The sequence below is a fragment of the Neopsephotus bourkii genome, unplaced genomic scaffold (genome assembly GCF_033783945.1).
Source record: "Neopsephotus bourkii isolate Nb327-2 ecotype Australia unplaced genomic scaffold, CSIRO-AGI_Nbou_v1 NB_369, whole genome shotgun sequence".
In the NCBI taxonomy this organism is placed as follows: Eukaryota; Metazoa; Chordata; class Aves; order Psittaciformes; family Psittacidae; genus Neopsephotus; species Neopsephotus bourkii.
The window spans coordinates 2,272,105-2,392,012 of NW_026900875.1; the positions used below are offsets into that span (position 1 = coordinate 2,272,105).

At 44.9% G+C, this 119,908-nt stretch overlaps 1 protein-coding gene across 7 annotated transcripts; it reads left to right on the forward strand.

Annotated features, from left to right (window-relative positions):
* The first annotated feature begins 15,918 nt into the window (after positions 1-15,918).
* On the forward strand, positions 15,919-106,384 carry TP63 (tumor protein p63). 7 transcript variants are annotated; one of them, XM_061348855.1, is made up of 14 exons: positions 15,919-16,043; positions 20,778-20,898; positions 21,622-21,754; positions 54,536-54,790; positions 83,481-83,667; positions 85,375-85,490; positions 85,783-85,892; positions 86,136-86,272; positions 87,289-87,371; positions 88,328-88,464; positions 99,863-100,020; positions 100,937-101,081; positions 101,947-102,040; positions 103,289-106,384. In XM_061348855.1, the coding sequence occupies exons 2-14, from the start codon at positions 20,825-20,827 to the stop codon at positions 103,583-103,585; spliced, it is 1,926 nt and encodes a 641-aa protein (XP_061204839.1). In that variant the 5' UTR covers positions 15,919-16,043; positions 20,778-20,824; the 3' UTR covers positions 103,586-106,384. The 7 variants fall into 7 exon arrangements, with proteins under 7 accessions (XP_061204839.1, XP_061204837.1, XP_061204835.1 ...); XM_061348853.1 differs by lacking the exon at positions 15,919-16,043 and adding an exon at positions 16,742-16,962 and having other exon boundaries at positions 20,770-20,898; XM_061348851.1 differs by lacking the exon at positions 15,919-16,043 and adding an exon at positions 16,882-16,967 and having other exon boundaries at positions 20,770-20,898.
* Positions 106,385-119,908: the final 13,524 nt, after the last annotated feature.

A 119,908-nucleotide genomic window follows, 5' to 3' on the forward strand; every position in this document is an offset into this window, starting at 1 on the left:
CTGTGTTTATTTGTTCCTTTAAAAGAAAAAGCTCCTGGAAAGAATATGAGCTTAACTTTTAAACTCTGGGATTTTGGAATTTAAAGAATAAATAAATCATTTAAAACATTTGGAGAAGAAAACAACTGCCTTCTGAGAGTCTTTTCCAAGAGTATTTTTTCATTCTGTCTAACAGCCAACCTCAGAGCCTGACAGCCACTCTTATTTTAGCTTTGTTGTTATCCTGAGTTTTATAACTTTCCAGCAGATAAAAGAGCATGTCTGCAGGAGGTATCACAGTATCACATTGTCAGTTTGTTTGTTTCTCCCAATAGAAGATACTATATTTAAGCATGTAAATGACATGTAGATGGTATTTTTCCAGTCATAAAGTTCAGAGAGGTGAAATCCTCTGAACACAGTCACTTGTCAAGCTACTTTAAGGCTAGTTTCTGGCTGTATTTTGAAAAAGCCCTGCCTGGTGTCTCACTAAGGCATTTGATTCCCGGAAGGGTTAACTATTAACTCTGCATCATCTGCAGGGTACCGGGGCAGGCTGCTTGTGTTGTATAGCTGTCCGTTGAAGAAAGAGCCACAGCATTACAGGCAGCTTTGTGATCCTTTTTTTCCCCCCCATGATATCATGATGTGTTGCAATGTTTGTTGGGGTGTTAGTTCCCCCTCAGTTTGCTGGATGCTTGGTGACACCACTGTGTGAAGGTCCTGGAGAGGAGTGTGGAGACCTGACAGTGAGGTGGGGCCATACTTGGGGCCAGCAAAGGGGAACAAGAGGAGGGGAGCTGGGAAATAGGACACGGTCCTTGGCTGTGCTGCTGTGGCAGAGGAATATGGCATGAAGCCGGGGGTATTGGATTCCCCTGCAAGACCTTCCACAGCACAAGCCCCAGGGCTGGCCAGGCACATGCAGCCATTCTTTGATCTCCTGCAAATCCACCCAACCCCGCTGATCCTGTGAGGATGTGCATGTGTCTGGGAGAAGAGCGGTATGAGAGCCATGCCCACCTGGGAAGGCAGATTTGGGCTGGCAGCAGTGGGCTCTCTACCAGACAAATAAGTTTCAGTGGCTGGAAGCCACAGTCAGGAGAATTCCCAAATATAAAATTTAAATAAAAATAAAAGAATAAATACATCATAAAGATGCATTGGGAAGTGTAGCTGAGCTCTGGGAGAGCTTCCTAGCCTCTGTGAACTCCTGCCAATCACATCCCATCCCGTGCTAAAGAGCAGGTTCATGAAACTGGTGCTGCAGCTCAGGCAAATAAAACCCATCTGAAGCAGGAATTAAAGAAAAAAATAATCCCTTGGCTGCATTCTGTAGGACTTCTTAAATGGGCCTCTCTCCCTTCAAACCTGCATCCTCCAGCAAGTCAGGCCCTTCACTAGAAATGCAGCTCCTTTTCACATGCTTTGGCAGCGTGATGAGTTTTTAAGTGACTATTGCAGTGTGGGAAGCCTCAGGACAGCTTGGGACAGATAGAGTTTGTGACACCCTTCAGTCATAAAACCTGATCGAGATGTAGCTCAGAGTAATGTGTCTCAGCTGTTATGCATGTCTGTTTACATGAGCCGGGAGCGGCATTTGACCAGTGGCTGAGATACTTTACTCAGTCTGAAGATATAGATGGTCTTCAGCTTTAGGCTCTGTTGGTCAGATATTCGTGATGTGCTGGGTGACATTTGTCTGACTGATTCAACAAAACTGAATAGTTTTATAATTGCATTTATTTTACACAGTTTGAAACACTTTAGCTTTGATGCAGTCAAAGTGCTTTATTTAGCTAATACCAGTGTCCTTCTTTGCAACTCTAAAATTACATGTAGTAATAATCTAAACTGCAAATTGTAACATTGAGCTGAGGCATGCTGGCAAAATAACAATAGTGAAAAGTGTTTGAAACCCTGTTAAAATGGGTGGGTGGGTGTGTCACACAGATTTCCCTGTAGGTCAGTGTGGAGGGGGAATAAGTTATGAATCCCAGATAGGTCTAAGATTTGTGGCTTAAATTTGCCCTTTGTCATTGCTTCATCTGTTAATCGCCTCACTCTGGGGGCATCCAGCAGGCAGATGATGTGGGAGCCAGCTGAAACATGCCCCCTGTCAAGAGGTGAATACAGATCATGGTTAAGAGCATTAATTAATGTGCCATTATAATGCTTGTATACTTACTGCCTGTCATTTCACAGCAGTGGAACTGCGCTACTGTTACGATTTATCCAAACAATACAGTAATTCAGTGATACAAATGAGGAAAAACAGCTGGGTGTCCAGACTCCCAGTACTGTGTATTACTGTTTATGCCACTTAGCCTCTGTCTCATCAGCCCGCTCCCATTTAGTCTATTTATTTCCCTGTAAATGTTGGTATCAAAGCAAAGGACTCCCTGCATCACACAAAAGTACAAGCAATTCAGCTGGGGTACAGGACAGCAGCCTCCTTCACAACCCTGCTTGTCACTGTGGGCACTGGAGTTTAGTGCTGTAGCTGCAGCCCAGCTGGAAGAAGGGCACCGGGCATTGACAGGGATGTACATGCCTGTGCAGAAGCAAGGGATGCAAATGTAGTATGGGAATGTCAGAACTGAGGTTAGAAAGGTATATCCTGAGGGGGCTCATCTTTCTTCCTAAACAGAGAGAGATGAGATGCTAAAATTCAGCAATAACAAGAGTTGAGCAAAACCCTCAACATTTTTCTGCTTCTCCTATAAAGAGATTTGCATGAAATGGTTGAAATCAGTGCTTAAGTATGCTCAGTGCTCTGGCTCCTGAGCCTGGGAAGGTGCTGCTTTAAGGACAGAAGCACCTGTGCTGAAGTGTTAAGTCACTGACCCCCATGAGTTACTTGTTTGGATAGTACCATGGGAGCTCATCCTGTGCTACCTCCGAGTCATAAAATGAGCTAGCTATCTGAAACTGGCAAGATTTCCACCTTCCACAAGGTGCCCACCTATCTGCAGCTGAAAGCCACTAATGTAAGATGAAGAAGGCACTGTAATTATGATCAAAGTCCAGCTGTTGAGCGCTATGTAATTAGTCCCTCTCTCCAAAGACCCCCCCTTTTTTTTTCCCAGCTAACTCCTGGTTGGGGGAGTGATGTTTACAGATAAGTTACTTGTGTTCCTGGAAATAATGGTCATTAGGCTGTTTTACCCAGGAGCTCTCTTCTTTTGGGGCAGTTGGGAACGTACCTGCAGGTGCACCAGATTATGGTCCTGCCTGCTCTGCTCATCCCTTACCCCATGGCCAGGCTAATTGATGACCTCAGGATTTCACAACACTGTTGTGTTGAAGGCATTCACTGTGGCTCACTCCCTCCTTTTGGGTAAAAGGCTTCTCACACAAGCTGTTCTTTCCTCTTTCATTTCTGACTTTGTGTTCTCAGACAGTGTGGTATGGCCCAGCCTAGCAAATCTCACTGATAACAGAGGCTTCAGGAACAACCTTGAAATCCTCTAGTCTCTGCAGTATCTGCTGGAAACCTGGGTCCTCAGACATGGTCCTGGGTTTTGGGGTGATGCCAAAAAAAAAGAAATCAAACAAAAAACCCAAAACAATGCAACCATGTAGAAAAACATATATCTATTTTTAGAAGAGGATGAGGAAAACTGTCAGAAATGAGTTGGGGCATAGAAGGGAGGGGAGAGCATGGGACATGGCAGCATCATCTACTGGGTGCTGTATCTGGTTGGATTTTGGTGACCAGGGTCTAGTTCCAGTCACCCAGAGTGCCTAGCTTTAAAGAGATCTTTTGTTGGGAGCACTGCACGTGTCACTTCATCTTTCTTCATTGGCTTCCACACGTATCAAACAGGGCTGGTAAATGGACTGCAATTATCAGATAGGAGTCTCTCCAATGTTAATGCTTACAATGCAGCACAAAGGTGGAAAGTCACTGTGCCCAGTGCTTGTCATTACTGATAGACAATAAATGAAACAGCAGGTTTCCTCCCTTTGGGTTGGGAGTGGGCATGTACAAGCAAAACCTGCTGGCTACACTTCCTGATCACAGGCAGCAGCATGCTATGCCCCTTCATTGGTCATGAATCAATGCTGGCATAAGCAGCTCTCCTTTCACTTGGATATTAGCTGGGTGACATTGTGACAGAGCTTTGCTTAAGCATCATAGGGTAATACCTGACAAGAGTGTTTCATCCTGAGTGCAGGCTCTGTGGAATCCTTGCATTTGGGAAACTGCACACTTTTTCCATGCTTTGCTGAAGATAACTGAACTCCTGCTATGACAGGGTGGACAGTATCATCTGCCTTCACCTTTGAGATGGGAGCCCAAATTTGCTGTGTAGGCAGAAAACCTGAAGCCAAATAAGCAAAGCCACATGACTTGGTATAGATCTATTTGCAGAAACAGCCAGTGATAAAGCAGGTACTTTCCAAAGACTCAGAGAGGAGCCAGAAATTGTTCTGAGCAGCTTCTGGTGTGCTCAGAACAGCCGGTGACTTTTGGAGGAGAAGAATTGGCTCCGTGCAGGAAGGAAAGGTGGAGGAGAGATGGGGAGGTGCTTTTATAATTGGCTTTGGTAAACCGTCCTGTGAGGTGGTGGTCACCTTCGTGGCTGTAGTGTCCCCAGCTGGACCCAGATGCACACAAGAGGACAGCATGAGGTGTGCCAAAATATAGTTATTTTAGGGTAGCCTAACGGGTGGGAGCAGCTCTGCAGTGAGGACTTCCTGCCAGCATGGGACCTCTCAGCTGCTCCCCCCAGCACCTTGCTAAGATGTGCACTGCTGCTGGTAAGGAGGGAAGGAGGGTATCTCGTCTTTGAGGTCTGTTCTTTGATTGCTTTCCTGTTCTATAATGCAGTCTTACCAGAAGATGGGATTAGAAGATAGGATCTTTGCAGAACACTGCTCAAGTGCAGCATTCTAAGCCCTCTTCAGTTCTTCCTGGCAGTCCCCGCAGTCTGCTTGTCCCCACTGCTCTCCTCCATTTTGTTCCCGCTGGACCTCTTTGCTCTATGTCAGACTTCATTGTGCTGGGTGGGGATGTCACAACCCCTTCACAGTCATTGCCAAAGACAGGACTTTTTTCCTCTTCACAAATGGTATACGCCCCTCAAGAGTGTTATTATGAGAAAACATTTGTCTGCTTGCAGGTGGTTTTAGTACTGCTTATGGGATTAAAGTGGAACCAAATCAGATTTTTTAACAGATCTCAAAGGACTGTAAGGAAAATATGTGAAGTCTTTTATGCTGTCCTTTCTGCTATAAGGAGAGGATATCTAATTCATAGTATCTTTCTCAACTTCCAAAAATAGTGAAGAAATTAAACAAGCAAGTTCTCAGTAGCTCATCTGTTCAGAGATCTTGAGGGTGTTCATAGTACATGTTATAAATTATAATCCCTTGCTGCTTTGCATGTACGTTCTGCTACAAGCTAGCTTGCAAAGGCTCCTCTCAACAAACACAAGTATTTCTGGCTTGATACAGAGCAGAAATGCTCAGCTTTGATTTTTGGGGAAAGTAAAACCCTCTGACATCCCATGAGTAGCCAAGGGAGTATTGAGCACATGTAAAAAATACCCATAGATTTCACAAGTCACAGGGGAGGAAGGAGGGTCTTGGATGAGGAAAAAAAAATAAGGAAAAAAAAAATAAGGAAACTTAGCTTTTAATTTAGTGCTTAGCTCTAACCTAGTTTTGCACTTGTGTGGAAATCTTGTTGCGAATACGAGCATTGTAGAGGGAGCCAAAGGTTACACTGCCATGCAAATGTTGATTTCTGTTTAGTTCAAAATTTTGTAGCCCATGATCAAAACTGAAATAATCAAAAGGAAAATGTCTCATTATAATAGATTTCTGAGGTCTGTTGAACTAGGTATGCTGATAATAGATAGACAATATCCTTTCACCCACTCAGCTTTATGAAAACAGATGTATCTCTTCCTGGGACTTCCCTGGGAGTTTAAATGCCACAAGTGGCCTGATGTGATAAATACTGATGCACGTAAGCAAGGAGAATTCGGTTAATGCATTGAAATATAAAGAGAACAGCCACCTCCAAGAGTGAGGAGGGGGAAACTGCAGCAAATGATTGGAGGTTCAATAGGTTTTTTGTGGCATGAAAAGAAGTCTGCTTACAAAACCTTGATCAGGGAGGTTCAATGTCTGCCTAGTTTAGTGATGTTGATATGTACCTAAGTACGTACCATGCTGAAAAATGCATGCTGACAAAATGCATGGAAAGAAGCTTGTAGTGTGCTGGTGAGCTGGATGCTACAAGCAGCAGCTGCTCAGCTGTGTATTGCCACCTGTGTCTGCCTCTACACTCAGAAGAGTTGGAGCTGGTGGGGCAAAACAGTGGGATTGCAGGGACTGCTCTCAGTGGGGTTTATGAGGTAGTTGGGACTGCTGTGAAATTATAGTTCAGTTGGTTCTGAGAGCTAGAATGGACATGAGGTGGTCAAATATTACAGGATTAAAACTCTTAACAGAATTCCTTTACACTGTCTTGCAATTTTGATTAATCATATTTGTGAATTTTCCTCTTAAAATATGCAGGCTGCAGCCTCCTGGTTTTGATAGAACAGGAGACTTTGATGTATTCGTAGCACTCCAGGAGCTACTGCTTTAAGATAATCACAAGAAGAAATTATAAATCACATTAGGTGTGGCAATGTATTGATGAAATTATAGGGAGCCAACCCTGTAATTTTCTTAGCACCAGGCACAGTTGCAAAAGTAAAGGTCCTGTGAACACCCCAGGTAGTGTTCCCTTACACATCAGCAGTGTTTCTGATAAACAGTTCACTTGTTCCTGTCTTCCAGAACTATAATCTGGTCTTAATGCTTTGTCCTTCATCTGCCCTGTCTTGAAGCTATTTTGTGACACAGAGAAAGGTTTTTGCAAATGCTCTTATTGTTAACAGGATTCTCTGCTCTAGGGCTTAACAATAGCTGGCCTGTTACAGAGTTGCTACCTACTGAAAAATGCAGCGAGCATGGTATATAGTAGAAGATTTCGTTTTCCCATAGGAGTATCCCTAGTGTCAGGGGTGAGGAAAGGAAGTTGTTGTCATCTAAAACACATGAGATTTAGCCGGTTGCCTGTGGAGTAACAAGTAGGATCTTCAACCGAATTCATATTACAGGAACCTGCAGCTAACATCTGCTTTGCTGGCGTTTCTGTTTTGCATTTTAATTTTTTACTGAAACACAGGATGTTGCTGTTTGTTGTTTCCTGCTTCTAAAGGGTCCTGGGGACTTTTTGTATCATCATGATGATTTATTTAAGATTTTTGTAAAATTCAGCTTTCTGGAGAGAGTTTGAGAGAGGGAATTTAGTTCCTGTGAGTAGTTCATAGACAAAAGAATTTGTGTAACTAAAGACTAAAGCAATTTTCATAAGAGTAGGTGCCTTAAGGATCAAAGAGTTTTACCAGACTCATAGAATCATAGAATGGTTAGGGTTGGAAAGGACCTTAAGAGCATCCAGTTCCAACCCCCCTGCCATGGCAGGGACACCTTGCACTAAACCATATCACCCAAGGCCTCGTCCAACCTGGCCTTGAACACTGCCAGGGATGGAGCATTCACAACCTCCCTGGGCAACCTATTCCACCACCCTAACAGGAATTTCTTCCTTATATCCAATCTAAACTTCCCCTGTTTAAGTTTTAACCCATTACCCCTTGTCCTATCACTACAGGCCATAAACTCAACTCAAAATGTCACAAGCCTCTTGTACTAGACAGTCTGAGTCCTTCCTGTCCTAAAAAAGAACCACATATTTCATATTCTCTGCCTGGGGAAGCTGTCCCTCTCCTCTCTGACTATATTTATATGACTAAATTCCCTGCTATGCATGGTATCCCAGGGCTCAAAATCAGCATGGGCTTCATGATTTCTCCTGTATTTCTTCCTGCTGGGGGCCCATGTTGAGATCTGTGTAGGATGTCCCGGCATCAGCCTCCTCATGTTGTCCAAATTTTGGGAATGCCTGCCCTGCATGAGCTGGGACAGCCTCAACTCAGCACCAGCTGCTCAGCCTGCAGGGGTACCCAGCATCTTCCCCAGGGTTATAGCTGCAGCACACCAAACACCTGGGCAAACAAACTCTAGAGTTGTTGGGGCAACCCTGGCAGGAAGAGGATTTGATTCCTTCACACATCAAACAGGTTGAAATCTCAGTACATTTAAAAGAAACTCTGCTCTTGGTAGAAAAGAAACTCTGCTCTTGGTAGAATGTGTTGGTGTCCTGGAGGACCATAAGCCATTAATGCTACTGATGGTGATATGGCACAAGCAGGGAAAAGACTGCTTGCAAGAAACAAGGCTTTAAACAGAGCTCAGAGCATGTTGCAGGACTGCAACCACAGCATGAGGAATTGGGGCTGCAAGCACAGCCAAGGGATGCTGTGTGCACCTCTGCCACGCTGCAGAGTCTGCTTGGTCCAGAAAAAGCACACTCAGTTCCATAATTGTAGGTGTAGCAGAGGTGGGAAGGAGATGAATCCTGCATCTCTCATTTTGTTTGCCTCTGGAGTGTTTTGGATGGCGGAAGTGCTTGAGAATGGTTTGGAGGGAGTTAAAACTTCCTTACCAGAGAGAAGAGGTAGAAGCCCCTTACTCGAAATCTTACTGGCTGGAAACACCACAGTGTTTAGTGCAGAAGACAGGTGGTCTGTTTAGCCCATTACCAAGACCAGATCTGAGAGCACAGCCTCCTGAACACCTCACTCCTGACCCACAGATTTACACCCAGTAATCTTCATCCCAGGAACAGGGAGGGCAGACATCTGGAAATCTGAGCTGGGTTTACCTAGTTTTCCAAAGTCCATGGTCACATGCTGCAAAAGTTTCCTCTTTTCCCACTAAGCCTCACAGCAGCATGCTGAATGAGATGCACACAGCTCGTGGTCAGGAGTGGCTGCATGCCGCAGTGTCACAGCTTCTGTGGAGCTGCCTGGGAAGGATTCCGTACAAATGCATCGTGTCTAATAGCAGAGTCACCCCGTCAGTTCCCATACACTACATTTTTATGTGTATCTGCCACTAAATAGAGAATACTCTGCTTGATATGACTGATCTGCTCAGCTGGGTGCTATCTGTATGCCATGGTCTTGAGCATGTAAATCAGCACTATGAGGGCTCCTCATATTATGCTTCATCCTTCCACTCCCTGGGAGCAGCACTGAGCCTGATTTCATCTCTGCAGGCATTAGCATCACATGTGAGATGTTGTTGGGTTATGACTCTGTGATTTAAAAGAGGCACAAACTGATCTTTGGTTTGTGGTTTTTTTTCCAGGTTAACCCAGTTACTGTCTGGGAGAAGTGCTGCTCTGGGTCTGGTCCCTAGCCTGTAACAGCTGCTCTTTGCACTATGTAATCTCATATTGTGTCAAGAAGCAATCCAGTCAGGAACCCAAAGAGATCTGCCTGGTACCTACCCACAACAGTGCATGTCCCTGTTGTGAGGGACTGGCCGTGCTCATGGCAAACCCTTGATTTGGGTGTTTCTCTCAGGTTTGCTTGGCAGCATGCTACCTGTGGCTGGTGCTTGCTCTGATGGCACACAGTCCTCAGGAAGAGATGAGGTCAGGATATTTGGTGGAGGACTGGACTGTAGAAAGCTCAGTCTGGATCATGCCTAACTTGTCCGTGTTACATAAAATGAGAGGTTGGAGTCAGCAGTGTTCACAGTCATTTCATCTCTGGACAATCCAGAGCTCAGGATTTCAGAGCTCACATCTGAAAAATGTGCTTACATTTAGATAAGGGGTAATACACAGACATGACCTTGAACCTGGGCCAGACTGGTAGTGTAAGTGTTGCTAAGGGCTTTCCTTGTCATCCTGGCTGCAAGTGGAACTTTCCTGCTGGGTTTCGTTCTCTTCTTTCCCATTAGCTCTGGCTTCTTTCAGAGCCCTGTAGTATCTAATGAGAGCCAGTTCCTGACATCCCAACTGCTTCTCTGATACACTTGGCTGAATTGTTTTATCATCTGTGACAAAGTAATTTCCCATTCTGTGTTGTTGTCTCTGTATTAGTGTGATGGAGGTAGACTAGTGAAACAAGAGATGCTAGTTGCACTCAACACTGCAAAATTTCAGCAGACAACAGTTAAGAGCCTCATTTCCTGTAGGAAATACTGAAAGCAAGTTCCTTGTAAAAAAAAATAGCAGTGAACTGCTGTAGATAATGTTATTAGGTAAATGCTGTGCTCACAGGAAAAATAACTGATGAGCAAAGCTCAAATGGGGGAATTTTATTCAGCAAGCCTCAGGAAGGTCATATTTCTGGCCACTGCCTCTTCAGAATTTTTCAGTTTTCCTTATTACATACCTAAAATTACTAGAGAAGAGTAGTGATGAAGGCCTGTAATAGCTGTCTTCTATCATGACCAGCAGGTCGAAGGAGGTGATCCTGCCCCTCTACTCTGCTCTCGTGAGACCTCACTTGGAGTATTGTGTGCAGTTCTGGTGTCCTCAACATAAAAAGGATATGGATCTGTTGGAACAAGTCCAGAGGAGTTGTCCCCAGTTGATCAGGGGACTGGAGCACCTCCCATATGAAGACAGGCTGAGAAAGTTGGGGCTGTTCAGTCTGGAGAAGAGAAGGCTGCGTGGAGACCTCATAGCAGCCTTCCAGTATCTGAAGGGGGCATATAGGGATGCTGGGGATGGACTCTTCATTAGGGACTGTAGTGATAGGACAAGGGGTAATGGGTTAAAACTTAAACAGGGGAAGTTTAGATTGGATATAAGGAGGAAATTCTTTCCTGTTAGGGTGGTGAGGCACTGGAATAGGTTGTCCAGGGAGGTTGTGAATGCTTCATCCCTGGCAGTGTTCAAGGCCAGGTTGGATGAGGCCTTGGGTGACATGGTTTAGAGCGAGGTGTCCCTGCCAGTGGCAGGGGGGTTAGAACTCGATGATCTTAAGGTCCTTTCCAACCCTAACTATTCTATGATTCTATGACTGTCATCTCTTGAAAATGATCTTACCTGTTTTCATTTCCAGGGCTGTTGCTTTCTTTTCTTCAAATATTCCCTGGTGTTGCAGAGATCTGGATAGCTGGAAATAATGCAGTTAGCTGTTTTAGGCTGCTTTGGGTATTTAACACCTGCCTTTCCCCCTCCTCCCTCAGGAAGGATGAGAGGTCTCCCCATACTGTGCAGCAGAATGCAAGAGATCTCTGAGTCTCCTCTTTCCCAGGCAGCTTGTGGAAGTGTACCAAGGCACCAAGAATGGGATGATTCTGGTGTAGGCAGTCCCCTTGGGAGGCACAAAAGGTGGTCTCTGTTGTCTCTAATTGTAGCTGCAGCTGGCAGCAGAGGCTGGCTGATGGCAGCAGGGCTGGTGGCAGCCCTGACCCAGCAGAAGACCTCTCAGCAGAGATTCTGTGCTCATCTTCCCCTGCGCAGAGGGTGCAAAGTATCACTCCATTTGTCCTGCCACAGAACTCTCGGGCCTGGCTGGCTGGCTACAGAAAGTCTTATATAAACTTTGAAAGGTAGATCCAAATGCATGTTCTCAGCTGGGTGTCTAAAACTGCATAAATTATGTCTATTATGTAGACTAAAGGACTTTTATCTTGAAAATGTTTTGTGGCCTCTGAATAGTTTGCCTGTAAATTTTATCCTACAGTCCTTATTTTTGGACTTGGCTTAAAAATAACTCAGAACTTCAAGGGCCAGGCCTGGATTTTCCACTGTGTTGTTTTTGAAAAGCCTTTCTCACTTACTTCTGTGAAAGCTCTCACCTGTGCCCAGCAGCACTGACTCCTCCTTCTTCAGATGGGCACAGCTTTTAACCATTGCTGCAAATAGCTTTGGGGAAGGGATTGACTGGTTTTGGTTTAATGTTTCATTAGAATGGATGGAAGTTTAAATTTTCTTTTATTATTTAAACTTGTAAAGTCTGGCAACCATGTTTCCCTGGAGATGGAACGGTGATGGTCTCTGTGTGCTTTACAAATGTGGTGGCAGGGCTATATGTCAGGAACAGAAAGGCAAGGATGAACAGGGGCACTGCCTCTTCAGGATGTCCTGATCTCCATCAGGCTTACGCTCTAACTCTGGGTTTCCCAACATGGGTTGCTCAGGCTCCTGGGTGGTCTTCTGGAGGTTAGGAGGGCTCTGTACCCCAGACTAGAAAGCACCAATTGCAGTGGGCAGGTGGGAGAATTGTTGTGTCAGTGCTTTCACCTTGGCCAAAGCTCCATCTCTCTCAGCCCCTGCTGAGAAAGGGAGTGGGTGTCAGGGCTGAGAAGAAGGGGAGGAGATGTTCCCGACTGGGTGAGGAGGTAGTTTCCAAGGATGGGTGAGAAGGGAAAGGTGGAGAAGAGGGTGTCTAAGGTTGTAGTGGGAGATAAAAGAGGTCTTGGAAAGTTCATAAGATGCTGAAGGAATCCTTGGAGGGAAAAAAAGGAGAATTAAGGGTGACTTGCTCCAATAATTAGGGGATGGTGCCTCTGAAGCCCTGAGGACAAAGAAATACCTCTGTCATGTAGAAGTGGTTACTGTTGTTTAGCTGATAATGATGACATGTAAATAGCAGATGTGATGAGGTATAGATAGGAGATGTGGTGGGTTCCTGAGCTCTAAGTGTTACTGATAGTACTCTGAACTCCTTCTGCTTCCAGAAGCCATTCCCAGCAGTTTGCAGGGAGCAGGCCATGCAGTAGCCAAGCTGGGAGCCTCTCAGCATGGTAGCAAAGGGGGTTCAGAGAGAGCCTTTTTCTCCCAAAGGAGCTCTGCTGTCAACACTAGAGCAGGGCATTGGTGTGGGGCCCAAGGCTGCACTGATATAATGTGCTTTGAGGGGCCACCACAAAGCTGCAAATGCTGCATCCATTTAGGCGGATGCATAGTCTTACACAAGATGACTCTAACTGAAAGAAGGTGATGAATGAAAGAAAATCCCCGTCATGTTTTTCAGTGCGGTGATTTGTGAGGATCATTCTATGCATCCAGTTTCACTTTATTTGATATAGGTCAGTCATGCCCATGCACTGAAGGCTTGAATAAAGAGGAACCAGAAAGCCAAGCCACCCCTTCTTACCCCTTTCCATTCAGCTCATACACATACATTTCCAAAAGGGAAATCTATGTCACAGAGAGATCAGGTTCCAATTTTACAGTAGACTTTAGCAGAATACAGAGATTTTGTAAGCAACACAATCAGCATTTCTCTGAGACAAAATTGCTTTAATTCCTCTAAATATCATACATCTCACAACTGAAACAGGCTGTGATCAATAAAAGTGTCATTTGGCTAGAGAATAGGAAGAAGACAACAGTCATCCTTAGACTGTCCTCAACAGATGCTGTAGGACACCATCAGTGTCACAACCCTTCGCCACTCTCACTCTGACTTCCTTCCTGTGTTCCCTATATTTCCTTAATTGGTGGCTACTTCTAAGATTAGGCTTTGGGCAGTTAGCTTCTTTCATTCTCTAGTGCACATCTATGTGCTACTGGACCACTTTTCTCTCAGCTGCCTCTCCCCATAACCCAGGCTGCTCTTCACATCCTTTTTAGTGAGATATCAGATCTGGGAAACATCTGAAAATATGGGATCTGGTAAAAAAAGAATGGACATTTGAAACATAGGTGAAAGTTATGTTCTGTCTCAAAAAAAACCTGTTGGTGTTTGTTATTCTTTATATTCACCCTTCCAAACTCATGCATTCACCAGTCTTCTTCCAGGGATATTTTCTAGGACCAACACATTAAACAGTGTTATATGGTAGGAAAATCTGAAGAATTTAAAGACGTTGCTGGAAGTCTAATTTTCAAAAGGTAAATCTGAAAGCTGGGCTAGAAATCTAAAGGATTAGAAAAAATACTTGTGAGTGCAGATCAGCAGGACCTGCTGTCTCTTCTGGGTTCACATGAGCCAAGACCTATGAATCAGGGAGAGAAACAGGAAAACATGCAGTACAGTGCAGGGCAGGGGACTGTTTATTTATGAAGTAGACACAGACAGAGGCATAGACTGGGGTTCAATACAGATCCCTGAAATTCAACATCAATCTCCTCTCTGAGAGGGTTGAGAGCCTGCTTGTTCCCCAGTTGACTTTCATTTTGGCTTCCTGCTTTGCAACCATAAACTTGTTTGATTACCAGAGGTCTCTAATGGGTGCTTCCAGGATGTGCCTTACCAGCTTAGGGTGGCTGATGCAGCTGTGGGGGACAAGCGTGCTCCACACTTTGGGGAATTCCAGATGACAGTGAATGTGAGGTGCACGCTTGTCCTGTGCTGCTAGACCCTGCTTCCTTCTCCTCTTGCACAGCTGTGAGCTCCATCAGGTAGCAATGTCTACAAATCACTGCAGTGTTAAAATGCAGTGCAGGGGGAATTCTAGCAGTATGTGGGTTGCCAAGTTCCTTGAGTTTTAAAGGTATGATCTGAAAAGTAGCCTGCTCCCTACTCAACTAAAAATACAACCCCAAGTTTCAGGCAATTAAGTGTAATAGTAATGAACTTTAAACCATTTGTTTACCTTTGCTTCTGATGCATGTCAAGGTCTAACTGGAGAAAGCAGAAAGCACATGGATTAGGACTGCTGGAGCTGAGGCTGACAACTTCTCTGCTCTGTGTCTTCTCTATCCAGCCCACAACGCTTGGAGTTTGAGGCTAATATATTAGTCTATGCATGTATTAAGGTCTGCTAAGGGGTTAACTGCTGTAAGCATCCAGGAAGAAAGATTAGTTTTTAGTCTGGGTTTATGGGTTTGAATTCTACTTCCACCCTGAATTCTGACTGTGGCTTGAAGCTGGTCACAGCATTTCTGCAGCCTTTATTTTCATTACTAGGCACCAGCATTTTGGTCCCTGCAGATAAATTAGGTTTGGGAGTTTCTTGCTCTAGGAAGTGCAGTGCATACTCTACCTGAAGAAATTAAGGTCTTTCTGAATTTCTCTATCTAGACAAGCACAAACTCCTTTTAGAGCAACACCAGACTGGGACTCAAGTGACCAAGGTTGCATTTCTGGCTGCACAACTGTCTTACTGAGTAGTGATGAGTAATCCTATGACCACCTGGTACCTTAGTTTTCCCACATGTAAATTACACTGTCTTCCTTTGTTAGAGCACTCTGAGAGCTATGAATAAAATGAGCCATATTAGATATTATTATTTAGACATTATAAATTATTCTTTGGGTACATTTGTATAATGTGGATGTGCTTTCTTCGTAAGAGTAGATGTTCTTTTTGCATCAAGGTTTCCTAAATACTTCATGAACAGATCCTTTAGAGGAATATGTCTTGTGGGAAAAAAAAAAAAGAGAAAAAAACCCAACCCTACAAATAAACAAACAAAAACCCCAAACCAAACTGCCCACAAAATCTGTAGTTTACAAAGAAGGGCTTCTTTGACCCCCATCTGCTTGTCCACTGACTAAGGACTACAGAGCAAGTGACAGAAAATTGTACACTATTGGTAGCCATTTGCTGGGGAGAAGCAGAAAGCACCATTCTATAACTTTGGCAACAAGCACAAAAAAACCTCCAAATTATTTTGCTCATCCCTACTGTGAAAGATTTCTTCTTGCAAGATTTTACACTGTAGCTTTACACCAAGCCATGAAGTTTGGCACCTATAAAAGACACTGTTAGTTTCCAAGAGTTTGCACATCATGTAGGAGAAACACAAATCATTGCAGGGGTCCAGCTTCTGAGGGAAGCTAAGGAGAGCTGGAGATGCTTGGGTCTCTTGAAACACAGCACAACAGCTTTACTGAGATACCTTATTTCTGCTTTAACCACAAACTCTACTATTCACCCAGGGACAGATCAAAGTGTTGAAGCTCCAAGCCTGTTTTGGATGAAAAAACTGAGAAAACTATACCATATTTTGGTTGAGACAGTCTTTTGTGTTCTTGGAAGAAGTTTTCTGGACTCACACATGCACCTCAGTAGTGCTTGAGCTACACCCTGTCTCAGATCCAACCCTGTATCAGTGAAAGCAGGTGGCATCTGCCTTTAAGGTTAAAGCTGCAGAGGAGGGGCTGTGCATGCTCAGTATCAAACCTAGGTCTTGCTTTCCTCAGGACCTTGTATCTTTCCCCCCCAAGTGGTAAGTCCAGCCTTGGTGTTTTGGGTTCATTCCTTTCTAAGAATGGTTGATTGCAGTGAAAGGTGGCTTTTGGGGTGAGAAGTGTTGCTGCATTTGATAGTTGAATGTAATAGTTTTCTATCACTTTTCTGGTGTGGAAAGTGGTTTGGATTTTTTTGCTTTTTCGTTTGCTTTTCTTTAATGTCTTTGATGTGAAGGTAGGAAGGGGGGAAATGTGGTGAAGAGTGGAAGCATGTGCTTGCAGTGAGATAGTGGGAGCAGAAATGTCTTGTTTTCTGTCTGGTTTGCCACCAGTTTGTGTCATGCTGGGCCAAGCAGTCAGGACTTTGTTTCCACATGCATTGGGACACTTGGCTCCAGGAAAGGGCAATAGCAGTACAGATGGGCTAAGGCTCATGAAAGGCAAATGCTGCTCTTGCTAGTGTTTTTTTGTTTGGTTGTCGGCTTTTGTTGGGGTGGCCTTTGGTTCAGGATTTTGGTTTGGGTTCTGGTCTGGGTTTTTTTTTTGGTGAAGGTTAACATTGCCAACTTTCTAGGAAACCCTGATGTTGAGTGCTGTGTGGGTACAGCTGTAGGGGCATGTTGCTCGCATTGCCATGTTTTGCAGTTTTTGAGATCTCACTCAGCAGTGTGATGACAAACTGAATCAGCTGGGGTGCAGCCCTACTCCAATGGGCTGTAATGCAGCTCTTCTGGGGAAATGATCAAGAGGCAGGGAAACAGAGTGCCCAAGGCTTCAGCTCACCAAGTGTATCTGAAAAGTGCTTTCACCTGCAGTCTGGGGTGCTCTCACTTGAGCAAAATAAATAGGATGGAGCTGAGCTAGACCTTAGTGGGAGTGCATGGCTGACTGAAACCTGTCCTGGGATTCAGTGTTTCAGGAGCAGTGCCCCAGCACTGCTCAGGGAAACAGTGTGGTTATGGTGAGGTGCTGGTTTTCAGAGAAAGTTTAACCTGCAATTTTTATTAAGTAATAATCCCCTACTGTTTTTTAAAGGAGGAGATTGTGGATGCAATGTTCTATTCAGCTTGGAGTTTCAAGGGTGCTGTAAATCCCTCTGCAGTTCCAAACTAGTGCAGTTAGTGCTCTCTGCTTGTGGCAAGCTGCTTGCTAACTATTTCAGCAGTTAATGCAGGAAATTAGCTTGTAGACTTAATGTGGAGGACAAGCTAGACTATATTCACTATATGCTTTGTTCTGTCACAGTAGTTAGTGTAACAGCCTGTGTTTGGTAGTGCCTCCCACAATGTGCTTTGTGATGAGTTGTGGGTAAAAGTGATGTTATTTAAATGTCTTTTAATAAAAAAAAAGCAGCTGGTAGGAGCAATTTGCAAATTGCTGCTATCTTGTGATTAACTTCAGTCAGTCAGTGATTATTTTACTGAAGCTGAGTATTTGCCGACATAGGAAAAGACAACTAAAGTAGTGAAATGCATACATAGATCTTGGTTAGGCTTTAGCTGTTTTTGTGGAAGAGCAAATCTGGGCACTTAGGTATTCTGTAGAGGAGTACACAGAGGCAGCTACTCTATGTTGAAAGCTGTTAAGAAAAATGTCAGTAGATTTAGATATTAAGATCACAGGGAAGGAGACAATTCAGCTGTGTGAAGCTTTGTGCTGAACTAAAGTTGATTTTCTTGCAACTTGGCAGCTTTTTCCCACCCGAGAGCAGGATGCACCAAACAGCAAAAAAGCAGTTCTCTCTACCTCTGTAATACTGTATCATAGAATCATAGAACAGATAGGGTTGGAAAGGACCTTAAGATCATTGAGTTCCAACCCCCCTCCTATGGGCAGGGACACCTCACTCTAAACCATATCACCCAAGGCCTCGTCCATCCTGGCCTTGAACACTGCCAGGGATGGAGCATTCACAACCTCCCTGGGCAACCTATTCCAGTGCCTCACCACCCTAACAGGAAAGAATTTCCTCCTTATATCCAATCTAAACTTCCCCTGTTTAAGTTTTAACCCATTACCCCTACACTCCCTAATGAAGAGTCCTTCCCCAGCATCCCTATAGGCCCCCTTCAGATACTTGAAGGCTGCTATGAGGTCTCCACGCAGCCTTCTCTTCTCCAGGCTGAACAGCCCCAACTTTCTCAGCCTGTCTTCCTTCTCATAGGTGCAACTGATCCTGCAGCCTCCTTTAAAAATAGAGCTGTACGGGTAGTAAAGGTGTTGAAGATAGTGTTGAAGAAGTCTCTCAGATTTTGCTTATGTAAAAATATTAATCAGGGAACTTATTTTGTATAGTATAGGAAAACACATCTGGTTTTGGCTATAGGGTAGGATCTGGTAATTCTTTTCTTGGTAAGCGAGGAGCTTGGTTGAGCATAGGGATAAAGAAGACACAGCTGGAAAATGCCTTTCTCTGAAGAAATTTGAGGCTGTGTTTAGTACAGGCATGAAATTGTTGTGTCCTTAACTGGTGTGACTCTTTACAATAGCTCTGTTAGCTTCAGAGGCATAGAATTACAAATCTGGCTACATCAGTCTATGCAGCTAATACCTCCTTCCTCTCCTGTGCTGCAGGCTGTGGGCACTGTGGGGAGTGCTTGCTTGGGGTAGGCTTATGATAACCAACTTCTGCTTTGCAGCTGAGTAGGACCACACTGGGTAGCTTTGCCTTCTTGAGACCTAGGACTTTGTGGAGCTGTGAACCAAATTTGGGCATGTTGTGACACTGAGACTTTCTGAAAGAAAGGTCTCTGAGGAAGGTCTGTTTTGTAACAAGTCATTTTGGTGGGGTTGGCTCCTGTGTACATAGTAATGAGCCTTGTGTGGATACCTTGGCAATGGATTCAGAAAAAGTCATTCTAGTGCTTAAGTCACGGGCAGTTGTTATAAGTGGTAAATAATGAGCACTTTGGTGGCGTCTCTGCTTATTCCTTGGAGGTCAGGACTGAGTGCAGGGTATTGAGTGGTGCCTGGGCTCTGTGGGTTGGAGCATATACTCCCTATTACTCTTCTCTAGAGCTTGTGGTAGTGTTGATTTGCAGGCTTAGGTGAGATCTGCTCTTCTGGGTTTCAACATGGCACTCTTGCAAGTGCCTTACCAGACTGAAAGTTTGAAAGTAGTAATTTCTAATACTTTGTGGGTTAACTGCTATTCTCAGAGGATTTGTGATTATTTATTCATATGTAGTGTGGGTATGCGCTCACATCTGTGAGGCAGAGCTATTAGCTATGACACTTCTGAATTGTATTTTTATCTCTGGCTGTTCATGAGCTTGAGTTCTTTTTCTTAATCACAAAAAGCAGCTGAACTGATGCTCTCACCTATTTTGAACGCATGCCCAGCTGTGGCTCTGGGGGCTGAAACAGCTTTGGGTTTTGTTAGTTTAGGAAAACTGTCCTTTTCAAAGGGCTTGCAGTTCTGTGGGCAGCATAGGTGAGGAAAGCCATGCTTTCTGCAAACCAGACACATCCTCAAAACAGAAGAGACCATACAAATTCAGTAAATAGAGCTAGATTCCTCTCTGACAGCACCCAGAAACAGATACTTCAGGAAAGAGTAGAGGAAAATAACAACTGCGCTATGATCTTCCTTCTAAAACACCTTTTCTTAATTTAGGAGCTTAATAATTTAGGGTCTTCCATGCAGCTGGTTAGACCATTGTGCTGAACAGCACCAAAGTGAGCCAAATCAAACGTTAATCCAGTTCTCTTTGTAAACAGTTTATAGCCCTGGCTCCTGCCACAGCATTCCCCAGCCATTCCCCCAGCAGGGAGCGTGGCCGTTCACCAAAACAACTCTTTTGTGTGTGAACGTTTTGCAGGGTGCCCGGGCCTTGTAGCAGGAAAGGCATTCACCTGCCTCCTACTCCAATTAAGTCGACCCCGGAGATTTTGCCAACTGTAAATACACCCAAGAAATTCCTGCCGCCCCCCACCCCTTACATCCCTGCAGCCATTGAGTATTTTGACACGGGCGTAAAAGCTGCTGAGTTTGAATTTAGAAATTGGCCAGTGGGATGAGAATGTGCAGCTGTGGAAAGCGCGAGTGCTCCAGCTTCGTCACTGCTCCTCTTGGGCCCACCTATTTCTGTGAGGCTTGTGGGAGCTTAAGGGGATAAAAATGGCTAAGGTAATTAGCAGATCTGGCAGAAATCAGCTGGCTGGACTAGGAAATAATTGGAGGCAAGAAGGCAGTAGAAAAGCCATAGATATAGTCTGATGTGATGGAACTTATTACCATAGAAAATGAAGTTACTATTCATTTGTTCAAAACCAACCCACTCTTATTTTAGTACAAGACCTCATCTGCAGTGGCTGGTTATAGGAAACATCAGCTAAATCATCCAAGGGCATGCAATCTAGAGAAGCAACCAGTTAGGGACAGTAAAATTGCATGGAGGTGCTCCACCTGCTGCAAAGGCTGCCCGCTTTTTGTGGGCAGTTGCTTATCTGGGGGTAAAACAGAAGGTAGGATTTTTATTTTTTGTTCTCCTCAGGGATTCTCATGACACAGCATCCCAGTGAACTCTAAGAGGTATTTAACTTATTGGGAAGTTTCTTCTGTCTAAATACAGCATCTGCAGCAGTGTGGAATGTGTGGTGTACAGCTGTGAATGTTCTAGGCATTCAGTGTGTTTCCTATTTCACACGATAGCTTCTGTTTATGGGATTTCATTGATTTGGGCTCACACATCACATTCAACATAGCTTTGTGTGTGCATTTTTTTCTTTTTCTTTTTTTTTTTTTTTTTTGCTTTTGTTTTTTAAGGTTTGTAGAAACTCCGAGCCACTTTTCCTGGAAGGAGAGTTACTACCGATCAGCCATGTCCCAGAGCTCGCAGCCCAGGGAATTCCTCAGCCCAGAGGTACTCCAGCATATCTGGGACTTCCTGGAACAGTAAGTAGCCCTTACACAGAACCTGTAGCAGAAAGTGCTTTGGGACAGGATGTCCCTATAATTAGGCTGCTCAGGAGACTGATGATGGGGTATTTGGAGTCTTCTGCACTTACTGATTAGAAGATGTGGGTGAGAGTCTGTGATGACTGACAACTCTTGAGCTCTCCAGAGTTTCTACATCCAGGCTATGGGAAACAGGTGCAGAGATCAGTAGTAACAGTCACTCTCTTGAAGACCTCTGGTGGTTGGCATTTTCCCCTAAGGAAATGGATTCATTGCTCTGTGTCCAAGCTGCATGTTTTCCTCTCTTGCTGATGCCATGGAGGGACAGGAGATGGAGATTGTACAGAGTTCATCCAATCAGGTCCTTTGATGGAAATAAAACCAACTTTTTTCCCATTCCTGACTTGCCATGACTGATGCTGAGACAGTTACTGCTATAAATCCTCCACAAGTTCTGTCTTTCAGTGATTTAACTCCTGTGCTCCTACCTAACTTTTCTGGTCAGACAAGTGAAATGTCCCTCCAGGCTCTGTCCTGTTCAGGAACTGCTGTTAGCATAGCAGGTGATGAGGTAGTTGTCCATTAGTAATTACTTACTTTGTCCTGAGACTGGTCTGTGGTCATGCCTGAGTCCTGGGTGACACCCTAGCATGGAGGACAAGGTGGGAAACGGAAAATGGAATTTGGCCAATTTTAACTGTGTTACTCTGTTCTTTTCAGGCCAATATGCTCGGTTCAACCAATTGATTTAAACTTCATCGACAGCCCATCTGAAAATGGACCTACTAACAAAATAGAGATCAGCATGGACTGTGTCCGGGTGCAGGACACAGAGCTGAATGACCCAATGTGGGTGAGTAGTGAGAACTTCTTTAACCTTTGGGGACAGATGAAGAGTGTTTGCAGGAGCTATTCTTGCTGCAGTGCCCTGGGGTCATCTTTTCCCTCTTGATGGAGGAGCTGTGGCCACTGCCTCTGACCCAGGAAGTTCCGTCTTGTTTTGCCTGTGGTGTCCCACTCACAGAAGCTGGTTGGGAGCATGGCTTTGCGAAGTGACTCTGGTGGTGGTGAGCAGAGGTTCTGTACATGTGGCTAAGCTGGACGGTGTGTGGCCCCTGGAAAGGCTTCCACCCTTCCATGCCTCCCAAGTGCTGCAAGGGGGAGCAGGCTGGCTCATTACCTACTCTTCTTCTCCTGCTTCTGCAATGGTGGGAGAGAGGGATAAAGCATCTAAACAGGCAGAAGAGCTGAGGAGTCTCATGCACTTGCCTGGTCGCTCAACTGTCATTGCTCTTTCCCTGTTTAGAGCTAGAGGGATAAAGTAGCTAAGATAATTGGTATTCTGGGCACAGCTGCAATTTTGCTGATCAAGGGCAGGGGTTATTGCCGGGTTTTTCTTTTCTTGAAGGTCAGATATGAATAAAAAATTGGTTTCAGGCCATAGCTGTTTTTTGTATTTATTTTTTTCCTGTGGGTTTTTTGTTTGTTCTCCTCCCCCCCCCCCCCTTATTCTGTATCTCCAGATAGGCAAAGCTAGAGAGTGTTTGCAGCCAGCCTTGGCTGTGGGTGTCTCGCCAGTATAGATGAACCAGAATGTAGATGAGGCACTGGTGGTTCATTGCAGGTTCATCGCCTTTAGCACAAACTGATCAGCTTTTTCTTAGCAATAGCTTTGAAGAAACCAGGAGCTGTTCTTGCAGGCTGGAGCAGGAGGTAGTTCAGGAGTTTGAGCTTTTCATGTCTTCTTTTTGTTCTTCACGGGTTTTGTATATGTTGGGGTAAAAATCATGGCTGGTTTGAAATTTGTGTTGGCACGTGTAAATTTTCCTGTTCCTCTGTGTTTCCATCCTGAGAAACTGTGTCAATTAATTCCCTGGCTAATCAACCACTATTTTTCATGTGGCCAACAATGGCTTGTTGGCAGCCTGCATCCTGGCAATTACTAATCTGGAGGATATCGCATCTGCAAAGAAATTGCTCCCAGGTCCTGCTGATTGCAGTCCCCATTGACAGGAGGCTTGACCTGGTACTGGTGCTCCTTGTATGCCAGGGAGACTGCAGTACTCTTATCTTTCCTTGTGATGTCACAAAGGGTTAAAAGGCCACTTTGAGGTTGGGTATGTGCTTGGCTGGGGTGGTGGAAGCTAATCCAAGTGCACAAGGAGGCGTGACTGACAAGTCAGGTTATCTTTTGATTCTGCATTCAAGTTGGGCACAGGCAGGTGGTGTACAAGCCTTCAATTAGCATCTGGATCTCACCTTTTCCCAACAGCATGGCACAGCCCCAGTAAAATGCTGTTTTTTCAGTAGCTAGTCCAAAATATTCTTCATGCTTAGAGGGACTCCTAATTTTCAAAGTGGCTGATAATGTTCTCTTTGAGCTATGTCTCCTTAAGAAACAATCCTTGACAATTTAAACATCGTCAGCAGAAATCTTTCTCCTTCCATGCTCTAGCACTAGCTATGTTGAGTACAAGCAAAACCTCCCCATCTCCAGCTCCTCTGAAATGCCTGCAGAGCACTGTGGTAGCTGATGGGCTCACTGGAAGCTCTTGTTCAGTCTTTTTCCTATCTGTGGTGCAGTGAAACATGAATGGAAAATCCCTTCCTCTTGTTCTCTCTGAGAATGGCTGAAGTGAGCCCCGGGGCTAGGAGAGGAGGGCAGGCAGCTTTTGCTATGCAATTACCTCTTGCTTATGATGGGTTTGATCCCAGCCTTGCAGGAGGTATTTCTGGAAAGGCTGAGCTGCACAGTAACTTCTTTAAAAAGGGTTTTTCACTGATATGACGAGCTGAAGGGGGAGCAGGGAAATTCCATCCCATCCTCACCCTTACTGTAAGGCAGCAGCTCAGAGTACATTAAGGTATGTACATTAATAAATGTTCCAGTTTGTCTTCGGTGGAAGACAGCACCTCAGTTGAATGCTGGACAAAAGCCTTTACAAAGCAAAATATGCACTGCAAACCTGTGCAAACAGCCCGTCTTTTAAAATGAGGAAAGCTCTTTTTACTCCCCTTACCACCACCACCACCACCTCCCTATAAATTTGCAAACATCCCTGACAGGTGACAACTCCCCCTTGCAGAGAAGCCCGTGTTTGCTTTGCTGTTTCTGGGGCTCGCAGCCGCTGCAGCCTGCATTGGCAGAGAATGTGTAGCCTGGGGCAAGGTGTTTGCTTTAATCTGAAATACCTTACAACCCTCTTCCCCTGCAGCTTCTCTTTTTCTTTGGATAGCTTCAGGGCAAGAGCTCCCTTTCCACCTGTCTCTCCTGTAACCCCAGTCATGTCACTTCTAAGCACGAGGTGCTGCATGCAGCTGATCGCAGCTAAAGAGTTGAAGAGGGCAGATAAACACAAAGGAATGCAGCAGAAACAGAGGGGCCCTGGAAGATGAACAGTGAGATCAAGGCAGAGAGCTTTTTATTATCACATTTGTCTTAGGAAAAGAGCAAGGACAGCTTTTCTCTAAAATGTACCACCATGTGAGACCGAAATAGGTGCAAAGCAATTAGGACTGGTTTATTTAAAGCAATTGTCCCTACAAGGACTTCAAGGCAATCCTAGTCAGCTTTTAAAATAAGCTTTGCACCTTCTTGCAACTTACGGCTGGAAAATTAAGCTTTTAGACTTGAAAGATGTCCACCCTTGATTCCAAGAGTTGTGTTTGTGAGAGAGCTACTATTTCTTTATTATTTCATTTTTAGTGGGGTACAGCTGTTTGTTCACAACAGAGCTGGCAATGGGGAAGGAGCTACAGTGCTCAGAGCTGAAGAATCTGTCCCACTGGTGGGCTGGAAACTGAGCATGAGTCCAGCTTTGCTGAACCCATCGGTTGTGTTTGTTGCCTTGAAAATGCAACTATCTGAGGAAAGAGCTGGAAAAGAAGACTGGGTAACAAGGAAACACCTCATCTGAGTTACAGCTCTGTCTTGTGCTGAGCCAAGACCTTACAGTTCTCACACTCTTGTTTATAAGGAAGAAATATTATTCCTGTGCCCCATATAAGAAAGATGTAAGGATGCTGATCACCATTTTCTACCTTGGGATGAAAAGACCTGAATGGGACAGGAAGAGGTTTTGTGGGTCTGGTGTGACATTAGACAGTTAGCAGGCTTTCCCAGCTGTGTGCCTTGTGACTGGCTCTTTCACAATGTCCTGGACATCTGTGATGCTGATGGCTGTGTCCCTTCCTCTCCCATGACGTTGATCACAGTCAGGCTGGGAAATCCCAGCATAGATCTGCCTTTTTGCATAACTGGAGTGAGGGGCTGGTGGTCTTGTGGGTGCAGAGAACATTTAGTCTCTGCTATGGCCCTGGTGTGGGGAAGGAGCTGCAGATGGCCAGGAAGGTAAGTTGAATGTCTGTTCCTGTAGGCCACCCTCTATTTGCTAGACCAACCAAAAAAGGTGGGTCCCCAGCCTATTACCTGATGAAGGATGTAGCCAGCAACCATGGGTGTTGTAGGAGTTTCTTTGGTTTGATTTGGCTTTTTTTCCTGACTAACTAAATCCCCCTGGAACTACAGGGAGGAGTGGTCTGGAGACATCTCTAGAAATGAGCTGTATGGTGGTGTAATAACCCCTGCATTGCCCTGGAGGCCCTCTCTGTGTGCTGTCAGCCTGTCATACCAGGTGCAAAATTGCTTCACTTCCTGAGTGTCCTTAAAATTGCTCACTAATGCTAAGAGATGCTAGTTTGGACCCAAACAAACCCTGTTTGGGCTAAGGACTTTAGCAGGCAGCATGCAGCATTATTTGAGGGGTTTGCAGAGTCTAGAAGCCTTCTGCCACTATCCCAGAAGCATGTCCAGGGCACTGGCGACCTTGCTGGTGGCAGCAGGAGTGCTGTCCCCAGTGATGGAGCAGCTCATCCCCCTCCTCCTGTACATACCTTCCTTTCATGCCCCTGAGCAAGCCGTCCTCCCACAGCCCCTTGCCTAACCAGTTCAGTGGAATGCCTTTTCCCCAGACAGTCAGTGTGGTCAGAGTTTTCTTAACCTGGATCCTTCCCTCCCCATAAAAGGGAGAGAGAATTCCTTGCCCTTTTTTCTTTTTTCTTTTTTTTTTAAACTTTTTTTTTTTTTTACTTTATTTGCCCTTTTTCATCTTCTGCAAATACGGTGGGGATTTGCTGTGTGTGGCTTGGTTAGGCATCACTGAGCATTCCATGGTGTGGGCTTCTGCCCTGGGGATGATGGTGTAGGTGTTTCAGACAGGGCTGTGTCTTTTTGGATTTGAGTCCTCAACTTTGCTGGCTGTGGATGTCCCAAGCTTGGTGGCTGAAGAAATTTTGGAGGTGTGGCATGTGTTTCATATTTTTCAAAAGTGAGAGCTTCATCTCTGTAACTTCACTATTCTGTTCTATACACAAAGATGGAGATAAAACCAGGCTGTAGGGAGATACTGGATGTGGCCCGTCCAGGACAGGAAGGTGTTGAGGCTCTCCAGCCCTCACACTAATGAGTTGGTATTTGATACTTCCTAATGTAAAGAAACCTTTCCCAGGTTTAACCTGCTGTAGGCTCATGGAAGAGCTACCCCAGCCAACCTGCACAGAATACATTCACCATGCTGCAGTGCAGTGAGCTAGAGAGGAGTGGGACTGAGGACCTTACAGAGCTACCTTGTCCCAAAGTGGCTGCAGCTCTCTGCGTACTCTTAGCCTCCACATCATGTAAATCAGCTCAACAGTTCATTTAGTGGTCATACACTGAATTCCTGGGTCCCTGGGAGCCCATCACCTGGGAATTGTGGTCAAGATCAGGTGTGCAACAATATGATGGACAGGCATAATAAAACCCAACGCATTGTCCAGAAGGATGTCTATTGAACCCAATCCAATGCTTTAACAGAGATCAGAGCCTGTACTTCAGTATTAATTTTAGTTGCTTACTTGAAAGTGTTTTTCTGGGTCAGGAGAACTCCATTTGCTTCAACGTAATGGTTGAGGAAACAGATGACGGCTGGTTAAGGGGTGGTGGGACTGCAGGGCAGGGAGGGCATCCCTGTGTACTGACAGCAGAGCAAGGAGTTGGTGTGGCATGTGTGCTGTGGTTGAGCAGTGCAGGAAGAGTGTCTTGTTGCAGAGACTGACTATGCCTGGTGTGTGCTTCCCAGGTCTGTGGCAGGTGCCACAGCCCTGTGTTATGTCAGGAAATGGTTTTGCACCTGGAGGATAAGGCCGATTTGATAAGTAGATATGGCAAAGTGGGTTGTGTGGCGTCTGTTTCCATGCCTAAGTATTTCTGGCTTGACTGTAGAAAGGAAGGAAGGGCTCTGTACAGCCCAGGGATGTGATCAAAGCTTTTATTACTGTCTGGTTTGTGCTTGAGAGAGTTTGTAGCTTGCCAAGTTTCTCTTCTTTGTGGGTATTTGTTCATTCCAGAGTGTGCAAAGAAAGTCGAGATTATGCAAAGGCATTTCCATAATGAGCAAATGCATTATTCTGTTGGAAGTTTCCCTCCAGCGCCTCTCTTGTTTGCAGTTGAACTCATAAGCTCTCCTAATTTAAACTTGTCTTTGTAATCCTGCTGAATGTTTAATTTTCTGCAGTGTAGGTCTCTCCAAATGATCTAATCATCTCATTTAGGCTTGCAGATCTACATCCAGAAATGGTCAGTTTTTCAAATAAAAGGTGCACTTAGAGAATGCATTTGTACGTTGTTTAGCAAAAGTCTGAAGACTTCTCTCATTCTGTGTGTAGTAGGGCTCTAGAGACATATTTATGTTTCTTTAAAGTAATTTTTCACTAGCTCCCTTTCCTGTGCTGTCTTGCCCTAGCTGTGGCTGCAGACCAGGGCTGGCTGCATTTCTTTCTCTAGCAATGCAGTCACTTGACGAGTATCGTTATACCAAGTGTTTAATTTCTAATGCCAATTCCCTAAATTCTCAATGGTATTAGAAGAAAACAAATGGGTGATCTGCCTGCTATGCTATATAGGCATGTATAAGATTCCTTTAACTATTTCTGCCCTTTCAAGTATCGTGCTTTGCATTCATCTTGTAAGGAATAAATTAATATTAAGCTGAAAATCGCAGACTCTTCTGGAAGAGAGCAATGTGTGAGATGGGGTGCTTTGTGTTCATTCTGTCCTGGCTCCTCTGGAGGGCTGGCTTTAACTCCCTGACTCGTATTGTTACTAGCACTTGAGGTGGAAGAGTGTTGCAATCACGAGACCTGTCATCTGCCTACACGCAAATACTTCCAAACAAAAGAAGCAGTCGCTTCAGAAGATGTCTTCCCCATGCAGCTAGGCCTGCCTCCAAAGGCTTCCATGGTGCTGCACGTGCTCCTTGCTTAAGTATGGAGCAATAATGCATTAGCACTTATTTTACATCTTTAAAAGGTCTGCACAAACACTTAATTAAAAGGCATCTTGATCTTGTAAGCACTTTTGCCTCTAGAGCAAATTTATGCTCTCTGATGGGAACTTCACTCTATGTTTCTATCTAGATGATAGGAGCCCCTTCTTCTCTTTTTTTTTTAATCTTTTTTTCCCTCCTCCTCAAACTATAAGCATAATTCCCATATTTGTTGGGAACACTTTGATTGGGTTAGAGCCTGTAAGTGATAAACCCCTCTGGCAACTGGTGTTTCAGCAAGCCACGAAGCACATCTTGAATATCAACAGAAGTGGAGTGGCCATCCCAAAAATTTGCTTTCTTCTGGACTTTGTGGACTTCATTATTTTGTTCATTTTGAGCAAAACCCCAGCAAATGGGGTTTGGGGATTTTTTCTTTTTTTATTTTTTTTTTTTCTTAAGCAAATTGCTGGAAAAAGGGAGATGAAGACTTTTTATCTTGTTAGCTAGCAGTAGGGTTACAAAATTGAGCTGCCCATATCCAGACAAACGAAAACTTTGCTGAGCTTTGTGGCACTCCACTTTGTGGGGTGAAATGGATGGAGAGCATCTTGCAGTGCTGTTGCAAGCTGCAGTGCTGTCTGTGCCAGGAGAGTGGCCAGGCACATGGGACATTCCTTTTGTGCTAAGACAAACCTGGAGCACAGCCCTGGGAGCATCTGCTCCCCTTCCTTGCACAACACAGCCAAAGCGAATGTGCTGCAGTGAGCTGTGTGGTGTAGCTTTTGTTTTTAAAGTCCTCTCTTGCATTAATTGGGATTCTCGCTTTGAAGGAAGTCTTATGCATCCAAAGTCTCACTATATATGTTGCTTTGTGGTTCTGCCCACAGTCCTGTTAATGACTATTATTTTTCCTCCAGTATTTCAAGAGGAGACTTTTAAGTAATATTTTCTTCTCAATGTGTCTACCATCTGCTTTCCATGTCACTGTTACTGATTTGATAGCATTGAAATTAATGAGGGGGTGAATTGTCAGGCAGTCACAGAAAATTAAATCAGTCTCTGTGAAGTGTAGATTAAGGAGTGGTTTGTGGTCTATGTTAGTTTGCTTACTGCTGAATGAACTCTTTGCTAATCAGTGTCTGAATTTTCAGAGATTAATGAAAGATCAAAGGAGTTTTCAGTAACAAATGTAACTGTCACTCTAAAAGCATGTCACTCTAAAAGCACTGTATCTCCAGGCTGCTTAAAAAGAAAGCAAAGAAAAAGATACCTTAAAGCACTCTTCTCTTTGAGGGCATGGATGGGTACAGTGGACCTCATGGTGATGTCCAGGCAAGACTAAAATTAATCAAGTCAGAAACTAGAGTGTTTATCTTCTGGGGAAGGTCTCTGGCCACATAACAGAACCCTATGGCTGTTCACCCTATGGTGGTTGTTGGATATGGTGGCGGGCTGAGGGTACCCAGATGAAGACCAACACTAAAATATAACACTTCTGCATAGGAAACAAGGAACAAAGGATCCTTGGTTGCACTGGGCTATACCTTGTGGTCCAGCACATCAGGGCAACATAGGATAATGGCTATGTGCTCATGTGAGAAGCTCACACTAGGAGTTGTCAGTTTCAAGGTCAGGGTTTAAGCAGATGTTTGACTGTTCTCAAATTATTGCAAATGGATAACTTTTTAAAAAAATATATTGGATTATTGTACAAGGTAGGAGAGATTTGGCAGCATAACAGAGGCTGGCTAGAAAGAGCTGCTGTGACTGTGCATTTATGAACAGTTGTGTATTTCCTGAGAGCAATCTGTAGTTTATACAAGATAAGGGAAGAACAACACTTTCCCCTCAACTGCTTATGCAAGAACAATCCTGGTCTGTCAACAGTTGCTCCTGTCTCATAATTAAAAACAAAGACTCTAATCTGTCGCTATCTCCTGTTTTTTCCTTTGCTGGAATGATCTGTCTCTGGGATGCAGGTTTGTGCCATGACCCTGTCCCACTTCTAGCTGGAGGGATGAGGCTGTTTGTGCTGCTCAGGAGCAATTTTTGTAATTATGTGATTTCTTCTCTCTTACTTTTACAAGTATTGGGGGTGGGGATAGGGAAGTGGATGGAGTGGGGACAGCAGTGGCACAGGTCAAGCTCCAAAGATCCTCATCGGAAACTCAGTTTGAATTTCGAGGATTGTTACTCCAACAAAAGAGCTGTTGTTAGCAGATGCTTGAACCCCTAAGGTCCCCTGGTCACTTCTCCATGCACCAGTATCTGCTGACCAATGGTTTTGCACTCATCAGTGCAGAAGTGTCTGCTTAAGTGTCTGCTGACCTCTGGTTTTGCAGGTTTATCAGTTGCCTTGCGAAGATCTCTGTGTACAGGCAGTTGCTTCCTTTTATCTCTAAGCTTTTTTAGTAAAAGGCAACTATTTTTTAAAGAGTCACTAGTGTACATAAAAGTAAAAAAATTAGGTAAAATGAGCAGCAAGAATAAAGGGACAACACTTTCTGATAAATCATCTGTATGCTCTGTGCCCATCCTGTCATATGGTAAATGTGGGAAGTGAGTCCCTGTTGCCAATTGGGTGGAAATGACCTCCCTTAATGAGGTTGGAGGGAGTTTGGTTGTGAAGATGGCAGAGGAGGCGTGGAGACCTTGCATAATCTTGGCTGGAGAGCTGGATCTCTTCAGAGTGTTTTGCTCTCTTAATAAATGGAACTCTGCAGCTGAAGGGCAGAGTCCCCAGGGGCTACGTGTGCCCTTCCTAAACCAATATTGCACTGTGGTTGTGAAGGGAACTGGTTTTCTTTCACAATTCCTTTCCACCTTCCCTCTCCCTGCTCCCCCCTTATAGCGTTATCTCCTGACATGATGCCATTAACTCTCTAATTAGCCCTAGGGGTGTTCTGGGGGAGATAACGAGACTGTAAGAGCTCAAATAAGCAGCGTGCGCAGATGTTTACCTAGGGTCGGAGGGCAGGGCTGTTGTGACAGACGATTGCCTTGGGGAGAGCATGCTCCCTGGGCAGAAGGAGAAGCCGACCTGTGCGGTGGGCAGAGCTGGACTCTCCTGCCCTTGGCGAATCCGTTTACCCTGCACTTTCAAAATGGGGGGGGCTCGAGTAATGTAATTTGAGTTCCTTGGAATAAGGGATTGATCCTCAGTATTAAGCAGTTGCAGCAAAGGCATGTTTCTGCCTTGATGTTTCAGACACTTGAGTGCTTTCCAAAGGAAGTTATGGGCATCACACCTCCCCCGAGCCAGTGGTGGAGAAGCCAGCTCACTGAATCTGCTCGTGGCTGCAGCAGAGCAGTTAGCTCTGTGAGAGCTGGGGGTGCCCGTTCCTCTGTTGCATAGGGATGATCTGCATTTCCCATGCAGTGCATGGAGCAGCCTGCCCAGGGTGCATAGAAGGCTGTATCCAGTCAGCAGCGGGCAGGATGCTGCCTTCCAGCAACATCTCTTTTTTGTTTTATCTTGCCGTGGATGATTTTTTTCTTAAGGGGGAAGTCCCTGTTTCAGTATGAGCTGGACTCTTTCACCTCTTCCTTACCGTTTGAGCAATGAAGACCATCTTTGATTGAGTTTTCAACAAGGGAGGGTGACTTTTACGTTTTTGAAAGCATTTTCTACTTGCTCTCGAACCTGGTTGCCTGCTATTGCAGTCTGTCACATCTGTCCCTGTGAAGTCTTCACTGGAAAGACTCCAAAAGCCAATTGGCAGAGGCTTGTTTTTTGAGTGTTCAGCAGTTATTTAGATGTAACAAACAAAAAAAACCCAAACCCAAACCAAGCCCCGCATTCTATTTTTTCCCTCCTCCTTCTGCTATCTCAGTCCTAATTTGTAAACATGTCTGAATGAATGTCACACTCCGTGGTGACGCGGTTGATCCAGATGCTATTTTTGTAAGAGTGGAGAGGTCTGAGCAGGCGACTTTATTTCTTTGATCTGCAGGAAATTCTGCATGAGCCTCCCAACAAGCAGGCGGGTGCATGCGCACACACGCCCCTTCTATGAGAAATTACACAATGCCCAGTTAACAGTACAATTGGGGCAATGACATTTTTAATCATCGTGAGTTAGTGCACTTGCCTTGCGTCCAGGAAGGGTTACTGAAAACTTGTGAGAGGTACCAGTGAGAGAGGCTGGGACGAGCTGTAGTCGCATGGGGAAAGTGCATTCAAACAAAGAACCTGAATCAGCAGTTTGACTTGTCTGGTGCCTCATTTTGGAAACCTAGGGGTCTTGTTTGCGTATTACTGCATTCTTCAGCATACCAGCAGGAGTCACAAAGTGTTGCCAGAAGCTTTCTAGAATATCTGAGTCAGACCTGGTGGGGTTGCTGCTGAAACTTTCAAATCTAACTGGCAATTATTATTTTTAATTCAGTATTGGAGGTAAATTGTTTTAAAGAGGTTTCCTTTTCTGAGGCTGAGCTTCCCTGCTTCAATTCAGTCTAACTGAACATCGGATATGTGAAATGCCAGGCTTTGCACAGCTACTGATGCTTTGGGTTGATTTCTTTATCTTCTAGTTTGTTCTTTTCCTGTTCAGAGTAGGGGAGAGCTAGTTGAACCAGAAAAGAGTTAAACTTGTTCATCTGGCCTCAACAAAAAGTAATTCATTTTAACATGTGAGAGGGCCTTTGCCTGAATCTGTTTACTTTCTCTGACTAGGCTAATTGGTATAACAAGGTATAATCTCTATTTGCAGTCTTACCACGACTTTCAGCCATTACAGTTGCAACAGGATTGATGCTGGTGTTTCCCTTGGAGACCTGTCCAGAGGGCTCAGATGAATAATAGCTGTCACTGTCTCATTGCTGAGAAGTGAGTGTGCATTTTGAGGAGGTGGGGGTCCCTTTGGTTTTGTGACTCAGACGTTTAAGCATGCATTATTTCAGGGAGTCAGGTTTTCAGAGAGAGCCTCTAATGATGCTGCCTCACTGCCATTAGGTTGTTGGACACTCATCTGTGGGAAATTTTTGGCATCTGCAAAAGAGGAGAATCAAATGAGACTCCAGGAACTTTTCTTTCTTATGGTAAAGCAGAAAGGCAAGTGATCAAGCCTCTTACTCTTTTCTTGAACTATCATCAGTGCCAATGTGAAAATTCAGGGCATGACACCAGCCCATGGAATGGGGGGAAGTGTCTTATGAAGGGGGTGCATTTAAGTCTGAAGCCAGTGAGAGGGTACACTTGTGCCTAGACTGTAGCAGCATTGGTGGGTGCAGTGTCTTGTGTGTGCTCTGTTATCTCCTGTCACCCCCATTAGGGTGGTGGTGGCCTCCTTTGTGTCACTTGTGAATGACTGATTTGCAAAAAGCCTCTCGTCCAACATCCACTTCAAGATGACCGCACAAGCTAATGCCTCTAAAACACTGAGCCAGGTCAGGTCTGTGTGTACAGAGGGCAGAGATTTGTGCTGACGTGTCAATTTGTTCATGCTATATACACTTCTCCTTATGTTTGACATGCAGATATCTTTGGATAAACCTCCACATATCTCTGTGTATCTGGGCGTTGCTTCTCCCACAACCACCTCCAGCCACCTGTGGGACAGGAGATGGCTGATACCTAGCACAACAGTGCTGTATAAATGACTTGGAAAAGGGGGATCCTCTGAGCTTCATAGCAGAGCTAATGAAAGAGGTTTTTGCAATGACTAGCTGAGGTTGGGGCACCTATGTATGTACCTTCTCCTCCTCATTCCTTCCCCTCCATAGCTTTTGATCTCATGGGCCAGTATCAAAAACCTGACAGAAGTCAGGAGTCAGAATGATCCTCTGAGCACAGCAGAACTTTTCCTCACTATTAGACAACAGAAAACTTACAGGTGATTTCCAGCTCCATGCAAACTTTTCAGTGGTACTTTTTGGCTGTTGGTACTGTGGCTGCTCCCAGTAAACCTTGCCTGTATCTCCAGATTAGTGCCTGTGTGGCTTTTTGGCTTGTACCCATCTTGGGTGAGATCAGGTAAGCGTGCAGCCTTACCTGATTTCACCCTAGGCTCACCCAAAGCATAGCCTCCGGTGTCAGGTGGTGCCAGAGAAGGTGGAGAGGAGGGGAAGGGTCTGCAGCAGTGGTCTACTGAGTTGCTGTGATGTAGGAAACCAAGCTTTTGCTGGTACTTCGGGAATGCTGAAGGTGTGTGTGGCCCCGACCCAAGCTGGGATATTGCTGGTGGTGGTAGGTAGGCTTCTATCTGGGCTGGGGAGGGCTCAGCATTCCTCTCTGAAGCCTGTTCTTTGAAGCACCTCCTTGCATAGTCCTCAGTGAGAAGGCATTGGGAAGGTGCACTGGGAAAGCTTGCAACCTTTCACTCTTCTGCCCAGCAGTGCTCTGTTGAGCTGTGCTTGCAGTGTTAGGGCTAAATGAGTTACCTACCCTGCTTCTCATGGTGAAGAGCTGTTGCAGGGTAGAGAGGGCACTGCAATTGTGCTGCTCTGTGTTTGTGCGTGTGTTGGTTCCTGCCTGGATGGTTTTGCCCCATTTTACAAGAGGCAGTCTTTTGCCTGTTTCCAGCCTGGCGTGAGCTTGCAGCGTTAATTCACAGATTGGTAGGAAGTCAGTGATGGCTTCTGCTGCTGCTGTGCTGGAGAAGGCAGCCTGGAGAGCCGTTAGCACCCTAAGCAGCACAGCCCACTTACCTTCATCTTGCTGTGAACCTGGAGTCCCCTCCCTTTTGTGCCCGGAAAGTTGGGGTTAAATGATGCCCAAAGGCAAGGGAGTCACCGTGGCAGGAGCAGTAGCAGCTCCAGGGCAGAGGCTCAGTTGCAGAAATGTTGAAGCCACGGGTGGATTTCAGCCCTGACTAGAACCCCTCTCCCCCCTGCAAAGCACCTGTGGGTCAGTTGCTCACTAACCGCGGCGGGAGGTTTGGTGTTGACTGTGAGCGCTTGCAGTTCATGGGGGTGCTCAGCAATTAGGCACCGGTCTGCCTGACGACAGGTCCTCAAATAAAAGTCTGAAGCGCTGTCATTAGGCTGGGAGGGCAAGCGGCTGTGCTCTGATCTGGATGTTTGGTTTCCTCTCTTCCCCCCTCCCCACCCCTTAAAAGGTGTTTTGTTTCCCCTTGCTCGATGGCGCTTACCCTGCCCTTTGGGAGCAGGCAAAACGAGCCGGCTTTTGTTCTCGCCGTGCATCTCGCTCGCTCAGTGGGATGGCGGTGGACCCTTTCCAGTGGGGCGGTTCAGAGCGGCTCATGGTGAGCCAGCTCTGCTCTGAGAGGGCGGCCGGTGCTGGCGCAGCCCAGACCCTGCACCGCCGGCACGCTCCGGGCATCTCTGCAGGGACAGTGTGGAGAATCTTGTCTGCTCGTTCAGAGTAAAATCACAGTGAGGCCATTCTGTTCTGCCTGTCTGCTCATTCTGTTCTCCCACAGGTCGAGCCTCGGCTAAGTCCTTCTCCTAGCTTTCAGTTTGCTGTGGGCACAGAGTCCAGGTAGTTTTTACTGAGCAATACTGAACAACTTTTCCCATATATTAATTAAAAATTGTGAGTCCTTTGGATCATTTGCTTTTTTTTTTTTTTTTTTTTGTTTTGTTTTGTTTTGTTTTTAATGCTGCAGCAGCCAGAGACTCGGCTGTGTCACAGCGCTTCTCTTCTCAAGCATTGCATCTTACTCCTGTCCTGAACACTTTGGGCTTTGGTAGCGACAAAGTCCATGCATGAAAACAAACCAAACCCTGGAGTCTTCTCAGAAAATAAGTAAGTTGGAAGTTTCTTGGAGTGACTGTTTTGAAGCAACTCCATGGCTGTCTTATGAGTTCCCAAATTTGTAGAAAAGTGACAAGGGAAAGTTATAGTTTCTTTTCTCTCTTTCTTTTACTTTTTTTTTTTTTTTTTTTTTTTGGTGTGTCATTCCCCCCCTTCCTTTCCCTTCGCTTTTTAGAGATTGGTGATAAGGAATTCTAACTACTTAATGAGCTGGGAGAGGCCTCTCTCCATTGGAGTGGAGGACTCCAGGTGGCACTTTGACAGATTGGACAGGTAAAGGAGGAGAGCCCCACCTCCTCCTCCTTGCCTATAGTTAGGTATATAAGAGAAACTTCAATTATGCGGAGAGGCACACTCTGAGTCCTGTTATCTTCCAAGTAGCATCACATATTTTTAGGGTCTTCTAGGGGGTGGGAGGTGTTTGTCAAAATCCTGGAGCCAGAAGAAAGAACAGCAGCATTGATCAATTTGACTGCTAACATGTTGTACCTGGAAAACAATGCCCAGTCCCAGTATAGCGAGGTAAGGATTCTAGGTTTGCGTTATGATATCTTCACTATATTTTTGTGGTTAGTGAATTCGTGCGATTTTTTTCACCCCTCTAGTCCTGAAGTTAGGTGTGGAATACACACTTGCTTTTCTGAAACTTTTGCACTTTACAATGTGAAGTGGAGTTTACTGGGCTAGATACCTGCATGGGAGTGATCTTTGAGTCTTCACATTTGGGACACTGAATTTGATTTGGGAAGCTTAATGAGCCAAATAATTCTATTCACTAGAGGAGCAAGACAAAACAGTCACTTATGAGCAGAGCATACAGATAGTGTTCCCCTAGCAGTCGGAACACTATCTGTGATGACAGCATAACTCATTTACTACTCTTTTATTGCTAAAATTGCTGCTCGTGGTTTAAAGTGGATGGTATATAGGAAATAACAAAAAAATGTATTATAAATCCCCTCTTAGATTATCTTTTTAAGTAAAATAATACGCAAACCAAGGTTCTCTGCTTCAAATGTTGCATTAGCTTCCACACTAGTAACTGTTTTACTTAGTGCTGTTAATACTTTGCCTCATGTCTTACAGCAGCAGCGAGATTTTATAAAGGGTTTTGTCTAAACATATATTGTATGAGGATGGATGTGTGTACAATGGATGCATTTTGCTTTCCACTGCTCTTTGCACTGCATGGGCACCCGTGGAACGCAAACTGCATTTGCAGCTTTGATTTTATTTTTTTCTTTGTGGGGGTTTTGTTTTTCTTGTTGTTGTTTAACTGTCTTTAACCTGCTGGGTTGATGCGTTGTAAAGTGACAGTGGAGAGAATTGCCACACACTGTGCAAATCTTTGAGGAAGTTACCTGGGGTTGAGAGAGATCTAACAACAATATTGGTTTACATTCCAATGGAGACAGCAGCTGTGTTGACACTCGTCAGAATGGCAACGCAGCAAAAGCTCCCCTGTGTGAATGTGATTGCACGCGCGTGTGTGTACTCCTGGTCAGAATGCTTCAAGTGGGGGCACAGAGTGTGAGACCCAAAGCAGACAGGAGCTCAGCCACATGGAAAACAAAATAGGAATTGTAGGGCCAAAAGCCTGGCTAGGAGATGTGGTAGCTGGTGAGGAAAAGCCTGTTAAAAGTACACTTGGGGCTTGCACGCCTGGGATCACAAGTTTGCAGTTCAGGGAGAGCAAGGCGTAAACTGAAACCATCGTGCTTTCCCTGTCGAGAGTACAAACTCCCAGTGTAGGCATGGTCCCTTGCTGTTTCTGCTGTATGGAAGACCCAAATTGGCTGCTCCTTTTCTCTTTTTTTAACTCATGGTTAATTATAAACTCTTAAATGTGGAGAGAGCACTTCTTGGAGTGTTTGCTTGGCGTTATTTGTCTGCTGCTATCTGATCAACTTTCACTGAATAGCAGCGGTGGGGCTGTGGAGTCCCTATGGTTGACTTGCTGGGCTCATCTGTCAGAAGCGATGCGTTCAGGAGCGTTCTCGCTCCACTTAAATGCCGCTCATCACTTTTTCTGTCAGAGGAGGGGTTTTAAAAGGCTTTAACTCTGATCTTAGCCCTCCCCAGTCCTCTTTTCACATCTTGGATTTGAACATGGTGCACCAACTTTGTTCACCCAGAGAAGTGTTTGCTGTATGCTGGGGAAGAAAAACTCAACATTGACTTGGCTTTATTTCTGAGGAAGAGCAACCATTCTAATGACTCGTCTCAAAAGAGGGAGACTTGTTATTGCTCAATTAAAATATATTGGTGATGATTAACCTCACCCATTCTAAGCCTGAAAACAAGATGTAGGCTTTGGCATGGTTTCCTTAAAAAATAAAAATAACTAAAAGCCTCAGTGTAGAAATAGAAGTAGCAATTCGTTGCATCTGGTGCTTGCTGGAATTTAGATTTTTGGAGCTGTTACTTGGACTGGGCACATGGGACCCATAGCAAAACATTAAAAACTAGGTGTAGACTGTAGTTTGGGTTTAAAAACAGACAAAATAACTTAAGTACTATTTAAGTTCCTGGAATCAAGTTTTAATATTGAGAGCAGGGAGTCCCTTCCTACCTGAAACCCATGTCTTGGGTGCTTTGCCCAGCAGTCCCAGGATGCTCACTGCCTGCTTGCAAATGCTGAGCTCTACCCTTTGCACCCAGTGGTGGTACAGTGTGTTCCACCCTGCAGCGTGGGAACCAGCCCTTGTGCAAGCCCCTGTGCGGACTGCAGGGTCAGGGTGGTGAGCTTGCACCATCACCTACAGTGCCTATGCCCGCAAGCACCGTGCCGGCTGCCACAGTAAGATGACGAGTTCTTCCCAAATGGGCAGAATCTGGTTGAGAAAATGCTGTGAAAGGGGAGAAGGGTGTTGAAGTGAATCACAGCCCTGAAAGGCTGGAGGTGGAACCTGCCCCAACCACTTTTCCAGATTAACCTAACCCTGCATTTGATCTGGGTTGACTATAAGAACGACTAAGCTCTTTGTTGGCAGATCACTGGACTTGATGACCCTGGAGATCCACTCCTGTGTGTTTGAGTAGGAGATGTGAAAAGGAGAGAGGCGCTGAGGTGGTTATAATGGAGTGATGAGGTACTGATGAACAGAGCCCTTTGGATCTCATTGTGTCTTCCTACCTCATCTCCATACCTGGAATTTTAGGTGTTCTGCACAAATGGTTGCGGGAGAGCATGCACAAAATTGGGTGTGAAGTGGGTGTCTGCAAGTTTGTCCAGTCTTGTCCAAGTTTCCCATGTGCTAGGAGGGGAGGATGCAAGCGATAGGTTCCATTTGCAGACTCTGGATTCTGCACTTTGGCTGAGATGATGATGCAGAGTTTGGAGTGTTTGCTAAAATCGAATTAAAGCATTGCCAAAAGAATAAACACGTCTTGTTCAAACACTGATAAGAAATGTGTGCCGTGACTTTGATTGTATCCTTCAACCTTCTTAAAGATCTTCCTGCTCTTTGCAGGAGAGAGACAAATTAAGGAATCCCTTTCTGTTAAGATGTTTATCACAGTTTGGGGAGGGGAGTGGTGGAAGCTACTTTTGGACTAAAATATCTTGTGCTCTGCTTTATGGCTTTTTGGCAGCATTCCTTCACACTGGAAATTAAGAAAAACTGTATATAGATTGCTGAAAATATCTTTGAGGTTTAGGATAGCCTGTTTAGAAAGGTATGGTTTTGGTTATTTTTCTTTTCCCTCTTAGCTTTTACAATAATTCAAGTGTGTATTTGAGCATAGTGCCCTGGATGCAAGTCCTTCCTCTTTGCAGGAGCAGACATTTGTGTCTCTGGTGGTGGCGTGGAAGGATGTCCTGAGGGAGCTCGACCTCCTCAGTAAGAGGAAAATTCCTTGCACCTATCTTGAACATTGGTTCAGCGAACATTAATTAAAGGTTAAGGAATCTGGGAATTGAGCTGTAGCTCATTTTTGAGCATCAGCTTCATTAATATACAGTGAATGTGTGACGGGCCTATTATTGCTGTCAGCCTGGATTTGGCTGTGAAATACCAAAGAGGACAAAACCATGGCCACTCTAGTGTTGTCTTCCTTGGCTGTTTTTGAACCATGGCGTTGGTCACCCCAACTGCATTTGGCAAAGGCTCTTCTCCTCATGCCATCCTTTTTCTGTGGCCTTCACCAAACCTGAGGCAAAGGAAATGGTCTCTGAGGATAGCAGCCCACTCTCTCCCTTCCTCTAGTCTGGAGATACTAGGGAGAAAGGCTCATCTGTGCATACCCTCTACAACCCACAGCTCATCCTATCCCAGGATGAAAGCACTTGGATAGATGCTATATGAAGCCTAATGAGTTTCTCAAGGTAGGTTTTGGCTAAACCTGACCCTTTTCCCTGGTTCTTCCTCCTCTTATCTGTGACAATGTCTCAGGATTCTGCTGGCTCTTAGTAGGCAAATAAGTCCTGATCCTCATGAGGAAAACTCTCTGAGCTATACCAGTTTGAGGTATGAGTGCTGTGCCTTTCAGTGGCCTCTGTTGATTGAAATGGTATCAACACCCTCCACATTTGGGCACAGTCTCATTAGGAGCAAGAAACAGGGAGATACATTCAGGGTTGTGCTCCTTGATAGTGTTCAGCTGCAATTCCAGCTGTACTTCTGTGTATCCATCCTTTGCTTTTGCTGTAATTGCACTTAAGGGGCTAAAGTTTTTGTCATGTGACATCTTCTGTGCAGGCTTGTGTGTATGCGTCTTACTCTTGGGCTGCAACAGCCTTCTGCAAGGATTTAGAGGCCCTACATGATCAAGTACCTTTTTCTGTGGTATGTTTTAAAACTGCAGTTCATTTGTGAAGGTTTAACCTGAGATAGAAGAGCCAAAGGTTAGATATACCTGTATCTGTTGTTTGAAAAGACTCAGGGTGCTACTGCCCTTTTTGTGTCTGCCAATGAAGAGATTGAAGAAGTCTAGAGAGATAAGCAATGGGAAGCTAAGACCTGCCTCTTGCCGTGTGCTCCCGTTTCCATCCCAACTTAAATAAGAGGGCCACTCTGGGGGAAAAACACAAGGAAGTGTAAGAGTTGAGTATGTTTCAGATGAGGGTCCAACCGCTTATTGGAGTGAGCTTGCTATGCATGGATGGTCATCTGTTGTTTCATAATTGGTTAACGAAAAATTCTGGTGATGTCAGTATTGACAGTAGCAGTAATCTGTACCCCATGTTGAGCAGTGAATTGAGGATGTTACCTGGAGAAGTCCTCCCCCTGGTTTAGATGGAGGAACTGGACCTTTGGCAGTCTAAGGCTGTGGGTGTAGCTCAGAAATAAGTGATTGTAACCTGCCTGCGAGTGGAAAGAATGAATGTGTCTTTTACAAAATGAAACCTGATGACGTTCTGCCCTTCTTCATAGCACTAACTTCTGAGTGTGTCGTGTGAAACACTTCTGCAGAAGTCAGGATAGTTTGGCCATGTGTAAAATGTCATAACTGCTCAGTAACACATTTTGTAGTTTGCACAGTAGTGTAATCACACTAAACAACATTGGAAATTGCATCTCTGTTTTACAATTTTCCATACTTAGAATGAGAGTTAATAAGCAGTATGAAATTAGGAAAGGGGGATTTCTCAGTTGTTGGCAAATTGTTAGCTTGCCTCATTTGGCAAGAAACTAATGCTAGATATTTTCTAGAATGAAAATGTTTTCACTGTGAAAGATGGAAAACGGCTTCCATTGCTGTAGAGTGAGGATGTTTTAAGTTTTGAACTGGTGGTTGTAAAGGATCCGTTTTTGTTTGCTGTAAAATGGTCTCAGTTGAGACAGGCTGAAATTATCCATATACTTTCTGTTCAGGATTATCCCTTGTGGAATACAAGAACTGCTGTTTTGACTGGTTATTTTTATCAGTCTGATGGCTTGAATCTTCCACAGTATCACGAACACCTGAATTCTCCGATTTCTTCTGACACAGGCCCAGTTATGTTACCATGTAACTCCCTCAGGAGCTGTTATTCTTTCTTTTTACTTTACTTTTTTTTTAATAACATAGTACTGGTTTTAAGTCAAGTGAAATTGCTTTTCTTTTCTCCCTGAGCGTAGAGAAACAACAGAAAATTTGTCTGCCTTGTGTGTTTCAACCCATCTGATGGCAACCTTTTGGGTTGTGTCTGCCAAGCTATGCCTGGTGGAAGGGTTTATTTCCATCTGCAGCTCTGTTTTCTGTGAGACAAACTTCACTAGCTCCATGAGGAAGACATGGCATCTGCAACAGGAAAGCTGTGGATATGGGATTTGGGAGGGTATAAATCGTGTGCTTTGCGCTTTCTATCCTCTGGAAGATGTTGGCTATAACTAGTGAAGAAACTACTTATTTCATTATCATGAAGGGCTGAATAAAAGCGGGTGTTGCCTACCTCAAGGCAAATTTTAAATTCTATTTACAAAATGTTCCCACTAAAAAAAAAATCTGGAAACGCTTCAAAAAGGAGCTCTTGCACCGATGGATTTGCGCTAGACACTGTTAAGCCCTGTTATTTTTCTGGCACTGCCTCCAACGCCTCTTGAGAATGTGCAGAGTAGGCAATAAAATGAATGCAACTCTTTTAAAGCAAGGTTGCATAAATCATCAGTAACGAAAGGAGCTTCTCATATACCATCATCAACACTCCATCTATCCTCTCCAGTGGAGAAATAAGCTCAGGCTCTTTGTTCGTGCCCCTTGGCCTGGATTAGTGTCAAGTCACTTTTGGTATCAAGTGGAATTAAGAGGAAAATTATTTCTCTCTAAGGGTGTTTAACCTCAAACTTGTTTTATTGTTTGTTTGGTTTTTTACTTGCACATGTTTTCTAGGCTCTCTGCTGTGTTGGTGCCATGATCACCTTGGATGGAGTCCCTTGATAACTAACCAAAGCCATGATCTTTAGAGTAGTATGTGATCTTAGCCATGGTTATGCATGTGGGTGAGTCTCTCCAAGTGAATAAACTTGCTGTTCTTCAAAAACTTCCTGGGTGATGTTTTTTGTTTTTTTGTTTTGTTTTGTTTTGTTTTCAGTTATAGTTTTAAATGATTTATGTGAAATATTCCAGTTTTTAGTCTCCCAAATGGAGCTTCCCATCCAAGCTTTGCTGTAGTGTGAGAAGATGCTGTAACTGCTGGAGGGATTTAAGAGCTGCTTTCCACTAGGGGCAAGCCATGGGATAAATTAAAGCCTTAGTAGAGCAGCCCAGGCCAAACAATAGTTTGTAGGTTGTGATTTGGCTGTGAGCTACTAAGAAGGAAGTGCTGTGAAACATAGGGTGAACATATTTCTTAGAAACTGGCTCCCAGGTGAGAGTCTCAACTCTTTTCTAAGGAAGAAACTATGAAAAGCTTTCAAGGTTTAGCATAGCTGCTTGCAGTTATCTTGAGCAAGGAGCAAATAGAGCAGGATGAGATTAAAGATAATTGGGGGTTTATATCTGTGAGGTTTCTAACACAAGGAGTAAAATCAGTAACAAATGACTGTTGGGGAAGTCTTGGATAAGGCACATGAAAGCTTTAGTATATTGGCTTTGGCGAAGTAAACTTGAATCCTTTTTGGGAATTTGAATCTAAACTTGGTGATTTTGTTTGAAATTACTGACCACTGTTACGAGCTCCTTTCACAAGCAAACAACAAAAACATGAGATATGTGGGTTTTGGCTTGATGTTGGGTTGTTGGTTTGGGGGTTTTTTGTTTGTTTGTTTGTTTGTTTGTTTTTTGTTTTGGTTTGTTTTTTTTTTTTTATTTTATTTGTACTGTCTTTGAGTCATTTGGGAATTGATCCAAGAACAGTCAATGATACCTTGTATTTTTTGCAAATCCCCTGCCACTGCTATTTAACCTGAAGTCTTTGTGGTACAACTAAAGGAGCAATATTTTAACCAGGACGTGTGTGTTGGTATCTAGAATAGGTAGCTCAAGGTGTGATGTATTTCTGGGCTTGTGCTCGGTTGTCTTCTCTGTTTGGAAGTGGACCCCAGTGGCAAGGCTGGGCATGCCTGAAAATTAATGCATTGATGGAAGCCCAGAAGCCTCTTGGGATTGATTCCAGAGTTTGGATCCGGATTAAAATTCCCCCCAAGGACTTTGGGAAGTGGTATACAAGGGGACCTGGTGAAATTTGAGAGGAGTCCAACTTCCTTAAGATGGCAAGAAGATGAATGTTTTTACCAAGGGCAAGAGAGTGGGAGGAAACGCCCAGTTTAGGGAGGGAAGGGGAAATATTTTATGGTGGGGTAGTGTCTGGGAATGAAAGGGATGAATTGTGTCTCGACAGATATGAATCTTTCTGTTTTAATCCACATCTAGGAAGTAAATACAAAGAATCTTGCCGAATCTTCTGGGAAGGGGGAGAGGGGAGGAGGTGCAGCGCTGAGCTTTTTGACTGTGCTACTGAAGCAGAAATCCCTGTGCTGCAGTCCAGCTGTGTAAGGGGCTGATGCATAGGGCTGGTGCATGATGCCTCAGGAGAGGAGCTGAACAGAACAATAGGGAATAGGTGGATGCACTCTCTCAGCCTGTAACCTTATAGGACTTAAGCATACTGCCAGCAAAATTGTCAAGTCAGCAAGTGGTCTCTGCTGCATTGGAAATGACTTAGAGTATTTAGTAATTTCACTTGGTTTTGGGGAGGGGGGGTGTTTTTTTAGGTAATATCACAACATTTTTTTTCATTACAAATACTTCTTGGGGGTCTGATTGCTAAAAGAAAAGACTAAAATTCTGACTGACGTACCTGTAAAATTTGGATTCTGCAGATTTAAGTTGAATCCATGAGATCCTCAATAGCCTCTGCAAGCTTTTCCTGTGTTTTCTTACTGCTGCAGTTCTACTCTGCGTTTTATCCATAGCATAAGACTTGACACTCTCAGGAGCACTGGTGACTGACCAGAACTAAAGAGATGAGTGGATTTCCCTCCACCCTCTTTCAGCAGCAGCTAAGTGTGCAAGAAGTACATAAAAATGAAACTAGAACATGCACTGGCTGGGTGTGATCTAATATTTTTGCAACAGGAAACTACTACTTGAATATTAAGGTGGGAAAGCAGTTGAGATGAGCCTTTGTCAGTCCAGCTGATCACCTCAAATGTAGATCTCTGAAGCTATGCCCTGTGGCACCATGTGTTTTAATGTTTGTTGAAGGTCAGCAGTATTGGATGGGGAGGTACTGAAAAGTGGATTTGGTCATGCTGTTAGACACCAGAGGGCCCATACCAGAGAACCTTGTGGAAATCCTAGGTGTGGTAATGTGATATAGATGGTTGGGGAAAATATTCTTGATGGTTGTAACTCTGATGGAGTGAAGTCACTGTGGACGTACTACTGTTTTTACATGCACATTGTGTCTAACACGTACCTTCCCCCTCTAAATACCAGCTTTTGGGTCTGCTGTGTGCAGAGCCTGGAATCTTTGGAAAATGCACATAACTCCTGCTCGTGACTTAGAAGTAGGTTGCAGCAGTAATGCAAAGCTGTGCTTCTGACATGCACTACAGAGGAAGGGTAGTTAGGGTGGTCTCTCCATTTCATGCATCCTTCTGAACCCCAACAGATCCTTGGGTGCAGGCTTGATGCAGGTCAGGAGCTATTTTAATACAAAAGAAAGTGTTGGAAGGCAAAGCCCTGCCTCCTTTTATTCTCTACAGTTGGGGCATAATCAGTTTGGCAGCCAGCCCTCTTGACTCCCCACTCAATCTTGAAAGATCCTCAGTCTGCTGTTTGGTGTCTCAGGCTTTTGTGAGCATCATCCTGAAGTTTTCTCACCTGGTTTGTACAGATGGAATGGCCAAATAGAATAGAAAATTCAGTAGGTCTTTCTTTTAATCTATGGGGACTCTCATGCTGCAGTGTAACCCTTTTCCTTTACTTGCTCTAACTTGTTTTAATTTGCCCTTTGCCCTCCTATAATTCTTCTTATGAATTCTTATATTCCGCAGTTGCACCATGCTTCAAAGAGTGGGTGTGGGGGGTTTATGTGTGGGGATTTTTTTTTTTCCTTTTTTTCTCTTTGTGTGTGCTTACCTGCTTGACTTATTTAATTTGCAGATGATCTGGATTCTGAATTTCTTGTTCTGACTAACATGCTACCTAAGTGGAGTATTTTACCTTGGTAAAACTAACTAGCTAGCTAACTTCAACTCCTGGTGCTATTCTGACCCTGATTATTGCCCTTGTGCCCTATGGCCATACTTTAGTGGTTACAGTGTCTGCAGCCTTTCATTGTTCATGACACACAGATACCTTGTTCAGCCTAATGCTGCCCTCTCAACACAATAAAATGCTGCATGTCTGAAATGACTGATAACCATCGATGGTTAGTGTCCAGTAAAGAGGCCAAGAAACAAGGCAGCTTTAATCAACTACTGTAGATTTCCTCTGCAGTCCCTGTTTCTCCATCCCACTTTTCCATTTATATTTTAATTAATTCTTATATTTAAAGATTATTTTTTTTCTCTCTAACTTTTCAGCATTTCTGTACAAACTCAGCACATAGGAGGACTTCTGTGCACCTGGACAAGCTATGGTTCCACAGTTTTTCTCAGACGCTGAAACTGGGCAAAAAAAAAGCACCTTGCTGAAATCTTGCAGTCTATCTCTACCTTTCCTGATGTGGGTCTTTGTCTTCCATTAAGTTTACATCTCTTGGGAGCATGAGGGGGTGCCTTTCCATATCATCTGTACTTGCAGCTCTTCAGATCTTTGTTGACATTGTGTAGTCAAGCTGGGAACAGGAGAATACAGGAAACTCTCAGTCTCTGATTTAGTTTTAGGAAGCTGAGTGTTTGGGTTATTTAATCAATTTGCTGTAAGATCATGAAGTTCTGCTGTCTCGTGATTTCTTGCATTTCATCGAGATGATGCTATATAATTTTTATTTTTTTCCACCTCTTTTTGCTTGTATGTTTTCCAATTACATGTCAAATAAATTGCTGTGCACCAGCTCAGAGTAACAAATGACTGTGGCAGAGGTCTGGATCTTGGACTTTTCCTGTTTAAAATTGTCTGAATTTTCAAAATAATTAAGCATAGCCTAGATACTAAAATGAAAGGCCTGGCTTTCAGAAATGAAACTGTTTTCTACAGAAGGAGGTATTTTCTTTCAAGAACCCAATTCAGGTTTTTGGGGGAGGTTGTTTTTTTGGAATGTCGGTTTTTGTTTTTTTTTTTGTTTGTTTGTTTAGGTTTTTTGTTTGTTTGTTTTAGTTGTTTAAAAAAAAGGAAAAAAAAAGAAAAAAGAAAGCCTAAACCACAGCTCTAGGGAATTCAGTGATATTGGTTTTGTATTAATTAGAAAATATGTAGGAATATTTACACAATGCAGGATGTCCAGATTTAATATTTGTGTGAAGTGGAAAGCCCTGTCATTCTGATAATCCTCGAATTAGACAACCTTTTTTACATGAATCTGTGGCAGGTGGTAGAAGTCAGGAATTACAGGCATTCCTGCTTTGGGCTGTGCTTGTTTTAAAAGGAGCCCTGCTTCTGGCTGAAAAACACTTCTTGCTGAGTTAAATGAATTAACCAAGGGGCAAAACTCAAAGCTTTAGCTGAAAAGGAAAACAATTACAGCTGGGGGGAAACAAGACAACTCCAACGCTTACAGACCTTATGGGTGGACAGAAACTTGTCTTTCTGTTGTTTTCCATTAATTTGTCATCTTCTCCAATCCTAAAAATACCTGCATATGTGGACTTTAACTTGAGCAGGAAGTTCTGCTGAGTTCAACAGAACAGTGTCTCAATGGGAACAAATGGATTAGAGCCTTACTGGACATGGCTCTTAAGATTGTGCTGGTTTTGTAAATTTAAGGGTGTAAATGAGGTATGGCGTGCAGACTGAAATAGCTAATCCCAGTAAAAATTGCTCAGACTTTCCTCCCTCACTCCAGTATACAAAACAGTGTTTCTCAGGTGTGATGGGGTGTGTTCACAAATTACTGATGTGCACTGATTTCTCCTGCTTAGTTTATGTAGTGTGTTGTCTACCAAGCTGGCCATGGCCAAAAGGCTGATTGGCAACTGCAGGAAGGGATGCTCCCCTTCCCCCCCCCACCCCCGCCCCCTGACTTGACCCCTTTGGAAGAATATTTTTTTCTTTATTCTTGAATTTAGTGTCTTAAAATTATTGTGGTTGTGCTTATTGCACAGCTTTATAGACCTCAAATAGATCCCCTCCTAAATAATGCAGGAGACATTACGCAGAAATACTTGTGCTCCCAGGTGGGATTAAGCTGATACATTAAACATTTGGTTGTGCTGCAACAGGTCTAATAGCCAGGACAAGAGCCTCTAGTACCATGCACTCCATCATGCTGGGAACCTGTAATGCTACTGGGATGTGAAACAGTCTCATCTTTTCCTGGAAAAATCTGTGGCACAACAGTAAGATTAGTCAAATCAGACTGACCTGTTACAGTGTTAAAAGTCATGAAACATAGTAATTAAAGCTTAGGAGCTATAGTGCCTGTGGGCCTATCTTGGTAATTGTTGATAACTTTGGTTCAACCAAAGTTATTTGCTCCCTCTCTCTTCACATTGAGTACATGGTGCACACTGTCATTTTATCTGTGGCCTTCCAAATGTTTGATGTGTTTAGCTGTACAGTACCTCTGGGGAAAAACCTCTTCAAAAAAGATCTATAGGATTTGTTTCCATTTTAGAAATGGAGCTGTGGAGAGTGCAGAGGCCAAGAGACCTGTTGTTGGCTCTCTCTGGGGATCTGGGCTTGAGCTGATGTAGAAATACCTGTGCATGTCTTCCTCTCATGGCTTGGAGAAATGTCCAAACTAAGCTTATTCCTCCTGAAAGGAGTGCAGTCCGGATGTATGCGAGCTGAGTGGAAAGTCTGACGCATAAAGTTTTTCAGTCTCACTTTTTTGATGAGGAAAGTGGCTAGAGATGCAAACCAAATCACACCTTTCATTGCGATGAGTGAATTAGATATCTCTTAGGACTTCAGCCCTGATCTTAGCTGAGGGGCATGGGTGGGGCCTTCATTTCTTGGCACTTCTTTGTAATGGCACAAGCAGCGTGCCTACGTTGGGCATTGTATCAGCTGCCTTCTGAGCAACTGGCAAAGATGCATAGTGTTGCAGTCAGCAGTATATTAATAATTATGATAGAAGCACTTTTGTTGAGCTTAAGTGCCTTATTTCCACCCACTAAAATCCTTTGCTAAGAAGGTCTGAAAAAACAGGTTGATTTAATTTTTTTCTTGATGTATTTGTGGTATCTGTCTTCTGATTTTGATAGGCATTGAGCACTCCGAAAAAAGTTCACCCTCCTGCTCTTGAGAGCTGTTCCCCAGCAGGAATCTGAATCTCTACCTGGTCCACCACGGAAATGATGCTGTAAATTGCTCTTACTGGTGTATCAGTTCTACAGTCCTGCAGCTGTTAGCCCTGGTGCATCAGCTGTGGTACAGTTAAGGGCAAATCCCAGAATTAGCAAACTGCCTTGCAAAATCTTCTTGTTTGTAACAACCTTGGTAGTTTATTAGTTTCATCTCCTCCTGTCTTCAGAGAATAATCACCAGTGATGATGTTTTGCAAGGCTTTTTCAGTAGCTGAACAATGCTTTTAGCCACATAGATCTAGCACTGAAAATTAAGATTTTGTTGGTTTGGGTGCACAACATGGATGTGCATTCTTTTGCTGATACAGAGAAGGATTTTGGTAGGGGTGGAGGCATCCAAGTGTTCTACACCTGAAGACGGTAACTTTTCCTTTATTTTCTCAAGTGGAGAAACTCTCAAAACTATCTTTGAAATGTTGATAACTGGGTGGTTAAAAGCGGGAGCTGTATATTTTAGGGGATTTTTAGCACGGAAGTCCCCTTGAGAACTTTTCTTCGCTTGTGTTACTTGCCTTGTGCTTTCATACTGGTGGGTGTGTGTCCCATTGCAGATCTCTTATTGATTAACACAACGGCTTTAAAAGCGGGCTGTGACCAAAGAATTGGGTTGAGCTTTTGCTAAAGGGCAGGAAAAGAAGGGCCCCAACTTGAGTGTGCTGGGGAGTCTTCCCTGGCACATCAGAACCTACATGCATGGTGGAGCATTTGCATTGCCCTCTTGTGGCAAGTGACCCAGTGCCGCTGGGGTCAGGAGGATTTCTTCTTGTCCACCACATTAGTTAGGGAGATCTGTCTTCCCAGCAAATTATTAAACAGTTTTGCAGTTTTCGGTCTGGGTTTTAATTCAGCAGGCTCTCCAGTGAAACCATGACTTTCCCAGTCTAGAAGTGTGAATTAGTATGAAAACCTGAAAGTGAAGCTGATCAGAGGTAGAAGAGAAACTGAAAGCTCAAGATACATTTTTGAAACAATGTTCCAAAATACATAGTCTTCGATTTAATTGTAGCTCTCTAATAATTGGCAGTTAAGCTTACCTGAAGGTTTCTGTAATGCCTCAATGATATTAACAAGTTTCAGAAACTTGATGGTAAGAACATAAGCACTGAAAATTAGATAGTCTTTTCTCTCAGCTTTGCCTGCATTTCTCTCCACCAAATGGCATTTTCCTTCTGCCAGAAACTGGTGGTGGGACTACATCCTGCAGGTGTTTAAACAACACCACAGCAGAACATGAGCATGTGCTAAATTCTGGGCTGCCAGCCTGTTGAGAATTGACTTCTGAATTAAATGCTGTTGTGTTTCTGTAAATGGTGAAAGGAGGATGTGTGTGTGCACACACACCCTGCAGACCCCTCTTGGAGAACAACGTCTTGCAGACGTGCCAGCAGCTCCTTGTTCTCTTTGTTTTCGCCATCCACAGTGTGTCTGGGGCGAAGGGGTTTTATTGCAGCCGGTGAATTCCTGCGCACGCCTTTGCCGGGCCTGCTGCCCCTCTAATTGTTGTGTTGTCAGAAGGCGTGTGCCTCCAAAAGCCTTATCTGATTCCTCCAAAAGCCTTGCAAGCAATTCAGATGTTGACCCCTTGAGCGCAAACAACTCTCCCCCTGCCTTGGGGCATAGCTTCGAGACGAGGGTTAGTGCTCGTGTGTGTGCAAACCCAGTGACTGGCTTTGTCACTGGAACGGAGCACCTGCCTGGGGAGGGGAGCAAGGGGCCAGGCTGGTGGGACTTAGAGGGGGAGAAGGGGAGTCCAGCAGCTGCTTATGTCAGAGTGAGGATAAGTGCAAGGAGATTAATAGTTATTTAAAGAGTAAATGGGGACATGGCATTCGGCTGTGGCATGTGAGTGTATTAAATGCAGTGGAATGGCTGCTCCACTGGTAACATTTAGACAGATGGTCCCTGGACTGAAAGGAATGAAAAGGATCTTTGATTCTCTTAGGAATAGCTTAAATTTTAATGCGGCAATTTATTTATTTATTTATTTGGCTTTACTTCCAGGCAGCACCTTCAGCGTTTCCAAGCTGTTCAATCCTGTTAACACCAACTGCCCATTTGATGATCTTTCTCCATCATCTTTAGTAGCCTGGGATTAGAAGAAATAGCTTTTAAGTGAAAGCTGAAACACTACTGTTTTGTTGTCTGTATGTCTGAGCTGTTTTAGGAGGCTGTTTTCATCACAGCTGCCTTTTCATCATTTGCTGGTTAGGGAGTGTGTCTGATAGCAATCTCCATGAGGAATGAAACAACTGAGTGATACTTTTACATTTTTGAGAAGTCTTCAGGTCTTATTAGAGTATTCTTGGGCAGGAGGGCAGGGAGATTTGTTTTTTTATTAAATACAAAATTACTGAGCTGGAAAAAAGGCAGTACATCATGCAGTACATCAGCATTCTGTCTCCTTCTGTACAGAATTAGCCTCAAGGAAAGACACATACCAGAAGCCCGTTAAATAGGTCTTGGCTGGCTGAATAGCCTGCAGGAGGTGAGACATAACTGTCATCTGCATTGCCAAAGCTGCAGTCTTCTTTTGGAGAACCACCAGTCTGGATTGTTTTCTCCTATGTCAACTGTTTACCATACTTTTGAGTCCAATTGCAGATACTTGTTTGCCCATAGAACGGGGGTGCTGGGCATTTATAACATCCTTGTTCCTATAGATGGGGAAACTGAGGCAGGGAGGACAAATGACTAACCTGAGGCAACACGCAGAGTCACTGGCTCACCCAGAATTAGGACTCAATATGTAATTGCTTTTATTACTCTGCTGCCTAAAGGCCTCAGACAAAACAGAGGCCCATTAAGCAGGGCGCTTTTTACATAGTAAGGAGCAATCCTTGCCCTGCAGACTTTGCTGCCTGAAGTAGGTTGAGGGTGGAGAGGAAGGTGAGGTGGCTTGCCCAAGGACACAGCCTGTTGCTGACAGATCAAGGGAGGGAACCCGCTCTTGATTCTCTCTGCAGACCATCCCATGTTCCAAAATGAAGTCCTCTGTGCTGTTCCCCACCAGACCTCCTCCTTCCCACCACAGCTTATAGGAGCAAGCTGATCCATCTCTGGAAGGTCCTATGTGCTTCACTGAAGACCACAGAGCCCCAGCCTCATCTTGAGTTTTTAAATAAAACTCCATAAAATATCAGCCTCTTCCAATGAAACAGACAGTAACCTAAGGAAGAGCTCTAGTTGGAATTTAAATTTTTCTACTTCCTCCTTTTGTGGAAGGCCAGCCGAGATCACAGAGTATTTGGGCATAGGGAGGGCACTTCATCCTTGCACAGCGATCAGCCTGTTTTCCTACATGGCTGAAATGATTGGCAAAGCTGGGTGTTAAATGGCTTGTCCACAGTCCCTGGGGAGTTCAGATGATAGCTTCTGCCATTTCTTTTCAGGCCCATGGAAGACTGATGGTGTGCTTCTCAAAGCTTCCACAGGGCTGGTGGGATTCCCAGTATTGGGAAAGCTTTTTGTTACAAGTCTTGAAGTTGGTACTCTGACTCAAGGAACCTTTGCTGCTTGGCTGATAATATCAAGCTGTCTCTGGAAATGAAGCAACTGTTGGAAAGAAGAGGGAAGTCAGGAGAAATTGGCTGAAATACTAACATACGTGTGAGCTTGATGGCTCTGGGTGGGATTGAAGCTGTAGGATGTGGAGGGAAATGAGGTACCTAGGCAAGGGGAATAACCAGAGTCCCTTCTGCCATGTCAGCAGCCAACAGCAGAACCAGGTGTGTTTTACTGCTCTGTGTCCCTGGTTGATCCCAGAGCTGTTGGGGATGGGTACCACAAACTTCTGGATGCTGTTCTCCCTGAGCACAAACTACACCCTTTGGGCACACACAAGAACGAGACTAGTGTACCTGGCTGAACTCCATGCGTACTGCCCTCCTGCTGCCCTGTCTTAGTGGCTAGTACCGGGTACTTAGGAGGTCTAAAAGCAGGGTGTAACTTTCTTTCCCCAGAGAACTTTCCCAGCTTCCAACTGTTTGTGGTTCAGAATTTTTAAATCGGATATGCTTGCCTTGATAGATTTTTCTCAAGCAAAACTTGTCCAATGCTTTTTTGAACTTATGCAGACTTAGTATCCGCAGCATTTTGTGGCAGAAAATTCAGGTTTATTTGTGGGCTTTGTGAAGAACAACTCTGTGTGTGTTTTAACCAAAATCCTGCTCAGGATGTCTCCGTGTTCTCTAACTCTTCTATTGGGAGATCATGAAAATGAATTTCCTATTTACCTTTTCCCATATCATTTATAAATCTATTCACTTCTATCATGTAAAGTTCCACCTCTCATTTCATTGTCTTTTCCAGGCTGAAAAGTCATAATCTACTGCTGTATTACAGGAAGGCATTGAAAGGGTTTGCTGATTCTTGCCACCTTTTTCTGAACTTTGTTCCCTTCTCATCTCTTTGAGGTGGGGGACCAGGGTTACGTATAGAACTGAGGGCATTAGGCATGTTGTTTTTCTGCTAACCTCTCCCTAATCTATGCTCTGTTCCCTAGCCTGTTTTTGATGTCTTCAGTTGTTTCATATGTTCTTTGTACCTGAAGGCTACTTTTGAGGCACAACCATGTCTACTCGTTTATGTGCTACACACAGTAGAACTGCTACTTCTGAAGTATGTGGGGAAGCCTTCCATGCTGTGGGCTTCCATACTACTTGATGAGGCCTTTAATTCCTCTCTACTACTGTCTGTGACTGGCCACTGGGAATGGAGTGCATAGTGCAATCTGGTTAAGTGCTATGAACCTTTCTCCAGTGAGCGTTCAGGGCAGTTACTGCCCGAGTCAGAGGTCCTAAATGTCTATGGGCATAGCAGGATCAGATCCGCAAGAAGAGGAGCAATCTTTGTGTAGAGCACAAGACCGTCAGATGTAGCCTTGTACAAGTTAGAGCTGGTTGCACTATAAGGAACCTAGTGATTTTTGTCAGGTCCCTCCAAAACGGTCTCTTTCTGGGTGTTTCCAAAGGGACTCTATCATCTTGAGATGACTTGCTGCCGTGTGAATCACATCCATGTTATATGCAAGCTCTTTTCCCGGTTTGGCTGTTGATCCACTGTGTGACTGTGAGAAGCTGTGCTTTTTCTGTTTCAGTCACCAATGTAAAAAAGAGGTATATCCTTTGCAAATCTCCTTTCTGTTAGTGTGACACATATATGATGGTGCTGAGATTATGCTGTGCATCCTCCATTGTGAAGGCCATGCGGTAGCTTGCCAGCCTGTGCTAATGTTTCTTCTGTAACATGCCTGTGTATCTCTTTGTCTCTAGCCGCAGTACACGAACCTGGGGCTCCTGAACAGCATGGACCAGCAGATCCAGAATGGCTCTTCCTCCACCAGCCCCTACAACACTGAGCACGCACAGAACAGTGTCACAGCCCCTTCGCCTTATGCCCAGCCCAGCTCGACTTTTGATGCCCTCTCACCTTCCCCAGCCATCCCTTCCAACACAGACTACCCAGGACCTCACAGCTTTGATGTATCATTTCAACAGTCTAGCACAGCAAAGTCAGCAACATGGACGGTAAGGACATAGCATCACTTTGCTCCTTATCTGGCTTCAGTTCCGATGCCAGTGGTGACATTATTCATATGATACATAGCCAGGCTTATGCAAGAACAGAGTGACCCATGTTCTCTTCAGTGCATGACATGTCACACACAAGAGAGAGATTTATCTTGGCTGCTCTGGGAGGGTGTGGTGGGAATTTAACCCTCAATAATAACACTAAATCCCAGGTGAATAAAATGCCTTGCAAAATGACAGTCACATAAAGTCCATGTGTGATGAAACAGTGGCTCTCCTTTTGGGTCTAGGAGGTATGCCTGAGTAAAACATGAGGCAGGCATAAGCATGGCTTCACCACTTGCCTTGGATTTCTTCAGCATTCACGGGTTTGCATGAGGTTGGGCATGTGGGCTGTGCCACAAGGACAGAGGTGGTGCTCCTTTCTCTAACCCATAGAGTGCAGGGCTTTTTCTCCACATCCTTCCCTCTTGCAGCTGGTGCAGGAGCCCCTGTGAGCTTTGCTCAGCCTTGTGGTATTTGGGTTATTTGCATATGTTTATTTATTTCTTAATGCTCTGCTCTTGCCATCAGAATAGTACCTTTCTTATGAAAAAAAGAAAAAGTATGGAGCTTGAAACGTGAAGCCCAGCTCCTGATTTGTGGTGGAGCCAGCTTGGTTGTTCCAGCACTAGAAATCTCACAGCCCAGGACACAGTGTGTCTGGAGCCAAACATCCTCTTGCAGTTCATGGCTCTAGAGTAGAGATGTTTGTGATGGAGAATATTGCTGTCTTAAAAACGTTCAATATTTGCCTTCCTCTCCTTCAGGCGTTTGGAGTAGGTGCAGTGAATAATGTCTTACCCTGTGCTACCTAAATAAAAGCAGGGACTCAGAGACTTTATTAAGTAGAAAAGATACACTTTCTACCAAAAGCTAAGACCATTTTTTTTTCTTTCTTTTTTAAACTGAAGAACTACTTTCAGCTCAAATTTAAAGACAAGCTAGCTGGTATTGCAACTAGCAAATAAGCTAGCCCATATGCTCCAATCTGCCACATAATAATAAATCACTGAGTTATGCATATTTTAAAAGCCTTTTCTGGTAAAATTTATCTAAAATTGGTAACAATAACTTTGTTCAGAAAATTGTGTTAAATGGGGCTAAAATTTGATAGGTCTGCTCAAGACCTAATTTTTCGTTTGTTTGCATGTCAAAGGGTGAAACATTTTTAAGTGAGGTTAAAATATGTTTTCATTATCTGTACTGGCAGTGATACCCCGCTACAGTTCACACTTCTTTTCATGTCCAAGTTTCTCCCCTTGCACTGTATGCTGTATTTTTGCTTACCTTTAGGTAAGGAAAATGTTGGTCAGCTCTACTTGTCATTTCTCAGAGCAAGAAAATGCTGCCCTGGGATTTTTGCAGGCTGTTCTGAAGGCCCTTTGAAGGAAATATGAAAAGTTGTTCTCTTTTGATACATATGGTACAAAGAATTGTCTATCACAGCTGCAGGGAACCAGAGCTTTTGATGCTGTCCTTTCAACTACTAAAAGCGGTGTTTTGAAATGAGGTTTGAACGTATGTAGTAGGTTGTTCCAGCGAAGCTGAAGACAAGTGAACTACTTGCAGGCTTAAAGTTAAGCAAGCACTTCAGATGTTGCACTGCAGTGATAATGGTTTTCTGGGATAGAGGTAGTAGTCAAAGATCAGATTACATGCTGTCTTTGAAAAATAAATAAAATTATTCCTTGGTGACTACAGTTGCCAAACATGTGCAACCTGGGGGAAAACACATTTTGCTTCCCCTCCTTTTCTGATGTGGACCATGCTACCAGCAGATAGCGTGCTCCCTGTGCCTGTTGCAGTCTGTCTAGGTTTAAATTTGTGTATTTTACTAAAGGATTGGGCTCCCAAACAGCTCTCTGATTAGGGATGAGTAAGTGTGGTCCAGGTGTCCCTGCACTGAGCTAAGTGACCTAGATTTAGCTGCTCATGCAGGAGCTGGTAGTGTGCTATATGTTGGCAGTGGGTGATGACAGTCTCATGGTGGTGGCTGGGGACCTTCAATCAATATGCCTTTCACAGTAGAGCATCTTTCTATCTTCAGAGCTCTGCCCTTCTGCTAATTAATCCACCAACTCATTTCACATGGGCTCTTGAGCAGTTGGTAATATGCGTTCGACAGCTTTATCAGTGGGGTGGGTGGGGAAGGACGTGAAGGCTCTCTTTCCTGCTGCCGTCCTGAGAAATGTGGAAACATGCATGAAATGTTGATGAAAGGAGGAGTGATTTCCCCATCCTCTCGGCAACAGCAAGTTCTCAGAGTTGCTCATCCCCCCCATGTGACTTCATATGCTTTGATTAATGCCTGTCGTCTTTTTTTAATGATGGATTAGGAACTTACCCAACTGGAAGAGTTTCTTCCATTGCAGTGACCTATTAAAAGTTTAATTACTTGATGGCCCCACCCTTATTAAGAGTCCAAAACTTGAAAGCCTTGTTTCTTGGCTTTTTTTTTTTTTTTTTTTTTTTTATCCCTCTTGCCATTCCCCAGGCTAACAGTATTAAGTAAAGGAACGCAATGTATTGTATTTTTCCCTTTTGGGGAGAGGATGAGCCAGGCTGACTGACTTTGCCATGCTGGGAAGGTTTGGTGGTGACTGTCAGGGGATCTACTGCCTTGGCTGGCAGCATGCTTCACTGGAGCTCCTTTGAGCTTCTGGGCTGAGTCATGTCAGATTAGGTCATGGGAGTGAAGGTTGTGGGCTCGGTAAAAGGGCTGGTTTATTTCTCTAAAAAGCAAGAGCTGCTTTCATGGGAGGATTAGAGACCTGTGAAGATGCTTCAAATTTCTCAGCTACTTTGTGCATTTAGCTATGTAGCTCCTGGTCTGTGTGCTTTGGAGGTGGTAATCTGGAATCATGTGTAGATCCCAAGGTTGCTTCTTTTGGAGATGGGGGAAACACAGGATACTCACTGAGTACATGCTATGTCTCCAAAAATTGCCCTGAAATATTTGTTTCCCCTAACTCCCCTCCAAGTTCTGCAGCCTCTTTCTATGGGGCAGGTTTATTGTCTCAGGACAACAGGCACCCTTCGCCAAGTCAGCAGTATTTGTATATGAGAGGCTGAGAGGGAGATGAGTGTAACATCAGGATTGCTTCTCTGCTCAGGTTTGTAATGGGCTCCTAAATAGGGATTAGGGGATTAGTTGGGGGGGAAATGGCCAAAAACTGCAGAGAGAAACGCTATCTGCAGTTAGGTGAGAGGGTGATATCATATGTATGAGCAGCTCACTTTGATAATATTACAGATTTTCTCTCTGAAGTCTTTCATGACCTTAAGTAGGAATTCCAGTAAAACATGCTGTCTAATCAAGTTAGGTCTTCATTTGTATGCAACGTTGAACTAATTAATGATGACAAATTGAGATTGGATTGCAGAGGACTTTATAAGCATCCTTGATTATTTTTTTTTAATTAATGACCTGGGAACACAAGAATATAAGCAGGTTAATCAGTCTTTTCAGGAGGAAAATGTTTAACAATTGAAACTTTACTGAAGTGTTTAGAAACAAAAGCCTTAATAGGCTAAATTGAACAAAGTTTCTTACAAGTTTCTTTCATAATACAATAAAACCTTCTTGAGAATCATGCTGTGAAGGAAAGAGACACTATCATTTGTAATGCTGAGATAGAGAATAGGTTGCTGAGGTTGAGTGAGAAGCTCTATGAATTGGATGAAGTAAAACCTTAGGCAGAACTGCGTCTCATTTATTCTGGGATATTTCCTCTGTGGATACCCATATTCCCATGCCTTGCAATATCTTCTCCTGTTTCTGCAGCAGAAGAAAACCAAAGCATTTCAAAAGCTTGTTCCTCAGATTTCTTTTCTTTGTGCAAGTAAGTTGTGTGCCGATCTTCCCCACCCACTCCGAGTGCAAATAAATAAATAAGCAACTGTGCACTGGCTTTTCCCCCTAAAAAAAGATTTGGCAATCACCTGCCACTAGCAGAACCTGTTACATGGGGAAGAACACGATTGCAGTAGGAAAGTAAAAATTAAAGTTGTATGTCAAGGTAAATAAAAGTTAACGTTACTGCCAAACACGAGCTATCAAAAAATGAATCAGATCCACCCATCCCCATAAGCAAGATACCACCTTATAAGTCATGAAACACTTCTTAAAAGACAAACAGGTTCTTATTCTCCCCCAGGTTTTTGAGCCTTTGGGGTGCATCTACTAATATTTTTTATTATTATTATTTATTTTTTTCTTTAATTTTCTTGGTCATCATGAGGTTTAAGGAAGAGGAGACAGAAATTGCTTTAAGTTTTTAAATGAAAAGAGAAATTTATTTGCAAATTTTTGATTCTGCTGAAGACAGACACCCAGCCCTGCAAGACTTGCATAATTCAAGTGTTGGCAATACCTGACTTTAGCAGTTTATTCTCATGCCCTGCAGTAGGTTGGAGCTGAGCTGGGTTGGTCCTTACACAGCTTTGTTATGAAATACAGAGCTCTGCAAAGCTGCAATCTGTGTTCCAGTCAGGATCACTGCTTCTCCTCTCTAAGTAAACTCAGTTGTACCTGCAGCTGTAAGAAAATGCTCAGATTTTGGACTTCTCTTTGTTAGCAAAGCTGGGTAACAGCCTGTGCAACATTCATGAAAGCAAGTAAATGGATTGTGCTGGCTGGGCTTAGTGTATTTGGAGAAGCTGCATTTTAAGAAAGCTGAAAGGAATGCACTTAAATTAGGCCACATGAGCAATAACAGGTTTTTGTGGTTGAGAGTACAGATTCCTTGGCTGGGCTATCTCGGTCTTTTTATTTCAGATTGTTCCATTCCATTTTAATTTTAAATGTGTTATGCGTCCTGAACCACCTGGTAAAACTGATTTTCTCCCACCCTTCCATTTCTATAAATGAAATTAGAGGACTGTGCACAAGCACAGTGAAGCAGTGAGAAGGCAATTAGATCTGCACATCACCTTGACTCAGCAGTGCTTAATTATGTGTTCAGTGTTCTCTACATAATCTGTTCAAATAGGGCACTGTTTCAGTAACACTGGTAATGTCCAGTACTGTCCTGGCTGCTGATTATCTCTCTGCATCATACATTAAACCTTTGTTTTCTGTTGTTGTTTTGGGTGGGTTTTTTTTTAAGGCTGGTGACTCTCCCAGTGAACATACATGTGGGGCCATGCTAAGTGTTCATGTGAAATCTTAGCTTTGTTATTCCCTGGTGGTATGCTGGTCAGTGCAATTTGAGCTTTCCAGTTTCACCCTTTAATGTTATTTTTAAAGCTGTCAGGAGAAAGGGAGTGGAAGTGGTCTTGTTACAGGATTTTGTATTTCCCTGTCCTCAGAGGCTCCTAGTCAACAGTGGTATAGCCTTTAACTGTTTGCACAGGGTGGCTGGGAAGGGTCCTTGTAGGAGACTCATTTGTGCAGAAGGTCTGCAGACCTCACCAAGAACTGAAACTTGTCACCTGCTAACCCCTTCATGCCTTTAAATGTAGGCTTTCTCTGGTTGCCCAGTAAAGTCAATGCTGATGATAACACCACTTGTTGCAGTAGGAATGAAGAAGGGATATGATGCCTGTAATCGAAAGGTAGAGAACTGATCTAGAAGGAGAAAGTGGCAGAGGAGATGGGGTTGCAGCCTTCAGACACACACACGCCGCAGGCTGCCAGAGCTGATGCAATGATGTAAGCTAAGGGCTTGGCTCTTCCCTGATCCCAGCGAAGCAGGAGCATTTCCATATGTGGGCATTTGTCTTGGATGAGTAGTAGTTAAGGTTTGGCTTTCTCAAGCTCTCTGCAGCTGTGCCCACCTCAAGAGAGGCAGTTTCCAGTACCATGGAGCAGGCAGGGAAGGTGTGGATTGCCACCATAGGTCTCATGCAGGGAGAGGTGGTGAGCCCACTTTCCTGCTTTAACATAGCTGCAAAGTGTTTCCCTCGGTGTGATATTAACAAGGCCTAACACTAAGGCTGTTGATGCATATGTAACTTGGCCTAGGTCATCTGCCTGGAAAGAGAAGAGCTTGTTGTCTTTGAAGGAGGTGCCTTTCTCATGGCAGGGAGGTGTTTTCAAGCTAGCAAAGCTGGGAAGAACCAGTCCACCTGTGAGAACCAGCCAGGAGGGGCCTGCTGGCTTCTGTTTGGGTTTTTATGCTTGAGTAAAAGGAGATCTGAGTGCACTAGGTTTCCATTAGAATGTAATTGTGCTTTTTTTTCCTTCCTAATTTCTTTGTCACATATATTTTGTTTTTATTAAGATTTATCTTCTTCTGTTACCTCTTACAAGCAGCTGTATAGATCCATGTCATAGTTTCCAGAAAATGTCCTAAATGCTCTATGATATGTCTTGTTCTGTTTTGTTTCTTTTTTTTCTTTTCCTTTTTGTATCCCTGATTGTTTTTTAAATCCTATCAAGGCACTATAGACTCCCTGCGTGAACTCGCCATAAGGCATGGAGTTTCGCTATATGCTCTTTATTAGACCAGTGTCCTCTGTGATGGTACAGCTGTGCTGTGGTGTAAGACCATGCTGTCACGGGTAGTCTGTACCCTATACAGGAAGGATGAGATGGGAAGTTATTCACTTATTATATGAATTAGTATCTGCCAGCGCTGGAAACAAAAATGTGAGTCTCCTCCTTTGTGATGGCATGTGCCCTGCTCTTTAAGCAGCACAGTCAGTACTGGGCACAGAGCATGCCTGACCCGCTGAGACAAAGCAGGCTTCAGATGGTGTGAACATCCTTTTCTTTCAACTAGGATTTAGCCTCTTGGTTGCTATGTTTGTGGCCGATTCTCTCCCAGTGTAACAGGAGAGCAGTTAGAGCTTGCCACAGGTCTCCCAGGATCTGCAAGCAAAAAAAAAAACCTGAGACATTAGGACGTAACATAGGAGCACAGAGAGAGTAGACATGGGAAAGGGGTTGTGTGTCCCCCAGGGGCAGAAGATCTCTCTGCTATTTTGCACAAGCAATTTCAAACTGTACTGGCATTCCTTCCCCTGCCCCCTTCAGAAAACTGGTTTTAAGGTTTTAGTTAATTTTGAAGAAAAATTCAGAGGGAGAGAATTAAGTGCAAGAAGCTTTTGTTTTGGTTCTCAATGAGATTTTTTTTTTTTTGTCTTTGTGGAGAGGAAAAAGTGTTAATTAAACATAATTTTCATCAATGCAACCTGCACAAAAAAGCCCCACCTACTTTCATGAGAAAGGAATAAAAAGAATCGTAATCCTGGATTAGATATCTTTCACTGCGCATATATAAAAACAACACTGTGTGAAAAGGGGGAAAATATATATGTGTATATACACACACACACCAAACATACTAATGTGCCTCCAGCAGTATTACCAAAGGAATTAACTTGACAAGAAGCAGCCACAGCCTGGAAAGAAGCCATTTTGCAAATAAAACCTGAATGAGAATTGTGGTTTCAGAGAGCTATGAGAAGGAAGGGTTAAAAAAACATTTGCAGATAAGAATAACTGATGCTGGGAGATGAGTGAATGTCTTGAAGTAGGGGAGGGTCCCTATTTAAACCACTTTTTTTTTGTTTTGTTTTCTCTTTTCTTAGTTAAAAATTGGCTTCTACTAAGAACAACATGTAGGATTAATGTAGTACTTTAAATCTTCAAAGTGCTGCACAAATATTACTTCCCTAATCAGCAAACACCTTTGCTTGGTAGGCAAATCAGTAGGGTAGTAGCCATTTTAGAGAAGGGAAATCAAAGCACCAGAATAGGAGACAAAACTTTTGGACTAATAGCTTTTAGGAGTTGTGGTGTTTGTCTGGTTGGTTGCTTGGTTTGTTTTAATGCCTTTTTTTGGGGGGTGGGGGAAGGGGGGGATGAGGGGTGGTAGTGTTGGTGTGTTGTGGTTTTTTTTGTTGGTTTTTTTTTGGGGGGGGGTGGGATGGGTTTTGTTGCTTCGGTTTTTGTTTGGGGTTGTTTTTTGGGGGGGTTGGGGTTTGTTTTTTTTTTTGTTTTTAGTTTTTTTTTTTTTTTAATGCTTTGAGTTTTTTTGTAGTGTTCAGCATGGGGACTGCCTCCAGGCTGTCTTGTAAAAGCTGCTGAGCTCTCCTGCATTTCACAAGTGCTAAGCATGCAAAGCAGCCCAGCAGAGCTCAAATTGAGGCATCGGTGGAGTCCCCTCCTTACCTTTCCAAAGGTCATGGCAGGCTGGGCCAGAAGGGAGGCAGGCTGCTCCGGGGCATGGAGGGTTTCCTAAAATGTTGCCGGTTTCCCCCTACACCATTGAGCTGTATAATTTAAACTGCATCAACTGGGCACTGTTAGAAGATATTTCAAACCTACAAGAAAAGGTTGTGCAAAAAAACCATTTCAGTGACTTTTTAATAAGTTACTTTTGGGTAAAGGTTTTCAGGTAGGCTGGCACAACAGGTATTGCTCAACTAGCACAGACCACCCTTGGAGATGATCATTCCTTTCCTTAGATAAGCTGAAGTATCACAGTTGTCACAGATATTATTTCCCTGCCAACTTGATACAGAACCAGCAGCAGTTTGGTGGTGTGCTGAAGCAAGCCTAATTTTGTGTGTTGCATTGGTGGTGCTCTCTACGGTGAGGGTTCAGCTCCAGTGCTTGGCAGACCATGTGCTATGAAGAAATTCCTGCTTTAAAAGAAGCGTCCTGGGTAGGGATGTCTTCTGCATAGAAAGAGCATGAACTTTATTATGCAATGGAAATCTTTTCATGAGGTTTTGTTATGTGCAGGCATGTCAGATTTTATTAATGTAAACATAGTAGGATAACTACCCAAATAAGAGCTTAGATCCTCTTGCAAATAGACCTGAGTATTGATACAAACTTCATCATTTCCAGTTGTTAAACATAAGTGGTACAAAACTTGGTGAAGCCACAGGAGGAATGTGCTACTCTTCCCTCATTTTTTCAGATGTATTCTAGGAGAGCAGAGTTTTTAAGGAGAGAAAAATATTACTTGTCTGATAAAAAAGGAGCATTTTATTATCTGCTGATACATGTTATCTGCTGAAATCCATCTAAATTCAGCTTTACTGAAAGCTGAAAAATGTGCTAGAGAAAGCAGCACTTAAAGGCTGACCTGAACAAGTGAGACAGGGCTTGGGTCTAAATTTTCTGGCTCTGTTTCCCCTGTTGATGGCCATGCTGCCTTGGGGCTCTCCTCCCAGCTGTTGTGTGCCCTGGGGTGCACCACGCTTTCCTCCTAGGGAGAGAAGCCACGCTGCCTGGAGATGCCCTGCTAGGGAGCAGCACTGGTGAGCAGCGGATTTGGCTCCAAGCCCAACCTCAGCTGCTCCTGCCCTGTGATTTAGATGTAATCTGGGTAATGTTGTGCAAGTCATTCCCTCTGCCTCCATTCCTCCTCTTCCTCCTTTCCACACAGCCACCCTCTACTTTGGGACTGTGTCACCTGCATCCCATGTTGTAAAACACTTAGACCCTTCATATGAAATGCCTGGAGGAGGAACAGCTGGGAACTGCTGCTGGCTGTGCAAGTCATATCACTAGCCTCAGCTTTCAGGCTTCCCATTTTGACTTGTTTGCAGAACAGTTTTTGCAAATTAACTTTTGAAGGAACCAAGATATCTCTAGGCTAAAACTTGAGACTGCCAAAGTGTCAGTTGGGTTATTGTTTCCTGCTTAGGATCTCAAGCTTTATCAGCATCAGGCCCACCAGATGTGAAAATCTGGTGGAGAAGAGGGCTACAGGGTAAAGAGAAGCCTCTTCCTTTTATGTAGTCAGAGCATGATGCTGCACCATCACTGCTGTGTTAGCTGTGGTGCAGAGCCTCAACAAACTCACCCTGCCACTTGTCGGGGCTTATTAGCTCAAACACATGAGCTGTGGCTGGGAGCTGACTTGCTCCTGACCTTGCAACAGGAGTAGAGTGAACCCAGATTTGCTATCAAACCTGCAGCCAGAGCTCCTTGGACCTCCCTTAATATATAGCGCTGGAAAGTACTCCTGAGGGGAAGGGATGGGAATGGTGCCACTGGGTGAGTGCCCAGCCTGGAGGGTGTTCACAGAGCCTGTGCAGGGCAGGCAGCACGCTTCTGCTCTGTTTGCATTTGAGCATCAGCATTGCCATGGGTGGGAGAGAAAAAGTCTTCCTGTGGGATGTTTGTTGGGTGGCTGGGCACTGAATGACACCTGTTCATTAATTAGTGAGGTGGTGGCTGGCTGGCTGATGAGTTCCTTGTCTCCCATCTCTTCTGCTGCAAACTGCTCATAGTACTCATTCTTAGTAATTTTTTTTTTTTGTTTTTGACCCATCCTTGATGCGTTCTTGTGCACATATGAACAAAGGGGACCCCAACAAAAACCAGTCTGTGCATTTCTTGGTATCCTACTAAAATCTCACTGTACTGGCACACATACGGGAACAGGTGAGGACCCCAAGAAAAGCTTCAGAAACATCATTGTTAGTCCTGTAAGATTTGACAAAGACAAAGCATATGGACTGATCGGTTTACAATACAGTTTCTATAAGGAATTAATAAATTTGACCTTTATTTGGCATCCCTTTTGTTTGCTGACTTCTTGGATGAGTAATTTTTGCCCATTTCCTTTGCCATGCCCCTCAAATGGGAAATAGAAGTTGAAGTCTTCCTTTCTGTGCAAGATAAAGATAGGGAGACCTGGGCTGGACTGGTGCTGCTGGCATTTAGAAGGAGAGCAGCTCAATGGGTGAGCTGTGTTCCGGATTGAATTTTCAGGGACATGTGCTGGAAGAAAACAATTTCTGTGCTGAATGTCTTCTGTTGTGAGCGCAAAAACGTTCTGATGCTGTTAGTCGCTGTGCTCATTGCAATCTGTTTAATGTGAATGTTTTGTTTCAGTACACTAATATTCTGATGCATGTTTTGCAACTTGTTTCAGCAAAGCTGCCTAAACACAGAACTCACTGGGTCTTTCTCTTAAATGGGATGGCTTGGTAGCATTTCAAGGACTGATAAAGTACATGGCTTGGTTAATGATAAGGAATAACTCGCTCATGACCCCTTCCTTCTCCACAAGCAGGCCTGAGCTGCTGCCAGCCACCCTTTGCCTCCGAAAGCCAAAGTCCTGGGATACAGCTTACCCTGAACCCCCCAGATCGTGTCACATCCACAGTGTGACCCCAGCATAACCTGCTCATTGGGGAAGTCAGCATTTCTCTGCTCCCCAGAGAAGCAGAGCTGAGCACGTAGGCAGGCACTGACTGCCAGGGAGTGGTGCAGGATGGTCAGGTATTCCTGAATGCTGGGGGCTCTCCATCTCTGTGCAGTGTGCTGCCTGCAGACCACCTGGCATGGCTCAGCAAGGGTGTAACAGTTCACTAAGCTTTTTCTATTACTATTATTTTATTCTTTTTTCTTTATTATTATTATTTTTCCACTGGCCATACCAATCTGATTACACCTTCAAGGTATCATCTGCCCCTAAAGCTTAATTAAGGAGCTCTTGTCTGACTCGTCACTGACTCACCTGCCACTGTATGAGCTCATGTCTGACTTGTCCTAGGAAGATAGTGAAATATGTCAGGCCTCTCTGAAATATAGCAGGTTTTTGTTTTATTGCACCCCTGACATTGCTTTTGGCTGCTGTAGAGGTGAACAGAAAGACGACTACCCTAACTTGGTTATGCTTATCTAAGCTTAGTCGCTTGTCTCTTTGTGCCTTGAGAAACCAGATGGGGTTTTGCTTGCACAGCTGTAGGTATGTTAGAGTTAATAAAAAAAAATATTAAAAATTAAATAACCTTTGAGTTTTGGCTTCAGGCAAAGTAGGTGAAATGATGTGTTTTGGAGATGAATGCTCTTGCAGGAGGCAAGATGTAGCTTGCAGGAGAACATCTGCAACCAATCCATTCTATATGAGATGGGGCCAAGACTTGTTTGTATCTCAGTACCTGTTCAAACATGTTGCACAGCAAAAAAGAAGTTTTGAATGCATTGAGGAAGGGTGGGTAAGAAGGGAAAGAGACATCAAGCTGAATGTTTGCTTAATAGCTTTGATTTCTTCATTAAACTTTTAAGTACTTTAATAATTTCATTAACCACTTTCAGAGCACTGTAGAATCTGGGGTTTGGGTTCATTTTTGTGTTTTGGTTTTTTTTTTCTTTCTTTCTCTCTTTCTTAAAAGAGAGGAAAAAAACCCTACTGATCTTTGTGCTGCTAAATGAGTTTGCTTTCTGGCCTTGAGTGAAGCTGGTAACCATTTGTTACCTTTACATACCCACCCTGAGGGCTGTTCGTGGAAGGGTATTCTGTAATGGATTGACCAAAGAGTGTACAGAGATTCAGTTACCAGGCTGACTGTTTGGACACAAGAATGCAGCTTCCCAGTCAAATGTTCCTTGCTGGCTATTCCCATTCTCTGTGTTCTGTAAGAACTGAACATAGACTGAACATCTAGCAACTGCAGTTGCAGAGCTCGTTTGCTTGCCTTTAATCGTGCACTTGAAATGCCTCTTTCTCAAGGCCTGTGTCAGCGCGGAACAGTTACATGACTCAGGAGCAGCTGAAGTGGTGAGGTTGCTAATAGAGGCTCTCATACTGAGGTTCTCATATCATCATACTGATAGTTCTCATCATCATACTGAGCTCTGCATCTTCTGGGTTTTGTTTGGGTGTTGTTTTTTTTAAAGCTGACTCCTCAGATGCATGTGCAGCTGTATTTCTAGTTTGCACATGCAACTAATGTGAGTTTTGAATGAGCAGACTGCGTGTGACCAGGATCTGTTGTCAGTGGAGAGTAGCAACTGTTGATGAGATTTTTTTCCTTGTCTTATGGGCTGGATTACTTGCTGGGGATGTGGGGAGAACTGATTCTGGCTGAATAAGGTGGAGGATGTGAACACAGTGCATCTGAAACCCTACCAGAGGAAAGGAGCATGCATCCAAAGTGCTCTGTTCTATGTAGATGGTGTAGGTAGTATTTTGCCAGTGCTTAAAACCAGCAGGCTACAACTTCTGTATATTTTTTTACTTCCCTTTGCCTCACACCAAATCCTGCTGTGACTACTTCAGCAGAAGTGTTTGTTTAAGCGAGGCAGCCCTAGTCATGTGCTAACGCTCTTCAAGGCCTCAACACCCAAGCAAATTAAGGAACTGCAAGATGCAGAAATGCCTGTCCTTTGCCTTTGATGTAGACAGAGCTCTTCCATTGTGCGTTTGCTCATCAGAATGAGGTTACTCTTACTCCTGTGTTTTCATGCATTTGTCAAGTCCCTTTGACTCTCAGTGCTGCTGTTCACCTGTGCTCCCTGGCTGGCTACCAGGAAGGCCTCCTACAGCTTGTCCGTGCTCAGCAGGCAGACACCCACACAAGGGGTAGCCTAAGGCTCCATCCCATGCTGTATGGGCTTGTTGGGCTGTGCCTAGAAAGAGAACTGTTGTGGCTATGAGATGCTGCAGCATTTGTTAGTTCTAGCACGTTGCAACTTGAGCATGACATTCTGGGGTCTATGCAGTGTCTGAGCTCCTCTCCTCGACATGTCACATACTGGGTGAGCATGTGGCAAGACAGCAGTGCCTGCAGCTGCACTATGGGCATGCCTTTAGCAGGCCTTAGGCAAGAGCACTGGTTGCTTTTACCTTGCCCTACAAGGAGCATCCTGACCTAGAGAGGTAGTCAGGGCTGAGTTCAGGTGCAGATTGTACCTCACTACCCATGCTTAGGGCTTCAGATGAAGGCTTTAGATGGCCCTCTTTCCTTGAGTTTGCTCTGCTGGGCTGCATAAAAAGCCTAATGGTAATTCAACTTGCTTGAACAGTCTGTCTTGATGCACTGGTGACTCATGCAATCTTCCTTTTCTGCCTTCAGAGCTGTGTTGCTGTGACACTCTTGAGCAACAGCAGAGCTCATCTCTGGAGACATCTTCTTTTGGAGAGAGTTTCCAAAATGGTTGTGTTTTGTTTGCTTGCTTTGGAGGCTCCATACCAAAATCACCAAGGATGGTGGCTAAAGCCATGTTGTGGAAAGGACACTGTCTTAGTCAAGCATTGGCTTTAACTCTCTGGTTTTATCCCTCTGCTGTGAAAACATTGCCTTATTCCCAGGTTCCCCCAGGCACCCCTATACCATACATAGAAATCTCCGTTCGCTCTTTCTCTGAATCTCATGATGTGTTTATGCCTCCCAGCCCACTCCTGCATTATGAAAATAAGTCCCTCTTGCTTTTGCAAGGACTTTTCAGGGAACTTACTCTTTGGAGAGGCAGCACATGGAGAAGCATTCTTCAGCCTGTGTGGGAATGAGGTATGGGGGATGTATTTTGTTTTTTTTCCCCTTGGCTACATGAGCAGCTAAAACCTGTAACCTACAGGAGTTGGAAGCTCCATGCAGAAAATTAGCTTAGGTTGGTGGAAGAGTTGAGATCACATTTTTCTTGGCTAATTAAAGGATTAAAGGTGGTGAGATTTAGAGTGAACTGTCAGTGTGCTACAGAAGAGAGCCTTTGATGGTTGAATCCAACTTGAGATTAAACAAATTGCATTTAAATAAGAAATATGTGGCAACAGTTACAGTCTAGCTGGGCCTCTATCATTTGCTGTCCTCCAGGGTCAGGTAGCTGGTGTGCTGTGAATAGGGCTTCTCCTTCCCCACCAGCTTGCTTCTTCCAAAGTGTTTACCTCTGGATTGTTTCAATATGTTGCTCCCGTGTTTTGCAAAACTGGGCTTACTTCTCACCTAGAGTTTTGTGCAGAGGAGCCTTGTACGCTACCTTACCGGATTATGATCCTGCTGCCCATGCTACAGCGTAGCATGATCACATCATTGTGGTGTGTGTTGTCATATCTCTGATCCTGTTTAGTTGTTTTGGGGGTTTTTTGCATCCTGGTGCTTTGCTGTCTGCAGCTGGAAACACTTGTTTCCCTGTGGACGCTTTTCTGCTGTGAAGCTGGGTGAAGGAAAGAGTCTTTTGGGTTATGCCATCAGTTTAACGGTGTTTTCACCTACATAGTGGTGACTGATCAAATTCTGGAGGGGTGGTTAGCTTCTGCAAGTTCCAAGTCCTTGCTTTCTTTGGTACCAGTTGATTGTCTTCAATGGGCTACACTTGCAAATAGTTTGCCAGAGTTGATCCCAGCCCTCCTCCCTCTTTTTGTTTAACCAAATTCCATCAAATTTGATGGATTGCATCAAATTCAGAGTTAAGTCTTACCCTTGGTAACACTTGCAGTGGTGCAAACTTATTGAGATTCACAGTAGCAATCTCAGGACAAAGCTTGCTTCCTGCAAAAGCAGGAATTCATCTGCACAGCATCATGCAGGAAAACAGCACGTTCTGTCCATGGAGGTTCCGCACCTTTCTCTGATGCATCATGAATGAGCTGTAAGGAAAACGGGAGTGCCAGACAGTATGAGCCAGTAACTTCTGATGTTGCAACTCTGTCCTGTTTTGCTCCATTTTGTCCTATTTGTTTTTGTGGAGAACGGGTCTTGTCTTTAGTTACCTTCAACCCAACTAAGATTGTGAGGGGGGGGGTGTTTTGTTGTTTGTTTTGTTTTGGGGAATATGGAGGAAATCACAAAATTGAAACTGAAAAATCTGCTGGGATTCCATAATCACTCAAAAACATAGCATTACTTACTAATTGGGTGTGGTTAGTTGGGAAATCTGACTTTAAAATCATGTTTCCCAGGGAACTATTCCTGTTCTCATTGTTATACAGTAACAGAGTGCTTTTTGTTTGGGAAAGCAGTCTTGCTTTGAATGGGATAGGTCTTCTCATGAAGCATCCATGGTTTGGGGTCTTCAGAACCTGCAGTTTGCAGACAAAGCAGTCCTGAGCCATCTTCTGATTGTGGTCATGAGGATTTGCATCCAAATCCATATTCATTCTTGCTATGTTTAGGTCATGCAGTTGACATGATTAACTTTCGGTTAATAAGTGAATCAATTGCTAGGTATTGATTACCTGCTGTATTCTGTTTCCAGTAAGTTAGAGACCTGTAACTATGTCATGGAGCATTTGGGCAATTATTCCTGTAGAGTTTACTAGCGGACTTGCAGATTTGCTTGTAAAGTGCATCCAGGTCTGTGAAAGTTTGCTTTATGCACTTGTGCATTCTTGCTGAAATTATAAAACAACCTAAGAATTGGCTAAAGCAGGTATAGACTATGTTGTGTTCAAACCTTCCATTTCTCATGCAATATGTTACTGCACATCTTCCTTTGGCTTGCATGTCAGCTGGGGTGAAGGGTAGGAGATGCAAAACTGAAGATTGTGATTTCTGTAAGAGTGTTAGTTAGGACTGCTTGTAACATTTCCCAAGATCATTGCAAGCCTTCCTCCCTTTCCAAGTGTTGCTCTGCCAAATGTCTGTTTTCCCTTGCCTGCTGCAGTTGTGTAGCTTCAGGGCTGCTAGAAAGCATGAGAAAAGCTGGAGGAATACCCTAAACCTGGGATGGGCTTGTTGCTCTTCCTAGCAGAGAAGATGCCACAGCATTGACCTCGCTAGCTGCCTGGGCGTGAGGTGCTGCCTTCTAGAGTTGAAGACATCTCAGTGGCCTGATGGCTGCAGCAGTGACATTGCTATGTTCTTCAGTGTGGTTCTTGACAAGCTGTTTCCCACGGTATGTAGGAAAATCAAGGTCTCAGTTCACTAAGGCATTCAGCTGAGTGCATAACCTCTAGCACGTGAATATTCCCTGTGAAATCTATTGGGATTCTGTTGGAGTCAGCAAGGCTGCTCCCATCCTTAAAGGTAGGCATCTGCTTAAACACCTTGCTGAATCATGTCTTGACTTTGAAAGCAGGCTCAGGAGAAACCACAAGAGTTTGACTCAAGGACTGTGCTTAGCCAGGTCATTGAGGATGGAAGGAGAGGGTTGAAAGAGAGGAGGATCTGGGTGAAATACAGATTCTCAGAACCCTAGGAATGCTAGTAATAGCTAGTGACTGTGCTCTTGCCTGACTTTCTTGCCAATCATCCCCAAAGCTTAATTGTATGAATAAAAGGTTTAAAGGTTTGACTTAATCACCATTCATCCTAAATATGTTAGAGCTGCTGTCATGCTTTACTGATCTAGCTTAGATCCAAATTACTACATTTTTGTTTCAGTAAAACTGTAACTTGTTCAGGTGTGATTTCTGTCTTTCCTAATCTTGTTTTCTCTGTGACTCACAACTAGAGTGTATCCTGTTGTGTTGCTAACAGTTACAGGAAAGCTTTTGTTCAGTTTGGACCTTCTATCTTCTAGGAGGAGGATAGGGCCCTTATCAGATGGTCTTCATAGAAAGAAAGAAAATTTGTGTTTGCTCACTGTCTGTGTGTTTGTTGTCTTGCTCACTATCCTAGCCAGAAAAGCTTTGCTGACTTTTCACTTTAAGTATCAATGAAATGCTCTGCAAGCAGGAGAACAATATTTGCATAGATGTAATTCTGGAAATTGAGTGTAATGTGATCAGGAAATGGGACAGGCCCTGGCTGTTATCATGGAAGAGACTTGCTGCTACCTGCACTTTGTTTCAAATGTAATAAGGTCTGACTCAGGAAAGTTTCCTGGACATTAATAGAGAAAGCTCTCTTTTGGCAAGGGACTGGTGCTGACCTTTATGCACAGGAACAAGAGATTTCTTGTGATTTCATAAATCTGTTCTGAAAGTACTGCTAACAGTATGCTGACAATTTAGAGGGAAATGGTCTCCTTTGGAGCAGAAAGGCAGGGGTGTGCGTGCATGTGTGTGTTCAGGACTTTCTTTTTCTGAGATAGAAGCCAAGGAACAAGGCACTTGTGTGCACTGCCAGCGAAATCTCAGCGGGAAGACATGATGCTACTTGCAAGGTATGCACAAGACAAGACCAGAGGCGCCGCACTGCTTGATTACTGTCAAGGGCTCAGTTGGAACTTGCCTTTGCTCTTTGGCCTGCAGCATTTATGTAGAAATTGGGGACGCTGCTGCTTGCTTCCAAAGCTTTGCCTTGATGGGTCCTGCCCACATCTTAGGTGGGGAGGAAGGGGGGGGGGCTCACAGCCTATGAAGTAAACAGGAAAATTACTCACCTTAATGATGCATTTCACTGGCATTGCCTCTTTGAGAGCCTGTCAGATTTAATACTTTTTGTCTTTCCTTCCATCACCTCCCATAGGTGTGATTAATACTTTATTAGAAGGATGAAGTGGAGAGGTATCTGTACTTTGTCTCAGGTGAAATAAACAGAGGGGAAGGGGAGTGGAGAGAAAGAAGATGAGTAGGAGAGAAGGGATCACCTTTTTCCATTGGAGCCACTCAGTCTTTGTTGAGAGTACACATACAGGAAAGCACTCATTGACTGACTTGGCTGGTGGCCCCTTATTTTATCATAATGTTGAAGTTCACAGCTGAGACCATTGGCCTCCTGGTTAGCTAGCAGCCCTGCTCCATGTGGTGCCGTGGCTGGTCCTCCACTCAGGAGACAACCAGGGAGTAGTCCCACACTTAGTCACAGCACAACACTGAAATAGGCATGCCCAGCCAAGAAAATACCCACAGAGTCATCAGTCTGCTCAAACTGCTTAAGCATGGGCTGTCTGGAAAGAGTAGAAAAGCTGATCCTCATGGTTTATGGGGAACCAAGAGAGGCAACTCTTATGGCCATGTGCACAAAACTCAATATGTAACAGAAGGCCAACTACATCTTCAGTAGTGTTTTAAGAAGGAAAGAAAAAATTCAAATAACCTTTATATGATCTTTGGGTATTGTTTGTCCTTTAAGTAGATTCCATTGAATCTAAACCCTAAGTCAAGAAAGAGAGAATAGGAGAGATAATGTATCTGGGCAAAGGTGTGCAGCATGAGAGGTTTGAAGACATTAGACCTGGTTTTAGCTTTGAAAACCTTGAATTTTCTCTCCTGTAGCTGCCTATCAGAATGAGAGTGTGCAAAGCTGACCAGCCTACTTCTCCTTGGAGCTTGCCAGTGACCCAGCTAGGAAGATGGGCCCATATTTGACACATACCCTTCCTTTTGCAATATGCTGACCCTGTGGCATTTTGCAACTAGGTCAGCCCTTTGGCGTGAGCCAGAATTTGGGTGTAAATCTGTCACCATCTAGCAAAGTGTCCTGCTTTCTAGAGTGTTGTACTCTGTGGAAGTGTGCCTGACATCTCTGGGTCTGACTTTGCTCCTAAATTCCAAGCCTGGGAGGTATGTTGCTGATAGAAAGGACTATGTTGGCAGAAAAATTTCATTGTGTGCGTTTTGGGTTTTTTGAGGGGAAGAGGTTGGGGGGTGTTTGGTTTTTGTTGTGTGGTTTTTGTTTGTTTGGCTGGTTGGGTTGGGTTGTTGTTTTTTTTTTTTGTTAGGTTTTTTGTTTTTTGTTGTTTGTATAGGGTTTGTTTGTTTATTTGCTTGCTGATATTTTGTTGGGTTTTCTTTCATAGCTTAGCTTCCCTCTGCTGTAACAGATACTGTACTAATGACTTTACTTTCCTCTAAGATATTAATGAAATCCCCTTATTTGCAAATGAGGCAACTAAAAAGAGTTTTGGAGTTAGGTCTTACATCTGGCATTTCCTTGTATCCTACTTCCTTCCCTTTATTTTCATCTGGTGTGGAGCTACCTGAGCCTATGACTGTATCCCAAATTGCTGAGCCAAAGCCTGTGTCTGCTCTGTAGGGGGCTGCAAGGCTTGACCTGCTTGTCTGGGGCTCTACAGCTGACTTAAATTGATGAAACAGGTTGGATTTGGTGTGAGCAGGCTGATTTTTGAAGAGCATTAGGATTTTTGCTTTGCCATTTGCTTATCTTAATTGAGCACTCACAGAAACAATCAGTAGGGATAAATAACCTCTATGTGCTGCTGTTACTCTTTCCTCCTTATGGTTGAGTTCATCACCCTTTGACTTTCAGCAGGGGACAAAAGTGTCTGGGAGATGCACTAGAACTTGGTGTCTGATTACTCCAGACAGTGTTTCCTCTGGCTGGTTAGGTTTTTTTGGAGTTTGGCTGATAGGAATAGAGCATGCTGGAACATGTGGACGTGAAACAAATGAGATCTGGGAGGCTAATCTGAAACAAACAACAGCCTTCCTCTTTGGCTGAACCTGAGACACATGATTATAAGAAGGTTTAATCCCCCACGCCAAGCTAAGAGGAGGTTTGAAGTGGCCAACTTGAGCTTTACTTAAAGCAATCTATGAGCAGAACAGGTTCTGGTGCTCAATGTCTAAGGCTTAGGCACGTGAGTCAGAAGTAATATGTGATGGGATACATTTGCTCTTGGGAGCCTGAATATGGACTTTCCAGTTCATTTCTAGAGTCCTTTATAAGAAAATTCTGGTTGCCTTTAAAACACAAGTTGAATCAAACCTTTCTTCAGTCCAGCTTTGGCTTCACAAATGCCCTTATGCAGAGTCACACTGACTTGAGAGGGCAGTGGTTAACAGTGCTGTCAAAATTAAACATATGCTGAAGGGCATACGGGGTTCAAGTCTTGAAGGTTTTTACCTCTAGCTCTGGTGTATACATTCTGGTGTAATGAGTTAGAATTGTCTGGAAGGACTATTGCTAGTTATGTCACTGTCACAGCATCTAGCTGATGTGAGGCTTGGGGTCATACTAATCAACTTATTTACCCCATGTGTTTGCTTACATGAAACTATATGAACCATATGTTTCCCTGCAGGTATGTGTATTTTATATAGGTGCATGTACTTGTAACTTCAGCGTAGCACTTCATTTACACTGGATTCCCCTCCTGCTAGGAGGATGTGAAACAGTTGAGTGGAGTTGAGCTGAGAAATGAGGGAAGAAACACAATGCAGTTATTAGTGGAGCTTCTTCTACATTCACTGTAAGGACTAAAAATCTTGCTGTCAAATTTGTTTTACTCCTTTATTAATGCTCAATAATGGAAGCAGATGTTTCTCAAATCCAATTTTAACTAATGTTTTAGCCTATCTTGTTTTACTCCTCACTCACTGTTCTGCCAGATTTTAACACTTCATAGCCTTTAGGTGAATTTGGGTAGCATGACAGTGGACTTCCTACAGTGGATGCTTGCTAGTGTTGTATCTTCTTTAGTAGTCAAACTGGCTGCTTATGCTGTTGTGCATTTGCAGTACAGAAGTCACTGGAAGCTCTAGATATCAGTTTGAGAGGCTGAGTTGAACAGGATAAAAAGAGCCTGTGTTCAGTCCTCCCCCACCCACCCAAGCAAAAACAAAACACAGAAAAATCCCTAATGCTTAAAGTATAGCAATACAGCATGATACCCCATCCATGGGAAGCTTTATTTGCAAAGTCGTCCTAAAGGAAAAGGAAGGAGATACCATACAGTTTTAGTTATGGTCTGTAAATTGATCATGTCAGTTAATCAACAAAGCCTATGAAAACAACATCACAGGGATGTGCAGAGTCGTGAGCTGGGAGACACACTGATCCTGTGGAAACCAGCACAGTGTCCAGAGCCTACATTGCTTGGAAAGCACATGTGCTTTGGCCAGTTACATTGCATCAGAGGGGACCATGCTACAGCTGGGATAATTCTTGGGTGTTTTGTGTATGTGTGTAAACTTGTGTCTGTGAGAAGCTATCTGAAAGTGTACCTCAGACTTCGAGTAATAATGTAAAATACACGCTCCCTTTGGAAGCTACTTCATCCAGTGAAAATTCCCATGTTGTTTTGTAATGTGGGATCCTACTATCAGTGGGTGCTTACTGAAACCCAAAGGGGAAGATGTTTTCAGCACTGGCTCAGCTTTGGCTTTCACTTGTTCACTTTGGCATTCACTTGTTTCGTCCCTTCACCTCATTTGTAAAATTTCCAGTGCAAAGTAGTTTATCAGAAGTGCAAATGACCAGACATTGTTAGCACCTGAAACTCATGTGGTACTGCTAGAATTTCAGTTTGGAAACTGGATACGATACACAAGCAGAATACGAGTTGGGTGTGCAAGGTAAGGTTATTCAACTGCAGGAGTCTTATGGTTTTGGTTTTTAAGGAAAATAATTTCAAAAAGATTTTTAAAAAATTACAACTATCAAAGGAAGAGAACTTAACTGACAAAATCAAAGGTTTCCAGAGTTTGTTGTTCTGGTTTGGGTTTTTTCTCTTGAAACAGGATCCTTTTTCGTTAATTCTTTTTTTGTTTTGTTCATTTAAAAATATTTTAGAGCCTGACCTCAATACGTCTTAATTTGTTGATGAAATAAGTCAGTATATTGGAAACTGAAATGTAAATGCCCTCAAATGCAAGATCTTAAAGTTTAAACTATTTCACAGTGCAAAAATAGTATGAGAAAATAGCAGTGTTATTTCTGTTTATCATTGTGGCTTTGCAGGCAACATTAGGCAGGAATATTCCTAAAGCAGATACTACATCAAGCTAGTTTTGAATTCAAATCGCTGGCACCCGCAAGCAAGATGCTGAAATATGGTTGCATGAAGGACTTATTTTCCTAAAGAAGGGAGAATCTAGCGAGTGCTCTGAATTCAGAATTTGGGGGAACTTCAGAGGGTCTCCTATAGCATGACCACTTTTGTGTGTCCTTGAGCACTGTCTTCTTGGCCTGTTTCAGCCCCTTCTTCTGAGGCAGAGCTCAGGGCTGGGGCTGGGTGTTTGCGGGGTGGTGATGAAGGTCTGGACGCTGATGAAGGTCAGAGGAACTCGCAGGTGATTGTGCGTTGTGGTGGGAACACGGTGCTGGCACTCTCTGCCAAGGCGAGCACGTGGCTGTGCACGCCGCTCTCAGTCTGCTAGAGGGGGGGGAAACTGCTTTTCCCTCCGTCTGCACCGCGCAGTGAGCCGCGGCAGCCCAGCGGAGCGCAGGCTTCCCCGAGCCCCGCGGCAGGCGGCGAGGGGGGGATCCGGCGCACCAGCCGCCGTCCTGCTGAATCCGTACCCGCAGGCTACGTTTCTCCGTTCTCCTCCCAGCCACCCCTCCCCTTCCCCGGTTACCTAAGCAGGGCAACGCACACACACACGTATATGTTTTTTGTTTTTTGGTTTGTTTTTTTTTTAATTTATTTATTCACCAAGGTTCCTAGGTGCAGCTCCCGGTCCGGTGTCGGGAGTGCCGCCCGCTCCGGGGCGCTGATACGCTGCTCCCCGCTTTTCCCCAGCGGTTTCCGCGGCGCTGCCCGTTTCCACGCCACTCGTGGGTCGCGTTCCCCCATCCGCGCTGGCGGCCGGGGGTACGCGGGGCCCACCTGCCTGATGTCAACATCTCGGAGGGTGAGGCCGGACAGGAATGTGCCGCTCCCAGCCCGGCGCAGGTAATTAATCCCTGCGACTGACAGGTGGCAACAGGCGGCCTTTGGCTGCGGCTCCTGGGGAAAAGCGCTCGGAGGAAGGATTTTAACAGCTTCTCAGCTCCGGTCGTGCGCGGCGGCAGGGCCGGCGCGGGGGCAGTGGAGCTCAACGGGAAAATGAAGTTTAAATCTCTGCAGAGGCCGACGCCCTTGCGTGAATCGCTGCCTTTCCTCAAGAAGGGATAAAAGGACGACATGGTGCTTTTTTCCTCTTTGCCCCGAGGTGGAAAAGTTTGGTAAATGTCTGCAAAGCACTGGTGGGCCTGCATCCTCCCGCGTATGGCACAGTGGTTTCCCTGCGATGCTTAGAGGGAATGCTCAGGCAGGAGATGCTCAGAGGCCGTGCCCCGCTCGCTGGTGCAGTGGGCTGTGTGTGAGTCCAGGGGTTGTTGTCACGCATAGTGGATCTGTAGGCATGGTGGGGTTGGTGATCACTGAACCTGTCAGTCATGCCCATGGTTTGAATGTCTGCTACGTCCACTAGCAGCAAACTGATTGCTTTTTTTCTGAACCCTGACAAGATACAGTACCTCAAACTGGAGTTGGAATAAATTGGCTAATAAGTGGTGGGTTAAGGTTGCGTGGAGCCATAACGTGGCAGGAGACACCTGTGTCTGCAGCACTCCTGGTAGAGCTGCTCTTGGGCTTCCCTGCTGAGCGTCCTTTCTGTACAAGTCAGTTCATAAGCCTGTGTGTGCATGTACACTGGTATCTGATGTCCTCCCATACCCTCAACAGTTTTTTGTGAATGAAAAGGTAAATCACTGTTCATCAAAGCAAAAACATTTAAGGTGTGTGTGTAAATGTGTTAGGGTTTTATGCTTAGTAGGTAGTTTCCTTTTTTTTTCCCCACTACCTGTTTTCTCCTGAATGAATAAACCTTAAGCAGGAGATTTTCTATTTCTTTGTCACTCTCCTTGTTCTCATCTGTGACCATTTTGGTGCAAGTAAGTGTTGTTTTCCCACTCTTCTAACTAGTTCTTTTTTCCCTCTCTTGGAGTTAGTTGACAGGGGAGAAAGCATAACAAACTGATGGCTTTAAACCCATAAAGTAAAATGAATCTACTATTTAACTGAGTTGAACTAAAACATGACTACTTGAAAGAATTCGTTTGCAAAAAAATTGAAAGACCTGTTGATCTAAGCAGAAGGGGCTCAGGGATCTGTCATGCCATAAGCCAACCTCTGGGATCACCTTCAAGTTGACATCCATCAGCATTCATAGAGCTGACTAAACCCCACTCCTTTTAAAGACAGGCTGTAATCCCTCAGCTAGACCAGATGGCAAAACAGATACTAGAGGTAGATTTCCAAAGCACAGTTTTGGGGATTTTGCTGCATCAAAGTTTTGCAGGTAAATTGAATTCTCAGTGAAAAGCCATTGCAGCTTGATTTGAACCTTGCAGTTACTTTCAGGAGACTTCTGTCCTTTCCAGTAAAAACTCTCCTTTTGAGAGGTGAACAGTGGTTTGCTTTCTCCTTTAAGCCCCTTGTTGACACACCTTCTGGAGAAGGGGCTTGCTGAGAAATCAGACAGGTGTTGCCTGATGGTAGCTGGCGTGTGTGCATTGTGATACTGAATTACCAGCCAGGGTGCCAACAGTGGATAATACAGTATGTCTGCACAGGCAGGTGGGGACGGCAAAGCTGCAGGCACTGAAATGTTTCATTCTTTCCTTTTAAGACATACTATTAAGCAAAAAGCTAAGTTCACTGCTGTTCTTAGCAATCTCTTGAAGTCTGCTTATTTAGGCATGACATGCAGTACTTGAACGCTAAATAGAAGTCTGAGCCAAAGCTCTTTCCTCTCCCTCTTGAATGGTTACACGTTGCCAATATCCACTCTATTGTTTTAAACAGCCTTCTGGTCTTTATATCTGGTAGAAGTGGTGTTTGCACTTCTCAGGCTGTTGGCACAAGTTTTGTTCCTGCTGCCCTATAATGACTACTGTCATCTTGCTAAATGATAGGCTTGTTCATTGGGTCAAGCTCATTTTTGGTATATTTGTTCCTAATTAATTGGTTTTCCTATTCAAGCAAGTAACAAGTACATTGATTTACAGTCATGTTCCGGTTTTCTGGGAATTACTCATCTTGTGTTCTTGCCCCTTATACAATGAGCATCTCTCAGTTCCCATAGCAAAATGGTGGGCAGGGGGATTATCATCTCCTGCAGGACAGGGGACTAATGTGGAGAGGCATCTGTGCAAAGAGAGGCAACCCTTGCTTGCAGGCACTTTCTGAATGCACAGACAGTTCCTGCCTCGGGTTTGGGTTTGTTTTTTGGGGTATGTTTTCTGCAGCTTATTTGCTTTGAAATCTATATACAATATCCTGTCTTGCGCCGTGGATATAGTGATTATCACCGATCCAGTACGAAGTCACTATGACCTAGTTGTTGGCATCTATTTATGCCAATAAATGGCTGGGTGTCAGGTTACCTATGGTTGCAGCAAAGTTGGCAGGGTGGGAAACTCAAGACCCTTGCTGTCTGACAGCAGGTACGCAATGAACGGATTTACACGGGTGTTAAATGACCAGCTGCTCAGTGTTTACACGCTTGCAGGCGGCTGTGCTTGGGGTAGATGTGAAATCATGGCTGTATGCCCATGTCCTCGAGGCCTGTGTAGTGCCCGTGAGGCTTGAACTCTTGCAATCAGGGGACAAAAAGGCCGCACAGACATCCTTCTGTCTTGTCTGTCTCTCTGCTGGGTACTGCGGCTTGCCTCCTTGTGCTCTGACCACGTCCCAAAGCACAAGTGGGCTCCTGGTGACTCTCCTTTTCTGACATTTCAAGTTCAAGGTGTGTTGGCCAGAGACTGAAGCTCTTGAGTCTGCCCTGTGTTTTGGAGGCATATAGATGGATATTTCTTTGTTGGACAGGCTTGTTCATCGCAACCCATTAGCCCCTTGCTGCTTGCTTTCTGTGAATTTAAGCTACAGGTCTGATGCCTTCTAAGGTGGTTGTGTCAAACTCCTTTTGCCAGTTAGGGTGCCAAAGGGTGAACGAGGAGCAGATTGCTTCTTTTGCTGGCAGAGGGACCACACTGTTTGATTTGGACTCTCAGTATTCATGCTGCTGTTGGGCTCGTGTCCTTCTGAAAGTAGTAATTTTTGGGTTGTTTTTTTTTGGGGAGGGTGTTGTGGTTTTTTGTTTGTCTTTTTTTTTTTTTTTTTGACACTCCCCTTCCCCCAACTTGTAACCTCATCTTTTGTCTTTGAAGATGTTATACATAAAACTACAGTCAACACCAACACCCCTGATATGTGATGAAGGGGTGTGTATCTCCTTCCATTTGTTCAATTCTCTGAATGCCTGCAGACACCGGACACTTTGGTTCCTGGCATGTGCTGTGCCTTCCCTGTGCCATTGCACTTCCATATTTACGCTTTCCTTTCAGCCCATGGCCTTTGGGTGCCCAATTTCTTTACACTTCAATTATATCAAGGTATCCAAGCGATTAGGTGGCTTTTTGAGATTTTTGAGGCTTTCTTTCCTGGAAGCCTTCACGATGCTATGAGCAAGCTGATGCGTTGAGGGAAACAATGCTTTCTAAATTTTCTTCTTTTAAACCTAAGTGATTCTTTTCCTATTTTTTGAGATGAAAAGACAACATAGTGAGTTCACTCTTACCTTCAGTAAGGAATTGCTTTTTAATTAAAAAACCATAAGGAATTTCAGGTAAAAAGATGTACGATATAAATCACCATCCAGATCTGTTTCGCAACTTTTATTTTTGTAATTGTTTGGCATGTTCCCCATTTCCGCGGGCTGAGTAAATCCTTTGTGGGTTTAATCTGTAGCCTGGAGGCATATAAAATACATTGCACAATTTTGCCTTTGCATTTTTAAATATTTTTTTTTTCCTTAGCTTAAATACCTGTAGCATCTTCTCTGCCATATGAACGGGTGGTGTTGAGTGAGGAAGGAAGGGATTGGCTTGGCTTATTTTTAATCTCTCTCTCCTCCCTGGTGTCTCTCCCAACTTTGGTTTTTCCTGTGTTAGCAACATGTATGTTTTGAAATGCAAGTAATCCCTGAATATCGCTAGGTAATCCTTCTGCTGCCACATCACCCACCACCCACCCATGCATGCGCTGGCTCTTCTCATCCCAACAGGGTGGATGGCCATGTCTTGCTCTAGACCAGTATGAACCTGCCAGTGCTGTGTTTGAACAGTTGGGTCTGGGGCTGTATCGGCCATGGCTGCTAGAGATGTTTTTTTAGAAAAAAGCCACCTTGGGGTTTTCACTTTTTTTTCTGTGCAAGAACTGAAGAGATGGAAGTGGGGAAATACCAGCAATTCCTGTGGGTTATGTGGTTAGAACTACTGGAAGAGCTCTGTACTTGCAAATGTGTGAGCACCTGGAGAAAACTGAACGCCTCTGAAGCAGGGCACTGATGAAAAATAACATGTTCTGGAACAGCAGAGGAGACTGGAGACTCTCCTTTGTGGGGGACATCCAGAAAAATGGGTTTGGATTACTGAACTATGTAAGAGTTGCCTTGCAAACCATTCCTGCTAAGCACACACCCTTATTTCAGTGAGGGTGTTTGAACAGAAACCAATGACGTCAGCCCATGCCTTGATGTTTTGCTGAGTAAAGTTTTCCAGATGTGAACACAGTTAGGGGAAAAAACTGCACCACTGTTACTGCTTTAGTGGGGAACACCTTAAAAGAGGTATGCTTCAAGTTAGCGCAGTGAATAAGAGCATCTTGTTCTGCTCCAGGTGTTCGTTGGACAGTCAAAACTTCCCTTTTGGAGTCAACTGCTGGGTTGTGCTCTAGGTTTTGCCATGGACCTGGTCTTTGGAGTGTTCACCTTTTTTGATTATTAAAAAAAAAAATATTATTTACCTTTTGTGGACATAATATTTTGAGTTTAGAAGTGTGGAGGTTGCTACAGAAGTAGTAAGCAGAGGTGCGAGATGTTTTTTAAAGGTGACTGAAATGTCAGATTTGGTACAACTCCCAGATTGGTTAGGGTCTTGCTTTCAAGTGCTATTCAACTTGAAGGCTGATGTTTTTATTTCAACTCTCTACAAAAGTAGGAAGGCTTCTTACAAAACAAGATGCAACACCCTGTGTGTGGCTTCCAGGATTACAGTGTGCTGTCAAAAGACTAGTAGCCATTTTGTTAGGAAGGTAATGTGTGTCTCTTGTAAGAGTGAATGTGTGCCCAAGAGTAATAAAGACTATTTGTTCATGTAAAAGTGATGCTCTTTAGGAAAACTAAAATGTAGATTTATATTCTGCTATTCTAAACCAGGCAAAGGTGTAGAGATTTTGCCACTTGTCTGGAAATGTGGCGTTTGTTGTGACCAAATGAAATGCACATGCAGTAGCTGATGCATTCAGTGATATATGCAAAACCATCTCAGTACTTCTGGCATGCATTCATTCCTAGCTGAACATTCTGACTCTCTCTTGCTCTGTTTCCTCATCCAGTATTCCACTGAACTAAAAAAGCTGTATTGCCAAATCGCCAAGACATGTCCTATTCAGATCAAAGTGATGACCCCACCGCCTCAGGGAGCTGTTATCAGGGCTATGCCAGTCTACAAGAAAGCTGAACATGTCACTGAAGTGGTCAAACGCTGCCCGAACCATGAGCTGAGCCGGGAGTTCAACGAAGGTAAGGAAGGCAGTGCATTGCTGGCAGTCCCTCTCCAAAGCTGCTCATCTGATGACTGACCAGCGTGGGGATTTGGTGGCAGCTTTACAACAAACCTGATAGAAGCAGGCTGCCCTGCAACATCTTGTGCAGCTTTTTATTTCCCATGCTTAGCTTCATGAGAAGCTTCATAATATACTTTAGCTGTCCCTGTGCAAGCACGTCCTTGGGAAGAAAGTACCAAAATAAATCTCATGCCTGCCCAGGTTGAATGGATGTCTGTCCTCATGGCAGGCAATGCCTTTCTGGCAGCCTTTCCCTGCTCTGTTTTCACTCCTGCAATGAGAAGCAGCTGTTCTTGTGTTCGGGAATGAGTTTCCACGTTGCTGGGACAAGGATCTAGTAACAGGATGCAATATCATCTCCAGCCTTTAATCCGTGCCTCAAAGATGGAGGTGCTGTTTATCTCTGGCAGAATAACACTAAGTGCCAGCATCAGTTCTAGGCAACCTTCCTGTACATTTAATGCTATTGGTTCAGTATTAATGTTTTAATCTTTTATTTGGTGCTGCTTGTGTTAGTGAAGGAGCAGCAGCTTTAAAAATGTCCTGGGATTTTCTGCAAACTCATAGGCTGGGCTCTGTTTTGCCTTGGTCATTGAAGTTCACATAACTTCAGATGGCATCTGTTTTATTCTATGTGCATTATTTATCTCTTACTGTAAAAAAAAACCTTGTTGGTGTCAGCAGGATATCTTAGGAGCCCAGATCCCTTTGCTGATTGCAAAGCAGCCATCTAGACAAGCACAAAAATAAGCAAGGACTTTGGAGTGCAAAATCAGAGTGAAGTGGACAGGTCTTCAAAACAGTTTTTCATATTAAAAGTGCTTTTCTAACAGAACTGGATTTTTTGAGGGTTGATACCTAGGTTAGTAATAGAGTTTTTATGAAGAAAAAAGAAATGGTAATTTTTTATTCTGAAATAATTATTTCTCTAGAAATATGATGTGTTTAGGTTAAGAAATGAGCAAAACACAATCGAAACAAACATAACAAATTCTTGAGATGAACCTGTAATAGGCTTCTCTCCCCAGAATTTAATCATACATTGTAGAAACACTGAAGAAAATTTGCAGGAAGGAGACTTTTTTAATTATTGGAAAGGGGCTTTAAACAAAGAAGATTATGTTCCCTTCTGCCGCTGCTGTAAGCAAGCGGGATTTTTCAAGTTGACCATTAATTAAATGCATATTTCTCTTGCTATTTGAATCTTTTTTAGCTCCTTAGGATCAAGACTGATAGAAGACAACAGAATAGGGCTAGCAATTTATAGAAAAAGAGTAGGAATTTAGGCTTGCAGGAATTTGCCTTGTTTATGTGTTTGGGGAAGGAAAAGAAAGGCTTTCACCAGGTGTGAAAATCCACATGGAGTTATCTTCTGGAAGAGTTGCTGTGAGCTACCATTCAGTTGACATTTGGGCTTGCTTAGTCTGGGATCATGAAAGCTCATGTTCAAATTTACTCACAGGTACCCAGTGTGAGCTTGGGAAAGACTGTTGCTTTTGTTGTCTGGCAGCAGGGACATTGAGAAGGGATGCTTCAAGGATTGGGAGGCATGTGTTCTCTGATAGACGGATGGTTTCTTTTGGTGGAAGATCTTGCTGCCCTGTGTGTGATCTTGCTTCACTAAATGGTGTCTCTTGGTTTTTTCGCCTCCTTGCCTTTGCAGGGCAGATTGCTCCTCCCAGCCACCTGATCAGGGTGGAAGGGAACAGCCATGCCCAGTATGTAGAAGACCCCATCACTGGAAGGCAGAGCGTGCTGGTCCCCTATGAGCCACCCCAGGTATGCTGTGAGCTCAGGGTGGTGGCATCCTGGGGTGGGGGTTGAAGGGGTCAGGATCTTGTGCTTTCCTCATCACAATGAATCTCTTCCTTCTCTTAGTCAAAAATGAGCTTTCAAACACCCTCTCTATCCTTCCAGGATAGGAGTTCTTCATTTATTTTAAGAAATCCTTGCAGTGTGGTCTATTTCATGCTAGTCTGCAACACAGCTGTGGAAGTACCAGAGGAGAGCCTGGAAAAAGCAAAGTTTTCTATACACCATTTTTTCTGCTCATCTTCTTTGTCTCACCCAGGTTGGTACAGAGTTCACAACAGTCTTGTACAACTTCATGTGTAACAGTAGCTGCGTGGGAGGGATGAACCGGCGCCCAATCCTCATCATTGTGACACTGGAAACCAGAGAGTAAGTAGTGCTTTGCAGGTGGCCTTCATGCTCTTCTGTTTGGGGCAGCATTACATATACTTAGGGACAGCTTGACGCAAAGGGCTGTAGGATAGTTTTCAACTCTCTGCCCAGCACCTGGGGTATCCTGACTGGGAATGGAAAGTTTGGGTCTGTCTGTGCATAGTCTGGTGTGAAGTTAAGGGATGCTGCTGGCCTGCATCTAAGCTGCCAGCTGACATTTCCTCTCACCTCTCTTCCCAGTGGGCAAGTCTTGGGCCGCCGATGTTTCGAAGCCCGCATTTGCGCTTGCCCAGGCAGAGACCGCAAAGCAGATGAGGACAGCATCCGCAAGCAGCAAGTCTCTGACAGCACAAAGAATGGTGATGGTACGAAGCGCCGTAAGTAGCTGGCAGAGCTGGGCAGATTGCAAATTGTGGGTGCAGGTGCGACCTTGGCTCTTGTGCTGTGGGGATGTGCGGTGCTGTGCATGGGCTTGGAGGCAGGAAGGCATTAGACATCTGCTCTCCCAGGGTCAATCAACTTGAAAAATGAGCTGGTGTTCACAAGATGGGTTTATGGGCTCCCTTGCAGCACTCCCTGTGTTAGATCAGACCTGCCAGCAGTGGAGGAATAGGGTGCTTATTTGCCACCCTAAAGTTTCGTTGGCTGGGATTCTGTAACCACTTTTTGAACCTTTACTGCTTGTTTGGGACTGCACTGTCATTCTCTGCTCCTTCCAGCCAGCATCTCGTGCTGTGGCATGTGTCTTCCAGCCACAGGGATCTAGATTAAGTTTGCATATAAATCTTCCTGTGCATCGAAGGTGCTCTGGCAAGTGACCTTTCTGTCTGCTCTAAAGAGTGCAATGTACTTATCAGACAGCACAATGTGGAACACTATCTTTGGTTTCCCACAGATGCTTAGCGAGATACTAGGCTGAATGAGGCTAGATTGGAGAGGGGGCTTTGTTTTTTGCAGTGAATTCTGCATGCTCCCTGCCTCTTGTCTTGTCTTCATGGATCACTGATCCATCAAACAGCTCCAGAGCGCTCTTACGCCAACGCTCAAAGTCTTCCCTGCAAAGAGCCAGGGCTTGTTCTAGGTTTGGCTTTCTGGGGTTTTGCCATATACCCAGTGCTTCTTGGCTGATGTTTTCCCACGCAGTATGGCCACCCAGCATCCACAGAGTCATGTCTGCCTTACGGAGCCAGAAGCTGCAACAAGAGTTCTGGAGTGTCTTAGGCAGAGATCTTTCCAGAGCACTGCAGATCTGAGACTTTTATGTCTCTCCTGTATCTCCTTTTTATTATTTTTTTAAATTTTTTAATTTTTATTTCTCCACATGCAACCCTCCCCCTTTTTTTCTATTCTTTCCTCCTTTCTTAATGGGATGCTTTTGGGGTTTCTCTTCCAGCTTTTCGACAAGGAACTCATGGCATACAGATGACATCTATCAAAAAAAGACGCTCCCCAGATGATGAGCTCTTATACTTGCCAGTAAGTTCTCCCTGTCTTTGCGTTTACTTTGTTTAAGATCTTCCTCTATGACTTGAGGCAAGTCAGTGGCTTACTTAGACCTCAAAGAGAGCCAAGGATTGGGTGTATATTTTTGTGTTACTTTTTTTTTTTAATCCCCTGAGCTATCTATTTTAAATACATGTTCCAAACAAAAAATACAAAAACTTCCAGTAGCTGCTGACTGACAATGACTTGTGCAAGGCGTATGAGAATATCCCAAGGGATCTGTCTGTCCTGGTGAAAAATTGCCTTGGAGACCTAACTGGGTTTCCACCTCTGTCATTTCTGGATATGTGACACTTCCTCTAGAGATAATGGGTGTTGTCTTACTGACCAAGGTGGATGCTTCTGTGGCATTTGTATGTATTGCCATTGTAATGTAGTGATAGAAGTGAAATATGCTGTATTGTGTGGGATCAGAAAGGGCAAGAAGCATCTGTAATTGGCCATTTAGCTGCTTTCCCATGAGCCACATTTAGTTGGGTAAATCACAGACAACCATGGCGTTCCTGCAGGAAAAGGGAGATCCAAACCCAGCACCCAAATTCAAGTACTCATTTTCCTCAGTGCATGTAAGATTCAGCAAAAGATCTGCTTACATTTGTGACAGGTAAAGATGTTTTCTGTCTATGGATTGGATCAAAATATTGCTTTTGGTTGGCATAGATTTATATTGAGCCAGATGACAAGCACAAGATGTTCACTAACCTTCAGTGTCAGATTACCACTCTTCAACATTATCTGCTTTACCTTTAGCACAAGGTTTAGCAACAACGTTTTGTTGCATATCATTGTGTATAAACAGGGTATTTTTGTCCTGCAATGCTTGTTTACTTGACTATACCTAAAGCTCACTAAGGTGGCTGTCACTAAGGACTATAGAAACAGTCCTTTAAGGCTTTCTTCCCCCCACCCCTCCTTTTCCCATGATTCAGGTGCGGGGACGTGAGACCTATGAAATGCTACTAAAGATCAAAGAGTCCCTGGAACTTATGCAGTACCTTCCCCAGCACACAATTGAGACCTACCGCCAACAGCAGCAGCAGCAGCACCAGCACTTGCTCCAGAAGCAGTGAGTATGAGTGTGTTTGCAGTGAGGGTGGTGGGCAGGAGGGAGAGAGGAGAGAGACACAGAAGGCTTCTGCACACTTGCTGGTAGGGATCTGGTGCTCAGCTGAGGGCTGAGCACTTCTGCTGCAGTACTGCACTGTCAAAATCTTTTCCAACAGCATAGCTGCTTGTTAATTCTGTGGTCAGAGCTGGTAGAAACTGATGCCAGGAGTTTAGCCAAAGCCAAGTTTCTGTACAGAACTTGAGAGACTCTGAGATCTGGATTTCATGACCTGTACAATAGGACAAAGCAGGCCTCATTTCCCAGGCACACATCCTGACTGTTTTCAAGGTCCCACTCTAGCCTCTTGTCCCGTGCAGTTCACCTTTTGGCTTTGGAGGGTGAATGGCATGTTAGTGCCTCGTTCTTGACTTCCAGCCAGAGCCTACCGTGTAGTGCAGCAAGGCAGTGCTACTGAACAGCCTGCACACAGAAACCAGCTGCCTGTGCCCTCCTGAGCTGGGGAGCACAGGCTGGGTGTGCTCTTCTCTTGTCTGGTCCACGGGAACAGCAGCAAACGTGTAGCCATACTTATGCCTTCTGCAGGGTGTCCATCTGGGTATCTTGCCAGGAGCACATGGAGCTGGGAGTGTGAGCACCAGCTTGGCCGAGTGCTTGAACCCTGCTGTTCTGTATCTCTGGTGCTGTTGGAAGGCTGGTGTCCCAGTGGGATATAAATGCTGTAAGGTTCCTCAGCTATAAAACAGGAAGCTGAAAGTTGAGAGCCAGATTTAAACACATAATACATTTGTGATCAGTGGTAACTTCAAAGAAAGACTCTCTATGTGCAGTTTTATAGTGTTTTTAGAAATTGCACTTTGTCACTGACTCTCCACATTGCACATGAAAAACTTCCCATCCAGGCAGATACAGACCCTATCTGAACTCAGCTGGTAGAGCTGTGCCAGGATTACTTTGGGTGGTGTAAGTGCCAGGAGGATGGGGAGAATAAGAAGAGCCAAATAAGTGACTGGTTTCGATTTTCCCCTCTGTTCCCAAAGCTTTGCAGTTGCAGACACTGGGTCAGAGAATTACTTCCCAGACAGACTGTAAGTGGTGTTGCTTGTGGGCATTGCTTCACCTGCCATATCAGGTGACAGAAAATAGCCACCCAGGCTGTAGGTAGCCGCCAGCGGTAGTGCTTAGGATCTCACACGTTCCTGCTGGTAAGCTCACGCGTCAGGAGGCTGCGGGTATAACTCATTCTCTGCAGAGGTTAGCAGGAGGCCAAGGCACCACATAAGTCCCACTTGAGCCTCTAGGGATTTATTTTGGTGCCTTGGCCTTGTCTCAGGACTTCTGCAATGCCACGGCTTTCTGCCAGATCTCTGCATGTGTTCACATTTCAACCTGTGTGTATTTAGTGTCAGCTGGAGTCTTGTGGAGGTGTGAAAAAAGCCTTGTGCCAAAATGGCTGGAGCTTCCAGGGGCTCTGGATAATTTTCGGGGCACTTAAAATTATCATTATTTTTATCGGTCATCTGCACTGTTTGTTTATACAATACCTTGTATTTACTAGCTCCTAGGCATTGCCGCCTTTTTGCACTGGCTGCGTGTCTTCAAAGCTCCACCTGAGCTACAGCCATCTCAGTTGAGAAGTGGTTTTGTAAGCAGAAATGGACGGCAGCAGATGACTGCTTTCCCTTGTGCTGACAGTTGCTTTGCCATAATTACTGTTTTCATTCTTCCTATATCAATAGGATGGGTTCCTGGCAACTGAGGTTGGTATTTGTATTACCTTTAAGACTAGCGTGTGTAAGTCCAGCCATTTAATTTAATGAAACCTCTTTCGGCATGTCTCCTGGCACTTGTCCAGTTATATACTCATTTTTCTCAGCTGCTGAGTGTGCTCAGACACTGGGGAGAAAGATTAAGAGCTCTTAAAGATACCAGAAGTGGGGAGAAAAATAACTTTGAGTGTTTGTCCAGAGCTGCTGCAGTTGTTACTGCCAACAGCTTGCCACCAAGCATTAATGCATGTTCAGGCAATAGCTACATAGCTGCAGTTGGGTTCTGGTGCTTTTTCCTCTATAATCCATGGTTTGTCTTAAGTTCTGAAGGAATGTGTTCAGGGCGAAGGGGCATTTAGGCTGAAAAGACTCATAGACACAATTCCACCCCAGAAAAGAACCATAAATGAGCTTTAGGTCGCAACATGAGAATGGGGAGAGAAGACATTTTGTGGCAACTGGTTTGGGTAAGAGCAACCTTGAATGTGAGCAGGTTGCTTGGAGATATACTACCACTGCTTGCTTGTCAAGCTAGTAAAACTCAGCAGCACAGTGACTGACACCTTTGCAAGTCTATTCTGGCTTTAAAAGAAAATGCCTTTCACTTTGTAAGTAGGGATGTACTTTCAAAATTCAATCTGATTTCTTCCGTTCAAAGTATGTGTTAAAATTGGGAGCTAGGAAAGTAAATACGCAGTGACCAAGTTTGAATATGTAGGAACCTGTAGGTACTAGCGGGGCTCTCTGGGGATTGGATGTTTGCAAGTTGCCTGTGTCTCTTTCTTCTCAAAATGGAGCTGCACTACAGTGCTCCACAGGCAAGCCTTGATGGAGGAATTCCTTGATTTTTTTCAGTTTAGTTTTATGAGCAATGGTTAACATAGAAAAGCTACCTACATGTATGTGTGTGGGGAAAATGTTTCCCTTTTGTTCCTACAACATGAAAAGCTTTATCTTTTTAAAAACATAGAAAAAGTAAGGATGAAATCATGGTGAAAATAGATTTAAAAAGATAAATCTGTCATTTGGAAAACAACTGTATAATTGCTTTCATGCAAATACAGACCAGCATTGCATTTGGAAGGTCAGCAGATGCAATTGTCTTTACTGCCCTGCACTAAAAAAGGCAAACCTAGCAATAATCTAAAAGCATTGTGTCCCACAAAATGACCAAGATACTGTAATGCTCCATGTTGTGCCAGACCTCACATCTTTCTCTGTCTCATCTCCTCTCTCTGTTTGCTCCTTTGTGCATGGTTTTCTTGCATTTACTATTATGCCAAATACCTTCATGATCATAGCTGGGAAGTTTGGGTTGTGGGTTTTTTTTTTGCTGCAGTTTCTATTCTTCCATTTTCACTGCCAAATCCTGGGGCCCATATTTGAACAACAGCACACACATTTATTTGGACTTCCTTTTCATGGTCTGCCTCCATTTGTTTTAAACACCTATTTGCCAGAAGATCCCTGCTGCCAGAGGTACCAGAGGTGGCTTGTGCATGAAAGTCTTCTTCGATAGACTGCTGTGAAATACAATTACCATCAATATTCCCAGGGAGTATCTGCACAGCCTTTAAGCGTTTCACTGGAAAACACTTTTTCATATACAGCAAAATTTCCTTGGTGGGTTTCACACTGCTGAGCACTGTTGTCAGTCTTTATTTCAGTTCTTTGTCATAGCATAAATCATAAAACATTTCATGTTGTGAGGTATGCCTATGGATCATCAAGTCCAACTCCCATGATTGAGGGGGTTTCGCAAAATCTCCCAATGGCTACCAAGAAGAGGGCTCTTATGTCCAAGTAGGATCTTATATCCAAGCAAATGTTTCTCTTCTATCAGCAGCTATCAGCCCACTGGCTGCCTTTCAATCTAGTGAGTAGCACAGCTCATTATCCAATGAGAAAGAATTAACCTCCTGAGTGAGGTACGACATAGCTGAGTAATTCAGCCTGGAGTGTTCCAGTGAGATGGTTGCTGCAAGGATCCTCACACTTGCAATCACAGGGAGGAGGTCTGGTGGGGAAGGTGTTCTTCATATCTCCACCTAATTATTCTCATTCTTGGTGTGGAAGCTAATAGTGGATTTTTGCATGATTTGGTTTGGTTTTATAGTGCTGTGCTTGCATGCATTGTGAACTGCAGGCATTTAGATAGTGTTCTCACTAGAGAATTGCAAAGATGAAAGTAAGCAAGAAAAAGTGGGGGATTAGGTATATGAAGACATGCTGCATTTGTTTTGCTGGCTCTGAGGAAGCAGTGCCTTCTGCATCAGCTGGCAGCTCCATGGACCCCTTGGCTTTAGTGCAGAGGGGTCCCTCAGCTTTGAAAAAGAGAGTATTTGAGATGTGATCAATATGGTCCTTTAACAGAAGGCACCATCCTTTCTCCCTAGCACTAGCTTCTGGGTTTTAAGTAATTGAAGTTTGAAGTGGGCTCAATGGAAGCCACTTCTCTCCTTTTCCCCTTTGGCTGAGTGCTTTTCTGCCTTTTGTACTTTTTACTGGGAACTGTATCAAGACACCATTAGCTAGCATGAGACAGGGACACAGAAATCAGATTTCCCTATCAACTAGTTCTTTTTTTTTTTTTTTCTTTCCTTGCCAAGCACTCACTTGTACCTGGGGCTTTCCAGCTTTCTAAATCTCCCTGTCACATGTCCTCACTGTGGGTGTTAAGGCATCTGCTTTTCCTTTCCTTCAAAGCCTATACTGTGATCATGAAGGTGGAAACTGACTGTTTCTCTCTTGGTGGCTGGTGAAAGGTCCTGTACATTCATCTTTTTCTTTTCTCTGGTTCCTTCTCTACAGTCTCCTTTCGGCCTGCTTCAGGAGTGAACTCACGGACTCAAGGAGAGACCCTCCCAAACAAACCGATGCCATCCTAAAACATTCCAGCCCCCCAAACCCATCAGTATATCCATAAACTGAGCTGGTGGGGTCACTTTGCCCAGCTGGCAGGACTAGGAACAGTGGGGCAAATACACAACCTGACAGCAACAGAGTAAATAGAGCAATATTATGAAGGGACTCAAAATTTGCAAAAAGAACAGACATTTGTACAGACCTCTTAGCTGTAGCCCATAGCATCGGGAGGTCAGGAACCACAATGTTGTCTGTCCTGATGTAACTTTTTCTTCCTGTTTTTGTAAAGTGTTGATACTCTTTCCTCTTCTGTATTTGTGAAACTCAGCAGTGTTTCTCTGAGCAGGTCTCAATTTTAAAATGCCTCTTGTCTTGTTTAACTTTTAAAATGTGTTTATGGGTTGGGGTGTGGGGTAGAAGAGGGGTGCTGTTTAAACAGTCTGTGATAGTCAGTTTGGCCTGTTTTAATGCCAATCATGCAGTAATAGTACAAGTAGCTGAAGTATTTGTACTGCTGGACAGGAGGTAATAATTATATGAATTGGCACTGGTAAGAAATCAGTTTTATTTGTATTTTTTTTCTGTAGAAATGCCCACTAATTTGGCATCATGAATTGTTTCCCCTTATTTCTAATCTTAAAGGGTCTGACTCTGACATGAAAATTGTAGGGAAGATTGGGTGACTGACTTTGTGCCAGCAGCCCTGGCTTTTGCTTTGCTGAGTTTAGGAAGGTCCTTCCTGATGCTGTGGGCTCAATTTATGTGGGCTGAGCTGCACAGGTTGAATGTGAGGTTTAAGTCCTTCCATGTTATGACATCCATGAGTCCCTGCTCCCTTTGCAGCTGAGGATGTAAAGGGCAGTGTCGAACACTGCTTGTTGCCCTACCTGTGAAAAGAGGTTTGAGCTTGACCCTTTCCTTACAGATGTTCAGCAGTTATTAGATGTTGCCTTAGATTTTTCATCAACCATACTGCATTTTACTCCATCACTACAAACCTCATAGTGCAAAAGGAAAGCAGTGCCAGCATATGCCTCAGGCCATGCCCACCTTGTCCATTAATCCTGCAACCAGTGGCTTTTGCTTATTATGTACATGAAGTGCATCCTCTCTTAGCAATTCCTGCATAGAAGACTTTTTCAGCAAGGACTTGTAAATCCTTGCACTGGTTGTATCAGACTTTACCTCTGAAAATCATTTGTATGGAGCTTAACAAGGAGGATTTGAATCATTTGGGAACTTCATTTCTGTGTCAAGCTCAGACTAGCACAAAGGAGAAATGATCAACATGCAAGTAACATGCCATGGACTTATCCTGGCACTAGGTGTGGATACTGGTGATGGTGGAGGAGTTGAGAGTGGGAATGATGCCTCCTGGAGCTTTCCCCACTGGGAGGTGCTCAAACACCCTTACATGAACAATAGCCCTTAATGCTGGTAGAGAAGTGTCTTTCAACCCACATTTTCAGCCAGTGGCATCTCTCCTGAGGAACCCTCGTGTTCATGGCCGCAGGAAACAGTAGTGTAAAGAACTTACTGAAGGTACACCAGGAATGATGTCCCCTGTGAGCTTGTGTCTACCCAGATCAGCAGTGGTTGAAGAAAAGAGGTTCGTCACAAATGTCAGTGATCAGTAGCCCCTGAGAAATACAGAGAGCTAGGCTGATACTGATGAGAACCTGTGTGCCTGCAGTGCAATCAATACTGGATTTATTTGGGGCTGCGTGCATAGCTCTGATACACTTGTGGTTAGGTACAGCCTGAAGAGAAGGTGCCTCCCAAATGCAGAGTGAGCCCCCTGGCCACCCACCAAGGAAAAAAGCCTGATACAGTGGGAGAACACTTTCATCTCTGAACATTACGTCATCTGCTTCCAGGCAGCAGAGCTGTGATCTGAGCAGGTGATGACTCGTACTAACATCATCCTTGGGAGCCGTATCACATCTCTGGGTATCTCCTTAGTTGTGTTAACAAGACTTGTTCTACCATAGAAGTGTGGGGGAAGGCTGATGGAGAAAACCCCCCAGAACTGTGACTTAGTATAAATAATAACTAATTAAGCACTAGTAGTGATTTTTTTTTTTCCATATAGTTGCAGCTCTATTATTGTTCCTTGTGTAAAGCTAACCAAATCAAGTACCTCTCTACTTTGCCTGGAAACCCCAGGAAGGACTTTAAGATTAAAAAGCAGGTAACTATTGCTCTGTGCCTTTTTATTCGTGAGAAGAAAGGCTATTCCTTCGTCTGTGAGAGGTTGGAACCTGAACTGCAAATGCAGCCCAGATGCAGGATTATGGCATTGTCAATCTGTCCTTCCAGTGAAGGCTTATTCCTGGATCTTGGGTCTGTCTGCTTGTGGATGGCAAAACTGAAATATTGCAACAAACACACACAAACCCGTATCTAGAGCTCTGCTCCACAGCCTGCCCACCAGCAAGTTTGAGGAGGCAGCCCACCAAAAGGTACAAGATGTCCACAGCCTGCGCAGGGAGATTCTAGCTCATGCTCCAGTTCATCGTCAGGTCTGACCTCTAGGAAATCTTTGTACCATGATGGGCAATAAAGCACCTGAGACTTCCACCAAGTAAGAATCTAAATTATTTGAAGCTTACTGCTCTCTGAAAGGGCTTTCCAATTTGTCCTCCTTACCTATAAGAGGATGATGATAGTAAAGCAGGTCTCAGTGGTGACTTAATGTGCTCTCCAGCTTACAAAGTGGTTATCTTAGAAGGTACTTTATTTTTTTTATCAAATAACATGAAGCTGGAAGTGATTGGAGTTACTTCATAGTTGGTCTTCTGCAGGTAAAAGAAGAAAACTTTTTCCCAGCTGTCTTTTGATTAATTCTTTGTCCTCTCTGGGCCTTTGGAAAAGCCTTTTCAAGGAATAACAAAGTGGAATAATAGGACCTTATCAGTCAGTGAGGATATATTATATCACATAGTTGATGTATATCCACTCCCTGTATTATAGCTCCATTTCCTGGAGAGCAGATTGCATCTGCTGCCTGCCATGGGAAAATCCCATACCTGAAATCTAAGAGGAGTCATTATTGCCACCTTTTCCCCTGTGCTGTAGTTATTATGTGCCTAGTGACCATCAGAGCTCCTCCTTTCCATGATCCCATTTATACAATAGCTTGTTCCAAATCTATAAATCACTTGCGTGGTTTAAAGATGCACTATTGCTTGCTTTAGAATAGCAGCTATTAGAGATGTGGGGAGCAAGGGCATTCCTCTGCTTTTCAGTGTCTCACTTCATGGGCCTTCAAAGCGGATAAGTGCAACTGAGCATCATCTGTGTCATCTGTGTGCCGTTATTAGGCCACATCAGTGACACCCCAGTGTTACGCAGCCCAGTGGGCAACCATACATGAAAAAAATGTTATGGATGGTCATGTTGACTATGTGTCAGCTTGGGATGTAATCCTTGCTGCTCCTTCTGTGGCTAGTGTAAGGAAAGGCAAGCCCAGAACTGGACAGCTTTGATTCTACCTGGGTCTCTCTGCATTGTGATTAACTCTAGGTCTTCAGGGATAGAAAAACTGTAAGGACAAGGGCTTGGATGAAATCTTAAATGCTCTGAGCCTGAGCTGCCCTATTCTTAGTGGACCTTAATTTGCATTAAGGCTGCTTACATGATGGTGTACTCATCTAATGTGAATGGGGAGTCTGGGACTTGTCTACTGAATCAGGTAATTGGTCTCTCCAAATACTTTCCTACCTCTGGTGAAGGGCTGATATCCAGTAAGCTGGGAAAGTGCAGAATTATATAAGGTAGCTTCTCACCTGAACTGTGCTTCTTATATGGGAAAAGGAATTTCCTTCTTTACCTCTTGAAGTGATCACTATATGCCTTGAAGCATCACAGACAACTGCCCTCATATGAGCTTGCATAACTACAAATGTTATTGGCTAAATAATTACATAGCCTCTTGAAGGGAGAAATATCAGTTGCAGAATGTGACTCAGTGCCTTTTGTATCAGACTGTTCCAAGAAGTTATAATAGTCTCTTAATTGAAGTCCTTATACCTTGATATTAAAATGCATTTCATTGGCAATGATATCAAAGAAATGTTAATGCTCCTACTTCTAATCTTTCTTGAGACATAGTAAGTATAACTTTAATGAAAATCACTGTGCATGATACTCTTATTATACCTGGGATTTTAAAAAAAAGGAGGGGAAAAAAATATATTTTAAATGAATTCTCAAACACCATGTAGTCTGTGTATTCAATACCAAACCATTTTCTTGTGTTCCTGAGGATGTTGCTATATTGATGTGTGACATTCATTTTCAATAAAATTTTGCATCTTGGTTTATCTTGGGACTTTTCTTTGACTAGATGGCTTTCTCCAGACCTTTTACATGTCTGCTCATGTGATGGAATAGTTGAATTGAAATGAGCATGGGTATGAAGAAAAATGCCTTTGTTTCACATTTTATTCACTTGAACTTGATTGTCTTAATGTTGATTCTTATGAGTATGATTAAGAGTGGAGTCCTTAAGCTGTATGTTAAAGTATGCATTTGTTTTCTGTAGTGTAGATTGCTTTGGGTTGGCTTGTGTTTGCCTGTCTTTTTATTTTAAATCTTCAGCGTGTTTTCTCGTCTTCTAACTAGCTTTGCTGAGATCAGTGTTGGTGGAGATGGCAAAGTTAAGCCCACTACTGACCTCCTTGGAGAATCTTGTTTCAGCAACAGGCATCCTTGGCAAGAAAAAATGTTTCTAGTCAGGAGCTCTCTGAATAAAATCTGCCCTGAGCTCAAGCAATGCAACTAAATCTTTTTTGGGAAGTCTTGGATTTGGAATTTCACTGTGTGCATGGTGACCTCCTCACTTGCATATTGTGCACATTCTGCCCTAAGAGACTACTTAGATATGTATTCATTTCAGCTGAAGCTCTGTTAAGATAAGTGCCTGAACCTGTAAATTAGAAATACTCATTCTGGTCCTAAATCCAGAAGCCTCTGAGGTTAAGGGTGGTGTCAAACCTGACTTGAATTTCATGGCTGGCCTCAGCTTTCATAATTGGTGAATTGAAACCTCAGATCTGGATCGTTCTCTTTACCCTGAAAAGTTGGGTCTGAACTTCATGGCTCAGTTTCACTTCCCCTTGGGAGTTGCTACCATCATTAATATTAATTTGTGAACCTTCTTGTGCTTTCCACTTCCTTGAGTCTATGAAGTTTGCTGGATCTTGTCCTGCATCTTCACTGCCAAAGGACAGTTCACACCCTTCTGTGCCTCCTGTAATTGTGTAATTAGGTAACATTTCTTCAGGGCCTTAGATACTTCAGCCTGTTAGCATAGATGTTTTCTCTGCCTAACGCTGCAAGTCTTAAAAGTGCAGGAAGCTGGAGACAATGTAATTGTATGAAACTTGACCTTGAGTGCTGCAGGTTTTAATAAATTATCTAGGTATAAGCTTTTTCTTTCCTTTTACACTTTGCTTATTTGAAGTAATAACTATTCTCTTTGCATAGAAGGAAAGCCAGTTCTCAGGAATTGGTGTAACCAGTTATAGCCAGACAAACAAGTTTCCCAATGGGAAATAAGATGGGAATGCACCCTTGCACATTCTCTGGGGGGTCACAGCGATACGGATGAACAAGTGCCAGGCTCTGTCGTGAGCTGGGCAACCTCTTGCTCTGCTGGGCAAGCATGGATTGTGTTGGGTACCTTGTGTGTGGGAAGCATGCCTGCTTCTCCAGCAGCTTTGCCTAGTCTTGCAAATGCCCCTGGTGTCAGAGAGAGAAAAAACTGCTCTCTTGTGGCAGGGTGGTGCTCTGCCAGCTGGACCCGTTTTAATGATAATTTTCTGCATATCCCAAGTAAGACCCCACTCCAGATGGGATGCCACAGCCGTAACTTGATCTGCTGGGCTGCTGTTCAGAAGCAGTCTGGTCTTCATGCTCTGGATCACTTACAAGGCAGGATTGCAGCTGGGACCCTTGGGGCTGGGTAGGGGGGGGAGCTCACCAGCAACCCTCTCTGGCCCGGTTCACAGATATACTGGATGGAGTTTGGGGCTGTCTGGACTTGAGGAAGGCTAGTGCTGTTGTCGAGTGGTTGGAATCTGATACTCTTTGCAAGCAGCCTGTAGGGTTTGGATACCAGGTTCTCCTTAATACCAGCAGAAGCTGTATGCCAGTCTCCCAGGCAGCTCTGGCCACCTCAGCAGTGGTCCCTAAGGTGTATGGAGTTTGTCTTGAGCAAAGAGCCTCTGGCAGTTATACATATGCCTGATAACAATCTGATCACATGAATAAATAGGAATTTTGGAGAAATCAGGGTAATAAATGTGACCAGATCTGAAAATTGTTTCTGCAGTCAGGTTATAGGGGTGGTTGCCATAGATTGAGATGGCTTCCTCTGTTCTTGTTCTAATGGAAATGTCTTTGACCACAAAGAAAGCTTAGCTTAAAAACGATCATTCTGAGTTTCCTGGCTTTGCTTACGTTGTGTTCAACTGAAAGCCTTAGACACCTTTCCTTAAATAAAAAATCTGAACTGAAAGTGAAGCTTCCCTTTGTCAGTGTTTCGTGATTTGTTTTATAAATATCCAGCATATCTGGGAAACTTCTTATTTACTACTATTTACTCTCTCTCCAATGATCTTTATCTGTGATGCTCCTAGGGTGTCAGTGATTTCATTAGCAGGTCACCACTGCCACAAACAGCAAACATAGCCCATTGGGTGCATACTCTTAACAACCAACTTCTGTGATTCCTGTCCTAACATCTCCTTGGTTTGCAGGACCTCCATGCAGTCGCAGTCATCCTACGGTTCCAACTCTCCACCACTGAGCAAAATGAACAGCATGAACAAGCTGCCCTCGGTCAGCCAGCTAATTAACCCCCAGCAGCGCAATGCCCTGACCCCAACCACCATCCCTGACGGCATGGGAACCAACAGTAAGAAACCTTTGCTGCTTCTTCTCCTGTTTTATGTGTGCTCCCCGCTAGTCTGGGCAAGGAGACTTGGCACCTCTAAGCAAGTAGTGTTAGGCTGGGGAGCCTGGAGTAATTGCTGGAAACATGAAGAGCCAAATACTGCTCACTGCTGTGCCACAGGGCAGCATCCTGCTGTAAGCCTCACAGAGGTGAACAGAGCTGCTTCTTGCTGCACATCTGGCTGACTGCACTGTCATCTATCTTTCAAGACTTGTTTTTTCTTCCTTTCCCAGCAGAGATGCAAATGTTGGCAAACACATTTTTTCCCTCAGTTCAGTTAAGACACGTCTTAGTTTCAAAGGAAATATCTGCATCTCACAGCTCTATAACCTGCTTCCTCCTGGCTGCTGAAGAGTGCCCAGCAGCCCTGTAAATCCAGGATGACAGACATGGTTCTGGGGGCTGAGTTTTGGTGCCCCTGTTTTATAATTTCAAAAGCACTGGACCCTTGCCCACACCTGTTGCTGATCCCCTTCGGCTGCTCTCAGTGTCTCTGAAAACAAAGCTATTTGGCTTCTGTATTGGGTTACACTGTTGGCTCTGTCCTACTCCCCTCCTGTGGCAGGGAAAGCTGAGATGAGGCTTGCTTAGTTGCTTAGGTTTCTACTGAGCCTGCTTATAAGGGAAGGTGATGTGGCAGTGCTGCCGCCGACAGTTATTCCAGCGAGGGGAGAGCTCCTGAAGGACTGTCTGTCATCTGGTCCTTGTGCAGATTGTAGCCCTGCCTGGAATTCCCCTTGAGCTTGCTCCATGCAGGGCTTTGCAGAAGATTTAAAGCTGCTTTCTCAGTGGGTGCTGTCCTTTGGTGCTGTACTGGGGGTGAAGCGGGGGTCCAGGTATGCCTGGGTAACAATATGCTCCTCCTTCTCTCCTCCAGTTCCCATGATGGGCACCCACATGGCCATGACCGGTGACATGAATGGCCTCAGCCCCACGCAGGCGCTGCCTCCTCCCCTCTCCATGCCTTCAACGTCCCACTGCACCCCCCCTCCTCCGTACCCCACAGACTGCAGCATCGTCAGGTGAGCAGGAGCAGGCTGCCCAGCGCACATTTCCCACCCGCAGGGAGCGGAGGCCTCGTGTCAGGGGTCTTGAAGGGTTCTGCCAGGGCCCTTGACCCATTCTCCTGGAGCACTGGATCCCAGTGGGTCTTGGCAGTCCTGGGGCTGGCACCCTCTAGGCACCAGCCCCCGCCTCTGAGCAGCTGAGAGAAACAGGGACGTTAGGAGGCCTGCAAGAAGCCAAGCGATGCAGCATCTGTTGGACTGGTGGAGCTGAGGGTATCAGGCAGTCTTTGCATACATTTTTTTTCCTTTTTTCTTTTTTTCCTTTTTTTCCCCCCTTTGGCCACCTGACACAAGCCATGGATGGGTTTGGAAGCTCCTTGGTCCTCCATGAGGTCAAACAGGTTGAAAGATGCTGCCCATAAAGGAGGAATCCTTTACGGTTAGGGAGGAATGTGCTGACTTGATGTACTTTGTGTGCATGATGTGTCTGAGCCTCAGACCCACTGCCTTGCTGAAGCCCGCTATCCACGCAGCAGGCTGCCATGGGCTCAGCGCCTTCTGGGTGAAGTGACCTGGCAGGATGGCCCATGTGAGCCTTCCTGCCCCAAGATCCAGGCTGTGCAGCACTAGCTCTTGACTAAGGCAATGTGCTGCCACAAGGGTTGTCTGCTAGGTGCTGAACTGAAGGACTCCCTCATTTGTTTGATATGGCAGCAATGAGGCTTGCTGGCCTGGGATGTCTTGGAGAAGGTCAAGCCAAGGGTGAAAGCTTTGTTTCCTGTTGCTGCAGGTTGGCTGAGTGTTTGGTTTTTCTGTGGTTTGGGCTGTTGCAGCCAGGGTGATCCTTTTTCTTTCTCCTTCCTTCCTTCCTCCTCTGCAGCTTCTTAGCGAGGTTGGGCTGCTCATCCTGTGTGGATTATTTCACGACCCAGGGGCTGACCACCATCTATCAGATTGAGCATTACTCCATGGATGTAAGTAACTCCTCACCATTTCCTTTGTTTGCACTCTTGGCCCTGCTTTAGGAATGGGTCAGAAATCCAGACTCAGTATATTTTTATTTTATATGATTAGTTTGATTTACGACTGTTGCACCCAGAGAAGACATACTGTGAGGTGAAAAGTGGCTGGACTTAGGGCCAGCATTGTAACTGCCTTGCCTGGCACAGAGAAAATGTGTATCCCCCTCCCCACCACTCTCTGTTTTAGCCCCAAAAGTGGCCCCAGCCCACATGCCTGTTAATTCTACAAGGCTTGGTTTCAGTTTACACTGCTCTGAAACACCTCACTCGCCTGCAGACAAGTAGGCTGTCCAGAAGTGGTCTGTGTTTTTCCCTCCCTGCTTCTGTTTTCTTGCCTTACCTTGATCTTCCCTTGCCACTGGCATCTCAGCCCTGTTTTGGTTTTGATTTATTTTTTTTTCTCTTGCATGGTGCTGCAGGGTTGCTGCCTCCTTTCCTGTGCCATTGCTCTCCTCCATGCTGGATGTCCTGGTTTTTTGTCCCAAGGTTTTGCAAAGCTCTGGTGCTTTTGCTTCCTAGCATGGGCTGCCTTCCTTCTGCTGCTGCTATAATTAGAAAAGCTGACCCAAATTAACCAAAGCTGGTTGCTGATTTTTTCAGAAGCTGATACCACATTTCCCAGAGTCTAGGTAATGCTACCCTTAGGTACTGCACCAGAGATGATGAGGCCTCAAAGTTTTGTAAGGTTATATGTCTGTTTGTAAACTTTAGTTATGTTGAAGTAAGTAAGACAGTTCCTATGGGGTCAGACCCAGAGCTTTGAATACTGGAGGGCAGACTTGAATTCTAAAATCCTTTTGCAGGCTTTGAAATAAACACAGCAGTTTTCAAAGCCATTGAATTTCTGCAGCCCAGCATCCCTTGCCATAGACAACCAGCAGATCTCCCAGATGTTGTCTTGGATGCCTTGCAGTCCAGTTAAACGTCTAGCTTGAGGTCACCATATCTCATGCATGAATGTGTTTTGTGTAACTTCAGAACAGACCTTGTGTTCTTGCTGCCTCTTGGCTGCACACTCTTGTTAAAAAGTGAACTACCACCTTCAGGAGCAGTGGTTTGTCTCCTACAGTGCATCATGGCCAATTTTAGCAGTGTTGCTGGTTCGTAGGCATTTGCAGAGTGGCCCAGAGGCTTCTTCTGTTCCCAGCTCTCAGGTTGCGCAGGTATCGCCCTGTTAAGCACTCCACCTTGCCTTTCCAGGATCTGGTGAGCCTCAAGATCCCAGAGCAGTTCCGCCATGCCATCTGGAAGGGCATCCTGGACCACCGGCAGCTCCATGACTTCTCCTCCCCTCCCCACCTCCTGCGCACCCCCAGTGGCGCCTCCACGGTCAGCGTGGGCTCCAGCGAGACACGAGGGGAGCGGGTTATTGACGCGGTCCGCTTCACGCTCCGGCAGACCATTTCCTTCCCTCCCCGCGACGAGTGGAATGACTTCAACTTTGACATGGATGCCAGGCGCAACAAACAGCAACGCATCAAGGAGGAAGGGGAGTGAGCACCATGGACCCCGCACCACCCCGCCTCGGCCACAAACTGCTCAGCCCTTGTCTCCTTCTGCTTGGTACTGCACCCCTGGACGAAGGGCGGAGGGAACCTTCTTGCTCATTTATTCTGGGTTATGCCCTTGATGCTGTCTAGGTCATACTCCTGGACCACAACCTCCACCCCAGCTCTTGCAAGGGGAAGAGCGGGTGGTATTTCCTTGAAAGCCGTTGACCTTCTCGAGAAGGCGGTGTTCTTGTTTTGTGTTTTCTTTTGGGAAGAGGGCTTCTTTTCTTGACTTTTGAATCCTCACAAACCTTGTGGGCATCCTGACCTGCAAACTTGCCTCTCTCATCCAGCGATCTCGCTTTGAAAAGCAGAAGGGTGGAAATTTTCTTAAAAGTAAAAAAAAAACCAAACCCATTTCAACCCCCAAACCAAACGCAAAAAACCCAAAGCCACCAAACTCTGAACTGGCAGTTCATCCGAAAAATAAATGGGAATCGGTTTGCTAAACGTTGCACTTAATCAGCCTCTTCCCACAGAGCTGAGTGCTCTGTTCATGTGTAATACTCTCCAGCGGAGACAGCACATGCACTTTGCTGGGCAGGCCAGTGCTTAGAGCCACCTGCAACCCATTTTTTCATTTTCCCTCGCCTTCTCTGGGAAAAGAAACAAACCTGCTGTCTCTTCTTGTTTTGAATTTACATTCATATCTGTGTCCTGGTTTGCTTGTTTCAGGATGTAAATTAAATTACAGCCACTGGTCACTCTTGAATTCTCCCCTCGACCCAAACTTTAGCCATTCTGTACTACTACTGGCATTTAAGCTAGAGAATTAGGCTTTGCCACATATGCAGCCTGGGTAGTTTAGCATACGGATTTGCCTGCCTAGCCTCCAGTTGAACAGAGAACCAACTGAAAGCCGCACACTGATTTGTAGGGCTTCAGCTATCCCAAACCCAGACAATCTTTTACTTGGACCATACTAGATTGATTTCATGCCAAGTAAAGTAGAGCCACCTTTAGATATACCTATAATAGACTGGAGCCTGTTGTGGTTTGTTGTTGGTGACTATAGACTAAGAGATGAGCAACTAGAAGTGGAGAGTAAAAAAAGAAAGATATTTCCAACTGCGTTGGAACAAGGATGGGTTCCTAGTAATATGAGTGTTGCTACTGCAGAAAGTCATGTTTACATGAGAAATTGATTCTTCTCTGTGGTTGGTTTTTGGTTTTGTTTTTTTGTTTTTTGGATTTGTTTCTTGTGATTTCTTTACTGGTTCTACAGCAGCTGTGTTCTGAAGCATTTCCTCTGGCTGCCAGTGATCTCTGTGGACAAGTAACTGAACAGAGAGCATGTTTTCACATTTATATTGGCCAAGGTAGTGAGACTCTAACATATACAAAACAAACCTAAATGGAGGAGCTCGGCATGGCTGCTTTCAAGTTGGTCTGCTCTTTTTAACAGTAAGCCTGACTTTTTGTTGTTTCATTTTTATCTGAGGAAAGATGAAAAAGCAGCTTAAATCACTTGTCATCCTACCTTGCTATAACCAAATCATCTCGTTTCAATGCAGTGGCTTTTTTCTGAGCCCTGCTATGTGCCATGTATTTCATATAAACCTGATATTGTTAGCACCCTACTCCATCTGTCTGTTGTGCCAGGTCTATGTTGCATTCAAATACTGCCTTTCAGTAACTGTGCAAGCCTGTTTTGGATAGCTTTAAATGGTACAGCAAGATTGTTACCCTGTAAAGTGTGTATATAAATATTTTTTTGTATGTGTAATTTTTGTTTCCTACAGCATAACATGCCGATTTTTATTTCTTCTTGGGCTACCGGGTCTGACAGAACCACAATAAAATGTTGTTTGTTTTTCTGTTTTTGTTTTTTTAATTATTATTTTTATGCAGAATGCTTACAGTATACCTTGTAACAAATGGCTCGTCACTGGACAAATATATTTGTATTTTTCATACTGAGATTCCTGTGTTACTTTGCAGTTGAGGGGGAGGGGAGCAGGTACTGGAAGCCTGTTTTATCATTTATTTTGTAACACTTCAAAGAGCAGTGTCCTAGATTTCAAAGTATTTAACACACTCAGTGTGAAAACTTACTATGTCTTTTGTTGTTGTTGTTTTCCTATATGCTACAAAAGAAGCAAGTCATCCTGCTCTTGACTTGGTGCGAGAATTAATTCAGCTGGGCAGTGTTAGTGCGGGGAAAGTGTTAGTGTGGATACTTTGCAAATTCCTGGAGGTGAATTGGGCTGTGCCCTTCTCACCTCCCAGGTTTTGCATTACCATTGTGTAATCATTCCGAGCTGCTTCAGTATTGTACCGACATTGATGCAAAAATACCGTCATTTTAGGAACTAGGAAGCTTCTGACTATAAAGGTTAATGCAGTTAAGGCTGTGCCCAGGGTCTGGGTGCAAGAACTTCAGTATCTGCCTTTCAACTCAGCAGTGAGATGGTCAGCAGTCTGCTTTTCTGCTGCATCACTAATGATTAAAATATATGCTGTGAAAACCTTTCTACTGTATACCGCTATGGAGCCCACTTCTGTATAACTGGAATCTTCAAGTGAGTTTGAACTGCTGTAGCTTTTACCCTCCTCTGTAGAGCTGTGATTTATTTTTGTTTGTTTTGTTTGTTTGTTTTGTTTTGATACATCAAAGCATATGGGTTAATTGAGCTGAGAATCTGCCAATGCTTGTAGCAATGACAGTGTTGCCTGCACCAAGACCTGTGTGTACTTTGGAACACCTTGTTGAAGTCAATGAAAATAAAAGTCAAAGTGAAAATGATACTGAATTCCCAATCAATTTCTTTTGTTACCTGTGCGCCTTCTTGGAAGTGAGCAGGAGTCTTTGCTGCTGCTTCCTCTTCTGAGCAGTCAGGGCTCAGTGTTGCCTTTGCCCACGTGCAGTTTTCTCATCCCCACACCATCCATGTCACAAGGGTGCATCGTAAGGTGCCATTGCGCACCCATCTGCCTTCTTTCTGGCAGACTGAATGGGTCAGCCCCTGTAAGCCTCATGATGAACTGTGAAATCTCCTGGCTTTTGCACTGTTTGCATGGCTCTGGTTTTTTTTGCCCTCTCATAGGTTTCTTCTTTCTGGTTTTGTGCAAGGCACTGGGAAGTGGCCTGTGTTCAATGTTCTGCTCAAACACAGTGGAGCTGTGGTGTCTGTGTGCCCTAGTTGGGAGGAAGGAAGGTACACTTGGAGCTAGCAGGGTCAGTGCTGCCCTTTCTTACCTCCGCACTCGTGAAATAGCCTTGCACAGCCATCCCCACCACCCCCCGTGGAGCTTGCGGAGGATTGTCCTCCTTATGTAACTTACACCAAAGGCTTTATGCATCACCCTGAGAATCCTCTCTCCTACCAAAGCCATTTCCTTTTCTTTGGTATCTCAATAATTCTTTCAAGGATTTGAAAGAAGAGCATCTCAGAGGCAGTAGGGTGGCTGTCCTGAAAGTGATGGAGTGGCCTCTGTCATCCCAGCTTCATCAGTGGTTTCTATATGGGGCCCATGCCTGTCTTTTACAGATTTCCTTGATTGTGAGTCAAAAAAAACCCAAAAAAACGCCCTTCAAACAAAAAAAAAAAACAACCAACAAACAAAAAAATCCCACAAAGATCTCAGAAGAATGAAAGTCCATGGCTTTCCTTGGGAGTTAGTTTCATATTTACCGTTAGGGTAGGGAATGCTTGTCTGATTTATTTGGTTCTGATCACTGTTTCTTTTCCCTTTTGGCAGAAAGTTTAGATTCTGGTGAAAGCAGTTATCTCTGGATATCAACATCCAGAGGCCTGCTTGTACCCTGGCAGTCAGGGATTGCTTGAATGTGATGTTAAAAACTAGTATTTTGCCCTCAAAGAGGGAGTCCTATTACAATGGCTGCAAGAACTTGCTGTTTCAGCTTATAGACTCTGCCTCTAGATGAGCAAATTGGATGAGGTGAAATAGAACTTTAGTTCTGTTAACCAGGTAAACTTGAAATATATTTGCTAATGGTTGTAATTGCTGTCTGCTGTGATCCACTGTCAGAGAAGGGAACTTCTGTGTTCCTCAGGTTACAGCAAGGATTTCAGGAGTGAGGAATCCCAAGCTGGTGCTCTCCCTTTTGCCCTCCACCCATACGCATTGGAATTTTGTCTTTGGATATTGGGATGCTTTAATATGCAGGCATGAGGTTTTCAGGGCAGAGATCCATTACAAGCTTCCAGCTGTGTTTTGCAAGCCTGGGTGGACCTCTGAAAACGTGCATGCCTCTGCGCTGCTAGTTCCAAGTGTGCTGAAGCTAGCAGTCCCCTGGAATGAAACTTACCCAGACACAAGAAAACTTGGCAAACCTCTGAGTGGAGCTTGTAAAGGGTGTCTTGCTCATTACATTCTTCCTGCCCTGCATGGCTTAGCAGAAACCCTTTCCTGACAGCAAAGATCCTGCCTGTGTTATGGAGGGAGGAGTGCAGGACCTGGCCTCCCACTTTGCCTCTTTGCAAGTAGTTTCCCAGCAGGAAAACTGTGTGGGCAGCCCAGCCCTAGCACCCAGTGGGAGCTTGGGCTACTTGGCCTTCTGATTTACTGAGCTGTAAAATCCACAGCTTATAGCAACTCTGTGAAGGTCAGTGAGCAGCTAATCCAGGCCCTGCAGGGCTCTCCTGCGTGGTCTGCTCCAAGGGGCAGCAGGGCACAGCCACGACTGAGATATGGAGCATGGCCACCTGAGCATGGGCCGTGCTTGTGCTGAGCCTTCACCAGCCACGTTTGGCAAATAGTCTCCCCTGGCTGCCAGGCTCAAGCTAGTGGTTTCTGGTTCCTGAGATATTTTGGCTGTGACCCATGACAGCAGCAAATTTTATTCCTGAACCTATAGCAAAAGGCAGAGGTTGTAATTCTGAAGCCTTACTCTTGATGTTTGAATACACTGGCCATGAACATCAAATGGAGTGGGAGGAAAAGACTCTTTATGCTCTGTTGGAAAGGACTGGCTGCAGCTTTCTCCCAGCTTGCTGCCTTAAGACTAAGAAGCCAAAATTTGACACAGGCATATGACAGTTCTCTTTGCTACAGCTTCGCTCTCCTGATCCTGGCCCATGTGCTGACCCCTTTTCATTATGCCCAGCTTCTCTCAACTGTATCTACCATCCCTCCAGCACAAGGCCTTAACATCAGCACTGTGGAAACAGCTGGTTTATTTTGTGTGGATGTGCATTTCTATTATTAGGTGCTTTTCAAGCAGTGAGGAGTTGGAGCCTCTCTGCAATCCCCCTCCATCTGCCTGTGGATGTCACAGGGCTGCCCATTGCAGTCATTCCCTGCTGCTAGGTGAGTGTGGCTGCATTCTTCCTTAGTTTAAGCTGGTCAAAGTCCTTTTCTGGGGAGGTAGGGGGATCAGTTGGTTTTATTAAAATTGCTTCCTTGTAAACATTCCTACAGTGCCATAAGTTTTGTTCTTAGGAAACATCAGCTCTGCCTTCAGGAAGTGAGCCAGACGCCTGGGACCAGTGGTGAGTAAAGGAAAAGCTATGTGAGACTGGGGGGCAGAATATGCAGGATTTGAGGTGGGACATGGGGGCTGCTGCTGCAGCCCCAGCATGTGGGCAAGCACCAAGGGGTATCTCTGGGGATGGTGTACCGTAACTGTGTGCCTACAGCATGGAAGCTAGGGGGAAGGCTCCCGATCACAGCAGCGAGCTGCTTGTACCCAGTGTGTTTCTGCTTTGGTGGTTGCAGTCACAGCAGTACCACACCTTGCCCTGTTCCCACAGCAACATCAGACACAGGCCCATGGGCAACTGGGCTTCAACTTGATAGCTCTAAGATTCAGTGTTTGGCAAGGGTCTCCATGCATCATTCAGCTGATTTCCTCACTGCTGCTGCAGTCCACTCTCCTTGCATGCAGTGATAATGTGAGTATGGCAGCCAGCGGCTTTTTTGGCTGAGCCGCTTCATCAGATGATGGGGAAACATGCTCCAACAGGAGGTAAGTGCCTCCTGGCATGCTCAGCAATTACTCAGGCAGATTGGCTGATATCAACCATTACAGCATGCAAGGGAGATGCTTACATTGTCTCTCCCAACTGCCTAGGGTAGGAGATTAGGTTCCCTGCATCATCAGTGGCAAGAAAGTCCCTGGGGAGCCATTCAGAGCATATTAGCTTCCCACTCTGAATCGTGCCCTGGAAGATGTGGTCTCATTGTTGCCTGCATCAAGGCCAAGGGAAGACTAACCTTGTTTGTTGACATTAAGTGGGATGGCTCTGTCCATGCAATCAGCTTTGCCAAGCTCCTAAGGCTTGTGGCTCACTGCGAAAGGCACTCTCATGGCACAGCCACGTACAATCCAGCAGCGAGTAACTGGTTGAAGGGCGCTGTGTGAGGCAAAGAAACTGGTGCAGGGTCTGAAGAGAAATAGGGAAAAACTGAAAAATCTCTTCCCCAGGCAGGTATTAAAAAAAATAAACCAAAATTGAGACAACGGATCTGGCTGCACTGGAGCCAATGCGCTTCCGAGTACATCATCTCCAACCCGCGCTGCTTCCTCTGTGAAGGGGATTTGTAACGCTACCTTCATCGTACAGACAAGAACAGAGCAGCTCGGAAGGCCGCGGCAATGCGCAGTTTGCGACCGGCGGAGCGGAGCCGGACGGGCGGCGGCCTCGCTGCCCGGGGAGCCACTGCCCTCTAGTGGGACCCGCTCCGAGCCCGGCTCCGAGCACCTCTCCCACTCTGCCGCCCTCAGCCTCGAGCAGGGGTACAGGGACTCTGCAGCTGGAGGTGGCTGTGGCTGGCGCCTCATGGCACCAACCCTCCTCCTCCTGCCGCCGTTGTGGTCCCATGTGGATGCAACCCGAATCACTGAACCTGTGCCCCCTTTCAGCCCTTCAAATGGCTCCTGGCCATCGGTTTTATAAAACTGTCTTTTTCAACACCGTTTCTCTCACATCCTACATGCAAGAGCTGCAGCAGCAACTCTTGATTGCTTATTTTGCATGGGTAGAGTAAGTAAGTGATCTAGTGGTGTTTTAGAGCAAACTTTACTGTAGTTGCTTCTCAGGGAAAGCTGCTGCTCTCTTGCCCTTTGCTGTGCATCCAGGGAATCCCCAGGGTTGTGCCCATGCCAACGAACACCAGCACAAATAAATTCAGAGGAGGAAGATGAAAAACCATCACCTGTCAAGCCAGCAGACTGCTGCTCTCACCCCAGGCTGCTAAAAGCCTGAAGCTGTGCCCTTTGTTGGTGAACCAGAGATGTCTCCAGAGCCAGGAGACTGGTTGGAGGTGCACTGGAGGCAAGCAGACTTGCAGTTACCTGGTGCTGCACCACCTTGCAGTTACAGCCATCATGCAGCAGCACCCCAGGCTCCCAGCACCATGCATGCTTGCCCAAGGGCATGAAAGGTGCTCCACCTTCCCTCCACACACGCACACAGAGTCTTGGCGGCAGAAGTTCTCCTGCCAAAGTGATACACATCTCTTCTTCCAGCTGAGAAAATACCACCAGGTCTGTTGCGGGGAGCACACGAGGCAGCCAGGAACTCCCACAGGAGCACCTGGCTGGAGCGCTGGTGGGGGGCTCCAGGCTCCCACGCCGCTGCTGCAGCAGCCAGCTCAGCCAGTCTGGGTGGGGAGCCCAGCACCCTGCCAGTGCCAAAACGCCTGCGGCACCAAGCTCCCCACTGTGCACCTGCATGGCTCCGTAGGGTGCTGCACACAGAGGGACGTGCTCCCCAGGGCTGCTTGCTTGGAGGCTGTGGGCTGGCTCAGGCTCAGTTTGGTGATACATGCTTTGAAAGCTCATCCTGCTCTTTGAGTGGTTCTGCCCCATGGAAGACCAAATGTGACAGCAGCCCCAGCACCGGGCAAGCACCCGCTGCACTTCAGGCTGTGCCATGGGAACAGTTTGCAGCTCCCAAGGAGATGGCTGGGGAGCTGGAGAGGATGGCACCTGCCTTGGGTGGTGAGTGAGGAGGGGTGTGCAGTGCTGGCAGCTATGGGCAGTGCTTTTGTGGGATTTGGGCTCCATGGCCGTGCTCTGCCCACCCCTGCCCTGGCCTCCAGGTCCCTGCCTACGTTTCCTTGCCTGGGTCACCCTGGTCTGCAGGGAGCCGAGAGGGAAAAGTGCCTGCACCACTCATTTGCACACGATAAAGTGGTCTGGGTGCTTGGTTCTCAGGGGTGGACAAGCACTTGTCAGGAATTTCTCTTCAGTTATTTAGAATTCAGCCCAAACATTTCCAAGCACTCTCCAACTTGGCCATCCCCAGTCTCTGCCTGCACTTCCCTTTCCCCCATCAGCAAATGCAACGTGAACCTGGACAGAAGCATATCTGAAGGGGAGTATGTTGGGGTGGTCCCTTGGTCCTTTGGAAGGGATTTTCATCTCTGTCCTACAGCAGTAAACTTTGGCAAGATGTTTTCTAGGAGAGCCTCTGATTTCCTCCAGTTTTTCCTAAGTTTCCTAAAGAGCACCACAGGGAATCTGCTGACTTTTTCCAGTTTTCTTCCTGAGGTTGTTTATGGGTTTTGGATGGTTCTTTTTTAGTTTAGTTTTGTTTTCCCAAATCCTTCTGTGAGCTTCTGATTAATACAGCTTCTGATTCATTGGAAATTGCCTCTGGAGACAACACTGAAGATCCCTACACATGTGATCCATCTTCTTGGGTACATAGCCCTCAGTGCTGGGATTGGGTAAGAAATGTTACAACAGATCCTAGTGCTCTGTGGCAGGGATGTTAGGAAACGAAATACTGCACAGTGCTGCGTGAAAAGCTCTTTGATTAATTGAAGGTGTGGGTGGCTGAACTGTTGCATCAAATCATCCACACACCATGGCGAAATGGGAGATAAACGTATTGATTTCTTACTCCAAGGACACTGTCAAGCAGCCCTTGTTGAACCTGGACACAGTTGCCAACCTGAAGCTGAACATGAGTATTTTCATGGAGATGTCTTTCACAGAAACAGGAGGTAAGCGGTCACCTTCAGCATAATGTGCCTAGAAGGTGCTGCAATGCCCATGTATATGAAGCCTGGCCCTAGAGCAGTGCCCAGCACCCTTCATCCATGGCAGGATTTGGCCCTCTGAAGGCTGATGCAGAGCTCCTGCATGCTGAGCTGAGCAAATAACCAGCTCTCTGAGCGCTGACATAGGTGAGCTGGTGCCTCCCTTACGGTGTTTAGCTGTGGCCTGAGCCTCAGACCCACAACACCCACTGAAAGGCCTGAGCAAGGCTTCCATTTGCCAGAGGAGCAGCCTGTGGCAGTGCCTGCCTGCCACTGAGGGTGACGGCTGGAAGACACAGACCTTACTGTTTGTTCTCCCTATAGAAAAGCTTTCTTCCAGCTTGAAGCACTATGGGTAGCAAGACAGTTACTTCTATTAAAGTTTATATTCTAGCCTTTACTGCCACTTCATTAGTGACTTAAACAGGAGGATGTCAGTGTTTGGGAACTATCAGCAGGTGCAATCATGCTGTGCATTGAAGGGTAAGGTCTTATGGTATAAACACATGCACCAAAACCACACACAAACTCAATTTGCACATCTCTAACAGCAGTGACTCAGCCTGCCCCAAAGAAGAGATGGCTGAACATGTTCCACCTGGACCTGAAACTTATCATTTCACCAAGCGTAGAATATTAGGAAGCAACCATTAAGGTAAGCATGTTACAGTCAGGCCATGGGCAGCATCTCCCATAGATTATTTCAGCCTTTCCTTGGAGGTGAGGAAATTGGTCAAGATGGAAAGCCCTGTCAGGGATGCCAGCAGCTTGATGAAGGGCAGGAGAGGAGGTGAAGGCAAAGGCACTCTGTATCCCATGCAGGCTGTGACCCGCTGCTGCCTGGAGAGGTCTCAGGAGCAGAGAGCGCTGACTGAAATTTCATTATTTTTACTTATTTCCTGAGTTTTTTTTCAGTGGTGCCCCAATGGCAAGGAAGCCGCACAGAGTTACTGCAGCATTTCACAAGAGATGAAGCCCAGCAGGAGAGTCTGGCTTGGGAAGGTAGGGACCACAAACTGCAGCATTTTTTTACACATCTTCAAGACAAATTAGTAGAGCCTTCCTTCTGCTCCATTTGAACTGAGGTGAAGTGGGGCCCAAACAGCACGTTGGTTAACCCTTGCGTGCCTGGTTAGGCCAGGACATCTGGCATACCTTTGAGAAGGCTCCCAGCTAGCTGAGGCAGCCAAATCAAACCCAGTGAGGCTGTAGGAAAGGGTGCCCAAAACAGACATCTATACTAATAAGGATAAATTTCCTAAGCCTGATGTGCTGCTTTAGCTGGTTGTGAGCATCCCTGTTGCATGTGGAAGAAGAGCAATGCTGACTGGGGTGGCCAGGCATGGGAGGGAGGAGGAAGCTCTGGTGATGCTTCCACAGCTGGCCTGGGTTTCCAGGAAGCAATCTGCCCTTTTCCACCTCCTAAATTAGAACAGGATGATCCTTCTGGTGCATTTATATCCGTTTATATCAAGTGTGTCTGCAGGGCTTCAGAATTCCATGACCTGGCAGCATGGCGACTAATGACTTGTAGAGCTGCCAAGGGAGGGAAAAGCAAAGAGTCTTGTTGGGTTTTTCCTGAAAACTTCAAGGTGTTTAGGAGGAATCAGCAGCAGCTATGTCATCCCTTGGGAAGACTGGAAATGCTGGAAGTGAGATGCAGTTTGAAAGCAACAGGGGAGAACCCAAGTCGTGCCTGGGGTATGCACCATTTGGGTTTCACTTACAGGCCAGTAGTATTCAGTGTTCACAGCTAGGGCAAATTGGCACTGAGGGATGGAGACTCTTCTGCATGGCCTGGAGCTTGGGCTACCCAGCGGTAGCTTCTGGCCTGGAAATTTTCTTTTGCTGCTAGGCCCATCACGAGAGCAGGAGAGATGTTTGTTATCTTTGTCTGGTGGCGCCAGAGGTTGAGCAAGAGGAGCAGGAGGCCAGCTGCCGGCATCTTATTCGTGCCATCCAGAGCTCCTACCTAATCCTGCTGGGTGGAGGACTCACAGGCTTGGTAACATTCCTGGAATGGTGCATCTCACCTTTTGTTTCAGTGTAATTAGTCTGAAAGGAGAGAAAGGATGTGGCATCTTCCACCTCAAGGGGAACTGTTAAAGATTCGTTATGCTCCCAGAGCAAACACAGTTTGTAGGTTTGGCCCCAAGCAGTGATGCTAGCAGTTCCAGCCAGCACCATCAGTACCAGCCATGAGTGAGATGGGGAAAACCCTTCTGGACTGCTTTGCTTAAGTCACCTGGAGAAGCACAGGGCACGGCTGGGCTGGGCAGAAAGTCAGTGTATGCTTTGTCCCATCCCTAAGTTGCTGTCAGGGCCACGTTTTGATGTGGGGACAGTAACTTTGGAAGTGTTTGATCAGAAAATCTCAGGGTGTCAACTGCACGTGGCTCAGGGCTTTCCCTGGGGACCTTCAGTGACAAAACCCTTCCCTGCAGCTGTACAAAATAAGTCCAGGCTACAAGGGCAGGACTTTCGGCGATCACCCCACTGCTGATGAGGAGCTCACAGCCTGCCCTATCTTCTCCCTGTGCCATGGACTGACTGCCCATATTAAAGGCTTCATTTTTCCTTTGACCCATTGGGCAGAGCAAGGAAGGATGGACCCATGCTAGAGCTTTTTCCAGTGTCCTTGATGGGGGATATAAAAACTGCTGTGTGAGGTGTCTGAGGGCTTTCCCCAGTGAAAAACAGTTCTGCTGCTCAGAGGAGCTGGGCTGTGGCCCTACTGCTGTAGGCAAATAACTGTCACATAGAAGACAGACATGAAACTACTCAGCTCCTTCTGCCTCACCCAGGGCCAGAAGGTTTTTTTTGAAAACAAAAATAAAGGGGAAAATTCAGCCTCCACCCATCCACCCAATTTGGACGGCAAATCAAATAAAACAATCTCGAGCTGGCACCACAGGAGCAGTGGATGCCAGCTCCCAGCTTCTCACATGAGGTGTCGAAACAAAAAGAGATAAATAAACAACCCCCTGGTGCCTGGGGGCAGCAAACTGGTTTTAAGATGCTGGTGGGTTGTTTGTTTCCTGTGTGGTGGTGGGAGCAGCCTCCTGCATCCCCCCTGGCACTGGGCAGCTGCCCTTCACAGCACTTGGGCACCCCTGGGCCATGGGCACAAGTTGATGGGGCTCCACAAGAAGGCCTTTGTGTAGAAATGCTTGTCACCACAGCTGGGTTTTGTGGGCATCCTGACATGGGGGGATGTGGCCAGTGACTAACAATGTGGTGAAGGGGACATCAGGCATAGGCATCATCTTGGTTGTCCCCAGCCCCTACAGAGAGCCCTGCAGGGCCTGGTGCCAAGGTGCCTCACAGCACTTGGCCCATATGTTCCTGGTTGCTGCAACTAATGGGAGGGTTTTGAAATACATGGCTTTTGTTTCAGTGTTTTTCTACCCAAAACTCCCTTACAAGAGCTATGTACAATAAGAGGTGTCTCTAAGTTTCCCATGAACAGACCTTGTCACAGGTCTGGCAGATCTTTGCAAAATTTGCCAAGGGGCCCACATTCTCCCCTCTTTAAGAGGGATTGTAAGCGAGTTTCTTCTCCACCTTTGCTACAGTCCAGTTAAAGCACCGAGAGCAGCTGGGAGGTTCCTTGTGGGACATTCACACTTCTTTCCAGCTTCTGCCTCATTGCAGTCAAATCAGCTGGGTTCATTTATTGCACTGGAGCTGCCCAAAGCATGTTGGTAGCAAGCAATGGCTTCATTTCTCACTGACAAGCAAGGACCAGCTTTTACCCTGGTTCTTTCAGCTGGCATTGGTGCAAAAGCACTGCAAGGAGGAGCTGGTGATGCTGAGTTATGCCAGGAGGTCACCCATGCTCCTGGCACTGCCGGAAGGAGCCAAGTCAGTCCAATACAATGTGCTTCCCCTGAACCTGGGAGCAAAGCCATCCTAAGGCCGCTGAAAAAAAGCCATGTGTGATAAAAGGAGTGTTTTTTCTGGTGTTTTTCCCCATGTGCTGGAGCCATTGGCTTGCATTCAAGGCATTGTGGGAGCTGCCTCTCGGCTCACCCCATCACAGCAGCAGGCTGATGGTGCTGCTACCAACTCTGCTGTTAATCTCATTACAAATAAAGGAGGGGTAGGAGCTAAACTAAACTCATATTAATTCCCCCTGCTCTGCCCTGCTCAACCTCAGGAAACACCTACTAGAACTGCCATTTTTGTTATCCAAACCACCCCTGGAAATGATCATTAGCCGACTTGCTCCTTTGCCAAGCATATCCATTCGCCAGCCTGGCTCCGTTTGCCCACAGGGCCTTCGCGTTCCCTGCTCCTGCCATGGCATGCACTGTGGTTGCCTGCACCCGCGCTCTCTTTCCATGGCCTCGCATGCTGCCCGCTGACGCGCGTCCGGATCCACACTGAGCCCTGCTCCCTGAAGCTCACCAGTGCTTTCACCCAGAAACAAGGTGAGGGTGGCTAGGCAGCTCTCCGAGTTGCTTGTTTTGATTTCTTAAGTTCCTGTAGCGTGTTGGACTCATTTTTGGCAGGGTTGGCTAGTGGCCAGGGGGTTGGGACATGTTGGCATTTATGATTCCTTTTTATTCTTTTTTTTCTTTTGCATAACAAAGTTTTGATAAATGAGAAGGAAACAAACTCAGTGCCAGCTTTCACCATGTGTTCAAAACAAGATAAATGTAATGCTGGGCTGGCCACGGCATCCACCAGACCTGTGGAGACAGAAGTTTGCTGGTGCAGTGTGTGTGTTCTCGGAACAGAAAGTGACCCACACACACACTACACTGCACTGCAGGAGGATATGGGGGGGCCCTGTTGTTCTTAGTGACACCCATTCTACCTGTTCATGTGGGCCCTGCAGGCACAAAATGAAGACAGGGCTGTGCCTGGGGTGAACAAAGGTGCAGGATCTGGCCTTGTGCACAGCTGCACTCTGTTGGGTCTTGGGTGCCAGGGCTGTCATGGGCACCAAGGCATCATATACATGGAGCCTGAGTGCCTGCTATTGAAATGGAGTGGTGGGAGGAGACGCACATATATATATATGTGCATAAATATATGCCCATCCGCAACTGGGGAAGAGCACAGCCTCATGGGACCTGGCCAGGGTCATACCCAGATGCACAGACAAGCAGCAACATTCCTCTCAGGAAAAAGTGGCTCTTCTGGTGGGATGTGGGCATAGGAGTAGTTGTGGAAACAAAAGACATGCATGCCTTGTTCCTTTTTTAATATAGTTCTTCCCCAAAGCAGGACTAGCCCATTTTTATCTCACTGCCAGCTGTTTTGTTCTTTTTTCCCCCAGGCTGGGCAAGGGTGTGGACAGGAGGAAACAGCCTTATTTTTAATGACAGTTTTTCATGGGAAGATGTTCAGCTGCCTCCGAGTGATCAGGTTGGCTCTGCCCAGGTTTAATCAGGAGGGATGAGCAGTGCTCACTGCAGCCTCTGTCTCCTTTCACTCACAGCTTTTTCCCGGCTGAGCTGCTGCAGCTGTCAGGCTGCATTACCCCATTGTAATGCAAAGATGACAAATCTGTCCAGGCTCTGCTCCCACCCATGACCACAGTGTCTCCAAGGTGGAGAGACCCTTGCAGAGGTACTGGCTAACCTTAGCGCAGCAGTCAGCAGGGATGGTGCCACCCAAATTGTCCATCACTGGGGCTGACACCAAGCAGCAGGGTAGGGAGACAGCAGTAGGATGCAGCTGCAGGATGGTATAGTGGCAGCAGAAGAGGGCCTTCAGCCAGGCTGGTGGCTTGTGGGGTTTGTCGCTGGCTCTCCAAGGGTGATCAAAGCTGCTGTATTTCCGCCTGTCAGTCTAGATCATGGAGAATAAAGGGGTCAAAAGATTCAAGTACACCATATTTTATAAGCTTATCATGCACCGGCTTGGAATCAATGGGGATTAGTCATCATCCAGTGGAGCTGATGGAGACTGACTTGTCCACATGGCTCTAAGCCTCCACAGCAATTTTGGTGAGTTCAGTTGCTTGCAGTTAAGCTTACAATTAACACCTCAAAAGGTCTCACAGGCTTTATTAGACTCTGTAGCCACTGGACATATTATAAAGAGCCTTAGATATTTCAGACTTGACTATGGATTCAGGAATTTGTAAATACCCACAGGTCTCATTTTAAATTGAGGTTTCAGGGGTGAGCTTTTGGCTGGAGAGAAACTTTCAGCAGCCACTTGCATTAAGGCATGTTTGTGGCACAGATTTGGCTTCTCAGATTTGGCTTCTCAGCAACCACTATCAGCAGTCTTGTGCAAGGGGTGACCAAACTTGGCTTAGGCACACACGAATGTCAAAACAAAAACAAAGCTCCTCTCTAGTAAAGATCCCCTGGCATTGAGTAACACTGTGCAGGGCTTTGCTTCCAGAGCAACAGCCACACACAAGCACATGTGTGCACACACACAGAGCCACTTCAGTTGTTGCTTTAATTACTTTTTAATCCTATTCTGTTTCCTTTATGAGTTGTTTTCTTTTGGGTTTTTTTTCCTCATTGACTGTCACTGATCAACCCTGCTAATCCCACCTTGCATGTATGATTTGTATTAGGAGGGGCACAGCAAAGTTAACAAGGAACTAAGACACAATTCAAGCATCTCTAGGTCCTATTGCCAGAGACACAACTGGAGCATACATAGCAAAATGGCTGACACCTAATTAGGTTGTGGCTCCCTTCAGTGGCCAAGCCTTGACTAGAGGAGCTTGGAGCTGGCCTGGGAGCTATGCAACGTGCTCTGAAATGCACATCAGCTTTATTCTAGTGTTGTGACTTCAGACATTGCCTCTCTGGGGAGCTGCTTCATGTTGGGACTTTGGGAAACAGCAATTACCAGACTGGCAGGGCAAAAATGGGTATAACCAACATGAATCAATGTAGCAGGAAGCAAAAACGTTACTGCACGAGGCTGTCCTCGGGTGTATTTGATCAAGGAGGAGTGTATATATTCAGTATTATTGTTAGCTTGCTTTCTTTTTCCAGGGAAGTGGGTGCCCTGCGGGCAGTCAGGATATGACCCTGACAGCTCTAGCACATATTAGGCCCCTACATCAAATATTAAGAGTTAAAATACTTTTCTCGGAGATCAGGTGGCAACCCATCCCATTCAGATACAAAAGAGACCCAAAAGCCTAGATTATGTTTTGGTGCATGTCCCAGAGAGCTCTGTAACTTGCTCTCGCGAGGCTACAGTGTGCCAATAAACTTGGCATCCACCTCTGCTGTTGCAGCAGAAACACAAATCCACTTCTGAGCTAGACTTTGCCAGAGCAGAGAGCTGTGAAAACCAACAAAGAGGAAAACTGCCTTTGACTCTCTGC

Excerpts from the sequence above, each read along its gene's own strand:
- TP63 (XM_061348851.1), top strand. Across the intron at positions 54,791-83,480 it reads CAAAGTCAGCAACATGGACG|TATTCCACTGAACTAAAAAA; the intron begins GTAAGGACATAG and ends TTCCTCATCCAG. Across the intron at positions 100,021-100,936 it reads TGACGGCATGGGAACCAACA|TTCCCATGATGGGCACCCAC; the intron begins GTAAGAAACCTT and ends TCTCTCCTCCAG.